We start from the raw sequence: 144,179 nt of genomic DNA, 5'->3' as shown, positions 1-144,179 counted from the left end.
TCAATAATGTACTTTTTACTATAAGAACTTTTAACTTTGCTTTCTTCTTTGAATTCTTCTGGGGGTTTGCCTAGCTGTGTATCCCATTTGCAAACTCCAAGACTCTTGAATAAATATCATTTATTTCTAGGAAAGCCTCCAGATTCTTTTTGAGTTCATTCAACATTGGGGTACAATGTCTTGGAGGAGGTTATATATGAGCCAGGATATTAGTTTTTGGAGATCAAGTCAGGAAGAGATGGTTGACAACTCTCTTTGGAGAAATATGAGGAAATAATACACTTACACACTTTCTAAGATCACCCAGGAGAAACGTAGGATCAGATTTCTTTCTTTTTTTTTTAAGTTTATTTGGGTAACATTGGTTAACACAATTATATAATTTTTGGGTGTACATTATAATTTGACATCTATATATTCTATTGTGTGATTACCACCCAGAGTCCAGTTTCCTTCAGCTACCACATATTTGATCCCTTTTACCCACTTCACCCTCGCCTAAGGATTAGACTTCTTACTTCTCAAAGTAGCTTCATGACTGCCCTTGTTTGCATCTATGGAACAAGTGTTTTTGAATTCAGATACAACTCAAATATGTAGATTAGGTTACAGTAGGCATTAGACAATCTAATGGATGGAAAACGGTTTCAAACAAAATAGACTATTTTCTTATTACTGAGCTCTCACCAATACCAAAAGACCAATTTAGATTTCATTTTGTCTTCTAATTTTCTGGCTATAGGATTCCTTAGGTTCAGAAATAATTCACAGTGCTTCACAGATATGATAGCTATTTGCTCAGTTTGTTTTAATATTATGCACAATAATAATTGAGATCAACACACTTCATCTGTTTCTTTGTTGTTTAAGACCCTTCCTTTTAACTGGGCTAAATTTACACTTTGTAATTCTTTTTGTTTGTTTGTTTTTTGTTTGATTGGGTTTTTTCGGTTTTTAAGTCTTTCCTAAAAGACCAACCAAGCAGCCAAAAACCTTTACATTTTATCTAGCTGTCAAATTAGCCTCAGATTAGTCATACTCTCTCTTTTGTTATTCTTAAAATAATCTAACTCTAGAACAGTTTGGGCAAGGGCAAATATCACAGCCTCACCCTTCATTTCGTCTGGTTAGCCAACATTTTTATACAGCTAGAACTGCATTTAATGTAAAAATCAGGGGAACCTGGAGTATTGTTTAAGGAGAATAAAAGACAATCTGACCCTTTCTTTCAAAGACAAAAGAGGCTAGCATGTACTGATTATACAGACACAGATCAGAAGCCTGTTTCTAACAGTGGCTGAGCCACTTCCTCCCTCAGAAGAGTCACTGTCCTGAGTCACTGCCCCACTGTTGCCAGGTGCTTGTTTGCTAAGTAGTAACACACTCCACCCCCACTTCCCCACACAGAGTTCTGGGGAATTGCCCTGATTTTCAGCTCTGCTGTGGTGGTTTGTGACTCATTGTCTTTTCTCTTTAGCGACATTTTAAGGAGACAGGAATAACCCCTTTTATTTTATTTTATTTTATTTTTGTCATTTCTCTTGTAGGCCTCCTTTTATTTATTTGAACACAAGCTATAATCAAGTCTAAAATCAATAACTTTGTTTTCAACGCCATTTATATAAAATTGGCTTTCTATTCTGCTTCTCAGTTAAAATATTTTCTTTCCATAGTGGGTAAAAAATAGTGCAGGAGGATCTTATTTCCCATTAGATGCTATCAGTAAGTGTCCAAAATAAGGAATAGAATTGCAATCCCAGGAATTTTATTTAGGATCTGTTTACCCTTAGCTTTACATACAATACCTCTCCGGGAAGACAAGGATTGCCAGTGCAAGCCAGATTGTAGCATCTGATTTTTGCACTATTCTGCAATACCAAGTGATTTTTAAAAAAGATTTTAATTACAGTATATTTATTTCTTTGTTTTATTGTTATTGCTTAAAACTCATCATAATGAAATATCCACCTTTCAAAATTTTAAATCTCCTTACTAATATTTTATGTTAGAATTCTTGGCACACTCATTAGCAATTTAACCTCCCATAAGGTGGAGAAACTCATGTGGATGGGCAATGGAAGATATGTCTTTGTGTATGTACTTCTATCACCAACCATGGAGCCAACTGGATTAGAGAATTTTAAGCAGCTCAATTTTGTTGGAACATAAGGTGTGAAGGTGGAAATGGAAGGAGATGATGTAAGAAAGTGTTAAAAGAACTTAAATTTTATTTTAGAGTTTGTCATAGGTCTAGAGAGAAAAGCTGGGTGTAATCTAATTTTAGGAAATCTAAACTCTAAATTACATCAATTTTGCTACATTTAAGAAACAATATTTCAAAAAAATTAGAGGAAAAAAGTTTAAGGTTCCTATGTAGTTCAAGAAATATATTTCTCATTATATAATTCACACTAATACTGAGTAGATATTCTACATTATAGTGTTATTGGTTTAGTATATGTGTAAATGAATGGGAGATATCGAAAGAAACAATGTGAGTCAGGAAATTTTTTGGTAATCTCACATTTAAATTATATATATATATAGTTTTGAATGGAATATTATCTATACATACACATATCATATATAGCACATAAAGCATATAGCATATGCTTTTTTATGTAGCATATAAAGCATATAACAAGACAATGTCAATAGGTAGCAATATGTCCAAAGGATGAATTTAGATTATTTTTTAAATACCATACATAGCAACTTGTTTCTTTCTTCCTTCTTTCTTGCTTCCCTTCCTCCTCCCTCCTTTCTTCCTTCCTTTTCTGTTATATGTGACAAAAAAAAAAAAATTTAAAAACAATAAGTAAATAAATTAAGGCAAAGAGCAAGTTCTAGCTCCTGAGGCTGGGACTTGTGGCAGGTTCCAGTCAGGCCTGCCATGCCTCGTGCATGTTTGCAGGCTGGTCATTGTTGCATAGAGCCAATGAGGCATGATTGTGGTGTCATTGCACATATAATCTATGGACCAGGTAACAAGATGGCATCTATGACACAGTGAAAAACTCTACCTAGGACCTGGATCAAATGCATGTAATATAGTTTACTTAAGACAGTTTTAGAAGCCATCTAAGGTAATTATCCTGGAGTTTCAGGTGAATGTGGTTTAAATAAGAGCAGCAGCAGATCCAGGTTTTGTGGAGGCTGAAACTCAATTTGGGAGGAGGACCCTACTTAAAAAGAAATAAAACTGACAAATGCAAAACTATAGTCTCTCCCAAGGCCTTAGAAAAGGCTTATGCAAGTAAGGGACTCTAAAGCTTAAGCTTAAGTCTGCCTTTCTCCAATGGGCAACTTTACCCTGACATGGCAGGACCTTATCCTGGACAATCACAGAACCATTGCCATTTCCCTAACACATATCCTCTAAGAGACTCAAAAAGCCACATTTTCTGCTCATCTGTGCCACAGAACATGGGAAAATGATTTAAACAACAATTTTATCAACTCTCCCAAGATGATTACATAACTAGTACCACTCTATCTAGATGCATAGCAAAGAAGTTAATTCACTGCATTCAATAGATGCCTTAATGCAATAGTGCAATAAGGCCTAATTCTCCCACAGAACTAGTTGAGAAAGGGTGCCGTAGCTTCATATCTTCTGTTATTCTTTGCTGAAATTTTATCACTAGACATTACACAATAAAATATATAAGACAAATATGTCAGAATGCTCACTTTTGGTTTCTTCAAAGCCAATTTCTATGAAACTAAGTCATCATTGTAGACCATGGTCCCAGAAATAGTGTGCTGGCTGGAAAATTACTGCTTGGCTATCACCCATGGGAACATAGGTTATCACCCATGGGAACATAACATTCTAACAATAAGCTTTCTGCTTCTGTACCCCGACTTGCACAACCGACTTGTGGGTTGACAGTTAGTAAATAGAAGAAAAATAGACTTTTGTGTTCAGACAGAATGAGTTTAGGGCTTAAAAATCCTGTACCTCTACATTTCGGGTCTGCTTAATATGGGGTCTGTGTACCCCTGGCAGCCCCAGCTGGCTGAATAAAGAGTGTGTTTCCTATAACTCACTGGTTTCTGGTGGTCCATGTGTCTATTGGGGGCTCGCGGCTACAACAATAGGGCTTACTCAGAGTGGACGCATGTAGGCAGATATGCTCCTCTGGTTAGTATCAGAGGAATAGTATCAATAATTAGGGCCAAGAGAGAAAGACGAGGTCATGAAAAGGAAGTGAGGAAAAGCATCAGGCACCATGGTGGTTAGGAAGGTGATATCAAATCTAAACACAGAGGAAATGTTGCAACCGGTGTGTGCTGAGGACACAGTGAAAGCACACTTCTCATTTCCCATGCTGTTCTAATGTTTTCTCTCAAGGAGAACAATCTTTTGATGGACAATCATGAAATGAATATTAGCAAAGAATAGAAACCCACAATTAAAGAAGAGTTTTCAAAGAACATGCCAATCCTCTAAAGAAGATGAAATCTCCTAATCTGGGTAAGTTCCATGTCACCAGTGGGACATAAAGCATAGTTACATATTAGCTATGCCTGAGGGAGAAGACATCTGGGAAGGATTCTCAGAAAAGGCAATGCTTGAGATAAATCTCAGAGATAAATAGAACATTGTAGATGGACAAGGCAGGGTGAAAAGGTAAAGCAGTGTAAACAAGAACTTGCATGGGTATCAGTGATGCTTGAGCAACTGTGAAAGAGGGATTCAGGGCAGGAGGAAAAGATTATACAATGTTCAGAAGAGATAAGATCATTCCACAAAGTCTAAAACAGTTGATCCCAAGGAAGATTCTAAATTGGATTATTGAAGAATGCTTCATGTCTTTCTAGTTCCCAGCATGGCTTAACTCAAAAAGATCACATTCGAAACTAATCTCTCCAAATCCCACAACCTACTATTCATAACTGGTAGTAGCAGAGAGTGTCTGTGTGCTTACAGGAGGGGGAGGGGAGGAAAGAAGAAGAGGGGCATTGGCTAAGGGGCTGCAATGGAAGCTAATATAACATGATATCGGGGGTAAAAGCAGGTAATGGAAAGGCTATGGCAGTGGGAGATTTTAAGGCCAGATGATTGAGGAAAGAACAAGAAAAAAATGTGCCAAGTTTCAAAAATGTTTTAAAAAAAGCAGAATACAGTACCAAACATATGGGTCTCAAGATAATAATAGCAAGTGCAATTTGGGATTAAAAATGAGAAGAAGGAGAGAAAGGGGAGGAGACAGAGGAAGCAGGTCCTGAAGAGTTACCCTAAAACACTGGTTCTTAAATTGTGGACCCCAGATGATTATCACACGAGAACTTGTTATAAATACAGATTCTCAGGCCCTGCCCCAGAGCTAGTGAATCAGAAACTCTCAGGTGGGATCCAGTAAGCTGTATTTTAACAAGCCCACTAGGTGATCCTGGCACACACTAAAGTCTGAGAATAGCTTCCCCATTGTATCAGCTGGAGTTTGCAGCTTGCTTTAATGGAAATAGGGACCTCGGTCTAACTCCAAAGGCCAGTTTCTGTCTTGACTGACGTATATTAAAGGTTTATATTTAAAAAACATCCACATTTTTGGGCATCGTATTTAGATTTCAGGGATCAGACATGGATCCTTTTGTTAAAAATATCTGCTGCAGAAAAGAATGTCATTTTTCTCTAACCACCAAGAGTTACAATGGGCTTTTTATAGTTCTGAAAATAACCTAAAAAGAGCAAAGTTAGTGAACTTGCTGCTGATTCATTTGTACCAACCAATAAAATTTATGAACCATAATCAATTTTACTTTAGCTATTATGTCATGACATTAGGTAATTATTTACAACAATGCTTCACGAAATCTTAACGCACTCAAGTATAAAGGTTGCTATTTGTGTATGTCATAATAGATAATAGATTTCACAGCATATCCTCTTCTTTTTGGACACAGAAACTTAGAGAACAGAAAGTACACTATAAAACAAAATACAATCTGATTTAGTACACTGATTATTCTCCTAGCAAATCCAATCAGCAAAAGACTAATTGGTAAAATAAATAAATAAATAAATGATTTCCTTCTCAAAGGGTTTACGGGTCAGGGGGTCCAGGATACAGAAAACATGCCAGTTATCTGAAAAGAAAAAGTTCAATATAAAGAATTACTAAGTAGTAGAAGGTGCTCATCTACCAAAATGAGTCCTGAAATGTCAAGTGTTAAAAAAGCAGCTACTATCTGTAGGCTGTGAGAACATAGACAATAAAAGAACCGAGTACCAGGAGAAGACTGCCCCCGACCCCAGGCTGAGTGTCTAACCTCTTCAGAGAGGAAGAAGCTACCATAGCAACATACAGCCTACCTGTGGCTGAAGAACTAGCCAGAGTATAGGCTAGCACTGTTTTGCAGAAGAGCCCACCATTGCTGGGAGATTGTGAGTGGGCTGGAGCTGATCTCTAGAAGTGACACAGCATTGCCAGAAGGTGTAGGCAGGCTAGAGTTGCTCAGATTTGGCTTCTGGGAGATCATGGCCTTAGGGCATGGCTGAAGTCAATCTGCACAGCCAGTTGCTAATATCCTGCTCTGAATAATATCTAAAAATTGGAATCTAAAAAAGAAGTATCTTTCTCCTGTTATTGCCTGATGGCCCACACCAGCGCCCCCTACTGGCAGAGAAGCCTAACATTCCCTTAAAGGAAGAAGTGTGAAACGTTTAGAGTCCAGCTGCAGTATCACAAAGCAGGGCAAAGAATGGTGGGTTTGGAGTGAGAGACAATAATTTGATAACTGTATAGCCCACCCTTTGGCTACTCAGCTGCCGTATACACTTTTCTACATGAATTTAGACTTCCACTCAACAACGAAACAGCTCAAGTTTTCCACCCGACATGAGATGTGGTTATTCTTTGTGTATGTGAAAAAGTTCTCACCCTCTTACCAAAATGAGAGATACACAATTCCAAGAGTTATTGTAATTACTGTATTGTAATTCAACCATAGACCCACTGAATAATCTGTTTTCTAAGGCTAAATTGTAAATTTAATCTTCAAAATTTTGTATGTAAAATAATAAATGAGAGAAAATCACTAATATATACAAATAAATGCATACACTCAGCCAGCAAATAGAAAATATACAAAGCTACTACAGACCTTGTTTCCGTAATTGACTATGCGGCTATAGTTGATATCTATGACTTTTTTCTTCTAATGTCTTTTCCATATTTCCGTTGTTCTTAGGAAAAATATCAGCTGGCTGGGGCTCTTTACCAGTTGGAATAATCCAAAATTTAATTCCTGAAGAGTCTATATTCTCAATAATCTTGTTTTATTCATTCATTCATTTATTTATTTTGGGTTGTTGAGTTTTCCATTAACCTTAGAGCATGAAAATACTAAGAGGTTTGATAGAATCACTATTTTGTCTGCTGGTGGAAGAGTTCCCTCCTGGAACTAAGTCCTATAGACTAGCAGAACTCAAAATTACTGGGACATGAAGCAAAAAAATTTAAATATAAATTTAAAAAATCATGAAAATACTGAAAGAAAACATGGGTGAATTCCTCTTTACCCTTGGTGTAATGAAAGACTTCCTAATTGTGACTCAATATCAGAGACAATAAGAAAATAATTGAATTACATAAAAAAAATTTTCAAATTTGCATGACAAAAAATTGTAAACGAAGACAAAACATAACTGACAAATTGGGAGAAATATTGATGACATATAAGAAAGACAAAGGACTAAACATCTTATGTAGTAAATCTTAAAATTAAGAGGCAGTAGGTAAGCAGTGCTTACTAGGACATATATAGTATTAAATATTTATATTAGAAAGGAAGAAAAGTTTGAAATCAATGATGTAGGTTTTCAATTTAGAAACTAGCAAAGGAAGGGAAAAATAAACCTAAAGCAAGAAGAATGAAGAAAAGAATAAAGATTAGAACAGAAATCAATTAAGTTGGAAATAGGAAAACAATAAAGAAAGACAATAAAACCAAAAAAAAAAAAAAAAAAAAGAGAGGGAGGGAGGGAGCAATTGAGGGGATCATTTTACTAACTATATAGATGTCTAACCAATGTACTGTATACTCAAAACTAATTAAAATTTAAAAAATAAAAAAAAGTTAATTCATAAAAAAAAGAAGCTGGTTCTTTGAAAAAAAAAATAAGTGAAATTGATAAACCTTAGCAAGACTGAGTGCATGGCATGAAAATACTAATATCAGTAATGCAAGAGAGGATATACCTACAGATCCTATAGACAATAAGAGCCTAATAAGGGAATCCTATAAACAATTATGTGCACATAAATTTAATAACTAATATGTACATAAGATAAAAAGGACCAATTCCATGAAAACCACAGACTACCAAACTTACCTAAGCAGAAATACATAACTTGAATAGTCCTGTTACTATTTAAGAAATTGAATTCATAGTTCAAGATCTTCTGAAAAAGAAATATCCAGCCTAGCTTTTTTCACTAGAAAATTTTACTAAACATTTAAAGAATAAAAGTAATTCTATACAATCTCTTCTGGAAAATAGAAAAGAACACTTCCCAGTTTATTTTATAAGCCCAGCATTAGTCTTATACCAAATCCAGACAAAGACACTATAGGAAAAGAAAACTACAGACTCATACCTTCAAAAACATAGACACTAAAATCTTCAACAAAATATTAGTAAGTAAGATCCAACAACATATAAAAAGAATCATACAGCACAACCAAGTGGGCTTTTTATCCCAGGAATGTAGGGATGGTTGGTCCCGTAACCAAAATTCAATTATAGTAATTCACCATACTAACACTCTAAATAAAAACACCACATTATCATTACCAATTAATGCCAAAAAAAAATCATTTGACAAAATTCAACATCTATATATGATTAAAAAAAATCTCAGCTAACAAGAATAGAAAGGAATTTTCTCAATCTAATAAAGGGCACCTACAAAAAGTCTGTAACTAACCTCCAAGTTAAACAGCTTCAACCCAATATCAAATATATATATATTAATATATTATATATTTTATAAAGTTGATATGAAGGCTTTCTCTATAGGTGACATGATTCATATCTTTGCATACAGAATTCATAAAGAAGACAATCTTTCCCTTCTTTTCATATTCCCAGTATATTATAACATTATCTTCTAGTGATCCTAATCATTTTCTGGATTAAAAAAATCAGAATTCCAAAGTGTAGTGTGTCCTTGATTTTTATCTTTTACAAGGCAGAAATTTTTTACATAAATGAAATGGCTTTAATTATAATTACAACAAAGACCAGTAGTCTTGTGGAAAAACACCCTAAGGTTTTTCCTCACTTATGTTACACTCAAAGTAATTTCATAATTTAATTAATATGCCATAAAGGTAATATAGTTATAACACATAACATACTGTAATTCCAAATTCTTGCCTCAAATATTGATGTGTTCCCCTTCATAAAAGAAATATCAATGAAAACACCCAAATTTATTTTACTCAGAGTTTTATATTCCATTTATATGAAGAATTGGAAGATGAAAGCTGAATTTATCTCATCAGCCTCATTAATATTTGCTTCTGCCAAGAGGAGATATTAATATAACTTATAATAACTACTAAATTATAGTTAATATAGATAATTTTCCAACAAACGGGTAAAAAAGAGTGATTCTATAATTTATGTCTCATTTTAAAATAATTTAAGTACTTATTTTTGCTTTTTTTTAGTATATAAACTTGATAAGAGTTAAAATGTATAAGACTAATCTAAATGTATGTGATGGGCTGAATTGTATACCTCCAAAATTCATGTTGAAGGCTTAATCTCCAGTACTTTGGGCTGTGACTATATTTGGAGATAGGGCATTTAAAGAGATAACTGAAGTCATATAGGTAGGCCCTAATCCAGTATGACTGATATCTCTTATAAGAGGAGATTAGGACATAGACATGCACACATACATAGGAAAGACCATGTGAAGACACAGAGAAAAGGTTGACACCTGCAAGTGAAAGAGATAGGCCTCAGAAGAAACCAAAATTGCCAGTACCTTGATCCTCTAACCTTCAGAACTATGAGAAAAAAATTTCTGTTGTTTAAGCCACCCAGTCTGTACCACTTTGTTATGCCAGCCCTAGCAAACAAGTACCAGTTTTCAATATTTTTTTCAACATGTGTTCAGAAATGTCTGCTGTACACTAGGCACTGTGGGGAATACAAACATTTTAAGAAACAGTTTAGAATATTCAGATTTAACTGGGTTCAAAACCACTCTGGTAGAGCTATATTCTCTAATAAGCAGAATAATATATGTACATACATTCTTTAATAAACAGAAGAGAAAATTGAGTGTTCTCTTCATGATGGCTAAAATAAATCTTACAGTGTTCTTTGGACTATAATACATAAAACCCCACAAGACATGTAAATGCAGTTTCATCAGGGAAAAATTAATGGAAAACATTTTTTTTCTGTTCAACAGCACTATCACAAGACGTATGACAGCAAATGTAGTGAATCATACTACACTGAACTGGGAGTTTACTAATGATCTCCAAACAGATGCTCATTAACAACTGAATATCCACCGAAAGAAAATAATTTGGGACCAGGAGACTGATATCTAGAACTGAGTAGAGAACAGAGTTCATGCACCAGGAGAGCTAGAATTCAAACTGTGGTACCCAGGATTTTACTATTCTTATAAAACAGGAGTAGCTCTTATATTTCTGATTGTTTGAGGAGTAACTATAGAGAAGTTCTCTCCAGTAAGAAGCTTCAAAACTTACGTAATTGCTTTTTCCACTTAAAAAAAAACAAAAAAAACCCCCCAAAAAACAAAAAACTTGTATCATTAGTTAAAAGCAGATTTGTTGATAAATGAGAGTTTTGTCTGTTCTCTGTGGTTTGATACAAACTGTATAATCTGTTCCAACCACACATCTACATAACCCATCTTTATCACTGAATAATTGAAAGCCTCACATTTAGGCACTTACTGCATTGTCTTCTCATACATTCTTAATAGTGTGTTGCTAATAAGTTGTTAATGTAACCCCTTATAATAGAAATAAATAATCAAATGTGCTGAACTCTGGGAATATAAATTATTAGTGTTCTTTTCTCCCTAAATATTGAGTGCATTACTTTGTTCATTGGGGTCAGTGCCTGGGGTTATCCTATCCTCTGCAGAAAATTGGATAAAGCGTTTGGGGGAAGCTTCTTCTGGAAAAGATTTAATTAATTTTATAAGAAAGGGAAAGAAGCAAGCTTACAGACATGTTTATAGTACTTCCTCAGAAATACTCTCAACACATAGTTATTGCTGAAAACTATGAGAAGCATTCTTAGGCTTTTTCTACAAATTTTATGAATAATGTTAAACAGATTAACTCCATTCATTCAGTCCACAAAATTTTGCTAAATGGCTACTGTAAGATGCTATCTTATGGCCAGTTCCCTTGAAACAGAGCTTGAGATGGGGATTCTTGTTGAAATGATCAGTTGAGAGTGTGATCTCAGGAGAAGGAGGTAAAGGAGGCAAGATCGTACAGAGAAAAGAAGCTTAGCAAGGGTATAGTCTCATCAGGACACCAGCTTTACTCTAGTCCCACAAGAAATTCTGGTCCCATCTTGAGGAAAAGGGGCCACCTTTTGTGCTCATGTCAGTCAATTATCAGACAGGAGCTATACCCCTCAAAATGTTGTTGATCTAGTCTCCTGTTCTGCTGTGTAGGGGAGAGTAATTCTCCCAGATGGGGACATCTGTGAGTTGCTAACAACAGATACTCTGTTAAATACAGTCATGACTTGTTTGATTTTTAAGGTAGAAAGTACCTTTGAGATTAGATAGCAAAATTCCACTCATTTTCCACCTAAGGAGAACTGAGGCTCAGAAATAGTCTTGGAAGTGCCCAATTTGGCATAATATGAATCTAAGAATGAATTTGACTTCTAGCAATGTAACTTTTAATATATCCTAATTGCTAACTTCAGAAATTTTTCTTTTGCTTAATATATCAGTAGCAGAAACCTACAATATTTTTCTTTTAGAAGACTAAAGAACCTGATAACACATTTTAGGACAAATGAGTTTGTAACAGGAAAGAACTGCTCAAGAACACACAATTGTACTTTCCCTGCCTGCAATGTGTTGAAGAAGAATTCAGCATCTAAATTAAGATGATAATAAAAAATTAATAAAAAGACAGCCCCAAACTAGAAATAAGAATAAGAAAGAAGAGATCAGTTTGTTCCTGTCACAAGTGATGAGGCAAAGAAAACTTGGGCTGGAATAATGCCTAGAAATGAAAGAGCAGAAAGAGATGTCTCATCACTAGGCATTTTTGTTGTTGTTGTTTTAAACAGCACTTAGTTTTTTTTTTTATCATATTTTATGAGGAAGAATCTTGAAAGAAACTGAGTTAAAATTCTATTTTTGAATCTTTAGACTTGACATAGACAGAACCAGAATTTTCCTTTTCTCTTAAAACATCTTAGCTTTATAAATGTATTTATGCTGTCTTTAGGCATTCTGTAACTATACCAAACAGCCAAAATGTGAGTGTTATAAATTCTGTTTATCTATGTTTATATCATGAGTTCTTAACCTGGAGCTTTTGGATGGCCAAAGGGTCCATGAATAGAATTCAGAGGGTGCTTAAATTTGATGAGTAAAAATATGTACATCATTTATTTTCAGTAACAATTGACTAAAATTTAGAAAATTCTTCAAGTATGAATGTTGGCAAAAATCTTAGTAACTGTGACCTTGTTGCCATTAGAAATCACAGATATTTTCAAATCACATGAAGTTGTGACAGATATTTCAAAATATCGTTTATGCTCATCACTCCCTCAAGAATACCGCAGTATCAGTTCTTAGCTTCTCTAACCACAGACATTCTTGCACTGGAGCTGGCCAACTTCAGTTCAACTCTGGGCCTCTAAATGGTGAATCTATCCAATCTCATAATAGAAATTTAACTCAAAGAGCTTTAGAGAATCTGGGTATTCCTTGAGAGAACCTATTCATTTCTTGTTAAACAAGCTATGAAAACTTTAATTAAATTTATGATGATATATTTTGGAGAATCTGGATTCTCAACACTTGTAACCAAAAGAAAGCAAAGCAAACAAAACAAATAAACAACAACAACAACAAAACTGGAAGTCAACTGGATGTCTTCATCCAGTATCATGGCACGTTGCTCCATCAAAAAAAGTTTATCATTCTTATACGTGCTATGCTACAACAACCTTCACACTGATAAGTGTTATAAAAATAAAATTTAATTTTGGCTTGCCTGTATTTTAAATCTATTGTTATTTAGCATACTTTTAAAAGCTCATATATTGTTATAAAACTGGAAGTCAACTGGATGTCTTCATCCAGTATCATGGCACGTTGCTCCATCAAAAAAAGTTTATCATTCTTATACGTGCTATGCTACAACAACCTTCACACTGATAAGTGTTATAAAAATAAAATTTAATTTTGGCTTGCCTGTATTTTAAATCTATTGTTATTTAGCATACTTTTAAAAGCTCATATATTGTTATATTACAAAAATAATATTTTATATATTTTCAATATAATTGATTTTATTTGTAATGCTATCTATATATTCTATGTATTCAAAATAGTATTCTTAATAGGAGTCCATAGGCTTTATCAGACTGTCAAAGAGGCCCATGACATAAAAAAAGGTTCAGAACTCTTGATTTAGATGTAAGTTGTTATTTAAGTAAATCACAACACTGAATAATCACTGGCCTTTGCTTCTGTGTTCTGACTCAAATTGTTTTATTCTTAATTAACTTTTTTCCATTTTTATATTTTTAATGAAACATATTTTACATATCATAACATTTACCTATTTCAGGTATTTAATTCAGTGACTCAACCAGTAACTTTATTGAGTAGTGCAACCATCACCATAAGTCAATTTTAGAATATTTTCATCCTCCTTATAAGATCACTTATGCCTATTGATGGTCCTTAGCTCACTACCAGGAATATTTAAATTGTATCCCATCTCCTTATCATTGATTATAGTGTTTTTAGGTTGTAAGAATTCATCTATAATGAAAGTCCTATAACTATGCTAACACTTAGGATGGCATGAGTGGTATAGATTTTAGAAACAAGTTTTACTAAAAGACCCCTAGGTTCATGGCAGCACAATTTACAATAGCCAATATATGAAAGCAACCTAAATGACCATCAACAGACAATTGGATAAAGAAGTTATGGTTCATACATACAATGGAATATTACTCAGCCATTAAAAAAATGAAATCCTACAATTTGCAACAACATGAGTAGACCTAGAGGTTATTATGCTGAGTAAAATAAGTCAGAGAGAAAGATAAATTCCATATGATTTCACTTATATGCAGAATCTAAGGAACAAAAAAGAACAAACTAATCAAAAATAGACTCACAAATGTAAAAGACAATCTGGTGACAGCCAGAGGGGAGGGGGTTGGAGGGCTGGGAGAATGGGGTGAAGGGTTAAAGAAGTATAGATTAGTAGTTGATAAATGGTCATGGGAATGGGGAGCATGGTATAGGGAATGCAGTTATCATTAATGTAATGGCTAGGTAGAGAGCCAGAGGAGAAAAAGAGCAATTAGGTGGATCGTTTTATAAACTGTATAAATGTCTAACCAATGTACTGTGTACTTGAAACTAATAATAAAATAATATTTTAAAAAAGATACTGATTCTAATTGATTCAGGCAGTAGTCATCAACAGATGCTAAAACTAGTGTGTAAATGCTTGAGGAGTAACCAAATAGTTACATGATTTCAACGTATCTTTCCCCAAAGCATTAATTAATTATAGGAGGTAAAATAGTAATGCTACAGTGAAGAAACATAGCAGAGACACCACTTTAGCAAATGATCAAAGTTAACTTCACCAATAGTGCGACAAATCAACAGCGTATGCCTCCTAATGTGGCTCACTGGGAAGAACACAGCATCATTTCTGTGATACTTCTGCCAAGAGTACATATCTTTAATCATGAGAAAATACCAGACAAACTTTAATATGAGGAACACTCTACAAAACAATTGTTCTGTATTCTTCAAAAATGTCAGCTTCATGAAATACAAAGAAAGTCTCAGGACTTTCATACTGAAGGAAAGTAGAAAGATACAACTGAATGTAATGCATGGTCCTAAACCTTCGTTATAATTGACATTATTGGGACAAGGGCTGAATAAGGGCTGTAGAATAAATAACACTGTTGAGAGAGCATTAATTTCCTAATTTTGAAAATTGTGCTATGGTTATGTAAGAAAACATCTTTGGTTTTTTTGGAAATACACATCAAAGAGTATAGCAGAAAAGAGGTACCATATCCAAAATATACTCTTAAGTAGTTCAAAAATGTGTGTGTATGCACACACACAAGTGCACACATGTGCAGAAAAAAAGTGAAGATTGTGATTATAATAAAAGTTAACATTTGAGGAATCTGGGTGGTGGTTATTCTAGAATTCTTTGTACTATTTTTGAAACTTTTCTGTAAGTATGATATTGTGTTAAAAGAAAACAAACTAAAAGACAATCCTAAGGGTACTCACTGTCATACCAAATATTGAAAATTCCAATACCACAATTTACACTCCACTATTAGTTATTTTTAGCTACTGGCAAATTTTCTCCATGGACTTCTTGCCATGCCCATTTGCTTCTTTCATTTGAGTATTTGTGTTGTCCTCTTTTGTTCAGTATTTCCCTAGGGCAGATGATGCTGAGTTTCAAACATATGGTCATATTCATTTTCTGCCAATCACCTACAAAAAAAAAAATGCCAAAAAAGACCAATCGTGTGGTAAACTAAAATAACTTATGGAAATGAGGAGGAGAATGACTCATATATTTTGGGAGTCAGGAGCTTTAGTTGGTGGCTGATTTAATTCATGACTTTGGAAAAATATACGTCATTGCTTTGTGCCTTATTCTCCTTATAATCTTTTTTATTACAGAATTGTCAAAAGAATTAATTTATGATTGTGCATCACTTTGAATCTCTATGATGTAGATATTAAAGGAGTTACCACAAATAAATATCCCTATAAATAGCATACTTATAAAAATTCTCTTCTTAGTATTTTGGTAGTTGTTTTAGAACTGTAAAAGCTTTTCATAATGTTCACAGCATTACCAGCATTGGCTTGTAGTATACTTTCTCCCTATCGACATTGTATTATTGAATATTATTGAAGACAATAGGAATAATGCTAGTGATTTATAGATCACGAGTACTTTGCCTTTTTTTTTTCTCTAGACTAAAAGTGTCTTAACTTACTTTTTATTCCTTCTAAGTTTTTGCCCTCTGCACCAGGCCTATTGTTTTTGCCTGCCTGGCATCCAGTTGCCCTTTTTCTGGCATTGAGTTTAATATAAGGAAACATGCCTGCCCTGACTCGGTTCATATGGTTTAGTTGGGACCGATCCAAGAGAATAGGGTCCATGACGCAGATCTCCTCAATCAGAGCACAACTTGCCTTGTCTATAACGATTGTAGGAATAGGCACATCATATGAAGGACCATGAGTCCCTCTTATGACTCATTCTAAAATTAAGAAACAGGTGATCTCTTTCCATTGGAACTGCTAAACTGGGAGACTGTAGGCCCAGTAGTTAGGTTTATCTTTCCTTTCATGGTGTCTAGGTTTTGTATCATGAAGGGAGAACATTTAAGCCTATTTCCAAGTCAGACAAAAGCAAAAGTAAGAGATAAAAGGAAGTAAATTTCCTAACGCTCACTTGAGCACCTAAATTGGGTATGCCTATACAGAGAGATACCCGAAGTTTGCTAATGGGTCATTGTATTCTATTTTTGTTTTTGTTTTTGTTTTTGAGAGCCCCAACAAAATCATTTGATACATGCAGCAGAGAAAGTTGGTTGCTTATTCAATATCTATTTCCCCATTATTCTTAGTAACATAATCTCAATTTTATGCAAGGCGTCAATTGTTCCAGCTTTAAAAAAAAAAAAAAAGTACTTTCCAGCCTCCTTTGTAGTTACATACGACTATGTAACTAAGTACTGGTCAAAGGAATTTATAAGCGGAAGTTATAGATTGGGATTTATTAGAAGGCTTTTATTAACGGAACTCTTGCATAAGTCCTTTTACTCCTCACCCTTTACTTATTCCAAAATGGACATATAATGGTTGCAATTCCAGTGGCCATCTTGTGATCTTAAAGATGGAAGCCACGGTAAGAAATGCACTGCAGAAATATAGAAAGACCTGCATTCCTGTTGTCTTTGTGGAACTCTGTACCAGTGTGGATAATCCACTTTTTAACTTCTTTTATGTAAAAGAATAAACTCTTACGTGTTTAAGCAATTGTAATCAGGTCTCTATTGCTAATAGCTGACAAAATTCCTACTTGACATAATATGTCTGTAATCAAATATGAAATCAATCATGAAATGTCTGGATTTATTTTCTATGAATGAAAAATGAGGAGAAATGGGACAAGATGGTTTTTGCTTAAAGCTATAGGTAATTCTCTTCATTTTTGCCTCATTTATAAATTTTAGTTGACAAGCAATTAATAATTCTGGATGCTACTACCTCAACCTCTTTTCTTTTCTAATCCTCCCTATACAATGAAGAAAATTTTAGATGGGTTGAATATGACAGTTTAGAGTCACAAAGCTCACTAATATAAGCTTGTAGATGTTCTCAATTTTTTTGCCTTCTCTATTCTTATGATCATTGTCCCATTTCAGGTCATCATCAGTTTGTTACGTGAGGCTTCCTGCATCCAACATTTGTTCACTAAACCCAATTCACTGCACTGACATCACAGTAATCCTTCAAATATACATTATGATTTAAAAATACAACTGCTTGAAAACAACTACCTAAATGCACTGGAGAGTGACTAAAATTAGTCAGAAGTTGGAAAGAAGTGAACATTTGAAGAAAGTGGCAACAGGTGAATGAAACTTTTTTCTCTAAAACTTGTATGGAACCCCACAGTCATACTGGCTTAAAGAAACAAGAAACAAAGCATAGAGTTTGGTGTGACACTTAGGCTGTTTCCATGTCTTGGCTATTGTAAGTAACACTGCCATGAACATAGAGGTGCAAATATCTTTTAGAATTAGTGGTTTGTTTTGTTTTGTTTTTTGATAAACACCCAAATGTGGAATTTCTGGTTCATATGGGTAGTTCTATGTTTTTGAGGAAACTCCTTACTGTTTTCCACAGTGATTACACCAATTTACGTTCCTACCAGTAGTGTAGGAGGGTTCCCTTTTCTCCACATCTTCTCCAACACTTATTATTTCTTGTCTTTTTGGTAATAGCTATTCTAAGAGGTGTGAGATGATATTTTATTGTGGTTTTGATTTGCATTTCCCTAATAATTGATGTTGAGCATCTTTTCATGTACCTTTTAGCCATCTGTATGTCTTCTTTGGAAAAATGTCTATTCAGATCCTCTGCCCATTTTTTAATGAGATGATTTGGTATTTTTTTGCTCTTGAGCCTTATGAGTTTCTTATCTATTTTGGATATTAACCCCTTATCAAACATACAGTTTGCGAATATTTTTTCATTTTATACATTGCCTTTTCCATTTTGTTGAGTGTTTCTTTTTCTGTGCAGAAGCTTTTTAGTTTGATGTAATCTCCTTGTTCGCATTTGTTGTTTGTGGTTTTGGAGTCATATACAAAAAATAATTCCCAAAACTGACAACATGGGGCTTTTCCCCTATGTTTTCTTCTCTAAGTTTTATGGTTTCATGTCTTGCATTTAAGTCCTTAATCTATTTTGAATTAATTTTTGTGAATTGTGTAAGACAGGGGTCCAACTTTATGCATTCTTTTGCAGATGTGAATGAACATCTAGTTTTCCCAACACCATTTATTGGAGAGACTCTTGTCCCCATTGAATATTGTTGGCTCCCTTGTTAAATATTAGTTAACTATATATGGGTTTATTTCTTGGCTGTCAATTCTGTTCCATTGATCTATGTGTCTGATTTTATGTCAATACTATACTGTTTTGATTACTATAACTTTTTAATATAGTTTGAAGTCAGGAGGTGTGATATCTCCAGCTTTGTTTGTTTGTTTGCTTTTCAAGATTGCTTTGATTATTTGAGTCTTTTATGGTTCTATAGATATTTTAGAATTTTTTCTATTTCTGTGAAAAATACCATTAGAATTTTTATATGGATATCATTGAATCTATAAATGGTTTAGGGTAATATGGACGTTTTAACAATACTAATCTGCTCCACGTACACATGATATCATTACATTTATTTGTCTTCTCAATTTCATTCATCAATGCCTTATAATTTTCAGTGTATAAATCTTTTACTTCCTTTGTTAAATTTATTCCTAAATATTTTATTGTTTTTGATGCTATTGTAAATGGGATTGTTTTCTTCATTTCATAGGTAATTCATTGTTACTCTATAGAAATGCAACTGATTTTTACATGTTGGTTTTGAATCTTGCTACTTTACTGAATTCATTTATCAGTTCCAACAGTTTTTTTTTGGTGGCGTCATTAGGATATTATACTATATTGGTGTTATTGGGACAACTTGCTACCCATTTCGAAAAATAATGTTGGATCCATAATTCACACTATACTTTAGAATAAAGTCACAATCCAGAAATCAATGGAAAAAAAATAAACAAACCATAAATGTAACAGAATAAAATATGGGAGAATTCTCTATAACCTCGGAGTTGGGATGGCTTTTGTAACCGTGGCCTAAAATCTAAAAGACATTAAATAAGATTGATAAATTAAACTAAGTAAATGTGAAAATATTTGCATGCCAAATGAAATGTGAAAATATTTGCATGCCACAAGTCAAAAGACAACAAAGGGGTGACACATATCACAAAGGGCTAATTGCCCAATTTAAGAGAGACTGCTTACAAATTAATAAGAAAAGGACCAACAACTCAATAGAAAATTGTGCAAAAGATTATGAACAGTAAATTCATAGAAAGGAAATACAAATGGCTGACACTAATGTTCAACTAACTCATAATAATAGAAATGTACATTATATGTAAAACCAGGTACATATTTTTCATCTATCCAATTGCCGAAATTCAAAAGTTCCATTGCACTTAGTTACCAATATTGTGATGAACTAGGTACATTGTTCCTGAGGGAATATAAATTAGTATAACCTGCATAGATGGTAATTTGACAATATTCATCAATATTACAAACTTGTATGTCCTTTTTTTCTTTTTAATTGCCTACAGCACCTGATATTCCTAGGCGGTCTCCCATCCAAGTACTAACCAGGCCCGACCCTGCTTAGCTTCCAAGATCAGATGAGATCGGGCACATTTAGGGTGGCATGGCCATAGACCTTGTATGTCCACTTACCTAGCAATCCCACTTTTGGGACTTTATCCTTCAGACATAATCTTTATATGTACTACATATCACATGTATACAAGGTTATTATCAAAAAATTGTTTGCAATAAAAAAGATTGGAAACAACTCGAAAGTTAATTGACTAAGAATAGCTAAATAAATTATGATATAGTCTTAAAATGCACTTGCTATCCACTATGCAAATGTTTTTTTTTAAAATGAATAAGGTCTCTACTATAGACTTACAGAAAGATTTCCAAGATATAGTATTGATAAAAGCAAGATACATAATAGGGTGTATGATATGCTACTTTTTGCATAAGAAAAAAAATGAATTTGAATGAGACTTTATATTCATATACAGCTGTATATTCATGAAAAATTAAGAAAGGATACATAAAAAACTAATAATGTTGTTTATATATGTGAAGGGGCTGATAGTTGAGTGCCTAGGAATATGTTTATATTATGTTTTATTACATATGCAAGATTTAAATTTAAAATGTGCCATATTTTACCTATCATGTTTTATATTTGTAGCTGGAAAGTGTGCATTTTAGTTTAGTCTACCTGACCAGAACCAGAAATCTTGGTAAGAAGTTTTTTTGAAATAAAAGCTATTGGAAAAGTGAGTGGAAAGAATGTAATTTTAATTGCCTGCTATTTCTAAATAAAATGAGTGATATTGATATCTTTTATGTTTGGGAATATATTATTTTAACCAAAAGAATAAAATTATATTTACTAATACATTTTTATTATTTAAATAACAATAGTACTTTTCAGAATCCAACAGCTTTTAAAAGTTAAATTAATTTTCTTTTGTAAGTTAAAAAGCAAAAAGTTTGAGCTCCCTCTGCTGGCTCTGCAGTAGCATATCAGAGTGTATTTTGGCTTTAAGTAGAAACAAACTGACACATTAATTCCATTAATTCATTTGCCAGCATTAAAGAGAGTAGTTTAAACCTACGTTTTTTTCATACTCCTGTAAATATTAAGTTCTGCTAATATACTACTCATATTGGCAAGATGAGCATTTGAATATAAATATTAAAATTTTATTCAGTATGTACCTGTTCCATTAAATATGGTACCACTTAATTAGGTTGTATAGGAAAAATTTCCACATGTACTGCAATATGTATAAAATAATTTTAGTTTTTTGCTTTTTTTTAACCGTGGGAGCCACCAGGTTGAGAGGAGCGCGGCCTTCTCATCTCCCCGCCATGGCGTGTGCTCGTCCACTGACACCGGTGTACTCTGAAAAGGGGGAATCATCTGGCAAAAATGTCACTTCGCCAGCTATGTTCAAGGCTCCCATTCGACCCGATATCGTGAACTTTGTTCACACCAACTTGCGCAAAAACAATAGACAGCCCTGTGCTGTCTGTGAATTAGCAGGTCATCAAACCAGGGCTGAGTCATGGGGTATAGGCAGAGCTGTAGCTCAAATTCCCAGAGTTTGAGGCAGTGGGACTCATCATTCTAGCCAGGGTGCCGTGGGGGCTGCATGTTTGCACCAACCAAAACCTGATGCCGTTGGCACAGCAGAGTGAACGCAACACAGAAGCGATAGGCCATCTGCTCTGCCCTGGCTGCCTCAGCCTTACCAGCACTGGTCATGTCTAAAGGTCATCGTATTGAGGAAGTTCCTGAACTTCCTTTGGTGGTTGAAGATAAAATTGAAAGCTACAAGAAAGACCAAGAAGGCTGTTTTGCTTCTTAAGAAGCTTAAGGCCTGGAATGATATAAAAAAGGTATCTGCCTCTCAGCGAATGAGAGCTGGCAAGGGCAAAATGAGAAACCATTGTCATATCCAGCGCAGGGTACTTTGCATTATCTACAATGAGGACAATGGCATCATCAAAGCCTTCAGAAATATCCCCAGAATTACTCTGCTTAATGTAAGCAAACTGAACATTTGAAACTTGCTCCTGGTGGGCATGTGGGCTGTTTCTGCACTTGGACTGAAAGTGCTTTCTGCAAGTTAGATGATCTGTATGGCCTTGGCATAAAGTTGCCTCTCTCAAGAGTAACAACCACCTTCCCATGCACAAGATGCTCAATACAGACCTTAGCCCAGAGATCCAGAGAGCTCTCCGAGCACCACGCAAGAAGATTCATTGCAGAGTCCTAAAGAAGAATCCACTGAAAAATCTATCACGTTGAAGCTTAAACCCATATGTGAAGACCATGCGCCAGAACACCATTCTTTGCCAGGCCAAGAATCACAAGCTCCAGGTAGATAAAGAAGCATCGCTAGAAGCCAAATCAGAAAGGGGTTCCAGGCAATAAGCCTGTGGTAGGGAAGAAAGGAAAGAAGACTGTTGGTGTTATGAAGCAGAAGACTTTGGCGGGAAAAAAGGCTGAAGCTACCAAGAAAATAGCAGCCGAGAAGCCCATGGAAAAGAAACCCACCATAGAAGAAAAGAAGCCTGTGGCATAAACTGAAATTAGTTTATTCTGTAAAAGTGAAATCACTCTGGGACAGCTAATTTTGAATAAAAACCTGATCAAAGAGAAAAAAGAAAGAATTTTAGTTTTTTAAATTTATTATGACTTTTAAACCGTATTAACCAAGAAAAATTGTAGTAACCAAAAACCTACATGTTGTTAGTATATTCATATATAATTAAAAATATGCATATTTTCAAGCTATGAGATATAAAATATTTGCATAGTTAAGCAATGATTCACATGACAATTCTGAGAGTCTAAAAATATTGTTTTCTTTGTCATGACAGCATAATCTATGATGTACTAATTTATGATGTGCTTTGCAAAATTATAAGCTATCTATTTTCCTATGATTTCTATTTTTATACCACAGATTATTGATTATTGTCTCAGTGGTGACCATTTTATCCTTATATTTATCTACTAAGTTCTTTAAATTTTTTGTGGATGCCTCTTTTAAAAATTTAAGTTTTCATCTTTTTTTCATCAGTTCTATTTTCCCTTTGTTTGTTCTGACTGATATTCCTCTTTCAAACTATTGATGCTTCTTACATAAGACGTTGTTTTTCTTGTCTTCAATTCTGATTGTTGAAATACTGTGAATTCCCCATGCAGTGGAAAGCAAAGGTGTTTCTAGCCAATCATGTGCTGGAACCAGCTGTTAGCAGCCTAGGATAGCTGATCGTTAAATTTCAAGAATTTCGCAAGCTATTTTTAAACATAGATTTTATTAAAAACCAAACTATCTGAACTTAAAATTACATTACTTATATTTTAAAAAACAATCAAAACTCATCATCTCCTAATTATTATCCTTTATTATTATTTATGTTCAAGTTATTTACATCTATCGTATCTGTATGGTGGAAATACTACATAATGGTGTATTACTGTGAATCACTTTCCCACTCTGAGTTCAGTGATATGTTGGTAACTTGAAATTGGTTATGGTGAGAACATTTACACCATGGAAATTGGCAAGTGCTACAGAGTTAGGTTTGATTTATGGTTTCATTGATTGTCTAGACATAAAAAAGTGATGCAGCAAACGTTACAGATACAAGCATTTGGCAAAAATCAACTAAAACATTTTATGAGAACCAATTTGTTGTATGAATTTACAATAAAGGATATTATATATTTATTATTATTCATAAATCGCATGCTACACATTCTTTATATCAGTAAAACTTATGTACATATATATGTATCCATTTATTTTGTTTTCTAGAAAGCCAATTGCTAAACATTAACCAGCATACCACCGAAATCTTTACCACCCAAGGTAATATAGGCAAGCAAGCAGTCAATTCTCTACTGAGGCTCCTGAAGGAATCACTGATATAGTTCTCACCTAGCAATAAGGGTAGTGCAGTGGTTTTAATATACATCCACAAATTATTTGATATACCTCCTTTCCAAAGGTGAGGCCTAATTTTCCTCCCCATGAATACAAGCTGTACTTGACTCTAATGAATAGAATATGAAGAAAGTGATGGTGTTAGATGTCCAAAGCTAATTCATTAAGGACATTGTGGCTTCTGACTTGCTTTCTCTTAGATTGCTTGTTTTGGAGGAAACCAGCTTCTATATCATGAGGACACTTATACATTTACATGAAAAGGCCCACATGTTGTAGAACTGAGGACTCCTGCCAATAGCCATTTTGAAAGAAGATTCTCTAATCCCAAGCAGGACTTTAAAGACTGGCCCCAGAAGGCATCTTAACTGCAATTTCATGAGAGGCCCTGAGCCAGAACCACTCAGCTAAGCAGCAATCATAGATCATTATTGTTTCTTCAGCTCCCAGCATGTGTTATACAATGATAATTTCCACTGGTTTTGTTTGGAGTATAGGGCTCAGGAGAAGTAGCAGATAAGGTGGTAATGTGCATGGACCATGGATCCAGGCTGCCTGGGTCTGAATCCTGCCTCTACAATGTGGTCATGAGCTCTGTGATCTTAGATAAGTTACTTCACTTTCCCATGTTTCAAGTTCTTCAACAGTGAAATAGGATAGAGTGGTAGCTACTTCAGAGGTCTATTTTGGAGTTTATATAGAGCACCTAGGATGGTACCCAGCAAATGTTTAGTACATTCTTAGATCTATCATCTCTTAGCTGGGTGACCTTGAGTGGGTTATTTAATCTTTTTGCATCTCAATTTCTTGACTTTAAAATGAGAATAAGAAAGCTTTTGCCTCATTGCCTCCAAGAGAGCAAGATGGGTCATCAGCAACTGTACTGGAGCCATCTGAGAAAATTCGGCTAGGGGTCCCGTTCTTTCTGGATCTGCTCAAACTAGCATGGTCTGACCCGGAAATATGGCCTCAACATGTGCCACCAGTGTTTCCCTCAGTACGTGAAGGATATAGGCTTTATTAAGTTGGACTAAGTGAACTTCCATGAACGGGTCATTCCAGATATCTACCTTACTGCAGAAAGAATGCTGACTCTTATAAAATAAAAACTTCAATTATGAGTGTTTTATTGTGAACGGAAGTCACATGATCATAGAAATCTCCTTTTTAAATTTTGCTATTATCTTCGCAGTGGATTCATCTTCAAAATTTGTGGCTTGTTAACTCCTGGTAATATAAAAGTATTTGTGCTGAAAAAAAAAATGCAGATAAGAAAAATAGCACCAACTTCATAGGATTGCTGAGGATTAAATACAATAATGTATGTAACTTGCCTAATACATAATGTATGTAAGAGCCTTGCTTATGGAAGGATTTCAATAAAAAAAATAGTTTATAAAAAGGTTGTCTCTTCTGAATTCCATACCTTATTTATATTGTTATTATGGCACATATCAAACTATAATAGCCTATACTGGAAACTCCTTGAGGACAGAAACTTTGTCATTATTCTTCTGATAAAAAGATAACCAATTCATTTGGCAACTAAATGTGAGGGGGAACTGAAGATTGAAACAGAAATCAAAACTTGTGAAACTGTATTATAACTCACCAAATAGCAAAATTGTATGAAAACATGACATGTAAGACAAACTAAGTTCAGACTCTTAACACCAGTTCATTCAGACCCATGGTGTTCTAAAAACTACAGACAAACTTATCTCCCAATAACTCCACACAGTCATGCATTCTAAAGACAAAACCACTGATTATTCTAGCAACTTCCTGCTTTACAAATTCTAACCAATCTTTGCCAAGGTCATCCTATGACTACCTATAGATATTCGTCCCTAACTGTTGAACTCTCCACGGTGTGCACTCTCCCTTGCTGTGGCAAGATAATAAGCCTAAGTTTGTTTGAAAAATGAAGTGTAATATCTATTATGTTAGATACTGGGAATAAAACAGTGAATAAAAGAAAAGCTTTTACCTTTAAGGAACTTAATCTTTAATGTGGTAGATAGACAAATATTAACAATACAGTGTGATATAATTATAATAGGAATAAACACCGTGAACACTCAGCCCAGTTGGCTAGGGCTTCCTGAAGGAAGTGATTTTTCAGAGAAGTCCTGAAGGATTATTAGGAGTTAGGTAAAGAATACGGTTGGGCATGGTAAATGTTCTAAAAGAAGGGCCTCCATGTGTAAAGAACAGAACAAAAAACAGTATGACTTGTTTGTAGAAATAGATTAAGGGTTTTGTAGGCCCAATGCATTAAAATATTATAATGCTTCTCCATTTGAAATTTAAAATAAAAATTATACTAACTATAAAATACATGTGGGAAAGTCCTTCTGCCTGGTTTTTCTCATCATTTATTACTTTAAAAGAAATCTTGAATTTTCTAAAAAAATATATTTATATTCATGTTTCGATGGTTTCATCAGCATATACTAGGTTGTCTATTACATAATGCAGTACTGTTTGGAGAACTACAAATACTTTGGTATGGCATTATTGTAAAGTGTGAAAGGTGAAGAAATGAGATACAAAGTTGAATTGCAAGGCAGGTATCAATTATTAAAAAATCTAGTAAAGATGTGGTCTTTGTTATTTACTGACCCGAGTTCAATCTCTGCCATGTTTGGGCAAATCAAAGCCTTAATTTCCTCAGCTATAAAATGGGGATGCTAAATTGTGAAGATTAACATAATGAATGTAAAAAGCACTTAGCACAGTGCTTAATACCATAAAACACAATTTCAATTAACTATTTTTATTAATAAATTTGTACTTTAGCCTGAGAATGGTGAGTCAATAAAGAGTTTTAAATAGTGACATGATTAATAATGGGCTTTTATGAATTTCTTTGGCTACAGTGTGTAGTCTGGGTTGAGTGATAATGAGTACACTGTATGTGCATTTAGGAGGAAGACTTAATAGATATTAATGGTTGATTGGATGGAAGCTGAATATACATATGTCTACATACATATGTAACACATTCATATACATACACATGCATACAATTCCAAAGTCTCCTGTAGAAACTGCCACAGATGACAGATAGATGTGAATCCCAGTATCCAGAAGAAAAAAATATATATAATATTATTAAAATCTGTCAGTGAAATAATGTGATATCTGTGCTGTCAAAATAATTTGGAATGTAGTAAGGGGACAGAATGGAGTATCAATGAAATAAGATTGACCATGAGTCAATTACTGTAGAAGCTAGATGATAGGGAAGATTAAATTTTTTTCTGTTTTTGTGTATGTTTAAAATTTTCCATAATAAAAAAAATTTTTTTAAAAATCTATTAAAGCAAGGAAACCCCAAAAATAAAAAAATCTCAGGGGAGGCCTAACAGACTGGCTAGAATATAAGTTCCATGAGGGTTAAGACATTGCCTGTCTTTTTCACATTTGTATCTCCAGGGCCTAGAGAAGTTCATAGCATACAGTAGGCTCTTAGTATATATTTGTTGAATAAATAAACATTGGAGAACAAAACCCATAACCTGGGTGAGAGTCTGACAGCTCAGACTGAGAGTCAAGACTCCTGGGGTTCCTTTCATCCATCATGCTACATATGACATTCCATTAGCTATTTTAAGGATAAACATCTCAAGAAAACCACCCCCGGAGATAGCAAAGCAGATTCACAAACTTCAGTTGGGAATTCCACGAGAAGTAGGTATTTCATGCTTATATGCATATGATCCCCAGAGAGTTTCTGTGGGGACTCTGCCATCATTTCATTTAATTGCTTTTTTTTCAACAAAGATTTATTATGGAGATGTCGCTGTCCTTCAAATCAAGAATCCGAAGAAAACTATGTATATTCTATCTTCTTCCTCCTTTTATTCTTTGGCTAATAAGAGTGAGGGGAGGAATAAACAATCTTTTGAAGAAGGTTCACATCTACATTTTGTTCTTGTTTCCCCAGTAGCCTTAGGGCAAAACCGTCTATTACAAAAGTAATGATGTAGAACCTTAATTGGGGCTTTTGAAAATTCAAGCCCACTCTTACTGGTGGCCAGAATCTGAGCAGAGAAAAATGACCAACAACTCTGGAACAACAAACACAGCCTTATTAAATGCCCACATGAGACATTCTCTAAAATTTTAAAGCTCCACTGCCCACATCCCATAGCTACTAGCAATGTGTGGGTCTAGAGCCCTTTTGCTGTGGCTTGTTTTAATTGAAATGTATTATAACTGTAAAATATATACCAATTGTAAAGACTTAGTAACCAAATAAATAAATAAAATAGCTCAACGATATTTATATTAATTGCACATTGAAATGATAAATTGGGCTAAATCAGTTATTAAAATTAATTTCATCTTTTTTTTTTTTTTTACTTTTTAAAAATGTGGTCACTAGAAAATTTAAAATTACATATGTGCTTTACATTTTATTTTTATCGGAAACTGATTTTCCAAAATCTAAGGACTTTTCCTCTTTGATGGAACAAAATAGAGCTCAGTGTATTAATAGCATAACTCCTAGTCTTCTTACCCTACTGTTTTGGTATATTTTGGATCCTTTCCATAGAAGCACTGTGACATGGAGTCATTATAGTCAATCATCAGTATAAATGGAGTCCCACTGAAGAACTGGTGATTGTCCCTCAAACTCTTTTTTGCCAGAAGTATTCTTATCTTATTAAGGGGGAAATGAATAGTATGTCCTCTGATCCCAGTTTACACTATTAACAATTGCTGAAGTGTTTCCTCTTGAATTACCTAAGGACTTACCTCCAGTAAGCATTATTTTTCTTTCCAAGTTATCAGTGTCCACTCTCAGATGAGAAAACTATATTCCTTTTAACATGCTCTTAATTCTACTTCTAGGGAACTAAAAATTCTGACATTTACTAAGTTAAAGATGATTTACATCTCCTTTGTTATTTAAAAATCCTCAAGTTTAATTAACCTTTCTCTTAAAAGATGTATGTTCATGTTTTCAATTTATCTTGCCACAGTGAAAACCTTTCAATGACTGTGCATCATATTTTAAATAAAATCTAGTTCAAAAATCTTAATATGGCTTATGTTTATCTAACTTGACCTACAGCCATTTTCCCCCCTAACATGATACTCTGCCACTTCTTTGCCCTTCTTTAAGATCCTGATGTGTCTTTACCTTGGAACATTCCACAAGCTATTATGTTGGCCTGGAATGTACTTGTCTCTATTTTGTTTCACTTGGCTAACTTCTACTCATTATTCACTTTTCTTAACCATTTAAATATCATATCCTTAGAGAAGCCATGTTTGAGACTTTCTAGTCTAAATTATTATAATGGTTCATATTCCTCTTTATTTTCTTTCATAATACCTAATATAATTTGTAATCGTAAATTTTTTCCTATATGATTATTTGTTAAATGCCCCCCTTCTTTATCAGGCTATAAGTTCCTTGGGGCAGATATTGCATCTTTTTTTGTCCACCACTGTATTCTCAGCAAGTATGTCTGAAATGGAGCAGACTTTCAGTAAACATCTGTTGAATCATAAATTTGAAAGGCTCGATAGAGTTCAAAAGTTGAAAATAGGAGATAAGGAAGTAACTGATGAAACAAGATACCTAAAGAGGCCATAGGAAATTAAATTCAGAGCATTAGATAGAAGATAAAGTATATGTACATTAAAAATAAAATGAGAGGTACAAAATCAATGATGGCTATAGAAAGTTAAAGGTTTGTTAGAATACATGTCTTAGGAGAGATCATATTAAATCGAGGTAGCCAGGAATGGTTTCTAAGAAGTAATTTGGCCAAAAGTGATGATTAAATTCTATTAATTACAATTTTTTACAAATTTATAAAAATAGACTCAGATGAAATCACTTGTTATAGGTTGGGTTCTCTGGGAAGCAAATGTTGAGCTAGAGTTAGAAGTGCAAGAGGTTTACTAGAGAGTAGCACTTGTGAAAGGGAAAGCAGGGGAGCAGTATTGGGCTGGGGAGTCATTAGACTGTCATGTAGGCCTAACAAAGCTTCTGTCATCCCAGCATTAAGTATGTACTTATACTATGCCTTGTTCAGTCTTTGGCTGAGGATAGGCAGGAGGAAGAGAGATTGCCCTGAGAATAGTGTAACTCCAGCCTGAAAGCTAAGAGAACCTAGGAGTTAACAGCTAGAGGCTGTCAGCTAACTACATGCTTTGCAAGTTGAGTAGTGAGTACTCCCGTGAAGGTAGATCTGAGCAGTGCACCTCAGTGACAGCCGTACATTATAGGATGTCCATTCAACTCAAGGTGATCTATAAATTTAATGAAGAATTTTTTTGACAAGCTCAACAAGCTTGTTTTACGTATTTGGAAGACCAAAGATTCACATTTAGCTAAGCCAAATTTGAAAAAGAAGAGTGAAGAGGAAGGATTTGCTCTATTACACATTAAGATATTCTATATAATGATGGTAAATGAAAACGACATGGTACTGGTGTAGCCACAGACAGAGACCAACTGAAGAAGTCAGAACCAGAGCCCCATATAAACGGAAATATGAATATGTGATTAAGACGGCATCAAAAATCAATGAAGAAGGGACAGACTGTTAAATAGAATTATAGAGAAAAATTGGTTTGCCATTTGGAGAAAAATAAGATAGGTCTCCACCTTACACCATGTACACCAGGGATCCTCAACCCCCTGGTCAAAGACCCGCACTGGTCCGTGGCCTGTTAGGAACCAAGCCGCACAGCAGGAGGTGAGGGGCGGGCAAGTGAGTGAAACTTCATTTGCAGCCACTCCCTAGCACTAGCATCACCATCTCAGCTCTTCAGAACATCAGGCATTAGATTTTCATAGGCATTCCAGTCCCTAGTGCCAAAAAGGTTAGGGACCACTAGTATATGAACGTATTCCAGAGAGGATAAAAACCTAAATGTGATTCTCTGAAGAGAGTAATGAATTGTAAAGCACAAGTAGAAGAAAATATAGAATATCTCTGTGATGTTGAAATGCAGACTGAATTTTTAAATAAGACTCCAAAAGCACCACTGAGAGTAATAAGGCTGTATTCAACAGCTAGGAGAGAGAACTGGAAGAACCTGAGGAAGACTTAAGTACACTCTGGAGACTATATCTAGTATCAGGGAAGCTAAGTAAACCATTAAGATATATAAATCTGTTAGGAGATATATCATTATGACTTGCTTATCCAAAATACTTTCCCCTGCCTCTACTTCCCTCATATTTAAGATGAAGTACTTATCCTTCAATAAGCATTTTTGAGTTCCAAACACTGTGCTAAGTGCAAGAAGTACAAAGAGGAATAAGCTTGAGTCCCAGTCTTTAAAGAGCTCATAATCAAGTTAGGGAGACAGATGAGAAAACTAAACAAAACATTTTATTTCCTATTCTGCAGATAGGAACCAAGAGGCAACTACCTTTGTCTAGGGCATCAGTGAAAAGTTGGTAGCTGAGCAAGGAGAAAAGTCATTCCACGCAAAAGGAACAGCACTAAAGAAGTCACAGGGCTTCAAAAGAGCATGGTGTGTTGAAAAATGTTAAGTCAGTAACCTAATGCTGAACATTCTGAAATATTTGCTACTGAATAGAGAGAATAGTCTATGGAGGCTGTTTTAGTCTTTTATTAGTAGCATTGATTATCACGTCAATTATCACCTTTGAAGGCAAAGCCAAAGAAGACGAAGCATTGAAGTGATTGAGGGATAAATGTTAATGGTTAAAGAGAGAAGCATGCTAGGAGGTAATAACTGTGGAAAGATAACAAGTACTGTTCCGCGGAGTTAGAGGAGCAAGAGATTCTATCAGCTACATTGGTCAGGGAAGATTTCATAGAAGTGGTAGGGCTTCATTTGATCATTCAAAAAACAGAGAACTGAGAACTGACTCTATCTCTTAGGGGCTGTGCTTGAAGCAGGAGATTTAAAATTGTATCCACTAAGGAACAGATACTCAGATAATAGAGGCAAGCAAAGGCTGATGTAAGAAAAACCTCAGAGAACTCTTGCTTTAGAGCAGAGAGGTCAGGGGTAGATTTCCAAAGGTGCTGTACTAAATTTTGATGGATTAGCAGAATTCCATCAAGTGAAAAGAAGAAAAACACATTTCGTAATGGCTCCATTTAACAAGAGAACACACCTCTTTCAAACAACATGAAATAGTTCAGGATGGCTGGAGCAAAGGCTTAAAAGCTCTGAAAGAAGTTTCTGAGGCAAATAGGAAGGGGTTTGATTATGAAAGGTCTTTCATAGGATGTTAAAGAATTTGGATTTTTATTCTGAAGACAATGTGGGGGTGGATGAAGATTTTAAGCCGGGAAGTGACATGACTTAGATTCAAGTTTCACAATAATTGCTATTAAAGGCAATGATGATGAAGGTAATTCAATATGAACTGATATGGGGGCAACCTGGAGATATTAAAAGAGGTAGAGAGATTAAAAGGCTGTTGCTATTGTTTATTAAAAATAAGAGAAGACTAAACACACAGTAGCAGTGGTATTCAGAGGATGGGTAAGGTTTGAACTGTCAGAAAAAGAAGTAAAGACATTCCCTGTGGAAATGATGTGAAGAGATGTTTGGAAGAGGATGGTGAGCAAATCAGTTTACCTGGAGTATATAGTATTTGACAGTAGAATGCTGATTAGTTTTAGAAGTCTGGAGCGGAGGGCCAGAGTTATGGAACAGTTGGTGATGAGGTTAAAAGTGGTGGAGTCAGCCAGAGGCAAATCTATTAAACAAATAGCCTAAACAATTCGAATTACTTTTCTCCTAGCAATATTAAATTTTAAATCATTTTTATTGCAGTAAAATATACATAAAATTTACCACTTTAACCATTTTTGAGTGTACAGGTCAATGGCATTAAGTACATTTGTGTTGTTGTGAACCATCAACATGGCCCACCTCCAGAACTTTTCAATCATCCCATACTGAAACTCTTTACTCATTAAGAAATAACTCCCCATTCTTCCCTACTACAATTCTACTTTTTGTCTCTAGGAGTTTGACTGCCCTAGGTACCTCATATAAGTGGAATTATATAATATTTGTTCTTTTGTGTTTGGCTTATTTCACTTAGCTAAATCACTTTAAACAACACCCTGGTTATTCAATAGCTAGATTCTAATTTGCATTCTACTCTGTATACTTTATTTTAAAACAAATGTCTAACTTTTCTTACTTGATCTTTTTCACTTTTATTAAGGACAGTTTGCTCTAGCAAAATATAAACCTAGAGTTCTTAACAACAATTTTGTGTCTGCCATAGAGAACTTTTTATTGGTTTACTCTTAAGTGGCTTTATATTATGAATTGTTTTCATTTCATTATAGTTTATGGGCACTAGACCTTTTGCAAAGTTCAACCTAGTACCTTAATGGTAGTAATAGCTAATAGAACAACTAAAGCAGGAAGCAACTTATTTGATCACTCAGAGAAGGGAAGTTAATTTATTTGGGATGCTGATATGAAGGCTCTCTTTTGAGAGTCTGTAATTTTCCTATCTGGGACTCAATGGCTCTAAATGAAGAGAATTAAAAACACAAAAACACACACTTATTTTTAGCTAGAAAAAGGCCTGGAAGTTTCAGATGGTTGGAAATTATTTGAGACCTGTCAAGGATATCTTGCCTTTCATTTGGGGAATCCCTAGGTCATTAGCGCTTTGCCAACAAGCGGAGTAATTTTGGACAAGACTAATCCTTTGGAGGTCTCAGTGAGTTAGACCAGCCCGTGCCTCCCAAACTTGTCCACATCACAGCACATAGAGAATGTGGTATTGCAGGACATAGGTAAACGGAGGAGACAGCGCAAAAACAGCTGGAACCTACTGGCGGCCCTGCGTCCCAGCACACACGGGTGTGGATGCTCTTAAGCAGCGCTCTAGCACGCAGGTTTAGTCTAGCTGACGCGCCATGGCTGTTATAAAGGACGAGCTGGGGCTCCCGATGTTTCTGAAATCAGCAGTCTTTCTTTTTAAAAAAAAAAAAACTAAAGTCTTTGTTCTTTAAGAGTAGTAAAGTGTAAACAGGCACCAAAACCGCAGACCACACAAATAAGCATAAAACAAACTACCGCAGTTGACCAGCGCACTCTCAGCTGAATCTTACGTCTCTTCCCAGCAGGCTCCGGGAGTCATCGCGAGACTTCATAAATTCTCGCGAGATTTATCGGCAGCCATCTTCTTGGGGGTGCTGGGAGCCGGGAAGACCCCCTGAATCCTTCCCATTGAGCTGCCCTTCGCCTTCATTTTCTTCACTTTTGCCTGTTCTGCGTTGCCAACAAGCATCTGATCCTGAGACTGAGAGAAAGTCTGGGTCTAGGCGCGTGTCGCGCTGCCAGTCCAGAAAGATTCGCTGGAGTGGAGGGAAGGGGGAGGGCCCGGATAAACCGTTGCTGCCTTAGCCCGGGCCGGGGTCCGGGGAGGGGGAGCTCCTGGCACCCTGTGGACTCGCGGCCTGCGGCGGTCCTCGCAGAACTGTTCACCGATCGGGACTCGCGGGTACCTGCCACCGGCGCCTCCCACCGCGGCCCACGCGGGTGGCGCGCGGAGGAGGGGGCGGGGGCAGCGGCGGCTGTAGCGGCCGCGACCTGGGCGGGCTGAGGAGTGTGACGGGCCCGGGGGCCGCTGTGGATGGTTTCTAAAATGATCATTGAAAACTTCGAGGCACTGAAGACCTGGCTCAGCAAGACTCTCGAGCCCATGTGAGTATCGGGGCTATTTTCTTGCAGGGATGGAAGTGGGAGATAGGCAGACACAGATCTATGCAGTTTCTTCCAAGTGCCTGCGGTGGAGGCCAGAGCGGTAAACGGAGGTCCCAGGGCTCTGTTTTTTAATTTTTTTTTTTTTTTTTCACCTCGTTCCCAGGTTCTGGATATTCTTGAAAGCCTGAGCTGACCTTTATTTTATCGCTGAGTTGGTTCTTGAACCCCTGTCTCCTGTTCTTGTTTTCCGGTTATAGGTAGATTTACCCCAGCACGCGCGCACACGCGCGCGCGCACACACACACACACACACACACACGCACGCACGCACACACGCATGCACACACGCGTAACGTTTGCCGGGGTCCTCACATATCGATTTCTTTTAGTGAATCTGAGCCTAACCTCCTTTCCACAGACTATTTTACTTTATTTAAACAAAGTGAGTGGACGTTATTAGGGATTTGGATAGTTCTAGTCTAAGCCACTTAACGTTTTACCTAGATACTATCTCTGAAAAAAAAAGGCCACGTCTCCCATGTGCTATCTGGCATATCGGCACTTCTTAACTGATGAGAGATGTAACAGGTGCTGAGGTGCTCGGTAAAATTCTGTTTTCCTACTTCCACGTTTGTTCGAGGAGGAAGAAAATGTAGTCTATCCATATGGACTATTTGACAGTTTTAAGTGGGATGCTGTAGATGCACTGTTTTGGGGGGGGGGGCTAGAGGGGATGTTCAGATTGTTGAAATGTTTTAGATTGGAAAATTAAGGAGTGTTTTAAGGATTTATCTCTTGACTACATAACAAATATTTTATGTGCCAAGTGCTTTATCAGAATTAGTTGATTTACAATAAACAACTTAAAGTACAGTGGGGAAAATGTACTCATTTAATAATTTATTAAGCACCTATTAGGTCTGTGGGAGGCTTTGAGGATAGAGCTTTCAAATTCCAAAGTCTACAAGACATAACAAACACAAGTTAGATAATTTCAGGTTATAAGAGCAATGATGGTTGTAATAATAGAAGATCATGTAAAAGAGTGATTAGAAGGCCTCTCAGAGAAGGTGACATTTGAGCAACTTGGGGGAAGAAGGAATCATCTCTGTGAAACTCTGGAAAGAGAGTGTTCTTTGCAAAAGGGACAGCAAGTGCGAAAGCCCTGTAGCAGAAGTGATCATGGTGTGTTCCAAGAAGAGAAAGAAGGCAATTGTGGCTGTAGGGGGAGATAGGAGAGAGAATGGAAGCGCATGAAGTTGGAGAAGTAGGGGCCAAATCATGTAAGATCTTCTAGGCTATGGTCAAGAGCTAGGATTTTATTTAAATTATAGTGGGAAGAGAAGTGATTTAAAACAGGCAAGGACTGATTTTATTTTAACCAGCTGCTTTGTGGGGATTAAAGAGTCAAGAATAGAGGCAAGGAGACCATTCTGAAGGGCATCGTAGGCAAAGATGTAGATAGTTCTGATAGTGGAAACAGAGAACTCAATATATTTTATAAGCAGATCTGATAGAACTTGCTGTTGGATTGCATATGGGAGATAAGGGAAAGGGAGATCAAGGATGATCTAGGTAGCCTAAGTAACTAGATGGCTGATGGTAAAGAAGGTTGAGGGGAAGAGTGAAGGGTCGTTGGTTTTGATCATTAAGTGTAAGGTGTTATATATCTAAGGGAGATGTCGAATAGGTATTTAGGTATATGAGTCTGGAACTCGGGCCAGAACTAGAGAAATTTGGAGTCATACAGATAGTATTTAAAGCCATAGAACTGTGGGAGATTTCTTAGGAAGAATGTGTAGATGAGGAAGAGAGCCCAGGTCTGAGGTAGGGAGAAAATTGAGGTATCTGTTACTAAAGAAATGTATGACAAAAGAGGCAAGTTAGCTTAATGGGATGCTGCAGAATGGATGAAAAAATTATAGGCAGATAAGTGGCCCTTAGATTTGCAAGGTAGAATTCATTGGTGACCTTAAAATAGTTTCACTGGAATGGGGTGGCATAGATAAAAGCCCTATTTCAGTGGATTGGAAAGAGGGGGCAGCGGTGCACAATGGTTATTGAGAGGGAAAACTCTAGAACCAGAAGGGCTGGCTCTGAAATCTTTCTCTGCCACTTAACAGCTATATAATATTGGGTAAGTTACTTAACTCAATGCCTCTGTGTCCTTATCTCCATAATCAAGAAAATAATGAATATGTATTAAAATCTTTGAACATGGCTTGGTTTTACTAAGCACTCAATAAGTATTAGGTGAACAGAAAACTTAAAAAAATACTGAGTTGACTTTTTTTAAGCTTTCAGTTTTTAAATTACTTGCTTTACTACTTTTTCCTTTTTTCTCACCAACCTAAAAATTTATAGTTATTTATAGCTACTTAGTGTGTGTGCTTATAATTTTTCTTCTGTCTCAATAAAGCATATTCCAGGTGCCATATAGCCTACTCAGATGACTAGCCCTGCAGTGATTACTGTTTGAATAAATAAGGCACTAATAGTAGAACCCAGGCAGCGGTAGGAATTGGGATTGGTCATTTTGTAACGTACATTGCTGTGGTAAAATTGAGCCCTTATCCAAGTTCCTGTCCTTAAATTGCATTTCAGGTGAATTCTTTTAGATAATGACTTTTCAAGCTGATTCCAATTATTTAATAAGACCCGTGGTTTCTAACCTTGGTTTCGTGAAACTAACGTATATTTGTTAACTGAAGGGATTTTTTTGCTTTGCTTTAAAGCTATATAATTGCCAAATAGCACCTGTTGGAGGAACATTTGAAGGACCAAGGATAAGATGTCACTCAAACTTGTATAGAACCTTTTAGGTGCTTGTGCTAATAAGGCATCTCATGGTTTTGAACTTACTCCACATTTTGAATATATTAATTCAGCAAACATTTATTGAGCACCTAATGTACTCTGCTAAGCAATGTGTTAGATGTTGGGAAAATAGGAAACAAAACATGAAATGACTATCTTCATATTAACCATTTAGCAGGTAATAATGATGTTGAACTCTGTACTACAAGACTGAGTGTTATGAAGTCCATAATGTTGTCCAAATATATGTCTGGGAGGTCAGGAAAGGCTTTCTTAGCGTTATTAAGTTTGACCTCAGCCTGAGAAGATGAAGAGCAATTTGCTGGGGCAAAATGATGGGAATGGAGAGCTGTGAGAGCATTCTAGGTTTTGGGGAACAAATTGGATGAATGCACTAAAATGAAATAAAAAAAGGCATTTTGGAGGAACTGAAGGAAATTGAAAAAAGAATAGAAGGAAGAATAGCATTGGATAGCTGTGGAGAGAGGACCCAGATCATATAAGACTGTGTTGAGTCATGTTAAAGCTTTTGAATGTCAGTGAAAGATAATAGGAAGCCAGTAAAGTGTTTAGGGCAGGAGAGTGTTCAGATTGACGTTCAAAAAAAACTTAGCCTGATTGCAGTTTCAGCATGAAATAAAAGCTGATAAGCCTATATTTTATTTGATTATGAGGTCTGTAGGTGAATAAGTGTTAAAATGAATTATTGAAAATGTAGGTGTTAAAATTATTTTGAAATACTTAGATTGATATTTTGTTCTCTCAAACATTTGCTTAGTCATACTTGCTAATAAAATTAGATATTGGTTTTTCCTCTAACCTTTTTTTTTTTAAATGTGAAGTCCTGGACAAAAATTTAAGCTTTTTTTTTTTTTTTTGATGTTCAATTTTTCTCTTTTCATTTTCTAAGTAGAAGTTTTCCTACTATATTTTAAAACTTTTTAATGAGTTTACACAGTACGAAAGTTGGTAATTTAATAAAATCATTAACTCTTAGCTGAAGGGAACCTTAAGAACTAATCAAACTCTTTAGTTTTTCAGAAGATAAAATTGAAAGGCGGATAGACTTAATGATGTGCCCAGATTTTGTGAGTTTAGTAGGAAAGAACAGAATGCCTAATTTTGTGTCCCTGCTGCTATGTAGTGCTGTGAAGGTAGTATTGTATAGTAGAAAGAAAATAAGTCTTGTGTCCACATAGACCGATGTTCAACTCTTAGTCGTGCCACTTGTTGACTGAGTACTGTAGGCTGATGAACCTCCTCTTTCCTTACTGGTATAATAGAATTATACTTGTTTCCTTCTATAGTTGAAAGGATTAAATGAGGCATATTTTTAAAAATCTTTTTTCATCTTTTGCTTCTTAAATTTAATTTTCAGTTAACATAACATTTAATATATTAGTTTCAGGTATACACCATAATGGTTAGACATTTATATCATTTATGAAATAATCCCCTTGATTAGTCTAGTACTCACCTGGCATTATACTTAGTTATTGCAATATTGTTGACTATATTACTTATGTTGTACTTGGGAGGCATATTTTTTAGAGCCTAGCCATTTCCTCCTCCTTTAAATACTAGTTGATTAAACACAGATAGATTACATTACTACTATTGCTACTGTTCCTATTATCACTACCGTTGCTGCTGCCACTGCCACTGCCACTGCCACCTAACATTTGTATGCATTCTTAAAAGTTTTGCATTCTTCCAAGTTCTGTGAAGTAAGCATTGTTACCTCCATTTTGCAAGTGATGACACTGAAGCACTAAAGCAAAAATTAAGATACTTGCCCAGCATCACACAGTTAGCTATGCATGTGCCTAAACAGTGATTTAAACTCAAGCTTCTTGACTCTGGATTCGTGTTCTTAATTTACTACTACATAATACAGTGTATTCTTTCCTATTACTGTATATAATCTTTTTATTATTACAAAACAAAATTCTAAAGCATTATAGTTATCTCTGCTTTAGAGTTAAAGAAACCTCCTTAGATCTTTTGTAGTCTTTCCCCCTTCACCCACACTTGTTACTGTACCTTTCTTACCACATTAAAATTTATTTTTGTTCCTGTATTACAGGAAGAACTGAAAGGTGATTTTTTTACTTCTGAACTTTACTCCTGTTTCTCTTCTTTGATCTTTTCCTTTCTACAGATTCCTTTGGGCATAGAAAGTCAATCTTCCATTCCTTAGAGAAGAAGAACTCGGCAACAATTGCAGCAAAAACTAAACAAAAATAAATCATACTTTTCTTCTAGTCGCTTTCATGTTAGCTTTCTTTCACTGGTAAATCTTGAAATAGTAGTTTTTAATTTTCACTCATTTGCTCCCAATCATTTATTTCTTAACGTTTTATAACATAGTTTCTGCTTAGTTTCAACCAAAATTGTTTCCCCTGGTGTTACCAATAATTTATGTTTACTAAATGTAAAGATTTTCGATGATTTTTTAATTTGACCTGTGTGTATATCATTAGACAATGTTGATTCTGCCTTTTTCGTGTTTTTAAATTTCTGAGGTCTTGATTCCCTAATACTATTGGATCTTCTCAAATTCGTCCTATTCCAGTTAGTTCTTTTTCTTCCTTTTAATTGTATTTTGCAAAGTCTGTTCCATGACTTTTTCTTAACCCTTTCTACTCCTGACATCTCATTCACATTCCTGTGGATGATTTCTATTATAATCTGTGCCAATGGTTCTTAAAAATGATTTTTGTGTGTGTTGTAGATTCTTTGAAAGTTTTATTAAAGACTTCATTCCTTACTATGTTGTATCTACTACATACACATTTGCATTGAATTTCAGAGCATTTCCAAGAGAACCTCTATGCAGTTATTTTTCACTTATGTATGTTTGACTTAACCACCCTTCATAGCCTTCAGAGCTTATCTCCAATTGCTAGATGTATACACACCCGGTTCTCTTATCTGAGCTTCAAACTGTTTCTAAAAATGTTCTCTGAATTCCCTTATCTCTATTTCATTTCTCCAAATTATCCGGTGTTGACGGACGTAAGAAACTTCCAAACCTGTAGAGAATTTTTATTTTTAAAAGTTTAAATTCTTTAAAGATCTCAAATGCTCTCGAGAATGACAGTTTTACCGTTTCTTTTTTACATTTGGAACTAGGAAGGAAATTTAAGGAAAATCAATTAAGGTGGGAAAAAGAAAGGTATGGGATAGTTAAGATTACGTGCTCCCCTGAGGTTGGTTTTCCAGGGATCTGGAAAAGAGCATTATTTCCGGCATATTAAAGGTGTTTTAACCGAGATACACAAGAACACTGGATAGGGCTCCTTTAAAAACCTTTTACTGAAGAAGATACATGTCTGGGGCATGACTAGTCACCCATCATAACCTGACCAGTTAGGAATTTGTGATCACATCACCCTGGTAAGTTCCATCACTGAACTTACCAGTTTTATTACAGAACCCCTTCTTTTGTCAACACAGGCTTGAGGTTTTATTTTTTGGCTTCTTCCCTTATTTCTTTTCCCTCATTCAGTTAATCATTGGGTTCTGTCTCTCTTAATAAGTCTTACTAATAACATTGCTCAGTAAGGGTCTTCATTCTTTATCTAAACCATTGTAATTTGTTTCCTAACAAACTTTCTTGTCTCTAGTCCTTTTTCCCACGTCTGTCATGAATACTCTACCTTGTTTATATCCTATTATTTGATCAAAATTTTTAGCAATCCTAAATAAGTTGCTTTTTAACTTGGTTTTCAGAACTCTAATTATCTGCTTCAAATTCTCTTGACAGCTTATATCTTCCTGTTTTTTTTTTTACATGAGTCTTAATTTCAGCAAAGCTGAACTTTTTATTGTCATTCTGCATTACATTGTTTCTACTGTCCTTTTTTTCCCGACTTTAAGTAGTAGGTGACATTCATTGATTATATGCTAATGCTGTACATTCGTTGTATGTGGACTAGGTTCTGTTAGCTCAATTTTATTTTATTTATTTATTTTTATTTTTTAGGCGAGGCAACCTTCGGTTGACCTCACAGATTGTAAGAACTTTGTCAGCTTACAATTCCTTATTTTTTTTATTTTTTACACCTACAGCACCTGGTCTTCCTAGGTGGTTTCCCAACCAGGCCCAACCCTGTTTAGCTTCTGAGATCAGAGGAGATTGGGCTTGTTCAGAGTAGCATGGCCTTAGACCTGTTATCTCAGTTTTAAAGATGAGGAAATTGTCTTAGGAAGATAAGTAATACACTTCATTCATAGCTAGTAAATGGAGACAGGATTCAAAACATGACATTTTAATTCTAGAACCTTCTTGTACATAGTGATGTATTGCTTTTCTCCATTTCCTTTATCTGTGTTGAACTCAAAGGTCGAGTTTGATTCCAGTTCTTCCAGAAAGCTATTTATGATCTATCCAGCCGGAAGCAATGACATGATTTTCTCTTCTAGTGTTAGTTTGCACATTCTGTGACACTCATCAATTGCACACTTATTTAGTAGTTAATTCATACTTGTTTTAGCTTCATCATTATTGTTTAAGGGCCTTCAGAGTAGACTCCAAAACTTGCCTTCGTGTTCTGTACAACACCCAGCACAATGCCTTGTGTGTGGTATGCACCTGAGAAATAAATGAGTGAAAATTTGTAGTTTGTGTACCCATAAAGGGGCGTATAATATATGCTGTATTTTACCTGTAAGAGAAGCAGATACATGAGCAGTTGGAAGATTTACTAATCCCTGGGTCTGTTTCTCTTTATTTTTACTTAATAGCACCTTAAGATTAGCTAGAGCTTAGTGATATTTTTTAGGAGAAAGAACACTGAAGAATATTAACATTTACTCATTATTGTTGGATGCTGCAATGTTCAAGATTGCTGGCCTACATGGAGCTACACAAAAAAGAATTATACATGTTAATCGTAATCCGATGAATTTTACAGCTGGTAGAAGAGTTTTTCAGTAATTATTGGCTAAATTATTTTTCATTACCCTCTTTATCCCTTTAATTTTTATTGAGTTGACATTCATTGCCACATTTCACTGCTGCAGCCTTACTTGGCTTTTCTATCTGAATGCTGAGTAGTTAAAATGAATTTAGCCTTTCTTTGTTTGAGCACTCCCTTATCTTTGCTTATGGTACTTCTCAAATAAATTTAATTTATATGCATAAGCCAAGAAACAGGGATAGTGTTATGAAAAAAATGGAAAATAAGATAGCCAATGTTTGGTAGATATTGAGCATGACTAACTCAAGCTAGAGGTAAACAGCTGGGAATTTTTTTTTTCTTACTCCTGCTTACTTAGTCCCACAGAATAAAGAGAAATGAGTGGTTGGTAAACCCTTTCTATCCTGTTTACTCACTACTCTCCAATTACTTTATTTTTGTGGAAAAATTCGTTTCAGTCCACTTTTGAAACAGGTAAAGGTTATTTTTAACGGGGTCATATTTACTATTTTTTGTGTGTATGAAATAAAGGAGTATATTTGAGATATGTTACTCAGTGATTCTTCCAGAGATATTTTACCAGCATACAACCAAATATGTTTATGTAGTCTACTTTTGACTTTTTTACATGATTGGTATCATATTTGGAGGTCATTCGTATAATACACAAAAGACTTGTCTTTTTTTTAAGGCTGCCTAGTATTTTAGTGTAATGGATATAGTGTAATTATTTAACCATTCCTTATTGATGAATTGCACAAATAGTAGTACAGTGTATATCTTTACCACATGTAAGTTTATAATTAACATAAACAGATTAGTTGGATATGTTTTGACATGTTATATACACCTGTGTAATCACCACATAAAACAAAATATGGAACATTCTCTGGAAAAGTTCTCTTGTGCCCCTTTCTAGGTTTTACTTTCCTTCCCCAACAAAGGCAGCCACTTTCTAAGTTTGGCATTTATGAATATGGCTGCTAAAAATATTCAAGTCTTTGTGGAAATATTTTCTTTTGGGTAAATACCTAGGAGAGTAATTGCTAGGTCATAGGGTAGTTGTATATGTTTAGCATTGTAAGAAACTGCCAAAATGTTTCTAAAGTGGTTGAACCATTTCACATTGCTACCTGTGATGTATGAGAGGTTAGTTGTTCCACATCCTCAATAATATTTAACTCAAGTTTTTAAAAAAATTTTAATGTGAAATAGCATCCTATTATTATTTTTTGTACTGACAGTTTAATTCTGTTTATGGGTTTAATTTGGCATTTTCCTGATGACTAATGCTATCGAGGACTTTTTTATGTGCTTATTTACTATCATATCTTCTTTCGTAAAGTGTCTAAGTCTTGCTTATTTTCAAAATTGGGCTGTCTTTTATCGTTGATTTCTAGGTCTTTATATATTCCTGTGCAATATATGTGCTATAAATATTTTTTTCCCACTCTGGCTTATATATAATATCTTTTTGTGAGCAGAAATTTAAAAAATTTTTAAGTCCAATTTATTTTTTATATGGTTAGTGCTTTTGTATCCAAGAAACTTTTGTCTCTTCTATGATCATGAAGATATTCTATGTTCTAGAAATGTTTTGCCTCTGGGTTTTTTGTTTGGGTCTATTATTTATCTCAAATGAATTTAAAAACTATGTGTGTGTATATATATATATATATATACACACACACATATATATATATATATGGAGTGAGATAGGATTAATGGTTCTTTTTTTTCCTTTAATATGAATGTCGTCATATTTTTCAGAAATATTTGTTAAAAAGACTCCTCATTGGATAACTTTGCATCTTGGTTGAAAATCAATTGACTGTGCATGTATGAATCTATTTCTGGACTCTTTGTTAATCAAATGATATTTGTTTATTCTGCTCATACTACACTGTCTAAAGCTAACTAGCTTAGAGTAAGTGTTGAAATCAGATTACATAAGTCTTCCAACTTTGTCCTTTTTGAAGATTGTCTTGGTTATGCAGAATAACCAAGCTTGCATTTCCCTATAAAGGGAAGGATCCCCTAGTCAGCTTCTACAAGAAAGCCTGTGTGATTGTTAGTGGGGATTTTATTGAACGTAGAGATAAGTATTAGAAGGAAGACTATAATATTTAGTCTTTGAGTCCATGAATATGGTATATCTCTCCATTGAAGTCTTCAATTTTTCCTAGTGATAATTTCTAGGTTTTTCCATGTGGCTCTTTTTAATAGTTTCTGTGTATTAGCTGAAGTTTTCTATTTCCTTACGCATGTTGTCCACATGTTTTAATAAATTCTTTAGCATTTTTATCATAGTTTTTTAAAAGTTCTTTCCCAATAATTCTGTAATTTGGGCCATCTTTGAGTATGCTTCCATTTACTGTTCTCATATGGACCACATTTTCTTACTATTTTGTGTTTCTTGTTATTTGATCTTGTGCTCAACATTTTGTGTAAAAGAACACTGGAGACTCACAGTGGAGACTGAAATAAATAAGATTTATCTTCAGTAAGGGCCATGCTCTTTCTTTTGTTAGGCCACTGGAGTAGAGGCTGAGTCATTTGCTCTGTAGTGACCTGGTTTAGAGCTTTATAACAATTTCGATTCAGTTCACCATTGGCTTCTAATGTTTTGAGGGTAGGACCAGTATTTTCCCTTTCATGGGGCCTGGAAACTGAGCAATAATGAGATTCTGGATACCTCCAGGTCCCCAGCTTTTGAAACTTGGTGAATCATCTCTTCTTGCTTCACAGTCCTGCTACCAGGTTTTTGAGTTGCTGAGATCTCTTTAGTCTCACCTCTGGCTTTCATTATATTTGTAGCTATCTTTCAGTATTATTGCTTTGTTGCTCTTTTCCTTGTCATTTGTAAGGTAATCACTCAGTTCTCTCTCAAGGCTTAGAATGCCCCAGAGGAGTTTTGCTTAGCCCTCTGCTCCTCTCCCACACTTTGCAGGTTGAAAGTTGGGGGTGTGTTGACAGATCTCTTCTAGTTCTTCTCTGCTCCTAGAACTACTCCTGACTTTTTGGTTGGTAAGTGTTGGTGAGGGGTTGTAGTTGAGGGTCCTTGGGATTCTAATCTGTCTTGACAACCTGTATGTGACTGTTAAAAGAGGATTAAAAGTTTGGCCGTTTTCTCTTTGCCTCCATCTGTGGCAGATTTCTCTTCTTGCCTTTTCACCAGGATTAAGAGTAACCATGGTTTCTTTTCTCTTATAAGGGGCTTGCCACCTTCTTAATTAGTTCGTTTTCTTGCATCCTCATCTCTTTGGGCTTTAAAAATAGCATAATTTTGTAGCTTAACTGGCATGTTTTTTGTTGTTAGGATGAAAACATTGATTTCTTGTTATTTTCCACATCCAGCCAGAAGTGGAACTCCTAATGTAGTTTTAATATGCATTTGTCTTATAGTTAGATTTATCAATTTTTATGATGTGTAAGAGCCATATATATTTTTTCTGTTGTTTATACCCTTTCTAGTTTTTCTCTTGCATTGTTGATTTCTTAAGTTAATTTGTAGGAGCTTTTCATATTTTAAGGAAACTGTGCAGTAGCTCTTTCCCCATATAGGTATTTATGTTTTGATTCTGCTTATGGTAATTTTTTAAGAATAGAAATATTTTATTTGTGTAGTTAGGTTTATCTTTCCTTTCATGGTGTCTAGGTTTTGTATCATAGTCAGAAAACTACTTCATTCTGAGATGAAGATATTTATAGTAATGATTATATGGCAATAGCTATCACTAATAATGCTTATTATTATATGCCAGTGTATTAATTGACTTAACACAGTAAGTCAGTAAGCCAGAAATTGAACCAAGTCACTCTGTATCTTTAGAGTTCTCTAGTGGTGTGATCCATGTCTTCTGTAATCTTATTTTTAATACTTAAAACTTTTATCTACCTGAAATGGATAATGTTTTAGTGTCAGGTATGAAGTATGGGTCTAGTTTTATTGGTTTATTTTCATTCAGGTATATACAAAGTTATCCCTATGCAATTGACTGCATAATCCATGTTTTCCTAATTTGAAATGTCACCTATTTACACACAAAATCATTACACAAATTTGGTTAAGTCTAGACTTTTTATATATTACGTTGATCTTATGTAAGACCACATTCTCAATTTTTGGTGAGTTATAATTTCTAGTAAGGTTAATCCCCAGTCACTGATACCTGTTCTGAACATTTTCCTGGTCATTTTTGCTTGATTGTCTTCCTCTTAAAAATATTTTATTATAAAAAATTTCAAATACACAGTAAAGTTGAAAATTTAAGTGACACACCTATACCACTTATATTCTGCTATTAACATTTTAGTGTACTTAACACTTTCATCCTTTGATGTGTTTCACAGTAAATTGCACACATCAGTGCACTTACCCTTAAATACTTTAGCATGCATATTATTAATTAGAGTTTAGTATTTGTTTACAGTTTAATTTTTTGATGTAAATTGTATAGTGTACACAAATCTTAAGTGTACCCCTTGATGAGTTTTGACAAATGCATACCTTTGTAACCCAGTCCCCTCTCAAAATAAAGAACATTACCATCACCCTGGAAAGTTTCCTCATTCCTCTTCTCATGCTCCCACTTACCCCTAGAAGCAAGCACTATTCTGTTTTTCTCCCCACTGTATATTAGTTTTGCCTGTTCTAGACCTTCATATAAATGGAATAATAGACTAGGTACTATTTTGAATAAGACTTTTTACTCTTAATGTTCTTGAGGTTTATTCTTGTTGCATGTATCTATAGTTTCTTTTGTGAATGATATTCCAATGTCAGATTAATGCTATATAGGTATAATAATTCCTATAGTATTTTTAGTTGATTAATTTTTAGTCCCAATTAATCTTTTTCTTTTAATTGAAAATGTTTGCTTGTTTTAATAAAATTAAACAAATATAGAAGTATAAGCAAAAAGTGAGTTTTTTAACCCTTTCTCAAGACCCATGTATAAACATGTAAGCATATATTTATAAAAATAAACAAGTATAATGTTTAGGTATATAATGTTTTTACAGGGTCATAGTATTCATGTGTCACTAACGTAATATTTCAGGTAACAGACACTGTGTACGTATATTCCAACATGAGTATGTTCTTAAGTAGATTCCTATTCCTTCTAGTGGCTCCATAGTGTTACATTATATGCATATACTACATTTTCTTTTAACAGTATTTTAAGATGTGACCATTACTTTTAGAAAAAAATTATCTTATTTTGTAAAGCATGAAAATAATTCCTACACCTACATATAGTTACAGGAAAGAAAAGTTACCAGAACACTTAGAAATGAAGTGTAAAAATCTTTATACTTTCCACTCTAACACTCTTAGTATTAATAAGTACTCTTTATACTTTTAAGTGGCTGAAATCCAGTCTTATTGAGTGGCTGTACCACAGTAACCATATTGTTCTTATGTGTCATTTAGTTTGTTTCCTATTTTCACAAAATTTACAGTATTTCCCTCTTATCCACAGGTTCACTTTCCATGGTTTTAGTTACCTGTGGTCAGCTGCAGTTCAAAAATATTAAATGGAAAGTCCAGAAATAAATTCATAAGTTATAAATTGTGTGCTGATCTGAGTAGCCTAATGAAATCTCATGTCATCCCACTCCTTCCTGCCAGGACGTGAATCATTTCTTTGTCCAGCGTGTGCACACTATATGTTATCTGCCCGTTAGATTATAGTCACTTAGTTGCCGTCTTGATTATCAGATATATTTATGTTTGTGTGTGTGTGTGTGTGTGTGAGAGAGAGAGAGAGAGAGAGAGATCATTATAATTGTTCTGTTTTAGTATTAGTTATTAATTTCTTATTTTGCCTAATTTATAAATTAAAGTTTATCATCGGCATGCATGTATAGGAAAAAAACAATGTATAGAGGGTTCAGTTTAACCACCATTTCAGTATTGACTGGGGGTCTTGGAATGTTTCCTCTTCGAATAAAGGACAGCTTTGTAAATAAGTCTGCAATAAACATCTTCCCCTATGTTGTCATTTGTTCATCTGTCTTTCCTTCTCTCCCTCCCTCCTTTTCTCCTATTTTCCCCCTGTTTTTCCCCCACCATTGTTCTCATTAGTAGAAATTATTTTCCAATGTCACCTAATTCTGTCAGAGGCCTTTTTAATATTAAGAGATGGATGTTTGAAAGTTTGGCCAAGTAGGTGTTCTTTTGGTAGTGGTGGTTTTAATGTAGTAGTTTCAGATAAACTGGTTTTACGATATCATGTGATGCATTGTGGCAAGTAATTCCTTTAGTTTTCTTGTCTCAAAGAGCCATTTAAAAAGAGTGACAGAAGATAATGTCAGTATATAGTCTGTTTTGTTGACTTCTTTATAACTTTCTATATCCTGCTATTTCTACACTTCCTGTGTCTCTGCCTACATTCTCCAATTATTAATTTTTAATTGCCTACTGACATTTAAAAAGTTGATATGAAAAACACTTCTAAAAATTTCAAGTGAAGTCAGTTATTAAAAATGAAAACCATTTGAATGATTATAAATCCTATATATAAGAATTAATATGCCATTCAGCAGATCACTTGTTGCCTGTTGCTATGTGTAATACAGTTCTAATTGATTATAATTTGATGATGTAACATTGTGTAAGATTAAGGTATACAGTTTGTTACTTTGATACATTTATATTGTAATGTAGTTATCGAAGCAGTGGTACTTATCACATTACTTATATAATTAAGTACAATGTTACTACCTATATTCATTATACTGTTAATTAGGTCTCTATGGCTTATTTACTACTTGTTACAAATTTGTACCCTGTTTAAATCCTGTTTAAACACCATCACTCTATCTCCCTCCCATCCTCTGGTAACCACCATACTGTTTTCTGTGTCTGTGAGTTTGTTCATTTGGTACTTTGTGTTTTATTATCCCATGTATGAGTGAAATATGGTTCTTTTCCATCTGACTTATTTCACTTAGCATGATAACTCTCAAGATCCACCCATATTGTCACAAATAACAGTATTTCATCTTATTTTTTGTGGCTGAGTAGTATTCTGTTGTATAAATGTACCACATCTTCTTTATCTTATCATTGGTTGAAAGACATTTAAGTTGTTTCATGTCTTGGTTATTGTGAATAATGTTGCAGGTAACATAGGGATACATATATCTTTATGAATAAGTGTTTTTAAATTTTCTGGGTAGATAAACAGAATAGGGGTTTCTGGGTCATATGGTAGCTGTTTTCCATAGTGATTTTTTCAGTCTCCTCTTTTTTTTTTTTTTTTTTAATATTTCGTGTCTCTGCTCTAGAGTTTTGCTTTGTGGTTACCATGAGGTTTACATAAAACATCTCATAGATAAAACAGTCCTTTTTCTGCTGATTACAATTTGCCTGTTAAGATTCCATCTTTTCACTCTTCTCCTTTTATATTTTTGATGTCACATTTCTTTATGCTGTCATTTTGTTACTTAGTTGTAGCTATAGTTGTTTTTAATACTCTTCTTTAACTTTTATGCTGTAGTTTTAGTTAAATATGCTATTCTTAAAAAGTTACCATATTCTAATTCTGGCTGTTAATCAGAGTTTTTGTATACGTTTGTCCTTTTTGTTTTAGCTTGAAGAGCTCTTTTTATTATTTTTGTAAGGTAGGTCTGTCTACTGGTGGTGAACTCTCTCAGCTTTTGTTTGTCTGGGAAAGCCTTTATTTCTCCTTAATATCTGAAGGATAATTTTGCCCAGTAGAGGATTCTTGGCTGAATGTTTATTTTTCAATATTTGGAATACAGTCATTGGTTAATGATGGATCTGTGTTCTGAGAAATGTGTTGTCAGGTGCTTTTGTCATTTTGTGAACATCGTAGAGTGCACTTATGCAAACCTAGATGATACAGCCTTCTACACACCTAGACTCAATGGTATATAGCCTATTGCTCCTAGATTACTGCTTGTTACTGTACTAAATAGTGTAGATAGTTGTAACACAATGGTATTTGTGTATCTAAACCTATCTAAACATACATAGGTACAGACAAAATACACTATAAAAGATAAAAAATGGTAAACCCTTAGGGCACTTACTGTGAATGGAGCTTGCAGGACTGGAAGTTGCCCTGGGTGAGTGGTAAGTGAATGTGAAGGCCTAGGACATTACTGTACACTACTATAAACTTTATAAACATTCTACACTTAGGCTACCTTAAATGTTTGAAAAATATTTTTCTTCGAAAATACAATAAACTTTTAAATTCTTTTTTTATAATACTTAGCTTAAAATACAAACACATTGTACAGAATATTTTTTCTTTCTATGTTTTATTCTATTTAAAATTTTTATTTTTTTACGTTTTTAGTTTTTTTTGTTGTTAAAAACTAAGTCACACATCTTAGGCCTACACAGGGCAGGATCATCAATATCACTGTCTTCCAGCTCCACATATTATCTCACTGGAAGGTCATCAGGAGCAGTATCATGCTTGGAGCTGTCATCTCCAATAATAGCAATGCCTTCTTCTAGAATACCTCCTGAGGGACCTGCCTGAGCCTCTTGTTGAGGAAGTGTTACTATTTTCAGAAATATATCTATAGTGGTTTGCTTTTTCTTCTTACAGATTCACTTGTAAGCAGATAATGTGCCATGACCATTCCTTTCTATTAATGAAAACCTCTCATTGTTGAGGGTCCATGCTTTCAAACTTTTAAAGGAGATTGTTATGGTCTGAAAAAGATTCGGCTAAGCCCTTCACTGTATTTTCTTGAGGGTTCTTTTTATTTTTCTGCAGTTTCTGTTCTCTTGCCTTGGCTTCAGCTATGCATTCCTGTTCCCATTCTGGTAACTCCTTATTAGTCAGTTCCTCAGTAACTGCCTCTAAGAGCTCCTCAATGCCATCCTCATCCACGCCCAAGTTAAAGTTGTTTGCCATCTCAACAACAGCCTTGATGAATTTTGCAAGCTTTGTGTTACAATACTATGATGTCACTAGGCAATAGACATTTTTCAGCTGTGTTGTAGTCTTATGGGGACCGCCATTGTGCCTGTAGTCCATCATTGACCAAAACGTTGTTATGCAGTGCCTGGTTGTATGTTATTCTGCTCTCTCTTGGCGTTTTTAGTTTCTGCTGAGAAATCTGTTGAAAGCCTAATGGGGGTACCTTTGTAGGTTACTGTTTTTTTTTTTTTTTTTTTTCCTCCCGCTGCTCTTTCTTTATCATTGACTAATGACAGTTTTAACATGTCTTGGAGAAGGTTTTTTTTTTGTATTGAGATAATAAGGTGTCTTAGTTTCATGAACTTGTATTTCCAGTTCCTTCCCTAGATATGGGAAGTTCTCAGCTATTATTTCTTTAAATACACTCTCTGCTCCCTTCTTTCTCCATTCTCTTTCCAGGATACCCATTATTCTTATGTTGGCTTTTCTAATGGAGTCAGGTATTTCTCATAGGGCTTCTTAACTAAAAAAAAAAAAAAAAGTTCTTGCTTTTCTTCCACCTGAACCATTTTTATATATGTTCTCTAGTTTGCTAATAATATTTTCCATGTGATCTGCTTTATTTTCAGTGCATTCTAATGTATTTAAAAATCTCATTTATTGAGTTCTTCAACTCCAGAATTTAATTCTTAGAATTTCTATCTTTTAGGTAAAGTACTGCTTCTGTTTGTTAATTTTATTCCTGAGATCATTGTATTACCTTTCTGAGTTTTCTTGTGGCTTGTTGCATTTCTTTGTAATAGCTGATTTTTTTTTTTGTCAGTAACATCACAATATTTCATGTATTTGGGTTTATTTGCTGGACAATTATTTTCTTTCTGTGAATACTGTGTTATTGTGACTTGTGGTGTTTGATGAGAGGTGCCTCTCCTGCCACATTTGAAGCAGTGAACTCTCTTAAGCAAGGCTTTGTTAGTTTGATTCTAGCAGTTCAACAGGTTGGTAGTTAGGGGCCTTCCTTTTGTTTTCCAGAAGGGGGCGCTATGGCTCAAGTTTTTGTTTCTCTTAGTGGAGCTAACTTACTGCCAAGGTTGGGAATACTGTCATTTTTTTTTTTTTTTTTTTAAAGCAAAGGGTGGTGTCAGAGTCAGGGGAAATATGTAGTTAGTACTTGGGATGTACCCACAGCCCAGTGGGGGATCGTCAAATGAGGGGGTCCCAGTGGTCCGTGGGCAGTTCTCTAGCCTCCTTGGGACAGACAGCAAGAGAAATTTTCCTTCAGTTCTCTGTCTGCCTTCTTCCCTTCCCATTCCCACAGTCAGTGCAGTCTTCCTTCAGCATCTGGTTCCTTCACCTGCAGCACTCATGGCCTTGCACACCCCCACTCACCGCCTTCACTCTCCACCTCTCTGCCAGAAAGGTCATGCTGGCTCACTGCTGCATTGTCCTGTGCCTTTTCCGTGGTTTGGACCTACGATCCCCACCTGTCGTAGGTCCAAACCACCCACTCTCGGGTGCACAAGTGGGTGGATCTCTTGGGTGTCCTGATAAGCAGTGTAGAGGCATTTGGATTTTGTCGTTGTTGTTTGTTTACTTTTCAGTTATGGGTGTCCTGATATGCAGTGTAGAGGCATTTGGATTTTGTCGTTGTTGTTTGTTTGTTTGCTTTTCAGTTATGGGTGTCCAATTAATTAAATCAAAGGGGAGAAGTAAAGTGATGGTGACATCTGTAATACAGTTTTAAATGCAACAAGTACTTTGAGACCTAGAACCTTTTTGAGACATTTTATAAGACATTGTCAGTTGTGACCATTGTAATCTTTGTTATTTTTCTTAATGATAGCTTGAGTACTTATTTTACCTTTTTAAAAAGTATAATTTGTTGTAACAGACCGTGAAAGAGATCCTGTTTTGAAAACTGTTTCATAAATGTGCAGTTTTTCATGCATTTCCTCAAATTGGATTGTGCTAAAGTTTTGAAGCTTTTGATGACATTAAATAGCCCAGATTGGAAGAACAGTTAAGTTTTCTGAGGAATTATGACTTCATTATGGTTAGGAAGAGGTTTTTGAATCCTGCTAGCCTTCACTGGTTTTACATTAAGAAGTTTTATTGCCATCTTGAAGTGTTTGGACATTTGGGAGACTAAGTTATGAGATGCTGGGGAAGATTTATAGAAACAGGGGAGTAACTTGATCAGATCTTTTCCTAAGAATGATGCTTTGGTGTGTAGAGGTTTGATTTGACTAGCTAACATTTTGGAGACAAAGAAGATTATTGTTTTTTTAATCCTAGTTTTAAGAATGAGTTGTGAAAGGCCTGAATTTAGACATTGACTGGAGGTAGGAAGAGAGAAGGTAATATTCTTGGAACAAAGGAGTCATCTCAGCAGTCAGGATATGGGAGGAAAAGGGATCTAGGAAAGACTTGTCAAAACACTGGAGATATTTTTATTGACTTTTTTTTTTGTATCTGTGACAGATCTTTGAACTTGAACTTTTATATTTGCCATAATTGAGTTTGACCTAAACTGAGAGTTGTCCTATGTGACTTTTGGTTGATATACCCTGTGTTTTAGTATGCTCTTATATAATGTGATAATTAGTAGATACTTTGTAACACCTTGTAAGGAAAAAAGTAGGCATAATTACCTAGAATCCCTGTGGGGGAAACAGACAAGCACACAATAGTAACAATTTAATACTGGTAGAAATATGTACAAATCTTAAAGTTTGCTAAATTAGGAGAAATATATAAAATGTTTCTTCTTAGTAGAATTTAGTTATTATTTATCCCTCTCAAAAGTTGAAAATTTGCTCCTGAGTGTTGAGAAAGACCTAGAGGGAAAAATTTTTTTATTACATACTTATTTTAAAGTTCGGTTAACTAAACATTCCTGGAAATGAGAAGAGTGGATGGATGGAGTGCAATGATGGTTTTTTCCCCAGATCATGTGGTTCAGTGCCTTTGTTTTTAAAAAAGAAAACTGAAGCCTAGAGAAATAACATACTAACCTGGGATTACAAAACTAATGAATGAAGTAAGATAACACCAGACTAGAAATCTGAAAATCCCGGGGTTTTTGGAGTTCATTCTAGGCCTGTCCCCCCACCCCCAGCTTTAAAATAATACCACACTTCAAGGAAAGGCTGACAGTTTGGCTTAGAGGACAACAGTAGATTTGAAAGGGAATTCTACTTTTAACATTTGTTCTAAAAGGGGGACGGGGTTAGGTGTCTTATAACTTTAAAATTTTATATTACTTTTGTAATCTGTAAGTAAGTAGACTGTGAATCCATATATGAGTAACTGAAGGGGTGGTCCTTGGAAGGCAGAGCCCTGTCCCAGAGAACTCAACTTTTCCTGAACTGTGAATTGGAATGTAAAACATATATTAAATGTGGAGTTTTGTTGTTGTGGGTTGCCATATTAGCATTTCATCTGCAGTCCCACTTTAATAAGAGAGCTCTGTGGCATCACATTGAACCATTGTGATGGTTCTTGTCTGTGCTGTTTGCCATTTGTGCTGTGCTCTTTGCACTGAACAGCATAGAGTTTTACAGTCCGATTCTTACCTTTGAGAAAATGAAGATTGACTTTGTCTTTGAATTAGACACTTAATAAATACCTTCTAAATTTTTAAAATAATTGTTCTCAAGTGTGGTGTAGAGATTCTGGCTTTTTCCTGAGACCCTTTCATATTTCATTGGGTCTATGAAGTTCCCACTTTTCCAACTTTAAGTCTGTATGAGACCAAATTTCTTTATATATTTCACCTGAAACAGCATATATCACAATAGATGGAATGTAAAAGTAGATAGAATCGTTCTGTTTTCTAAGCCAGACATTAATGGTAATTACAAAAACTGTGAAACATTGTGAGTCTTCTCAATAAAATTTTATTTTGTTGTAGAAATATTTTTATTTTTATTTTTTTTCACTAAAAAATAGGGTATTTCATTTCTGGTGAGGTTATTAGTCATTGAGCTCTGCCCATCCTTGCAATAGAGTTATGGCCCATGTTGGGGAAGACGAGTCATTTTAAAGAGCCAGTGTGATGCATCGGAGAAGGCAAAGGGTGAAGGAGAAGGACAGGCTCCTTTCTCTGGCTTTTTTAGCTATCAGAATAATGTAATTCTGGAACTGCTCCAGGCCATCTTTATTGCCACATGGAAAGGACCTTCCTGAAAATGGAGCAAATTCAAGGGAAAGCGGAATGGAAAGAGAGGGGCCTGGTGCTATCATTTGAACTCCTACGTCTGCTATGCCTGAAGTTAACCCCGCCATTGGACGTCCCATTTATTTGTACTAATAAATTTCTCCTTTTGATTACCCCCCACAAAGGGCGAGTGTTTATGTTAAATTGTAATGGATTTGTTGTTTTTAACCAAATTAATAATTTAAAAATTTTCCAATTTTAGTTCTTCATATGGCAAATATTGATTGCTATAACCCATCTAAATAAAAGCTCCGTGGAGTTCTCTGTAATTTTTAAAGTGTAAAGGGATCCCGAGACCAAAAAATTTGAGAACCACAGTTCTCAAGAAGGAATCACTGCTATTTCTTGGAGTAATAATACAGGGAAACGAAGGAACCGATTGAATAGTTTTCTGTGTTATAATTACATGTATTGTGATGTTTTCAGTGATAAGAAGTGGTTTGTATGATGCTCATGGATGGATCATGTTTATATATGCTTATTTTGTGTTGGTCATTTTTGTAGAATGAAGAGGGTATGATAATTCTCAATGAATAGTCTTTGCTGTAACTAACTGCTATATACAAATAATCTATTTTTACTTCTGTATTTGAATTGAAGTTGTATTATTAACTATAGCAATTGCGGTTTTTGATGTATTATATTGCGATGAAATTTGGATTTTCGAAAGAGTAATTCTAAGTACAGAGTAATAGAACCATGGCTGATGCAAATTAGATATTTTTCTTGAATATAAAGTGAAAATTTGGTAGGAACAGATGTGGGTGTATATCCGTGTTCTAAAGTTACTGAGTTAACATATTTAAATTTAATTTTAAATTCCCACTGCCACCTCCAGTTCCTCCTTCTCAAGATTACTGAAAATGGAAGCCTGGGTAAAATTTCATCAGTTATCTTCCACTGAATTTCTAAAGCCTCTAAAAAACTTGAGCAAAACAAAACAAATTTCTTTTTGAAATTGTACTGGAGTGTTAGCTTTTTTGTACTTTACTCATTACTATTTTGAAAGCTCACTAACACATTCATCCTATTAGTTTTTACTTTTTAATTACGATACATTTTAATTACAATTACAATACATGTAATTAAAAAGTAAAAACTAATAGGATGAATGTGTTAGGGTGGTAATTATAACCTTTATATTGGGGCTGATTTGATTCATGTTAATTTAAGTATTAAGAAAATTCAGTTCTTTTGGAGACTTTCCTGTAAGCATTTTGTGGTTAGAATCATGCTTTATTTGCAGACTATGTTTTTGCTGGGCTAAGTACTTATAGAATATAGCATTTGTGGGAATTTGACTTGAAGGTGGTAATGAAGTATGTCACTCTTTCAGTATTATTTCTTTGTCCTTAAACCTTTCAAAATTACATATATATATTTGTCTCTCTCTGATCTGAAAGATTTCAGTCCCACTTTTCTTTCACATGTTTCCAGAATGCTAACACTGTAGCAGAGTGTAAAGTCTAGCTCTGACAAGATAATTCAAATCGCAAACCTGTTATCAGCAGTGGCAACTGGTGTGGTTAAGTACCTAATGAACAGTAATTGCTTACCATGGAGACAGTTTTTTTTTTTTTTTTTTTTAAACAACAGCCTTACTATGTAAATATAATTTTCTTTCAATTTGGTAATTTAGACATTTGTATGTCATTCATTTTGCATAGGAGGTTATCATTGCTAAATGTTCAGATGATGCAGCATTAGCACTTTTACTTAAGACAAATAGAAAAGTGAACACATAATTTGTTTTTCCCTGGTCCATAACATTTCAATATATTATTACACTTCTGTGGTTCAAGTTATTTTTTACTACGCTGTAATTTGCAAGTACATACCTTTTGTTTGTTTGTTTTCAAAAATACTGAAATAAAAATGAAATCACTTCTTATAGGACTTTAGAAAAATTGTCTCTTGAAAGCACATTTACCTGTTTTGCTATTAAATGTGAAATTAAAAAACTTCTAGTATATAATTTGCCTTCTAACAAATTTTAAAAAGTAATCCGTCTTTCACACTATCTCAGGCATTTAAAATTTTTGTCTGTGTTCATTGATATGTTGTGCTTGTGACTTTAATTGGTTCTTGATTTGATTATAATTGTTTCCTATAGAAATTGTTGAGAAAAGATTATAAATTCTGTCTTGCCGTTTTATAAAACGGTAGTCCATTGACCATCATGATAAAAATCACAAAGACCTTTCTCCATATTTTTAGCTGCTAACATTTTAATCAACTTGTAGAGTTTCCTGTTTAAAAAATAATGGGATGGAGGTGGAATAGATTTGGTGTTGTGTTTAGAGAAATGTAAAGTGGACAGATCATTAGAAAAGCCATTATTAAATTGAAAATTCACCACAACAGTCAAGCCAATATTAAATCAAATTATAATATTTAGGGACTCAGTGTAGAATTTATCAACATCAGTTGTAATAAAACACTATATAACAGTGATACTGTTATGTAACACAGTGATTTCCAGTAAACTGAAGTATATATAGTTTAATGTCTAGTTGGGTTAATGTAAACGATCATGTTATTCAAGTTACCTAACATGAATAAGTATTATTTCATGGTCTCTCATGTAGTATTACCAGATTGCCAGATATATCTATCTATAGGCTGATACATTATGAGATTATTGTCCCATTTCTTCATGCTTATTTCATAACAGACCTAAGTATTTCTATGCTCATTGTAATAAAACATGAAGATATTAATTTACCATAAATTATTTTGTATTTAAAATTTTGTTGGTATAAGTAAGTATATTGAAGTAAATTTTAAAGTTTTTTTTTTTTTATCTCATGTACCATTGAAATGGACTTTTTTTTCCTTCTTGTAAGTTATAACCTACTTCAAGTCTTTATAAATAAATAGAAGAAGATCTGTGAGCAAAGTTGACTTAACAATTACTAATCAAGTACCCCGAAACTTAAGTTAGTAGCACATTGGACATTTTTCATTCCTGTAGGTCATGAATTTAGGAGCTGGTAGCATAGTTCATCTCTTTCTCATTGATTTGCATTGCCACCATTATAAAAATCTAAATTTCTATATATATTTGGATCTATTTCTAGACTCTTTTTTTCTGTTGTTAAAATAAATATATCGTGTGGTATGTTTTTAAGTTTCCTTTTATTGTATTCTCATTGTTTTTCTGGCTATTATGTGTTTCTGAGAGGACAAAGCCTTTTGGTATTTTTATTGGTTTTTGATGTTTTGAAATTGTTTTTACTTTGTTATAGTTTCTCTTTTTAATAATAATAAAGCCTACTGAGTTTTTAATTTATATATTAGTATATATTTGGAAAGATAATGACAACTACATATATTACATAAAGTATATTAATATAAGAGAGAACTTTATTGCCTTCCACGAGCCAGGTACTTTTTACATATATTAACTCATGTAGCTATCATACTGATTAAGTCAGATTGTAAATGGAATTTGTAGAACTTGAAATTATTTATGGCTAAATTTTCTTCAACATTGCTTTTTTCCTTCAGTTGTGATGCAGATCCATCAGCCCTAGCAAAATATGTTCTCGCTTTGGTAAAAAAAGACAAAAGTGAAAAAGAGTTAAAGGCATTGTGTATTGATCAACTGGATGTATTTCTTCAAAAAGGTAAGAACTTTGATTTAAAAATACTACTTTATTTTAATAAGTTATTTAAAAATAAGATTACTTATAGTATTGAAGAAACTCAGTAAGTCTTGGTTCTAATTGTAACAAAGTTGAACCAGTAATATTATTACTGATTTTTTTCCAAAGCTTATTTATAAAGGAAGCTTTTTCTTTCATTAATGTCCTTATGCTCTTTTAAAGATTTTTTTTCTTTAAAAATTAAGAAAATAACTGAATGCTAGCTTATTCAAAGATAGTACTTTTTAGGAAACTACTTTGAATGTTGTCTAGCACAGTTCTTTTTCGCTTGTTTCATTTTACCAACATCTAGATAATGGTAATATTTGTGTTTTGCACTCTGGGGATGGTACATGGAGATTAGTCATGGCTGGAAGTAACTGGCCCAGAAGCTCTGGCCATTCTAGCCCCTACCACCCTGAAAACTGAATGCGTCAGTATTACTACAAGACTTGTGCCATGGCACACTGGTTGGGAAGCTATTAAGTGGAGAGTTAATATCTTAGCAGATGTCTTTTAATCTGTGTTTTTTGGTTCTATTTTTAGAGACACAGATATTTGTGGAAAAACTTTTTGATGCTGTGAATACAAAGAGTTACCTACCTCCTCCAGAACAACCATCATCAGGAAGCTTAAAGGTAGAATTCTTTCAGCACCAAGAAAAAGATATAAAAAAGGAAGAGGTAAGGATTTGTGTTAACCCTTGTATGTTCTTTAAAACATATAAGGAATAATTAAAGTGAGTTGTATTTTCTGTATCTGTGTCAGGAGTCTTTAAGACCACCCTCAGGTTCACAAGGAGCACTCACACGACTCAGCATAATCATTCTCAATGGTTATGATTTCTTAACAGTAGAAGGATACAAAGCAAAATCACAGGGAATAAAGTGTATGCTGCGAAGTCTGGGGGAAAGTAGGCACAAGCTTCCAGAGGCCTCTCCCAGTGGAGTACTTAACAAGGAGGGACAACATGTGTGAACCAGGGAAGCTTGTTACAGACTCAGTGGTCAGGGTTTTTATTTAGTTCTAGCTGAGTAGGTAACTTCTTCCTAGTATGTACCAAAATTCCAGACTCCCAGGAGGAAAGCAGGTGTTTAGCATAAACTATAATATGTACACAATTCAGGCATAAGAATTTACTGTTATTATAAGGGAATTACAGAACCTTCCAGAAATCAAAGTTCACAGATGCCAGCCAGAGGCCTACCTTGCAAGCTAATCTTTCTAAGGATAACAATCTCAGGCCTGCTTTTAATTCTCTTCTGCACAGTATCTTATAGCTATGGGCTCATTATCTGTGTTCCATGAAAATAATTAGATTGACAGTAGATCTGTTTCTATTCTACATGCATTTTGTAGGAGACTATATTTAAGGTAGTCAAATAAAGGACCTTCACAGGGCAATGGAAATGACTTCACACTATAAGAAGTTTTGAAGTTTTTACCTTTTATTCAAGATTACCATTCTTGTTTAATAATCACATAATAATTTAGGTCTGCTAAATTTGATGTTTAAAGATTGTAATTCCAGCAAAATAATTGACATGCTATTATATTTCTACAGTTATCCCAGCTTTAGGTCAAACAAATCTTGGTTAAAATTTTTGCTTTACCAGTTGGTGCTTTGTGACCTTAAAAACATTACTTTTCTAAGCCTTAGTTTACTCAGCTGTGAAATGGTAATACAGTTAAATAATGTCTATAAAGCACCTGGCAAAGTGTGTGGCACATAGTATAGGTTCTCAGTAAATGATAGTTACTGTTATTATTGAGAGATTGTTGTGTAGTGGAAGATGTGGTTGTGACCTTTGGTATTTTCACCTTATAATCTTTTTCCCAGATTGTATAATTCATGTTTATTATGTAATGCTATGCATATGTATTATATAATACTCAAATACATTTTAATCTTTGAAAGTGTATTTATACATATATATGTATATAGTCAGACACACACAAAACACCTGCATCACTTCTCTTTGCAGGGGAAGACCAGACATAATTTTATAACTGTGCATATTTCATACCAAACAGTGTAGAGGTTCTGTTAATGAGGAAAAAAGAGTTAGTGGATATTGTACTGGTAACTGCTTATGCCACTTAGAGATATATGTATGTGTGTGTGTATATATATATACACACATACTATTAATTATATATGTTTTTTCCATTGATGGAAGTTTGGATTGGTTCCAGATTTTTGTTGTTACAGATTACATTTTAATTCTTAAAAAATCTTCAGTAAATCATGGGCTTTTGGTTTGAGAAGCAATAAGAAGTCTTCCTCCCAAAACTATTTAGTGGCAAAGCCTTACTCTTACATCTGTTGATATAATAATATTTCACTATAGTTTTTTTGACCAATTGCTAAGGATATTTATCCCTGATTTTTCAGAAGTGTCAGAATGTCAGATGGCAATCTGGATTAAAAATACTGTGAGTGTAGTAAAAGTTGCCTACTGAGCATGTACTGTGGAATATGATGATCTGTCAACATAAATTACTGGCAAGTGTGCATTGAGGCAAATAGAAAGGAAAAAGTGCATAAGGAGAGTTTTATTTGTACCCATTTTGGGGGTTTGAGAGAGAGTTGATATGGGTGGGAGGAGAACAAAAGTATTTACAAGAAAAAAAAAAAGGCAAGCTGTTAGAAGAAGGATTTTAAGCAGTGTCAGGGTTTGGTCTGTTGATAGGATTTCCATTTAATTTATCCAGTGTGAGGCACTTTTGACAATGAGAGGCTCTTGCCTAAAGGGATGCTGGGGCAACTGGAACAATTGGAACGTTTTTACATTTTTATACTATCTGTAGACAACCTGCATCAGAATATCTTAGGATTCTTATTAAAAATGCAAAATTTGAGTCCTATTATATTTACAGAAGCCACACATTTTGTAGTTCCTGAATTTGTTTATCTTCCAAATCCTTTTTTTCTAGTAATACTTATTAATGGTCCTATAGAAACAGTGTTCTGGGCAGTACAGCATGGGAAATTCAGGCCTAGAGAAAGTAGCACTAAACAAGGGAATGTTTTCTATTAATTATATAGTATTAGCGGAGGCCTCTTGTAGGAAAGAGGAATACATAACTGCCAAACTATGAGAAACCGGAGAACTATTTCATCTTATATATTTTCTGAAATGTTGTGTTTTTCTTGGCTTGGTTAGTTCTTATGCATTCTCCTGTATTCCCTAAGGTGTTTGGCACCAAACCAAATCCATGAAACCAAAACATGAATGTATGTTGGACTTTTGAAAGAAGGAATAAAATTGGGTTTTCACTAGTAATGTTAAAATGAAGACACTTGCTTAAAATGTTTTCTTACTACTGTTATCTATGACAAGCATTTACGAATTTCTTTATATTCACTTTAACTTTCAGCATGCCTGTCTTTAATGGTTAAACTAGATGATGGTATTTAGAAGAGAAATTTCTTTTGTTTGAATACTTTTAGAAGACGACAATTTTGCTCCTATATTTTAATATCAGTTAAATCATTGTAGTAGTAACATGGCAAGGAATAATTTTCATTAAAATTACACATTTTTTTGTGTGTGTATCAGATCATAAAGGAGGAAGAGCGAGAGAAGAAGTTTTCCAGAAGGCTAAATCACAGTCCTCCCCAATCAAGCTCCCGATACAGAGAAAATAGGTGATTGATTCATTGAACCATCTTCATTGTTTAGACGTTAGTTATCTTTTTCTGAAGGGCAAGTAATGTCTACTCTTTTATTGGTCTAGGAAAGTGTAATTCAGTTCTCTTCTACCAAGAATATCTAGGTCAGATTTGTATGTCCTGGAAGTGAGATTTTACACAGTGGTTGGCATCTATTAGTTATTGTTATTTTTATTCCTAACTTCAAATTCCAATGAAATTGTAACGTGAAACTTTTTTTTTGCTTGTAGTTTCCCTTTAACATGAAAACATTATTTTTTCCATAAAGGCTTCAAAAGCATTTAGAGTGCAGTGCATGTGATACATGCCTACAAGTATGAGACATGGTACATACATGTATAAGACAATATATGCAATAAGACATATTGTACAGATGCCTAAATGTATAGATGCCTTTGTTTATAAGATTAAGGATTAAGATTTTAAGAGTTGTTTTCCCTTAAAAGAGTTTCGGACTAGTTAAGCAGATCATGTTCAGTTTTTCAGTTGCTTTTTAGCTTCCTATATTTGTATTCTGGTGGGATAAAGAGTCGTGATGTTATAAGAATTTAATATGACTTTTGCATTTAGAGTTTTTCCTGTATCTAAAAATTATTTACATGAAAGTGATCGTATATTTCTTTAGAAGTCGTGATGAGAGGAAAAAAGATGATCGTTCTCGCAAAAGAGATTATGATCGAAACCCTCCTCGAAGAGATTCATACAGAGACCGGTACAATAGAAGACGAGGGCGAAGTCGCAGTTACAGCAGGAGTCGGAGTCGAAGTTGGAGTAAAGAGAGGCTTCGTGACAGGGATAGGGATAGAAGCAGGACTAGAAGCAGAAGCAGGACACGAAGCAGGGGTAAATCATATATGTGTATATATTGGTTTGCATTCTTTTATTGTGAAAACACTTCTTAATTGAGGGTTTTAAAAATTGTTTAAATTTTGTCAGCGTTTTCTTCTTTTTTTTCTATTTTGATTTGGTCCAGGTGATTGCTTTTAAAATTAAAAAAAAAAAAATTATTTCATGCAACTTAAAACCACAATGAATTATCACTGCACATTCATCAGAATGACTAAAATTAAAAAGACTGATTTTATCCAGTATTGGTGAGGATGGCAGTAAACTGGAATCTTTAGAAAACACTTTAAGAATATCTTGGAAATGTAAAACCTACACCCACCAAATGATCCAGCCATTCCACTCCTAGGTATTTACCTAAAAGAAATCAAAGTGTATTTGCACATGAAGACTTGTACCCAAACGATCCTGGCAGCTTCATTTGTAATAGCCCCAAACTAGAAACAACCCAAATGTCTATCAACAGGTGAATGGATACACAAATTGTGTTATAACCTATACAGTGGATTTAAAGGAAAGAACTGTTGATACGTGCAACAAAATGGATGAATTTCAAAATAATTATGCTGAGTGAAAGAAGCCAGACAAAGATTAGTATTTATGTATGTAAAACTTTAGAAAATGCAGATTAACCTACGATGATAGAAAACAAATCAGTGTTTGCCTGGGATGGATTAAAGGAGGGATGGATTATCAGGTGGCACAAGGATACTTTTGGGGATGATAAGCATGTACAGTATGTACATTATTTTGATTGTGGTGTTTGGTTTCACAGGTATACACATAGAATAGTCTCCCCCTCCTTAAATTGTATGCTTTAAATATTTTCAGTTAATTATATATCAGTTATACCTCGAAACTGAAAAGTTAAAAGTTTTCATTTCAGATGTATTTACAAGACCATGTGATTTCTAATATGTATAATATTTCTTGCAATGTGTATTATTGAAAGGAAGACATAGCCGATAAAACAACTAACACACTTTTGCGTAAAACACCTTCACTCAAGCTTAGATTTTTGTTACCTTTGCAACCTTTATTATACAGTTATCTTTAATCTAGGAAATAATATTAATAGCCTATATATAATGTACTTCTCTAACCCTTTAAGATTTTTTTCCCCACGATCTATGTATACTACGCCTCTCTGCACATCTTTTCACTTAACTAATCTCCTTAATATCTTTTCTCTTTCCTTAGGACCATATACAGTCTGGTTAATTTCTTCATGTTTATTATGAACTTTTTTTTCCTTTTTTGCTCATTCATTCTCATCTTCACTAAATAGTGTTCACTGTAAAAAAGCATGTTAGGGTCTTTTGATGGATGACAACTAAATAACCGTAATTTTATTTATTTTTTTTAAATAATTTTTTATTTTTTAATTACAGTTGACATACAATAGTATCAGGTATACAACATAATGTTTAGACATTTATATTACTTACAAAGTGATTACCAGATAAATTTAGTACCCATCTGACACCATACATAATTATTACAATATTATCTACTATATTCCTTATGCTATTCTTTACATCCCCATGACTGTTTTGAAACTTCCAGTTGTACTTTTTTAAAATTTATTTTAATTAGTTTTAAGTATACAGTACATCGGTTAGACATCTACATAGTTCGTAAAATGATGCCCCCAAATGCTCCCTCCCTCCCTTGACCCTCTACCTAGCTAATGCTAACTGCATTCCCTATACTGTGCTCCCTATCTCTGTAACCATCCACCAGCTACTAATTTGTACTTCTTTAACCCTTCACCCCATTCTCCCAGCCCCTCAAACTCTCCCTCTGTCCATCACCAACTTGTCCACTATATTTGTGAGTCTGTTTTTGATCATTTTGTTCTTTTTGTTCCTTAGATTCCGCGTATAAGTGAAATCATATAGTGTTTATCTTTCTCTGTCTGACCTAAATACTTTCTAGGTCCATCAAAACAATATCTTTTTCCATCCCCTTCCTTTCAGTCTGTGTGTGTCTATTAATTTAAAGGGAGTCTTTTGTATTTTTTCTTCTTAAAGAAGTCCCTCCAACATTTCCTGTAATACGGCTTGGTGGTGATAAATTCCTTTAGCTTATTTTTGTCTGGGAAACTCTTTATCTGTCCTTCAACTCTAAATGACAGTTTTGCTGCATAAAGAATCCTTGGTTGTAAATCTTGGGTCTTCATTCTGTCGAATACTTCTTGCCAAACCCTTCTGTCCTACATAGTTTCTTTTGAGAAATCAGCTGCCAGTCTTAATGGGTTTTCCCTTATAAGTAATTATCTGTTTTTCTCTTGCTGCTTTTAATATTCTTTCTTTGTATTTAACCTTTGGCATTTTAATTATGATGTGTCTCGGTGAGGGCTTCTTTGGATCCCTGAGTTTTGGATCCCTGAGCTTCCTGGGATTTTATGTCCATTTCCTTCACCAGGTTAGGGAAATTTTCCATCATTATTTCTTCAAACAGCTGTTCAGCATCTTGATTTTCTTCAGTTACACTGATCAGACAGATATTTGGACCCTTAATAGTGTCCCATACGCTCCTTAAATTATTTTTATAGTCTTGGCATCGTATCTCTTGCAATTCTGATTGCATGTCCTTGGCTTTCTCATCCTCTAGATAGGGCATTTAATTCTTTATTAATTTTGTTTATTCCTTTGTTTATTTCATTTAATATACTTCTCATCTCAGATAATGTGTTCTTCATTTCAGACTGGTTCCCTTTTATAATTTCCATTTCCATTTTTATGTTTTTTTCTCTTTGTTGAAGTTCTCAATGAATTTATCTACACTTCCCAAAAGTTCATTGAGCATCTTTATAACCAGTGTTTTGAACTCTGCATCTGTTAGATTACTTGACTCCATTATATCTGGATCTCTGTTCTGTTCCGTCATATGGTTTCTGCTTCTTTGTCTTTCCACTTTGGCTTCCTTTCCGTGTCTGTTTCTATGTATTAAGCAAAGCTCGTAAGTCTCCCAGTCTTATTAGTGCAGATTTGTGAAATAGGTGTCCAGTGGCACAGTCTTGAGAGGGGTTCAGCTGCCAGCCAAACTTAGACCAAAGCCTCTACCCCTCCAGGGCCACCAGTTAATATTCAGCAAGCATTCCACAGATGCTGTGCTGATAGTTGCCTCAAAAGGCCACACCAGAAACTGAGGCCAACTGGCTCCAGTGTGATCAAGGAGCACTGGACTCTCGAGGACACACCTGGATATGGCTTCAGTGGTGCTGCAAGTTGAGGGAGGTGGGGTTTCAGGGAATCCTCTGGGCGGAGACACCTCTGTTAACCCAGTTTGATGAAGTCATGGCTATGGCAGCACTGTGTCCGGCGCATTGGTATGGGGGAGGGCTCAACAGGAAACAGTGGATACTGCCAGCACTTCTGTAGTGTGAGTCTCCTCTCAGGCTTCTGACAATGTCTTTCTGTAAGTCCCTGGTGCCCCCTGCGCATAGCCAAATGGGCACTGGTGCTCAGAGTGAGCAGGTCGGTCACTGCGAAAATCCACTCGTGGACGGGGCCTCTTTAAGAGGCTTCTGCCACTGTCGTTGCCACAGCGTCCATCTCACTCAGCTGCTTGAGACCGGGCAGCCTTGCGTCCTTGCCCTGTCCTATCTTTGGCCATTGTAGGGTGATTTCTTGGATTTCTCCCTAGTTGTATGGCTTGTTCATCTAGATCCCAGGCGATTTTTCCTTGCTGCTGCTTGTTTCCATCACAACTTTGATTTGGTCACCAGACAGATGGACAGAGCCTCTATCATCTATGCCATTTTTTTTCCTCTCTCATACTTTTATTTTATTGCATGTTTTGTAGGCTGAAGTTACGTATGCTAAGATTGCAATGAAGAAGATTAAAAATTATCTTTTTTCGATAAATAACTGCAAGGAAAAAACTCATTAAATACAGCAACTTTGTGTGGTTTTATAGTTTAGGTCACACTGAAAAAAAGAAGCTTATCTTGAAACATTGTGTATTCATTGAGTAGTTTTAAAAGGAAATGAGGATTGTGTAAAATTTGAACATTTTCTCTGTGTTTAGCAAAAATTACACTATTTCTTAGATCTTCAGCATTTTTTTTGATAGAATATATGTTTTTAAGTCATTTATGTTTCGTTGCAGAAAGAGATCTGGTCAAGCCTAAATATGACTTGGATAGAACAGATCCACTAGAAAACAATTATACTCCAGTTTCTTCGGTACCTAATATTTCATCTGGCCACTACCCTGTACCTACTTTGAGCAGCACTATTACAGTAATTGCTCCTACTCATCATGGTAATAACACTACCGAAAGTTGGTCTGAATTTCATGAAGATCAGGTGGACCACAACTCATATGTCAGACCACCAATGCCAAAGAAACGATGTAGAGACTATGATGGTAAGTCTTTCAACTATTTCATGAAGTACTGAGTTAGTATTTCCAGCTGACTAGATTCTGAAAGTTTAGATCGCACACAATTATACAAAGGCTTAACCTATTGAAAATGGTGGGAAATTTATCTTAAGCATTTCATGAATTCCTTAATATTTTTGAAACTTCCATTAGTCACACTGACTATTGAACATCAATTTAAAGATATTTATTTGCGTGTAAGTCTTAATATATTTTTGGAGTTTCCCAAACAAGAAGAATATTTACTGAGTCATTTATCAGGGAATCTGCTACTGAATTATTCTTGACAAAACTCAGAAAGGAATGGTTGTTGGCATGTAAGTAGAACCTAAAAATGTGACTATCACCCCTGTAATTTTATAAATTAATTAAAGACTCTTAAGGTTTTACTATAAAAGTTGAATATATTGTATTAAAGCTGTAGTTGCAATATCTTTTAAGTTTTAAATGAGAGATTTAAATATAGCAGATGTTCCTAATGACAAAAATATGACATGTATATAAGTTTTTACATAAATAAGTTTTATACCATTTTGATAGCTAGGTATTTAATTTGGTGACTTTTTTTAGTGTGTACATTAGTATATTATCACTTGATAGGTGTTTCATATTATTAGTAATTAGTTGGTATGGTTATGAAATGGTTAATTATGATACGGTTGATTATACTTGTCCAATATTAAAAATATTTCTGTTTTTAAATATTTCACTTGCGTTAGAGGAAATTTATATGTCCAGCACTTTCATGTTTCTTTCAATTTTTCTTCACAGAAAAGGGTTTCTGTATGAGAGGAGACATGTGCCCTTTTGATCATGGAAGTGACCCGGTAGTTGTAGAAGATGTGAATCTTCCTGGTATGCTGCCTTTTCCCGCACAACCTCCTGTTGTTGAAGGACCGCCTCCTCCTGGACTCCCCCCACCTCCACCAATTCTTACACCCCCACCCGTTAATCTGAGACCCCCAGTGCCACCGCCAGGCCCACTACCACCCAGTCTACCACCTGTCACAGGTAAGTAGTATATGTTTATTTACCTGTACTTATTATATGTCCATTCATAGTCTTTTTAAAAAATTAATGATTTGATGCTCACTTTTGTTATAAAAGTATTTAAAGTAGTTTTATAGATGCCTGCTGGAAACTAAGAGCAAGATAGTTCCATTTAGAATATACCCCTACTTTGTTTGAAACGTACGGTTTCCAATGATTTGGAGTGGCCTTGAATTATGCCCATTCCTGATGAATCTCAGCTGCCTATAGTCCTTTATAGCTTAAGACAAACCTGTTTTGGCATACATTAAAAGGATATTTTACTCTAGAAAACTAATACAGTTTTAAGAGCTTGGTGTTTTTAGATATTATAGTTTGATGAATGAGAATGTCATGTTTGGATATACAAATAACTTATTTTATTTGTTTGCTTTCAGATGATATTTCTTATTCTTTGGTTTTGACAGGACCACCACCTCCACTTCCTCCTTTGCAGCCATCTGGCATGGATGCTCCCCCAAACTCTGCAACCAGTTCTGTTCCTACTGTAGTAACAACTGGCATTCATCACCAGCCTCCTCCTGCTCCACCCTCTCTTTTTACTGCAGGTGCAGTTTTGGCCTTCTATATTCATAATATAATATAGTTTTAGAGCATAGTTTTAGATAAAGAATTTAAAAATGTCTAGAGAATAAATTGCACTAGCAAGTCTTTTTTTTTTCCACTAAAATTATTTAAAATAAAATGTAGACATGGTGAATGTACATTAAACGTAAGTTAAAGTTATATTTTAAAGTTAAAAGTTATATTTTCTTTTTAATAACATTTTTATTTTTATAAAACAATTTTTAATACATGTGAAATGCATTAGTTATATATTAGTAATATATAGTTTACTTTTTCTATTGTCAATATAGAAAAATTATGAAGTGGAGTTTTATAATTGTTTTTTAATTACAGTTTTTGTATTACCAGATACATATGACACAGATGGCTACAATCCTGAGGCCCCCAGCATAACAAACACTTCCAGACCTATGTATAGACATAGAGTACATGCACAAAGGCCTAACTTGATAGGACTGACATCAGGGGATATGGATTTGCCACCCAGAGGTACTATAATTAATCTTTTTTTCTTATCATTTTTATGATATCAAGAGTGATAAAACGTTTATGAAGAACAGTCAGTCCCTCATTTATTGGGGTTGAGTAAGGGATGGTGTTTATGTTTGTTTCTTGGATCCTTTGGTCTCCCTTGAAAGAAAAGGTAATGTGTAGTTCCCTATGTGTGTATTGGTGACACTTTGTTCTACCATCTGAGGGGAAAGAAATTTCACAAAAGTAACATATCTTCTAAGGTAGCTTTCGTTGGATTATTTTCTATCACATACAGTCTTAATAGGTTCATTGAAACTCTTGAGAGTGAAGCTTTAATTCCTAAAGATAGATTCTTTCATAGTTTAGATAATGAAATTAGCTGTACAAACTTGTGCTTGATGTGTATTTTACTTTTGTTTACTTTTAACATGTTAGAATTTGATACTAGTTTGATTCTAACATTTTAAGCAAAAGGAGTTATATTTTAGAACATGATTCATTAGCTTTTAAAATTTTCTTGTGATTAAACTCTATCTTCTTGTGACTAAACTCTATCTTCTCCCATTTAGAAATTTCATTAAAAAGTCTGTCTCCTCTAAGAAAATTTTAAAAGCTAATGAATCATGTTCTAAAATATAACTCCTTTTGCTTAAAATGTTAGAAGCAAACTAATATCAAATTCTAACATGTTAAAAGTAAACAAAAATTAAATAAGTAACAATAATGTGGTTTAGTAAACTTGTGATTACTTTGCATTTTTTTGTTGATTCATTAGAAACTATCAGATTCTGAGCATCTACTTTGAGTATTCAAATAAGTTTTTGTATTGGAGGAGTGAGGATCATTTTCAGTTATACCCAGTTTTATTTGTATCCTTTTTGATAACATTTCATGTGGATACCTCCTTTCCTTTACCTCTTTTAAATTCTTCTTGAGACATTCTAATTACTATTATTAACAATGAAAGAAAAAACATTTTTAACAGTTTCTATGTAAGGAATATAAAATTGCTTGTAATTGAAAAGTAGCCACTTGAGATTGTGGCTATTTATCTCCTGAGTCTCTCCTACCTGGCTAGCTTAGAGAAAGCCCCTCCCTTCTTTGGGTTACTATTTAACACTTATTTTCTTTTTATCATTCCAGTACTCCTTGCTCTCACTAGAACTCCCACATCAAGTTGTCTCTTATCTTGCGCTTTTAGAGTGACATAAATATGTGCTACTACAGATCAGTATTTATTAGACCCATTTCAATGCCAGGCCAATTTTTTGGCAGTGATAAGAGAAGGAAGAAGGATCAAACACCTTCCCTTGTGCGTAAATCTTAGTGTGTGGAGGTTGGAGTTGTGATCATTTCAGCTCCACATGCATACAGTTACAAGTTATAGGAAGTAGCCCTGTTGAGAGATGAATATCTGGTATACCTACTTAGAGCGCCTTTTCCCATAGAATACATAGTGTTTAGTACTGTTCTTTAGATACATCACATACTATTTCTCTGAGCCGCTTTAGGAATATATTCTTTATTAATATCATTGTTTTCATATACCACAGAACCGATTTAGCAACTCATTTAAATTGAGGATTACCTGTACTTCTATCTCCATAACTTTTTTTAGTCCCCCCTCTCTCCAGAATGTTCTCATCTGTTGCCCATTTGGTTTGAAATTTAATGTCATGGATTGTGACATCCATAATTAAAAACTTGTATAATTTTTTATTATATAATTATGTATTTCTAATAGCCCGCAGATGCCCTTAATTTAAATTTGTCATAGACTATTATGTGATAATTATCATGCTTTATACTTTAAACTTGATGGGGGATTATCATTATTAAACAAATGAAAAAATCTAGGCCCTTCGATGCCTTGGAATTACTAATATAAATGTGACCTAGAGGTCCTGATAATGGTTCTTTCCAGATTTTAAGGAGGTCAAAATTTGATAGATACTCTCTTGATTGTTTATAGATAGGTAGGAAGAAGGGCTGAATAGTTTTCCATTTGCCTTCAACAAAACCAGTGCTGAAAATTTTAACTGGAAAAACTATTAAAAGAATATTGGGGTGGGGACCACACTACACATAAATAATAGACACATTTCCTTCTTGTATACCCAGAGGAACTTGACTTCTTTTTTTTTTTTTAACTCTCTTTTAAGTAAGTGACAATAAAAGAGAATCTGAGTGAGAGACTACAGATGAATTGGAGCAAACACATCACCACTGCTGAGGAAAAACACATCACTGCCTCTTTTAGTGAATCTTAAAGACCACACATTAAAGTAAAATTGGATATTGGATAGCTCAAAGACTCCGCAAAAGGGCCAGTGAACCAGACTTGTGAGGCAGAGAAAAGTCAAAAATTCTGTTGCAGAACTGGTCTTATAAACATACCACTGGGCAAAGAAACTGCAGCTTGCACTGTGAACATCACCCATGCTAGATACTGGATGTTTCCACCTGATCTGTTGTAGAGTTGTGTAGGATAAATCAGAGTTAGCCAGAGAAAGCGGGTAGATAAAACATATATACCCTAAAATACTTTTAAGAAACTGGAAGAACTTTGTGACTGGAACAGAGGGAGCAGGAGGCCAATTAAAGACATTTGAAGAATTCTAGAGAAGAGGTGATAGTAACTAGACTAGGGGAGTAACAGTGGGAAGTGAAAGATTTAACTTTAGTAGAAAGAATTGGCAATCCTTGTATCTTACTGGATTGCAGAACTTAGAATGGGGGTAAATGGAGAGAATGAGATTAAAGATACCAGGTTTCTGCTCTGGAAATTGGGCAGATGATAATCATTGAGAGGGAGAACTGCTTTGGTAGGATATAAATTTAGCTTTGGAAGTGTTTAATTTGTTGTGTGCCTGGGACATTTGAGTAAAAATGTCCAAAGTGAGATAAGATCTGGAAATCCAATATCTGTAAGAGACAGCTGGCTAGAAAATACAGATTTTGGAATCATGAGCATGTAGAACAGTGGTTCTTAATCTTCTGTTCCATTTAGTATAGTGCAAAGTAAAGGAAGATGGAAGGAGGCATACCCAAATCTGCAAGCCTAACTGATGACATAGGTTCCAAAAGCCATTCTCTTGTATCTGATACTCCCTCCTTCCCCCTTGAGAATCACTGAACTGATGAATGAAGCTATGGCAATAGATAGGATGTCTTGGGGAGATTATGTATAGTGAGATTAGAAAGCTCATGTTAATACCCTGGAGAATGCCAACACCGAAGCAATGGGCAGAGAAAGGGGAGCTTATGTAAGACACTGAGAAAATGAAGCCAAAAGGGCAGAGACAGAAGCAGGCAGTACTGAAAATCGAGGGAAGGTAATATCTAAGAAGGAAGGGAAGAGGATCAGCAGCATCAAATGCTCTTGAGAAGTCAAGAGAAGAACTGGGATGTAGTCATAAGTTTAAGCAACAAGTTAAGACATCAGCTACTTTAGCATGAGCAAATTAAGTGCAGTAGTGGGAGCAGCTGCTAATTTCAGAGGATTAGTAAATGAGTGGGTTTTAAGGAAGCAAAGTTATTTAGCAAGTGTAGACATCTCTTAGGAAATAGCTGTGAGGGTAGGGAGAGAAAAGGCTGTCACAGGAGAGGAAAGTGGTCTTAGAAAGTTTCTTTTAAAAATAGAGTAATTTGTGCTTGTTTAAATGTTGATGGGAAGTGTCAGTTTTAGAATCAGCAGGGTTCTGGGCCACTGATTTTGGTAGCTCTATATAGGATAGGTTGATGGCAGGAGAATCTGGAAGTAGAAGCTCAGGACAGTAGACTAGGTAAAAAGTAATGCATATTTGTACCTACATTGTCTCAGTGGAAAATGAGAGGAATACAGCTAAGATAAATTGAAAGGATGTGGGCAGAGTCAGAAATCAAATATGACTGGGAAAATGGTAGTTTCATTAATAGAAATGTTTAAGATTTGAAAAGTACTTTAAATAGGAAGATGATTTGTGCATAGTTTTAGGATACCCGTAGAAAGCAGAAGATGGCCAGAGAAAACCAAGAGGTTAGAAATTTAGGACTGGTCCTCAGAGCAGAGTTCACATGTGATAGAGAGATTGATTGATGTGGTCTCCTGTGTAGAGGTTGTAGTTGTAGCCATGAGAAAGATTGTGCTGAAACAGATCTTAAGTTCTTTTGGTTAGTTATGTGTTTAGAAATACTAAGAATAGGATTTCTACAACCACTTTATTCATCTTTAAAAAGGGAATTTTAAAGTTTTATTTTTCTATGGACTAAGGTTTGCCTATTTTAATCTTTGCTATCATTTGGGAGTAACAAGTTAAATGTACTGTATCAAACTCAACTAAGTAAATGTAAAATGTTGACAGTAGCAGATATTTATAGCTCTTTGGCACTACATTTCAGTCTCAAATATTTACCTTTTCAAAATCAGGTATGCTATAATTATGTTAATATGTCGATATTTAAGCAGCTCACTTCAATTACAACTCGAGTTATCAATTCTTTAAGGTCATATTTGTGGCAAGGATGATGGCAAAGGGGGAACAGTGACATGGATTTCGCCTTCCCAGAGAAGTGGCCCACAGAGTTGTTGTAATTTGACATGTGAGAATTACGGAGACTCTTCTTTAGTTAGGTTGAAATGAATTTGGAATGAGTTAAAATCCCTTAGATTACTATATTTGAATGTACGTTTATATATTTTTTAAAATATATATTTGGACGAAAAGTCAGAACTTTGTTTCAGTATGAATTTAAGGAAGTAGCTATGATAAAAACAAAATATTAATCTATGTTTTCTCATATTTTCTTTTCAAACAGAAAAACCTCCTAATAAAAGCAGTATGAGGATAGTAGTGGATTCAGAGTCAAGGAAAAGAACCATTGGTTCTGGGGAGCCTGGAGTTACTACAAAGAAGACTTGGTTTGATAAGTAAGCTGGCAGGGAAAATTGAGGAACATTATTATGCAGTAATTTTTAATTATTATGACTGTACTGTTTTTCAAAATATAACTCATGATTTTGTTCTGTAGGCAGTCCTCCACTAAAGTGTAAGTTTTCTAAAATTTTATTAGTTGTCTGGTACTTGGAAGGCATTTTCAGGTATGGTTGAGGACATAGTTTTTCCTCTTTCCACCTCCACCCACCTATAAAAAATTATTCCTTATGTTATAGATGCCATTGAATACTACCTATATAAAGGATAGTCATGAGCTCCTTAGTAGGGAAGAAAATTTGGGTCAGGTCTGGAAGGAGTCTTTAGCATATGAGTAATTCCTGCTAAGAGGTGTAAAGGGATCTTTTTCAGGGTCGGGGAGGCTGGATAGGCACTGAACTTGTCAAAGAAGGGCTTCAGAGAAAGTAGTAAGGAATCAGAATGTTGGGGTGTGTATGATGATTCATTTATAAATTTGCATGCTTAGGGAGAGACTAAGATAACACTTAGAGCTTTAACATCATGTAAAAATAGATGATTTCTAGTTGTGTCTGCCTTTAATTCTGTGCTTTAGGGTAAGCAGTGTAATCTCTCTGGGCCATAGTTTTGTCCTTTTAAGTATCAAATGTATGGCCTATAGTTCTGACATTTTTTTTAAGTTGGGAAGTAGTTGAGATATTCATTCTTACCTTTGAAATAACATTTTAAGATAAGATATATTTCAGTAAGCTAGCTTTTGCAGAATTGGAACAAAGGTTATAGATGCAAATTGACTGAAAAGGTGCTAGGACCTTTCCTGCTAAGAGTTTTATGTAGAAGTGGATTGAAAATGGCAAGTAACAAGTGATATGGAAAGACCCTTCTCAGTTGGCTTCCATAAAAAGTGTGAACAGTATTAATTTGGAGACTTCATTGTTTTGGAAAAATTAAATTTCCATTATCAACCAGTAATTTCAATGTTGAAAAAAAAAAAGGAACTTAAATTGTAAAACTTTATTTTTTTGTACTTGATAGTGGTTAATATTTATAAATGAATGTATTAATTTAACTTGAATTTTGTTACAGACCGAACTTTAATAGAACAAACAGCCCAGGTTTCCAGAAAAAGGTTCAGTTTGGAAATGAAAATACCAAACTTGAACTTAGAAAAGTTCCTCCAGAATTAAATAATATCAGCAAACTTAATGAGCATTTTAGTCGATTCGGGACCTTGGTTAACTTACAGGTAAGAGCTATGAAATGATTCTGTCTTTGCTTAATTATTTAGGGAGAGAATTTAATGTAATGAGAAAAATACTTTTATGAAAAAATATGGAAAATTTGGTGTTATTCTAAATTTAGACAATTGGATGTGAAATGAAACTTTATATTTTAGGAAAAAAAATGTGATTTTGAATAACTTTTATACTTTGAAAAGGCAGGAGTTTTGATCATATTATACACTTTTTACCTAATAGAGGTTATGAAATTATAGCAAAGTTAAATAATCACACTGGTAAAATCTAATCTTACAGTAGTTTTTATTTATTTAGTTTCTCAAAGTCATTACAACAGAATGCTCTAGTCAGATTATTTTAGCTTCCTCTATGTTGGGATGCATTTAACAGATACTTTTAGGGCCCAGATACCATGTAATCCATAATTAGCTTAAACATTTACTTTTTCCTTTACCATTTTTGAACATCTTTCAAGATAAATGTCAGTGTAACTTGTGTTTGACTTCACCTAAAATTAGACTGTTGGCTTGGGTGCATGTAACTTGTGAGGTTATTTAGTATCAAGTTTATATTATATATGTTGAAATAATGTTGGGCTTCTTTTTTTCTTTCAGTTTGTATAGTATCTTCTTCAATTAAAATTATTTCCCATCATCTGATAAAAATAAATTTTAGAGAGTATAGCTTAAGTTGATAATAGGGAAATTTTTGTTTTCTTGCCTCTAGAAATATAATATTATAAAAGTAATAGATGAAAATAATGCATGCTTATTCAGAGTAGGACAATAAAGATTTATATAGAATTTAAAGAAAATGGTTTCCCTTCAACTCTTTGTCTCTCACATTTCTTAATTACAATGTTAATTACACATAATTACAATGTTAATAATAATTTACTGTATCCTAGAATTTTGTTTTGCATTTCTGTATCTACTTTTCAGCAAATATGCAAACTTAAAAATACATATATATTTTAAAATACACAGACCCATAGTACATATATTATCCTGTAGTTATTTACTTAACCTTGACTGTCTCTGAATATCTTTCTATGGCAATTCAGTTTGATCTGTCACATTTAGATCTAGACAAAAGAGTTCTCAGAAAAATTTTTCCTCACACAAAAATTAACTACACTGGTAATATTAAATTTAAAAAATTTTTCAAAGCTAAGGGGTGAAACATGATATCTCACAGTTCAATTTGTGATATCTCACAGTTCAATTTGTTTTCTTAATTGTGAGGTTGCTATTTTTTCATCTTTTTACCAGTCTTTTTGCTATATCTGCATACTACCTGCATTATTATTTATAAACTACACGTTTTTAAAAAACAGTTTTAAAAAGCCCTTTAGCTTTATTTTAATTAAACATTGATGCATTGATGTTTTAAATCCCAGTAATGTATAATTATCAAAGTGCAACCTAAAATCATCTTTATAGTATTTATTGAATGCTTACTATTTACTCCCTGTTCTACATAAATTATTATCTGACTCTAACACTACAGTGTGGTGTTATACTACTTATGGAAGAAGATACAGAGGCACTGAAAGGTTAGATAACTTGCGCATACTCTTGTGAGAGTAGCAGTTAAGGTTTGAGCCAGGTAGGTAGTTCGATTCAGAGCTTATGTTCTTAAATTTTATTTTGTATTGTTTCACACCACCAGTAGTGTATATACCACAGTTTGGAAAATACTGCTATTATCGAAAGAATAAGAACAAGGATTTTGAGGTGAAAATCCTTGTATTTACTACTTATTAATATGGGTCTACAGAATCACATACTCTTTGAATCTGTTTTCTTATGTTTAAAATATGATTTTATTTTTTTCTTAAATTTTCTCACACTTCTGGAAATATTTTTTGTGAGAATTACATATTTGGAAAATTTTACCGATGGGTTTTTTTTGTAATTTTTCGTTAGAGATCACTCCTTTAAAAGTATTTATGTGGTCTTCTGACTCTGGATCTTGGCCAAGTCACTCATTGACCTAGAGATTATTTCTCGTCAGTATTAATATTGGGAGTAAAAATACAAACATTTTGAATGCTTGTTTATGCAGTGAGCATTCTCTGTTAAAAGTGTCATATAGAGGAGGCTCGTTCCACTCTGAACAGTCCTCAGTTACCAGTTCTTCTGGCCTGAAAGTAGGCTAAGGTACTAATGTAGATTAAAGGGAGTGTAAAGACAGAATCTTAAGAGGGACCAGTATTTCATCTGTTGAGGAATTTTACTGGATGGAGCAACAGATTCATTTGGAAATTTACTCTTCTTATTTTAAATCTTAGGTTGCCTATAATGGTGATCCTGAAGGTGCCCTTATCCAATTTGCAACATATGAAGAAGCAAAGAAAGCAATATCAAGTACAGAAGCAGTGCTAAACAATCGTTTTATTAAGGTTTATTGGCACAGAGAAGGAAGTACCCAGCAGTTACAAACTGCTCCTAAGGTAAGAGAGAAATTTGTGTAAAATTAAATGCTTTTCTTAGAAAGCTCTTAGCATAGTGTTTAAGAGCAGAGGCATTGCCGTCAGGTAGACTTGAGTTCAGATCCTGACTCAACCACTGTTAAATGTGTAGACTTGAGGAAGTTACTTTACCTTTCTAACTTCTTTCATTTTATCGTGAAGTTGATCCCTAGTTTAGACAATTATAGGATGATATGTGGAAAGCATATAGAGAAGTCGTAGATAGGAGACACTCAGTACACTGTAGCTGTACATCATCCAGAAACTCAGATTGTGGGTTCATCTTGGAAATCCTTCCTTCTCTCCCTCCCTCTTTCTGTTTCGATCAGTGAATCACTGTGTAATGTTAGATTAATTGCTAGTAGAGGTGTCTTACAACGGTTTGTTTCTCGATTTAACTTTCTCCTGTTTGTTTAAAAAAAATAATGAGGGGTAGATTTAAATTTTTTCTCTACTTTATAAATAAGTTATTATATGCAAGGAAAACTGTGTGTGCACATGTGTGTATGAGCGAGAGGGAGGGAGAGAGAGAGAAGGAATCTGGAAGGTGGCTAAGTTTTGATTATAAGATGTACTTTTAAGACTTCCTCTGTAGGGGCAATTTAGTAGCAAATAACAGGTGACTTTCCATGCTCATGAACTAATGAGCTTGTTTAACTTTTTTTTTTTTTTTTTTTTTTTTTTTTGGGTCAAGGAACACGCCTTTGACAAACATCCAAGACAAAATACATACTCATGTATGGGTCCAGTACCTTCAAGTACTGTCGAACCAGCAGAAGCTCAGAGTGCCAGTTCAGACCTTCCTCAGGTAAGTGAAAAGTCTTATTATTGTACTTGTCACATAATAGGTTCTTAGTAAAGTAATTTCCCTTGGTGATTTGAATTATAGTTAGTTGTATGTATTTTATACAGAAATAGGATAGTCTGTACATATTTGAACTTCACTTGTAAATTTTTTGTTGCTATTATAACATTTTCACTTTCTACTTTTTCTATAGTATTTGAATCTTAAATTCTTCTTTCTAGTTAATACTTATTTATAAGAAAGAGTTCTCTTTCACTTTGTGGAGGAGGTATTTTCCAGCAAAACTGCCTGAAAAGTGAAGTTCAGTACACTAAATCTTATTTTTCCCATCATCTTTCACTTAACTAGAATTCTCTTCAGAGATAATTATGCAGTAGCATGAACTGAAAGCTTTTGGGATGGAAAGGCTTAAATCTCAGATTTTAGCATACTGTTTCAAGTTACTTATGCAGCTTTCTCAGAACCTTGCATCACTTTATTCCTGACTCTTGGATTTTCTTTTCCATATGTCATTCCCTTCCCACTCCCTTCCATACTTGAGTGGCAGTTTCTTATTTCTACACCCTCAGTCTCTGAAAGTTAGCTTTCCTTTGTCTCCAGATACTTCAGCATTTGCTGTGTAAAATAGAGTTCGGATATACCATTCCCCTTAACTAATAGATGCCACCTTATTAAAATAGTCTTCCTAGATAATTCCTGAAAAGTAATATATCAAGATTCTATAAAAACATGCAGAATATAAATTGGTAAATTATTTTTTAAAAATCTCCAATCCTATTATTCCAAATAATCACTAAGTGCAATGTATTTGGCTATACAGTGTATTTTCCTATACTTTAGGAAAGAATGACTTTATTTTTAAGCTCAGGAAGCAGGCACATATTTTACTCAAATCTAATATTTAAAATGTTCAAACTTTCCATTTGTCAACATGGGACTCTTAGGCATTTATAAGTCTGTATCAGTGGAGGGGACTTTAGCAACCACCTGATTCAAACCTCTTACTTTACATCATAGTTTTTCATGGTTGAGTAATGGTGCATACTATTTGTTTTTCCACAAACAGTTTTTCTGTCTCTGTCTTTGTAAAAGGCTCAGGTTTTTGTGATTAACATCAGTATACTTATATAGTCAATATATGTTAGTAGAATCAGAATGTTCAAAATCCCAACAGACTTATATATGTTTGGGGAAACACTGAATATGTCCATTTTAATTTTTTTAGAATGTAACTAAGTTATCTGTGAAGGACAGGTTGGGTTTTGTATCAAAGCCATCTGTTTCAGCAACTGAAAAGGTAAGAATAGCATGATGTGTTTGTCTTGGCTTCATAAATGTTTTCAGGTGGCATCTCAATTTTTTAATTTTTTCATAGTTCCAAACTTTTGCTTCTTAATAGTATCTGTATCTCTTATCTCCTACCTTTTTGCTTTCCATTTGCTGAAAAAGAAAAATATTTGCCTACCTTTATTTACTTTTTTGCATCAGCATTTTAATATTTGCTGCTCACTATATTTTCCATGCGCTTCATTCTTTTTGTTTTTCTTTTTATTTATTATATTTATAGATACTGTACAATTTAATTTGAAAACTTTGGCAGCCTAGTAGAAAGGGCCATGAATTAGGAATTTTACCTGAGTTCGAACTCTGGCTCTTCACTTACTAACTGCATGACATTTGGCAGTACTGTTAGTCTTTCTGAACCTTTTTCCTCATCGGTAAAATAGTGATGGTAATATTGGTCTTGCTCACAGTTTTGTGAGGATTGAACAAAATTATTTATTTAAAAGTATTTCGTAAACTGGAAAAGATGATGTAAATGTAAGTTTCTTATTCATTGCTAACAGCTATTCGTATAGCCTGACAAAACATTTAGTCATTTCTTTTTTTAAATACGAGGGCAAATGCTGATTTTAGACTATTTATGGACCTGCCTTATAGTTCGGCGTAGATGTTTTTTTCTTCTGTTTAGGTATGAGTGAATGCCCTAATCTTTAGTCTTATTTGAGGTACGTGGAATCACAGAATTTTAGAATTAGATAATGTTTCCCATTTCTATACCCTCACTTTAAAGGAAGGTAAGGCCCAAATCATTTTTTGGTTCATCTATACACTATGAGTTACTGAGCTAGGACTGGAATCTATACCTTCTTTTAGTCCATGGCTCTTTGTACTATAAAATATTCATAGGAAATTGACTTTATAGGTAGCAACTAAATATCCCATGAGATAGCTGACTGCCCTCTTCACTGGTTTTTCAGTATATTATTATTTTTTTATTCACTGTGTTAAACTTTGGCAATTCTAGAAATTTGAATATGAACTCCATTCTGTATATCAGATTTTTCCCTCGGGCACTTCAACATTACTTCAGGCATAACATGCCTAAGATTATTTATTATTTCCCACATAAATTAATTTCTCCTAGCTCTCACCTCTGGAAGTGCAGTCTAAAAACCTTTCGAGTCATTTTCTTGTGTTTGCAGTCCACATCTCTTTGTCTACCACCTTCAGGCCCTGGCCTCTGGATGTAGTGTCATAGCTGGCATCTCTCTCCCTTAGTTTACACTGCCACTACACTACTCTCAAACTTATTTTAATGTCAGTTTCTTATAGAAACTTTCATTTCCTCAACTAAATGACTTAGCTTGGTTCATAGCTCAACATTATCTTAATTTTTTTCGTTCTGTTACTTCTGCTTTTGTCCTTCCTTTCTTCCCTAAGAAGTCTTTTTTTCTGCTCATTGTCCTTTGCTATTTCCTGCCTCTTTATTTTTTTTTATTTTTTTTATTTTTTTGGTGGTGACTTTCCAGGATTGCATTTTCCTCTTCCTAACTGAATTCTAGTCATTATTTTAAAGATTGAAAATCTCTCTAACCTCTTCTATGAAACCTTCAAATTTTTCCATGATACTCTTTCTCTAAATTTGTGTTGCTTAGTCTATGTTACTAAGTTTAGCATATTTAAGTATTGACTCTGATTAGGTTTATCCTTGATAATAAGTAAGGAATAAAAACAATATGAGGTCTGTTACACTTAGTGAAGTATTGAACAATTCTGCAGAGGTCTAAAAACCTGATTATGTTTATAGATCTATTTATGTCAAGATTTGGACTCTGAAATTGAAGTGTACTAACTATAGCTTTTATAAAATTTTTCTAGTATGTTTTGCTACCGTTTTCATTATTTTTTTAGCATGTTTTCTGTAGCTTTAGGATAAAAGAGATACAAACTTGGAATTGATAGTATAAGTATACTAATATGGTTATCATGAACTGAATCTGTGAAAAATCACTAATGGCAATAGGTTATTTATAAAAAAAAAAAACCTTGGTAAATACTGTAAAGTATCTTTTAAGGAAAATAGTTACAAGTATGTAACTTTAGTCATCTTCAGTGAACCTGCTTAAAGAATAGCATTTTATTTTTGCTTATTCTTGGTGTTATCTCTTCCCCTAGTCCATAGTGATTTTTGCTGTGGACTCCTTAGAGGTCAGTGATTCAGAGAAGTCTCAGGAAGAATAAAGAATGTTCTCTATCATCAAATATTCAAAAAAAATTTTTTAATTGAAAGCAGGAGCGATTTCAAAGCTAGCATCTACATAGTATCTTCTATCATTGTTAAAGCAAATAAATACACAAATACAGAATTTTATTCCCTTTCTATAAATAACACCGAGTAAACCCTTTCATGATTATGCTAAGATTACATTTCTATGAGAGGGCTAAGAGAGAAGAAACTTACAACTTAATTGATACTGCTAAGTATTAAGATATTGCAATAGCTATTAAATTGGTATTGAGTAGAGTGATTGATTGGTCAAATGATCAATTTGAGTGCCTCTGCTTACTGTAGGGAGATCTGTGAAGAATAAAGGTGACATCTGCATATTCCATCCTGGTTAGTTTTTGTGGAAGAGATGTAGACTGCCCAGATTATCTCCTTAAATCCCTTCTAAATTGTGGGAAGCAAACTGATCGATCACTTGAATACTTAATGTTTTTATATCAGTTTTAGGTATATCAAGCATATGATACAGGATGTTATTGTTCCTTAGCAGTATTTTTTTGCAATCCAAAAATATATCTTGGTTCTTTGCATGATGATATGTTAACATCTATACCATGGAACTTTTAAAAGGAAAATTGTGTGGTATAATTGAAGGAACATTGCACGTCATATACTTACACTGTTGATTTAGCAGCTGACACTCTATGATCCTGAACAAGTTTTACCCTCTCATTTGCCTTAACTATAAAATGCAGTCATTTAAATAACCCTTTGATTTTTAAGTTTGTATTTGTTGTGTAATTTTGCTACTTTAAATATAAAGAGTAGGGAAATTTATGATAATTTTTTATAATTGTTATCGACTAACTTTGATTTTTTAAGTACAGTGCTCTATCAGGATTATTACCTGGATTACTCAGTCAAGATTATTATGAGGATTATTTTTCTTAGAGAGAAATATGATTTATATAAAATTATTTGCTATGCTATATCTTCTGGGAACAAGCTATTGTGGCGAAAATTGATTACTGACTCTACACCTTTTTTTCTTTGACATTAAAATATTTCTTTGCAAGATCTTGAATCCCTTTGTCTCTCTTAAACTACTGAGTATTAGCGAAGGAAATAAAACTGTTAGTCCCTGAAAATATTTTAGAAATTTAACTTTAGTCATGTTGTTCTCCCTAGAATTCTCAATTTGTTAAGTTTTGCTATAGAAAATATATTTGTGTGGTGCCTAAAAGACTATCATAAATGAACATTCAGATTTATTGAAAAGGTGATTATTTACTTAATATAAAAATTGACCATGCAGTAATTATATTAATAACTCCTCAGAAACTTTCTTATTGCATTTAAGCAAGACCTGTTAGAGCTGACTGTGAATGTGACTGTGAAGCATCTTAACTGTTTCTTTTGTATTTGATTCCAATTTGGGCATTGGTTACTTAAAAATGATATTTGGCTGATTTTAATTGAAATAACCTTCTTTCCTAGCAAGTAATTACAAAATACTTTGTTTCCTTCCATTCTTATCCGTGAGAAAAATCTGCTTTTCTGTCTTTATAAGTACAAATAATAATTATGGTTGGCAATATTATATATAGGAAATAAGATAAAGATATGGTAATGGATTATAACTTCTATCTTGTTAAGAAATTGGCTTTTTGTCTTGGAAAGTAAGAAGTATTAACGATGTACATTTTAACAGCAGAGCATATGATAATTTTTACCTCACATTAAGAATTCATCATACCTTTGATGCCAAAGGTATCAAAGAATATACCTGATAAGTATATTACATGATAGGAAAATGATAGCCAATATCTCATAGGCACAGAAATCCTAAACAAAATATTAGCAAAAGTGCAGTGATATGAAAAAGATAATACATCCCGACCAGGTAAGATTTACTCTAGAAATTCAAGGTTGATTTAACATTTGGAAATCAGTTTCACATTAACAGAATAAAGTAAGGGCAGGGGATGAAAAGGAAGAACCTCATATGATTGTCACAGTAGAAAAACATAATATAACGTCATCACATTAAACTTCCTGAAAACGAGACTAGAAAGAAACTTGCTTAATTTGACAAAGTATATGCAAAATAAAAAACCCTGTAGCTAACATATTTAATAGTGGAATGTTGACTTCTTTTCACCTGAGATCAGGAATGAGAATCTCCACTCATCACTTTTTTTCAGTAGTGTAGTAAATTAAGACAAGAAAATGAAATAAATGACATAAAGATTGAAAAGGAAGAAACAAAACTATATTTACTCAGACAACATGATTGTGTATGCAGAAAATCCAAAAGAATTCACAAACAATTGGAATTAATGAATGAATGAAATAACGTCATTGGAAATAAAGTCAACATGTAAAAATACAGCACATAGAGAAAGCTGTTTGGGAAGTAAAGAAGGTGTGGTAGTTTGTAAAGTCCACTGCCTGTGCTTTGTCTGTGTACTTAGGAATTGTAGTATCTTTCCTACTGGGTTCGTCACTTCCCTTTGCTAGTTACATTTTTAGCAGATTTTCTTCTCTTTTATCATGAATAATATATCCTCATCTTTTGAAAATATATTTTTTGCTGTCCAAACTTACTGTCTAAACTCTGGAATCAAATAGATTCATATAGTAATATTTGTAATCATATAGTTCATTCATTGTGTTAAGACATCCTGTTTTCACACTTTCTACCTCTGAAATTAGGCTACATTGTGTAGTCATTGGTGTTTATAGTTATAATTGGCAGCCCTTTTTTTATAGTTGGAGTATATAATCTGATAATGTTTCATAGTGATATTTTAAGCTCAATGAAATATGTTGGCTGATGTTCTATTTTTACTGGAGGAAGTTCCGGGATAAAACAAGGAAATGTGATATTTCTAGGAATAAAAGAGTCTTCTCTTTCTTGTGAGATAACTTTTATTCACTTTGAAAAAGCACTCCTTCGTCTGATACATGATGTCAATATCTTTGGGACACAGAGTGTTTCCTACTTGCCGAAATTGGAGAGAAATGCTCAAATAAATTATATGGATTTCTTTACTTCTGGCTTTCTCACAGCTTTTATGATAAAATAATATGATACAATACTATCATAAAATACTATGATAAAATACTATCAAAAACTTTTATGATAAAATATTTTATGATAAAATTTTTAAACTAGAAAATAGGGTTGTGATATTTATTGTTTCCAACTGATCTGAGTACAGAAGTCTGGTCACAACTTTTCAACGTGTTATGGAACCCTCATGAAAAAAGTTTATGAAACACCCCCATTAAATTCTGTTTTCAGCAGATTATCCTGTATTTCTCCATTTAAAGCTATTGTCTTATCCTTATATAATCATACAATTTGGCATTGTGTGGTGTGTTAAGGTAGCATGGAAGAAATTTTTTTCTCTAGAATTATAGAAAATGGTGTCTGAAGTTAAGACTATAAATTAAATCTATGTTTAATTTTACTCTATTTTACTGAATACACTATTTCCTGCGTGTTAGTGGTTGATATCTGACTATTCGTTTTCTGACTATTGCAGAAAATTATCAGTGAAATTTTGATACATGTCAAGTATCGTAAAAGAACTTTTATTTTTAAACATCAGTTGTGCTATATGGAACCAGTAGAAATACAGTATTCTAGGGTTTTATTTTATTTAGAGGCTAGCCATTCTTGAATACTAAGGATATTGAGTGATGAGTTGTCTGAACTTTGTGATGTTCTCTAATCTAATGATAAACGATTAAAAAGTAGTGTCCAGGTTGTACCTTCTCTGGTACACCCAGATATTTATATTTTTTGGTAGCTAGAAAGTAGGGCTCTTTTCTAATCGATACCCTTCTATTTATGTAGTTTTAAAACATCTTTTTATGTCCTCAGTTCCATTAAAACTAGAAGCTACGTTTCTTCCTCTGGAAAGTTACATTGTTGACATATATGGTTTCATATTTAGTTTTTATAGCGTTCAGAGCTCTCCCTGAAGGTATCCCTAGACTCCATCTAAGAACCAGTAACCTACCACTCCATGGAACCTATAGGTACTTTCTTTTGAAGAATAAAAAATGGCAACCTGTACACTTTTATTTTTTTGACTCTTGTGTGGAAAAGATTGTCCACTCAGATCTGTCATCATTTCAGTTTAATTTAGTGCATAGTGTTTATTGAATATGTATAAAGTGCCCTGGCACTGAAGATATAGCAGCGAACCAAGGAAAAAAATTAGTCTTCCTGGGTTTGTTAAGGACATTAGACATAATCAAGTTGAACTTTCTCATTTTATAGATAAACTGAGGCCCAAAAAGTTACTTGAAATTACCCAGTTACTAACAAGATTTAGGTCCCAGAAGTGCAAAGAGGTGAAAGAGACATGGTTTTTATTTCAAGTAGACGGGGAAAGAGACAAATTAACATATCAGATCATTTTTATTAAATATTTTAATAGCTGTAGAAATAGAATTTCATAGAAGGACCCAAGTAGAAGAAATAAATGATTAGGGCTTTGTAGAGGTCTTAACTGGTTTTGTCGACCTTCAGCTGGACTTCAGGGAATAAGGTCCTTTGAAGCAGAAGGAGCAATGGCTAACAAAGAAAAGGAGAAAGAAAGCAAGTTTATTTCTGAACTGTAAATTGCAAATGATCGTGAGGGACAAACAGTTTCAGATTGAGGAACAGGATCCAGTTTCTTTTTGTGCCATGTCTTATGAACGGGTTTTGCTTTAGTCACTAGGAATACTAACACATATATTCAGCAACTAATATTTTCTCAATGATATAGTAATGACTGTTTTTTCTTGATTTAAAGTTTTTGTATGTTGGATTGCATTTTTTCTATAGGTATATGGTATTAATTTAAAAAATTATCGTTTATTCCTCATTCATATCTTTCTTTAAAAAGCACTAAATGTGATTTAGTTATTATTCATATAACATTAAGTTCAATGTGCTAAGTTTTAACGAAAGCGCTTTAACGTTGAGTTTTATAAAAAAACAGGACTTAGAAAATCATGAATGCTTGATACATTTTTATGAAATTGAATTTGTATTGGTAGGTGTTATCTACATCTACTGGCCTAACAAAAACAGTGTATAATCCAGCTGCTTTGAAGGCTGCACAAAAAACTTTACTTGTTTCCACCTCTGCAGTTGATAATAATGAAGCACAGAAAAAAAAACAGGTAAGTACAGCTGTTATTATACAGAATTTTCATAGAGGAAAGCTTTTTGCATGTATGTGTTTTTTCAGTGCTTAGAATAGAATGATACTGAAAGGAGTATGTTGGCTGCCACTGAACTTTTATTTTCCATAATGTAGCAGTAAATATTTTTTTCTAGGAATAAAAGGTTCTCCTGATCTTTGAAATTTGCATACATATTTAAGTTTTACATAGGAAAACCTGGCATTTAATTTTTGTTGCCAAGCTTCTGCAGTTAACAACCATTTCTGTCTTCTTTTATAATTTTGTTTATTGGAAATATAAATAGTAAATATTCTAATAATATTTTTTATCTTTTTCTAGGAGTAAGAAAAAGGAAACAAGAAATTTTAGAAAAGCACATTGAAACACAGAAGGTAAAATACTAAAGCTAGATTTGACAAAATGTATTTATAAATGTTACAACTTGGAATTTAATCTTACACTATATAGGTAGTCTTAGGAAACATTTACTGTAATCGATGATGGTAAAACTGAAATATTCTCGATGGTAAAGTTTATATCAATTGAGAGCGTATTGGGGATATGAAGAGCATATATTAAATGTTAGGAATTGAAGTAGTTTAAATGGAACTATGGTTATCAAACTTGAAATGAAAGTGAGGAGTCTGTATCTAAGTATGGTGGTACCTAGCAGTTCAACAGATAGTGATATGGAACCTTTGCTCAGTGTTGAAATAGGTACTCTTCTTTAACATGCTTGGAATCCTCTAGTTCTTGTTGTCTAATAACAGCCACATCTGACTTTTGAGTATTTAAAATGTGTCTAGTCCAAGTTGAGATGTGCTATAAGTGTAACATACCAGATTTTAAAGACAGAATGAGGGAAAAAAGTAAAACATCTCAATAATTTCTATTGAAATGTAGCATTTTTAATATTTTGAGCTAAAAAGAATATACATTATTAAATTAACTTTACTTTCTTAGTTTTTTAAAGTGATTATTAGAAAATTAAAACTTATATGGCTTGTAATATTTCTTTTGTACAGTGTTGCTGCAGTTTATGACATTGAATTAGGTTCTTGATCATATCTGAGTAAAGGTTATGACGTTTCAAAATATTGAAAAGACAGGAACTTTTCCATTTTGGTTTAAAATGTATGTCTTTTATAGTTTAAATTTGGATTTATTATGTTTAAAAATGTTTGATAAAGAGAAATTACAATGCTTTATTCCAAAAACTGAAACCATCTTGACTTAAGAGAACCTATAATATTGGGTGGTATCTTCTAGCCCATATTACCTTGTTTATCTTCTTGTTTCCTATCAATGTTGGGGATATTATTCTTAGGCTAGCCAGTTACTGTTCCCAGTGACAAAGAAAGTAATTAAATGTTTCATTTTCCTAATACCTCATTATATGAAGGAAGAACAGAACTTTTCCTCTGATTCATTCTAGGTTACAGACTCCATTTGGAGTGGAGTTACTTAGAGGCAGTAATATCCACAAATGGATTAGAAAATAAAATTATTAATATTTTTTCAAACTGAAAACTTTTCAGGGATTGAATTGAATTTCTTATGTTCTAAGAGACCCAAATAGTAATACGGTAGTTCTTTACAAAATAAACCAAGATTAAGGCTCGAATTGAGACAGTTAGCATCACCAATCTGCTATTCCACAGTCTTAGTGGTTATAAGCCTTGTTATAAATACATAAACTAAAAGTAGTATTTATTTTTATATTTTGTTTGCTGTGTTTTTATTAGTAATAGTAGGAATAAGTATCTCACATTTTTCTCTTTTTAAAAATCTGGCAGATGTTAATTTCAAAACTGGAGAAAAACAAAGCAATGAAGTCTGAAGATAAAGCAGAAATAATGAAAACTTTAGAGGTTTTGACAAAAAATATTACCAAGTTGAAAGATGAGGTCAAAGCTGCTTCTCCTGGACGCTGTCTTCCAAAAAGTATAAAAACCAAGACTCAGGTATTTTAATTTGTGTTATTATTCATATTACTTTGAAAAACATTAAAACACTGCATTGTTTAAGATTCATTTTCCTTTTAGGTTATAGCATTTTCTAAAAATCTGACCATTGTATGCTATCATTCTCTTCTTCCTTCATTAATAAGTAAATAAATACTTGCAAACTACTAATCTTTCAAATCCTGTGAATTACAGTTGGAAAGTCAGTAATTAGGAGAATTTGTTATGGACAATCATGATAAGGTACTTTGAAGATAATAATGTAGGTACTTGAATGCTTGACTGAGGAGTTTGAGATTTATTTTAACTTTATTAAGGAGTTGGTGGTATAAAGTGTTAATGAACAGAGATATAACCTGACAATACAAAACGAATTTATTAGAAGGGGAGAAAATTCAGGTAGATTAATCCATTAGACACAAATAAGTGAGCAAGTTAATTTCAGATGGTAATAAGCGATTAAGAGAAAAAAACAGTATACAATAATTATACTTGGTGTGTGTATATATATAAAATCATGAGTTCATATTGTATTTCTGATCTAATCACCACAGGGTTCTTCCTTTTCTTGTCTTATTCCATATTTTATCTCCCTTTTCCCATAACGACAACTTGGTTCCCACTAAGGTCAGTCAATACAGTACTCATTTGCTCAGTCCTGTAATACATTCCAAATAGTCCCAGAATTGTTATAGCAATACCACTTCCAACAACTAGCTAAAAATAAAAGTTAGAATTTATTTGCATTCTTTATAACTTTACAATGTATCCCACTAAGGGTATAGAGTGAGAACTGTGGTCTAGGATTACTTTTTTTTTTCCCCCTTTTGTGTGGTTATATTATTTGATAAAGTTAGGTGTATTTCAGTCCATAGAAATCTCACTCTGGCATAGAGAAATCAGTGGATATAGGAACAAGTTAGGAAGTCATTGCAGTAGTATAGACCAGAGGTGAGTGATAGCTTGAACTAGATTGGTAGGTAGGACTGGAGATAGAGAAGAAATGTACAGATTAAATGGGAATGTATAAAACTTCTTTGTAAAAAATTTTGTATAAATACAAAGTATTAATTATTATCATCTAAAGTAATTTCTATTTTCTAGATGCAGAAAGAATTACTTGACACAGAGCTGGATTTATATAAGAAGATGCAAGCTGGAGAAGAAGTCACTGAGCTTAGGAGAAAGTATACAGAATTACAGCTGGAAGTATGTTTCATCACAACTATGCAGTGTGCTAAAGAAGAGCAGATGTAGTCGTGGTGGTTAATTTGAAAATATTCCCTTTATTCTCTGGCATACATATTGGGAGTCGATATAAGGAGGTTAACAAATCTCTCAAAGCTAGTAGAGAAAATCTTATTTAATGAGGGGTGGCAGCAGTTCTACCTATACACCTGAGTCCTTCCACTTCTAGTGAATTTTATTCCTTTTCTATTTTTGGTTTGTCCTTCCTCCTTGACCAAAACCTATTATAAGCTTTTCAGGTATTCTTATGGAGCTAGCCTGTGCATAAATAAGCATATTGTATTGAGTTCTATAAGAACCAGACTTCTAGTGATAGAACTGTATTGAAGAACATGTTTCCTTAACTTTTGCCTATAGATGGTGCTGTGGATGTTTATGAAAGAAAAAATAAACTACCTTATAATTTTGTCATGGTTATTTATATAAGAAAAATCAAGTGAAATTGATTCTTATACATGAGAATTTTTAACATTTAACAAAAAGATGTTTAAAAATCAGAATAACATTTTTAAGTACAGAGAAACATTGTCATTAATGTAGTTGGTACTTGTCATTGTTTGATGTCACAATTTTTTATATTTTAGATTATTACTTTTGCTTAACCTTAGAATAATACTTTTTTCCAAATTTGTTAACTACTTGATCATCTTAACATCTTGACCACTTAACATTTAATAGCCACTTTTTTCCAGATTTGTTAACTACTTGATCATCTTAACATCTTGACCACTTAACATTTAATAGCCACTATGCTTGTCTTAGGACTCTTTCTTATCTAACAGTCACAGGAAGCATTCTCTGGAAGCTTGGTACAGTTCATTTGTGTTCTGCCCAAGTAACAGGTTTTGAAAAAAGATATGTTTATGTTAATATAGAAATTCTGTTTTCCCCATTCTGGAGATTTTATGCCCGTGTTGGTGATATTTTAAAAACAATTATCATTAAAAAATTTTTGGCCTATAATTTTAGTAAACAAATAATAGTATTACCAGTATTGTTTTCTAGTCTATGTTTTGGTTCTTTATCATAATATAGCTAAACTCTGAATAACATGTCTTTTTTTTTTTTTAATAATGGCTAAACTTTAGTTTGCAGTTAATGTATACAGAAATGCAGTGTTGCCTAGAGTGTGGTCATTCACCACACACATTCCATTTTTTTGATAACAGATATTAGTGAAAAAAGCTGTGAAGCCAAATAAATTTGGAAAAGATTATATTAAACATGAGTTTTGACTATTAAACATGATTTTTTTAGAGATCTTTAATTTGTGAATCTCCAGAATTACATATTAAATATTTAATACTACTCAAACTTATTTGACCATGGACTCCCTTTTCAGGGAGCATTTTGTTCCTCAGAGTAGACTTTTGTATATGCTGCTCTGTTATTAATCCTTGCCCTTTGAACTTTATTATTTGGATTTTAGATTATTTTAGTTTATGTTAAATATCTTGAGATTTTATACTTGCAGAGATTTGGCAGTGGTGCTTCCTTGATATTTCCACTTGGATGTTTCACATCCTCAGACTCAGTGTGTTCAAAATTGTGCTTATTTTGCCCCTTAACTCCATCTACACAATTACCCAAACCAAAATCCGAGAGCCTTCATCAATTCCTTCCTTTTCTTCAGTATTCATATCCAATTAATTACCAAGTTTTATACATGTTACTCCCAAATATATCTTGAATGCATTACTTTCTCTATGTCCATTGCCACCGCTGTAGACCAAGCTTCTGTTTTCAGTTGCTGGGGTTACTGTAGTAGTCTACTGATTGGTATTGTTTTCTTCTTCCTTCTACTCTGTTCTTAAAACTCTCACCAGAATAACATTTTAAATCCTGATTCAATTACATTACTTCTCCGCCTTAAATGTTTTAATTGATTTTCATGGTTCTTGGAATAAAATTTAAAATCCTTAACGTGGTCCTTAAAGTTATTCATGATCTGGCTCTGCCTATCTCTCCAGCCTCATCTCTTCATCTCATGTGGTCCAGCTACACTGGATTTTATTCATTCTTTGAAGTACCATGTTCCTTTCAGCTTTTGGTTTCCTTGTTCCTGCTGCAAGCACTCCCTTTACCTTTGTGTTGCTTGTTCTTTGTTCCTTCTTTGATTCATTGAACACATATTAAGTATCTATAATCTGCCACCTACTATTATATGTGCTGGGGATTGAGTAGAGAATAAAACGGGGTGGGGGAAAATCCTCACGGAACTAACATTATAGTATTTTATTTATTGCAAATCTTAGTACTTTGTTCACATCTTTAATGTTCTGTTCAAATCTTTAGTTAAAGCATTTCCCCATTTTTTGAGTCACCTCTCATGGATAAAATCAGATAACTTAGTTGTTTAATGTTTCTTTACCCCTCTAGGATTTGAGTTTCATGAGAGTAAGGACTTGCACATAGGAAGTATTCATAAATGAAGGAATGGTATGCTATTCATACAGAGTGATGTGGTGGAATATAAGTTACTATGGACATTAGTTGTATAATGATGTTAACTGTAAGTGATCAGAACAATGAATTTGAGATAACTGTAACTACTGAAGTACAGTAGTTACTGTACTACAGTAGGGAAACAGTTTGAAAATTATAAATAGGAAAATACATTTATTGTGTACATATCTCTGTATGAAAGTGACTTCTGGAGGAACAACGCCATTTGGAAATCAAGAATCGCTGATTTTATTTTTTTGATAGAGTCTGATGTGTTGGAGAGTAAGAATTTAGAAAAAAGCACACAATAATTTTGAAACAGTGCTTAAATTAATGTTTTGTTTTTTTAAATTCATTAACTGCCTACATTTGCTTTTACTTTAAAATATAAAACTCCACCCTAAATTATGAGACTCTTATAGGGCATTATTTGAATATGATGTCAGAGTATATAAAAGTTTGACTCATCTGATAAAGTGTATAACACTTGGCTGTTTGTGATGTTTAACTTACGTGTTTAATTCCTTCTAGGCAGCAAAACGAGGGATTCTTTCATCTGGTCGGGGTAGAGGAATTCATTCAAGAGGTCGAGGTGCAGCTCATGGCCGAGGCAGGGGTCGAGGTCGAGGTCGAGGTGTACCTGGTCATGCTGTTGTGGATCACCGTCCCAGGGCATTGGAGATTTCTGCATTTACGGAGAGTGATAGAGAAGATCTTCTTCCTCATTTTGCGGTACTTTTTCACTGCCCAGTAAACAAATACTGATAACCATTGTTGGGGATAATGGATATATTAAAGGGGAAATTATGAAAATGACATGACAAATTTAAATCCATTAATCTGACCAAAGAATTTCTATGATGATCTTTTGTTATTTAAAAAGCAAGCTGTAGGGAGTTTTTGTTTATTATTTGGAAGAAACATTACAATTCTTACACTTAGTAAGCCTTCAGGTATTGTGAAATGAATGATTTAAACTGTTGTTTTAGAGAAGGAAGTCCTATACTTTCATTTGATATTTACTTTTAAGGAAAAATTTAACACCCTGCAGGGGCCATTCAGAGTTGTTTTTTTATTAAGATGGAGTTTTATTTGGTAATATTCTTGATCTGGCCAGTCTAGAAATGAAACAGCTACTGGTCTCGGTGGATAAAAATTATAATTTAAAATTTATAGAGCTCTTATTTTATGGGAGGTATTATTCCAAGTGCCTTATATAACTCACTATGTTATGAGTTATTTAGATAACTCTTTGAAGTAGGTACCTTTATTATGCCTATTTTAGAGATGAGGAAAATGAAGTGTGAAGAGAGTAACTTATTTAAGTTTACACAGCTTGTAACTGACAGCGAGGATCCGACTGATTCTAGAGGCGATTCTCTTCCTGTGCTCTACAGAATTTTTCTGTATGGAGTGTGTGTGTATTTAATAAGTTCATGTTTATAATTTTATGTTTGGTAAGAAGAAAGGTATTAGTAATGACATACAGAGGACTAGAATTTTATATGATAAAGGTTGCTGTTTATAGAAAAATCCTCCTACACAGGTAAAAAATAAAATCCAACAAACCGAAACAAGCATAATTTAATATGTTTAGCTTGCAAATGTCCTAAAAGAATATGTGATCTAGAGGAGTCTTCACTGAGAGTGAAAGCAGGATCAGTTATTGTTAAACTTTTGAATCGAAAGACCTGGACTCTCATTCCGGTAATTAACTTAATTACTTTGAGAAAAGTGCTTAAGTTCTCTTATTCTCTCCCCCCACCTTCGCTATCTTTACAGAAAGCTCATAAAATATTCTGAGGATTAAATATTCTGTTTTAGAAAGAATTTAGCATATTCTGGAATCAGAAATAAACGAGTATAGAAGATAATAAGAAAGCTCAGTCTTTGACCATTGTTTATTTAAAGAATAAGTCAATTAATAATAAGTTTCCCTAGTTCTAGAAAGTGTACAATAGTAATAGTATTTGGAAGGTCGGACCACCATTTATCTTAGACTATCAGGTACCAAAATGAATTATTGACCATTTTTTTTCTGTTAATCACCATGAATTGTTATGTATTCTGAGTTACATTTATTGATATTTTAATATTTTAAAAACCATCAGATTTTGAATGTTTCAGAATATTTATTTGGAGAAAATACTTGTTTTTAATTTAAAGCAATATGGCGAAATTGAAGATTGTCAGATTGATGACTCTTCACTTCATGCAGTAATTACTTTCAAGACAAGAGCAGAAGCTGAAGCAGTAAGTATTACAAATGATCTAATTTATTGAAGATCTGTATTAAAATGTTATAAAAATATTGCTTTTAAATTTTAATATGTAAATGAATTTTTTAACTTACTAAATAACTGCAGTTGACAGTAGGTAGAACATGTGAAGCAGAATTCATGGCCACAAATAATGTCCTACCTAAAGCAGTTAGGCACAATTCTATATATGACATATTATTAGAGTATGTGGAATATAAAATTGAAAACAACAAATGAACAAGACTAACAAACCAAAACTCATAGACACAACAGTTTAGTGGTTACCAGTGGGAAAGGGGGAAGGGGAGAGGTAGATAAGGGTAAAGAGGGTCAAATTTATGGTGACTAAAGGAGATTTGACTTTGGGTATTGAGCACATAGTACAACATATATATGAAGTATTATTGAATTGTATAGTCGAGACCTATATAATTTTATTAACCAATGTCACCCAATAAATTTAATTAAAAAAATATATATATATATATATTATATATATAGTCAGCAAGTCGAATGTCAAGTTGTATTGTCTTGAGACACTAGGAATTCTCCTTGCTTTCTCTTTCACTAGAGATAGAGCCACCCTGCTTCCCATTATCCTTTTTTCCATATGACCCAGAGCAAGGTCTGTTTTGGCAGACTGAGTAGTGAGGGATAAGGTAGCAGCTGAGATATAATCCTGATGGCTACCCTTAACCATCCTTCATCTCTGCTGCTTCCTAGTGCCAGTTGGCCAAACACTAAAGAAGTGTCCGTAGCTCAGCATACCCCTATAACTAGGCCTCAACAACTTTTGCCTAAGACATGATACATAGCTCTAGCTTTCAGGGTCCTTTTGGTATAGTTGTCTTAAACTATATATCTTGAATTGTCTTTCCAAAGAATGACCAGAAGTATATGCAACCTTGTTTTTCTTCTGGATTTAAAAGATTAAAAAAAAAAAAAAAAGACTGTGATGTGTGGGGGATTCATAGGAGCCCTTTGGGCCCTGTGTTGTTCTTTGTTCAGGATTATAGAGCAATAGTTGTATCATTTTGTCCTTGGAAAAAATGCATTATATGTTCCAAACAGTTAATGTGAATGGAAGAGTTGGAATGTTTTCAGAAGTTTTAAGTTGAATGTGGTCTAAAGTTTTGAAAAACCTAAAAAACGACTTGCCAGCACAGTGGTACTTTGCTGGGGGCTTACAAGTTGCTCTTGGAACATTGTAACCAATAAAAGACTGTGGGTCTGATAAGTCTCAGAAAAGTATTTAGTGAACCCTGGAATAACCTAGTTTCTAGGTGGGGTGGGTAGTGGATAATTTCATAGAAATTTCTTATCCTAGGTTTTTTTTTAAAATGTAGTTTTGAGTCAGCTTTTATTTAAACATCTTTTATGAAAATAAAAAGTAATTTATAATTGATTAGAGTTTAAAACTTTTTTATAAACTTACATGTAAATGTTTTATATTGAAAAAATAGATCTCTGATCCAGTTTTCTCTCAAAGGTATTGTTGAATACAAAAATAAGCTTCCTTTAAATGATGGCTTCAATGATAATTTTCAGTGTAAGGTTAGATAGGTATCTGAGTACCATTTCTTTATGTTCTATCTGTTTTTTAGGAAGTAGTCATTATAAAACAATAGTGTTTTGTACAGATGGTTAAAATACTGTATTACCAAGTTTGTGGATATAGTAACAACTTTAAATACACACACACACACACACACACACACACACACACACACACAACTTTCTGCTTGCTTATGTATGGGCTGCGAGGAAAAGAAAAACCTCTTGCCTTTTAAATAACTTTTGTAAGTTTTGCTCTTGCTAAGGCCTATTGACATGTCTTTTTTCTAGGGTCTTGCTTTTTCCATCTCAAATTATGTTTGTTCATTCGCTTTTATATAAGTATATATAAAAAAAACACTGAATTACATCAAGGTTGAATAAGTGGCAAAAATCACTTAAGTTTTATGAGAGTTACCTTTTCAGGGTAAGTACCATTTTAGTTGAATTTACCAAACAAGATGAAAGGAATACTACTGTTGCTATTCTAAATATTTGGAATTAAGTTATAGAAATTATTAAACCATAAGCATTTCCTTAAGCCAAAAAATTTCTGGAAACATTTTTAACATATTTTAGAACAAAATAGAAAATTAAGTTGAAGCTTGCCTTACCTAGGTAGTATAGGCTAAAGGTTTTTAAACCTCTGGGTTTCAGGGAACATTAAGGTTTAGAAATTTAAAAATTAGTGTGGTTGATACGGGAGTGCGAATTTTTAACTTCGTCAAGGAAGAATGCTTAAAAAGTACAAAAAAGCTTGCATTTACCATCACCATCATTATGTAAAATAAAGGAAATTTTCACACCAATGTCTAGGGCTTTATAAAGTTGAGAAAGGATAGACCTTGCCAAGAAAAGGAAATTATCAACCTTTTGCTAATGTTTATTTCTATTATTTCATTTTTCTTAACCATTGTTCTCAGATGATTGGATAAATGCCTATTTTCTATAATCAATAGATGCATAGTATTTCTAAGTGAAAGTACAGGAATAAGGTAATTGAGACATTCAAATATGACTGAAAAGTGAGAAATTTTCCTCAGGAAAGAGATTGAAGTATTTTAAGGAATAATTATATAAACAACACTTTTAGGTTTCGGTTGACTCTGCTTTATTTTCTTGTTTGTCTATCACCACCTCATTGTACTAAAGTTGGATAAGTACCCAAACAGGACAAAAAATGTAGCCTCTTCCCATGCCTGGTTAGAATGTTGTTTTTCCTACTTTGAATTGTTTACACCTTTGTAAGATAACTAAGATCCAGTTTTAGAATAGGAACAGTTAAGTCCCTATTTGAAGCCCCAAACTCAAAGAGGTATGTAGCTTTTTATATCAAAAGAGAATCCTGTTCTACTGGTACATTTTTGACACCCATGCCTAAACTCTCAATAGTTATGAGGATTCACTGATGCAAAACTTATGAAGTACATAGAACAATGCCTGGGACAAAGTAAACCCTCCTAATGTTAGCTATTATTAATATTGTTGTGGGTTTTTTTTCCAGAATGAGAAATGATTGGAAACTGAATAGAGACAGGAAAGAGTCAATGATTTCAAAGCTCTCATTCTTTAGACCTGAACCTTAGGAATAAAAATTGAGGATAGTGCAACTTAACTCCTAGAACTCGATGGGGCTGACTGAATAAATAGTAAGCTAATAACAAGAACAGTATTTAACTGGATTCAATCAAAATAAATCAAATCATGTACATAGAATTTTTGTGTTTTTACCGATACACTTAATAGTTATTAAATACTGCTTTACGCGATAAGTACTGTGCTACCGGAATCAGTAAATCCAAGCCTGAGGCTTGTGAGAAAGTGGCCATGCAGCTTGAACTCAAAAGTTAGAGATGGAAATTGTGAAATTTTAATTTTAATTTTTTTTTTTTTTTAATTTGTGGTTCTTTAATGAAACTCCTGCCTAAACATTGTATACTGTGGTTATTACAAATATTGATAATCTTGGTTTTAGCCTTCTTTCATAGATTAGTTTTAATCATTATGGTTACTAAAACTGTAAGACACACTAGGATTGCAGCTTTAAATTTTCTGACCTTAGGGCATTTTCCCCATCCTGTTTTTACCCAACACTGGTTCTGCAAGAGCTCAAGGCTTCTCTTGTCAGATAAGTTTGTGAAAGTCTCCACTTTGTATATTCCATTTAGATTCACAATCTGAGTTGAAAAGGCAGAAGGTAAACATTCTTGTTTAATTTTGCTTAACCTAGTTTTTTCCAAATGTCGTTTCCAGAGCCATTTTCTACTTATGATATGGAACCCACCTCATAACTACTTTTCATACGTTTTTTTTCTTCCAACTTGGTCAGATCTTCAGCCATTTTTCCTTCTGTGGTGTGTATGCCTGCTTTCCTCTTTGCTGTAAACGTTGAATTCATCTGTAAGAATAGGCAAAGGGCTATAGAGGAAGCCTATGAATAAAATGCTTCAGCTTTTAAATAGTTTTTGTTTACATTGCATAGCATAGAAATTAGAATTATAAAAAGAACCCCTGTATACTCATCATAGAGCTTCAGCAGTTATCCACTTACAGCCTGTTTTGTCTATGTCTCACCCACTGCAACCCTCCCTCTCCTTGTTTTAGAGCTATTCTCAGTCATCATATCATCTGTAAACATCTCAGTGTGTATGTCTCAATGTTAGGGCCTTAAAAAATTAAACATACTACTATTATTATACCTAAAAGTGATTGAAATTTCCTAAGTATTATCAAATACCCAGTCAGAGTTTATATTTCCCCAATTTTTCTATAAATTTTTTACTCACTTTTTTTAAGGATCCAGAATAAGGTTTGTATCTTGAGATAACTTGATTGTTATTATACAGTCATGAACTCATACATTAAAACATTTCATGGGTATTGATTGATCCATTGTTCTCGGTTATTGATGTTTTGTCCTGTTTTTGGCTAGTGGCTAATATACTAGTTTGTTCCTGAGTCCTTTTGACAGGACCCTAATGGGTTATGATAGTAACTTAGCTTTCTGGTATGAACAGGTGTTCTGGGTTCATCTTATATATTTTCCATTTTAGACCTCGAATTGGCCATTTCTCTAAGGAGCTCTGATTCTTTTCACTGGGCAAAGGCATTTAGAGACCACAATATGAATACTAGGGGTGCTCAGTACTACTGAGTATATTGCAGTCACTAATCCTTTTCGGTGGTCAGAGCTGGGAGTGAAAAAAAACATACACCCATACACACATGTACACATATACATACACGGACATATATTCATATGTATACACATGTATAAAGAAAATAAAAAAATTCAAAGCTACTGATATTTCCCATTTAATTCTGAACTATAGGGTTTTTATACACACGTATATACACATAGAGAGGTAGGTAGATTGAAAAAATAAAATAAGAGCTTGTACTAATACTTGCAAATTAATTCTGGATTATATGTTTTTTTTTACTTAATCTCTGGTCTTCATATCTCTCTGTCTCTTTTTTCCATGCAGAAAACTAAACCATTTTTACTGACACCAACATAATTATGTGCTCTAAATATAAGTGTAAGAATGAAAATATCCCCTTTACCACAAATAGTATAATTGTTGGCAAAAAAGTTTAATATTTTCTGAGTTCTTCTTTTCCTTATGGTATTTACATTAGGTACATACTGTATATACTTATCGCAAAATGAAGATTTGTATGGCTATTGAGACAGTTTTAATGAATGTAAAAATTTTTTAATGAGAAGGAAATTTTAAATGACAATTATCTAGTTTTTCTGATTTATTGTTATGGTTGTAGTTATCTCTGTGTAGTATTAAGAAAATCCCTATTTACCTAGACAAGCAATTATAATTTTTTTAAACAGTTCTTTTTCAGTTTCAGAACATGCTTTAGTAGAGTAGGGATGAGACAGCTACACAAAAATAATTGATTTTGGCAGCACGTTAATTTATTCATAATGTTCATCATGTTAAAAGTTGCTGGTTGACAGTTTGAGTGTTTTTTACTACTTTAAAATATAGTTTTAAATTTTATTTTTAAAATTAATTTATTTTTGGATAGACAGTACATATTCATGATATAAGAACTCCAAAGGTTGTGAAATAAGAAGTAAATCATCTTCTTATCCTTATCCTTAGTTCTCAAGTTCCTGCCCAGAGATTACAAATGTTTTTAGGTGGGTTTTTTGGTTATATTTTTATACTGAGACTTTGAATCTATAAGTAACATCAATAATTCTATCAAGAGCTGCCTTGTTCTGTCATTTTTGCATAGATATTTCATTATAGGGATGTACCAAATGTAATCAACCATGGGTTGTTGATGGACTTTACATTGTTTTTATTCTTTTACCTTATACAGTGAATACTCTTGGTGCATATTTCTCTGTATATATGTGAATATTACTGTGTAGGATATTCTGGATATGTTACTGCTAGGTAAAAGGATATGTGCATTTAAATTTTTGATGGATGGTTCTGAAATTGCCCTCCATACAGGTTGTACCGCATTTGCTTGCCCGCCAAAGATGTTTGAATGCCTTTTTCCTGTGTTCTTGCCTTAATGTATACTGTACATAGTGGTTTTATCAGTTTTCTTATTTAAAAAATCCATAGGTATGTAAATCACAGTGAGATATCAAATAGTTTTATCTTTGTAAAATAGCAACTCATTTTAGTTTTAATTTACTTTTATGAATTCACATTTGTTTAAATGCTGTTTATTTCCATTTTCCTCCATTGTTAATGCTGTTTGCTTTTTATTTTGCTGAGTCGTGTATTCTACTGATTTTTTTCCTGAATGAGCTGTGGGAGCTTTTTATATACTAGAAAATTAGCTCATAAGTTACACACATTTTTATGAATTTTCATTTGTACTGTATTTTGCCATGCAATAATAGTGAATTGTTCAATTAATTTCTTTCTAAGGTTGGAAGGCTTTCACCAATCTGAGATGATAAACATTTACCCTAGCCTTTAATAGTTATTTTTTTCTCCCTTTTTTGTTTTTTAGATTTTAGTTTCACTCTTTTAAAAAATTCGTATGATAGTTATTTGGTATAAGGAGTAAAATAGGGGGCCTACTTGATTTCATTGAGTAAAACTAGTTTTCCAAACTTATGTGAAATACCCTTAGTATATGAAAATTTCTCAAATTTTTGGGGGTGTGTTTTGGACTCTGTTCTCTTCTAGTGATCAGTTTTCATGTGCTTCTTCCTCACTGTTTTAATTAAACTAACTTTATAATATATTTTAATAGTTGTCAGGTCTGTTGTTTGTATTTCCTCTTATGCTCAATTATTATTCTCAGAATCTTCTGGTAGTTTTATATGTTTACTTTTTATATTAACTTTAGAATAAGCTATCTTATATTATTTTGGTTCCAAAAAGATAGAATTACTTATGGGAGAATTAACATCTTTATAACACTAAATCTTCCTCTAGAACATCATGTATTTCAAGTTCTTCATTTTTTTATATCCTTTAAGAGATTTAAAGCTTTTCTTTATATAGATAATATATATTGCTTATTAGTTTTGCCCTGATAATTTACTTTATTGCTATTTTAAATGAAGTCTTTTCTTTCATTATATTCTGTTGATTGTTCATATGTAGAAAACTATTAATCTGTTTTAATTAAATATATAATTACCATTTTACCAAATTATCTTTTTATAGTTTTGTTCTTGGAGTTGGTTTTTTTTTTTTTTTGTATTTATTCAATCATATTGTTAAATCTTGGTTGTTTTGCCTCCAACTTTCACATTTTTGCACTTATGTCTGTTATTTGTTAGTACATTTAGAATAATGTTAAATAACAGTAGTAGTAACAGTATCTTGCTCATGAAATGAATGAAAGTGATGAATGAAATCATTTTTAGTATTTTTATTATATATGATGCTGAGTTTTAAGGTTAAGGTAGAATACATACAAATGATTCCTGTTTTATTAAAAACTAGAGATTTTTTATCTTTGATCAGAAGTGGATTTTATTATGATTTTTGTGTGTTTATAGAAAGATGAGGATTTTTTTCTCCCTTTTTTTACTCTATATTGCTTCCTAATACTGAACTAATCATTCACTTCTGGTATAAATTTCATTGTATTATATTTTTCTTTGATAAATCACCAAAATCTGTTCTTTTTTATAATTTTAATTTTGACTTTCAATTCAGTTTTTCAAAATTAAGATTGCTTTTATGTTTTCTCTCTCCTTTATGTTTCCTAACTCCTTGTCGAAGTTCTCACTGAGATAATCTGTTCTGCCCCTAAGTTCATTGTGTATCCTTACAACCAGTGTTTTGAACTTTGCATCTGGTAGATTGCTTGCCTCCATTTTATTTAGTCCTTTTTCTGGCATTTTGTCTTGTTCTTTTATTTGGGACATGTTTCTTTGTTTCCTCATTTTGACTTCCTCCTTGTGTTAGTTTTTGTGTATTAGGTAGGTCTGCCACATCTCCCAGTTTTGGCAGAGTGGCCTTATGTAGTAGGCGTCCTTGCGGGGCCCAGTGGAGAGGTCTCCCTGTTCACCTGAGCCGAATGCTTCAGTGGTGTCCCACCCAGACTGAGTCCCTGCTGATTTTTACAGCCAGCTGTTGCGAGGACTCCTCTTGCTTTCCACTGGTGCCCCAGGCTGGGGAGCCCAGTGTGGAACTGGGATTGCTCCATCTTCAGTGGGAACCTCTGCAGCTGAGATGTCCCTCCCAATTCTTAACCACCACACATGGTTGTGAGACCAACCCATTTCTCATCTTCACCCCTCCTACTAGTCTGGACGTGGCTTCTTTATATTCTTATTTATGGGAATTCTGTTTGGCTAGTCTTCAGGTGGTTCTCAAGGGTGGTGGTTCTATAATTTAGTTATAAATTCCATGTAGTTTTGGGAGGAGGCAGGCACAACATTTATCTGCTCTGCCACGTTGACCAGAAATCCAGAATTTTTTTAAACTTTAAAGATTTGATGTTGCAGATTATCCGAAATAAATTTCTGTCTTCAAAAAGCAAGAACTGTTATTTTATATACACAGCCAAATAGCCAAAAGTTTCTAATGGATCAAACTTATTAAAAAGTTAAATATTATCCTGTAAGTAATTTTAAAATTAAAACTTTAGAGAATTGTAAACTCACCTAATAAATTTGAAGAATCATGCTAAATACAGACATTTACAAAATTGTCATCAGAAATTTTTGTCACAAATTTAATAGATGTCACTAACAATATTTGCCTTTTTTTGGCTGATGAAAAGTTGAGTTTATGAGTAGACATTTTGCATTATACTGTTGGAATTCTTTACAGTAATATCTTTCCATGTAATAGTTATAGCTTAAAAATTACAAGTTGTTTCTAAACTTAAATTTCACATATAAGCATTTAAAAATTTTTTAGTTATGTGACATTGTGATGAGGCTGTAGACTAAAAACTCTTGAGCTGCATATTAATAGGCATGAAATCTTTTAAATTTATTATAAATTTATATGTGCAGATTTAAAATTTTTACCTAGGGACTTCAATATCATACAATTCATGGTCAGATGTCATTGAATATGTATTTATTCTACATTTCACATTATGCTATACCTTGAGATTATGCTATAAATATTTTGTGACAATGAATTATTTCAGTATGTTGCTAACATCGATTTATGTTAGTTTGTGTTACTTTAATTTTAGTGCACTATTTCCAAAGCAACCACTTAACGTAGTAAGTACTTAGACTTTACTAAGTTTAAGTTTTATCATATGCAATTCTGAATGCTTTGTGGGAAGTACTTTAGTTTTAAATAGAAAAGTTCAAGATTTTTTCTTTTGTTGAGATATAATATGTAATAGTTGTATGTCAAACATTTTGTGATACTTGTGATTATATGATGTAATTTAAAAATAATGTGATACTTTACACATGCGAAATTATTCTGTTAAAAGTTTCTAGTTTCTAGTTACTATGTATGCCATTTGTAAATTAACAAGAATTAAAAAGCAATAAAATACATTTAGCCTGTTAATTCTAATTTAGTCTTTGATTCGGAATCTACAGTCATGATCTTTAACTGCTTTGAGTTTATTGCCTTGAATAGCAATTATTGTATTGTAAACATATAGACATAATTCTTCTAGTCAGGTATTGGCCAGCACTGAAATAGCTTTAATTAGTTATTATGAGAAAGTTTTCTTGTTTTTTTTTTTAAAGGAATTTCTAATCACTAGGCTGATTTTAGAAATAATCATAAAAAATTAACAATAGTAAATAAAGAAGTAAATAACCACAAAGCAAGTGAATGGACATCTGTCTTCACTTGTGTTTAGCTAATTTAATTTAAATATTAGGTACAATAACATTTCATTTTTTTCTTTAGAAGTTATTAATGTTCTGTATTCCAATGTTCTTAATTGTTTTAGGCTGCAGTTCATGGAGCTCGTTTCAAAGGGCAGGATCTAAAACTGGCATGGAATAAACCAATAACTAATATTTCAGCTGTTGAAACAGAAGAAGTTGAACCTGATGAAGAGGAAGTATGTTTTTTTGTTTTTTTTTTTCCCCACTTGGTTATACCTTTAAATGTTCACGTTTCTCTATAAAATGTGCTTTTATGGCTGTGATTTTAACATTAAACTTCTATTCCTGAGCCATATTTCAGGCAGGGGATATCAGATAAATGCAGACAACTTTTAACTTTTCTGGATTAATGAGAACTATGGCTTGCTAATCCAAAAAGAATATATGAAAACCATATATATACTCAGTTTTCATTTACTCTTAGAAGACAATAATTATTAGATTTTTATTAACAGGAAATTTCATAGTATTTCAAGTTTTAGAGTTTATATTATACTCAAAGGCTTTATTAACATTTCAAGTTTTTTTTTTTTATTTTAATTCATATCGTTTAGTTCATTAGAATGAATGCCTGCTATATGGTAGATACTGTGATAGGCACAAAAATGAATAAGACACGGTCCCTATCAAGGAGCTTATGATCTGGAAAGGGGGGTGGTGGTGACAGACACATAAGAAACTAATTATAATGAAAGGCAGACTGATGTGCTGAATAAAGATTTGGACAATATGCTGTCGGAATCCAAAGGAAGGAGTGATCATTTATGTCCAGAAGAATCTTGAAGGAGGTGGTAACAGTAGAGCTGAACCCTAAGTAGTAATAAAGTTTTCCATTACCAAGAGCTGAGACTGGGAATATAGGTGAGAGTCATATTGGGGCAGAGAGATAGGTATGGAAGAGTACTTTTTTCTTGAGTAAAGACAGTCTAATGAATGAGACATATGAGCATAAAGAGCAGTGAAGCGAGAGAACCCATTGAAACCAAAAACTTAAAACTAAGCAACTATTTTGTTTAATCATAAAATAAGCTGTAAAAAAAGTTGAGAAACTTAAGAAATGTAGATTAAGTAGGAAAACGAGATGATTCCATGTTTTATCTTTGTTAGATATCATAGTATCACTTCATTTTGTTTGAAGAACATTCGAGGCTGTTACACATATCCATAGTCAAATGCAAGAATAAATTGTGTGTTTTGAAACTCATATACATGATTTGTCATTTTATATTTTAGATTTTACCTTTGTCCTTCCATGAGTTTGAATTGAATGGGGAGAAAAGCAGGAGAGCTCCTGGTATTAGGTATTTTGAAAAGTTTGAAAAGCAGTCTGAGAAGCTTTTATGAAGGGAATGGAGAAAAGAAAGGAATGCTATAAAAGAAAATGTTTGTATACAGTAGAAAATCTTGATAGACTTTTATACAAGTCATTAGTTGATTTAGTGTCCAGCGGTGGGGTAAGTCAGAGAAGACTTACTGATGTTATTTAAAAAAAAAAAAAAAAAAAAATTGATCAGTGTTTTGTAGCTATAGAAGATAATATCATTTGGTAAATAGAGACAGAAGAAACTGCATGTACAAAGGCTTACTTTGATATTACTTTAGTGCCTGCTTGATGCAAGCAATAGAATAGATACTATAGAGAAACCATTGAGTCGGTAAAGGTTGCTTTTCTTTGTTTCTTGAATGTTCTAGCTATAAAAATACCTTTTGTATTCAACTCTATTGAGCAAAATCAGTATTTAAAAGTGTCACCTTTTTTCTTTTCTTTTTTTTTTTGGGTAAATTCCTAAATGCATTTTAACCTAAAGTTTCAGGAAGAGTCTATGGTGGATGACTCATTACTTCAAGATGATGATGAAGAAGAAGAGGACAATGAATCTCGTTCTTGGAGAAGATGATTTGACTGATCATTGATCTACATATGCTAGAACTCTACCTGTGTTTCATTAGTATTATCTAATGTACTTTTACATATTTGTAAAAACAATTTTTGGTAAATGTGATGAAGATGGATTTCACAAATAGACAAAAGAGAAGAAAACTACCTTCTGATCCTGTATTTTGAAAGATCGATGTTTGCATTTTATTTCAGTAAACAGTTGCTAAAGACATCACACTAGAAACATATGCAATGTTTTTATTACATACTTCTACTGAACATTATGAGATTCTTTGGGTTCTTTGTAATTTAATGAATAGGTCTGAAAACTTATGACCATTGTTATAACTTAGAGGATTTTGTTTTACTCCAAATAAGGAATGAATTTGCATTTAAAATCTTAATGAATGTTTTCAAAAATGAATAGATAACATAGTACTCTAACTAAAGTCTCCAAGTTATGTATTCATAATATTACATAGTAGTATGCTTAGGCTTACTATGTATTAGCCTTTTGTTGGACTTGTGTATGTATTTTACCATATGGGTTTTAATGATAATGGTGTATGACTGTTTTGCATATGACTCCTTATGCATTCGGATGTTTAAAATAAAGTGGAATGGTCTCTTAAAAAGAAAAGAAAAGAAAAGAAAAGCAGTGACAAAAAAAAAAAAAAAAACCAAGACATTGTTCTTTGATTTTAAAAAAAGAAAAAAGAAAAAAAAAAAAGAAAAAAATCGAATAGACCATTCCAGATGGTGATCTACCCGTCCCCCCCAATTATCACAAAAGGAGCTATAATCACTAATTTATTCTTAATAATGGTTACTGGTACCTTGACAATAATGTACAATCCACTGTTTAAAATTTATACCACTTCAGTTTGGTTTGATCCTATAAATATTCAACAGATGTCTTAAAATTTAAAAGCAGGCTGATTAGTTTGGAACCAGACTTCAAGTAGAGCTAACATTTGGTGAATAAGAAAACCATCACATTACATTTTGGATGTATGAAAGAAAACTTGACCATTTGAAGATATATGAATAAAGAAATGTACTATAGATACTACTTTAGGAAAACACTGTTTGGTAAGTGTTCCAGTCTGATATTTTAAGTGTGCATTTCCTATACTTGTATAAAAATCTTTGACATTTGCAACAATATTGTGATTTTTAAGTGGATTTCTCTGGCAAGTGAACACGATCATTTAAAGTTGATAGAGGAGTTTCCAGGAAATCAGTTCATTCTTTGTAGAATGAGGGGATGCGAGATCACATACTTATCTTTGCAAATTTATTTCAGTTACAAGTGTTTCTGCCCCTCCTGAGATTATAGAGATTATATAAAAGTCACATTTAAAAAAAAAAAAAATTGCTTTCTTTCCATACTAGAGTCCTCACAATCACAACCTGTAATTATACCACCATAGTCTTCTGCCAGTGGAGTGACTAGTGGATTTTCCCCACACTTAGGGTTAAAGTTATATATGTTTTTGATGATAATACTATTATGTAGAAATGTTTTGGCTTGGAGTTGGTGTACATGTTTATATTTAAAATTTCAAAATCAGACGACTTTTGCCAAAATAGTGACTCTACGCAAAAACTTCTTTATTGTACTTAGATCTATGATATATTTTTATGTAGTCTCTTATATGTTGACTGTGCTATTCTGATTCGTTAGGTAAGTTTGTTTTCTTTTCTTTTTAGTAGTCGTGAAAGGTGCCAAATTGGCAGAGGCTCACGTTTCTTCTCTTTACACCAAACAGGTATTATAAAGAAAGAAAATCTTTCAAAGGCCAGTTAAATCTCTGTGCTGATTTTTGGCTTTATAATTTGATTAGTAAATTTTAGGCTGATTTTTAAAAAATTACTGTAAAATTTCCTTATATAGTAACTGAAATTACCTACTGTTTATTTAAATTCGTAAATAGCTAATTACTTTCCCTAGACTTACATTCTCTAGTAACCTAAATTAAAATGTTTTAAGCCATTTTGCTGTGAATAAATCAGAAGACAAATATATTTGGATTTGGTCTCAGAAGTATGGGGATTAAATATTAGCACTTATTAGGCTCACAATTATATTTTTATTAGCATTAATATAATTTTAATTATAAATATTACTTAGATTTTCATTGCTATTGGATTTAAATTAATGCATTTATAAATTATAGTACCCTACATGTACTGTCATCTGTTCTCCTTTAAAACAAAATATCCCATTGAAATAATTGTTAGTTCCCATTTTAAAGATTAGGGAATTTAGGCTAATAGAGATGGAGCAACTTACCCAAAGTCACAGCTGGTAGTGGAAGGACTAGATTTGAATGCAGGCATTCTAGTTTCAGTGCCAACTTTCTTTTTTTTTTTTAATGCTACATTGCTACCTCCTTTCTGTTGATTAAGCATGAGATTGTGTGTGCAGTAAATATGGTAGTTCTTGCACAAAATTAGTAAACTTCTTGGTCATTAGCCAGTCCATACCTTTACCCTCCCTTTTAAGACAGCACTTTGTTCATATCTCTGTTACAAGTACTTAATGTTATAATTTATCTGGTTTATATGTCTGTCTTCCCCACTAGATTACAAGCTCCTCTAGGAAGGGGACCATGTCTTATTCATCTTTTTATCTCTAGTGATTATCATAAAACCTGGCTCATAGTGGGCACTCAGATGTTTGTTGGATGAACTAACGAATGAATGTACGTTTAAATCTCCAATAATGGAGTGACAATTACCTCCCTTGTTAATTCTTATCAATTTTCAAAAATCTCTTTTGAGGGTCTTCTCAGTCATTGGGACCATTTTGCTAAACAATTGATAGAGTTAAGTATTACACCACTGGGATTACAAATACTGATGGAAGAATACACGTGTAGACTTAGTGGAATTCCCATAACAATTAGCCATTAATATTTTTGAGTGTTAAATGTAGTCAGTTCCAAGAGCCACTAATGTAGTTCATCTCACTAATTTTTTTTTTTTATATATATCCAAAGATGACCTAGTGTAAAGGACTGGACAAGTATTAGGAGATTTAGCTTTTGGTCCCAGCTCTGTTACTCACTCTTGTGGCCTTAAACAAGTCTTTTAACTTATCCAAGGCTGTTTTCTTGTCTGGAAAATGAAAGGGGCTGGACTATGTGATCTCTAAGGTCTTTCACATCTGTAGTTTTCCTGGTAGTGTATTAGTGTTTAATCTAAAACAGTTGAATATACCAGTTCTCCATACTTGTTGGTGTTATGGTTTTTATCATCTTACCAATGGAAACAACTTTGATTTGGTTATGATAATTCATATTATGTATCTTAGTACAGTTTTGTATATAGTGTTCCCAAATGCTTGCCCTTGCTGGCACAAGTTCCATTCAACTTATAAAGTATAGATTAACTTCTATATTTACTAGCATTTTTCCTTCCTACTTACAACTTTTCTTTTTACTTCTGAACTCAAAATTTAAAAACTCTTTCCTATTACAGTGTGCTACCTAAAACTTGAAACATTTTTAATTACAATTCTCATAAGTTGTTTGCTTTAGTACAGATCTGGGCTGAGTTGGGAGTGAAAAAAAAGATTGAGAAGAATGTAGGTAGCTATTTTTTACAGGAAAAAAATTGAGGGAAAATATATATTATTGGTTAAAAGATTGATTAGGATTATCTCAAGGGATGGTTGAGTTGTCATTTTATATATTTTATTCAATATTTTATGTTTTCTACTTAAGCAGTGCTGTTTTAAATGTTATTGGATAATTGTAACATTTTAAAAATTAATTTTAGTATTTAACCAATGCCCAAGCATTTATTGAAACCATGTTGTAGGAATAAGAGAGTATTGCATAGTGCTTGTTTTATTGTAATATGATCACATGTATCAACTAGTAGTTTACTATGAAGACAAGACTTCACTGTTTTAGCTGACTATCTGTAGAAAATACGACTGAGCTTAATTGAAAGAAATTTCCTGTTACTAGAATTGTTTTATTGGGACTGTATTTCCAATCTTACTTCGAACACTCATCATTGGCTCTAAAGGTTACTAAAAGAAAGCAAACAGTTGCTTGTTTGGTATGTTAACATATCAATGGCTACTTTAGAGTATTATACAAACTTTATCATCTATATTTTCTTTTTCCCCCTTATCCATAATGTGAACTAATCATAGGAAATTATTTTTAGTCCTTCTAGAATTTATATTAATATTTGTAAGTTTTTTTCTTCTTAATAAAAGTCTTTCAGCCTTTTAAAACAAAAATGCCCTGCATGATATTAACCAGATTAAATTAGTTCACTTTTTTGGTCTTTCTCTTAAGGTTTTCTTATTCTTTTAAAACTCTATAAATTAAAAGTGGAAATTTAATCTAGGATAAAGTTATGAGTGTATAATATTTATAAGGCAGAAAAAAGTTTCCCAGATCTCAGGAACTACCTAGTTCTTATTAACTTTTTGAACTGGCTGGTTGCTCTAAGGTATGTATACAGGCTTTTAGAGAAAAGAATTCTTTTTTCTCTCTAAATATTATATACCTATCAGACAACAGCAGATAACTTTCCAAAATAGCTACCTAAAAGTCCTAAGAAAGATATCATGGTGAACGTGACTGCCATCCTTAGTAATTTCTAATGAAACATCGTTTAGTAGAAAAATTCCTAACTCGGTAAATAATTTTCTTGCAATTTATAAGTATTATGATACTCATCACTTAGTATAATTGAAAGCATTTTTTATTTTAGTAAATTGATATTAATTTATTATACTTGCTTCTTCCTAATCCCTCCTTCCCTATTACTTCATTTCATCCATCCACTCATCTATCTTCCCATCATCCCAAATTAGTCTTCCTTTGTATACCAAGTGCTGTCTCATTTTGATGTGTTCCTTTTTATTTATTTTTGTTGTTAATCATTGTGCGTAGTATAGAATTTTATGTCATATAATGTGACTAAAAAATGAAATGATTATCATATGGAGTATAAGGAAACTAGATATAACTTGCAGTTACTTTGAAATCTTTGGGAAAGTTAAGATAATTGTTTTTGCTTTCATTTTTATATATAATATCTTGGAATTTGTTCTCGATTTTTTTTTTAATTACTTTTGCCTACCCACACCTCTATAAAAATTTACTATCTGGTCAGTTACTACATTTCCTAACCAAAAATTCTAGGTCATAGCCATGTTGTAGAGCTATGATCTGTGCAGCTTAATGTTTTGAGGAAACATGATGCAAAGAGGTTTCATTAAAATCATTTTAAGCCAAAGACTTTTTTTTTTTTTTAAATTGTGTACAACTTTGATTTTGATCTTTTCTCAGATAGATTTTTTATGTTGAGAAAAATTGGAGGTTAGTTTATGCTGTGATTCAATTTTTAGATTTATTTACTATTTTCAAAGTTTTTTTTTTTTAATAGTCTTCTCTTTTTCCAGCAGAGAGAGATCATCATTGCCTGAATTTAGCTTTGCGACTACAACAGCAAGACCTGTTCCTGTCTGGAGACGACTGTTATAATATCATTCTGTCATTTTATGTTTGCTCTTTATCAGTTTGATTAGATGTTTACATGTACCATAATTTGCATTTTATCTTTACAGTTCTCTAAGGGTACATCTGAGTCCAGAAGTATATGAGTGTGTGCTTTGACCTTAAATCTTTTCTCCACTTTATAACCATTTACCTTTTAAACACCACACAAAATAAAAAGACCTCTTGATTTCTAATGAGATAACTTCAGTCTCAGCCAAGTTGAGAATCGTTTCTAGGAAATCTATAAAGCTATGATGCTGTGTTAATTAGCATGAACAATTTAAAATGAAGAAAATGATTAAAAAGTTAAATATGGGTTTGGTTTTAATTTTTTTAGGTTTTAGTATACATTTCAGGGGTTAGGATAATCACTTAAAATAATTTTGAACAGATGGTAAAATACTTTTTTACACACTGTAATAACTTACCTATTCTAAATATACTTACTGAAGAGTTTGCCAAGACCACTCACCTGAAGAATATTTTTTAAACTAGCTCTTCAAAAGCAACAAGGAGGATAATTTTCTTTTCAAGTAATGCAGGATGGCCTGTGGATTATAAATATTGAGAAATATCTATTAGATGTCTAATTTACACAGTTTTCTTACATTTTTCTCGCTTGTAATCAAGACATCAAAGATAAAAGCAAGGGGTTATGTGTCTAACATTGTTAAAGACTGCTGTAGCTTTCCTGTCTTAAAAGGTATCTGCCCATATTATGTGTAAGCAGTATGGCTTAGAATTATTTATAGAGTATGATTGAATTTTATTCTAAGTATTTATCCATAATACCCTTTTTATAATGGGCACCATAAAAAAGTTTTCAGAAAATTAATTTTTTAGTATTCTTTCATAGATTCTCATGAGGCGTTTGAGAATTTGGAAGTTATACTCGATAGCAACTCTTTATTAGAAAAGTCCAAATTATATTTAATTTTATTTACCCTTGTCCATGCTCATATTTTCACTTTTTTTGTGTAAAAATGACTGTTCTGCACACTTTTTTCTTGAGTATGCACTGCATTTGTCTTCATGAAAAATAAAAAAGAATGAACACATCAGTCATAATGTAAATTATCTTTTGATCCTTATTAGTTAGAGACAGCATGGTTAATGTTAGGCTTGGTTTAAAGGAAAATTACATATTTTGGAAGATCCTCTAACATGATTATGACCTAGTAGCCTCCAAGGCATTTTTTAAATTAGACTTTAGTTTTAGTTTATATTTGCAAACTAGCATATAGCTGCAGGGAGTTTGTAAGTATTTTCCCATATTCAGCATTTTTTCAAGGAAAGAGTCTTGGCCCGTGTAATAGTGGTTTACCTCCGAGGTCAGTTAGAAACCCAAAGAACGTTTCTGAAGAGACCGTATTTGCTGTTAACAGTTTTAATTAGTTAATGAATGTGGACCACATACCACCACTCTCAATTTTATCTTGTCATCTTTTTTTCCCTTGCCTTTAAATAAAAAATAAAGCAAAACAAAATTAAACATGCCATTTGGAATCAGAGTCGAGATGATTGGATTCTCATTAAGATCATTGCACTTTTTGAAAACTGCTGAGATCCAGTAGGTCAGTTACATAGTTAAATTCCCGTTTGTTGATTAATTAAAGGATTTTTCATTTTATTTTTATGAATAGGATTCTCATAGAGCTGTGTGTAGATAACTGTACAGAATCACTTTTGTGTAATCGAATGAAGCAATTTACCTCTGCATGATTGCATTATGGAAGCATTTTATATATCTTTATATTTTTCAATATACTTGGATTTTACACTATTAGCTGCTCTAGTCATGCTATATTTGTTTTTTTAATAGAGTTTATAAATATTTATGCTCAAAATACAGATCAACTGAATATTTTTGGTCTTGTTTACAGGAGAAATAATACTTTAAAGTGATGCAGCCCCCAAGTGTCTTAGGAAAAAGTCATCGGTGCTACAAAACCTTTCAATATCATTTTTGAACCTATTTAGATCTAGACTTTGCTAGGCTTTAATCTGTGATTGCTTGTGATTTATTCTAATCTATCAGCATAATCATAAAAGTGGTCTGCGATGAGTCAGGTAAAGAGCCCAGCCCATTAGAAATACCCCATAATTTAAAGATGCAGAATGACAGTGTACTGATTTTTGCCCAGTTTCCCGAAAAGAAAATAGTTTCTTCAGTTTGTCATTAGCTCTTTTGATAAGAGAAATGGTGTTAATCTGGCTAGAACTAAAAAAGGATACATCCAGCATGGCTCAGTTTTCCCATATTTCAAATGGAAAACTTTCCTAGTCCTAAAATATGATGTAATCCTGCTCTGCTTTAAATTCCCATCTGTCTTTTACTCAACAGGAGGCAGGGTAATTCTTAAATATTTATAGAACATTTGATGAGTTGGAAAGAGATGTATTATTTACATTGTACAAGTTTTGTCTTAATGTGTAGATTGTTCTCTACAAAACCATTCCAGCACCTTAGTGAATGTTCTTAAGATACAATTTTTAAGTATCAGCAAAGCATTCATAGATGTTTACTTTTGATTCTCAGAATCCTGACCCTGTTTTGGGTGTGATATTACTTCAGAACATGTTGTCTGGCACAAGATTTCCTTTAATAAGTGGTTTAGTTAAACTCGATTTCTGTGGATTGTTGAACCTAGAAACACCAAAGGAGTCTTTTCTTGTCTGGAGACTGGATTGTTCCAGTTTTTAATTCCTGTGCCCATAAGTATCTCATTTCACGAATGTGTGTGTTGGCATGGGGGGAAAATTCCCTGCTCTTTGAGTGGAGCGAAAGTAATTGGTTAAGCTGTAGCAGCTTTTTTTTCTTTTATTTTTAAAAGTAATAAAACTTGAACTGAAAAAGGTAAAACTTGAATTAGAAAACTACTCTTGTATGCTTAGAATGTTTATAGTATTACATGTGTATGTGGGGTTGTCAACATTTTTATTATTTATAGTTGAATTATGTTTTGTTAAATATCCATAATGTTTATTATTTTTATATTTTGAGAAAAATTTAAATAAAATAGTCTTACTTAAAAGCAGTTGTTAACTTTTTAAAATTGTTCTGAATCTTGCATCAATTACATTAATATAGAATAGAAAGAAAAATTTGTAGCCCTCAGTCATTGCACAATTGAGAATTCTGAAAATGTTCAGAGAAATGGCTTCATAGTGCCCCTTTCCCTCTTTATCCTCCATTCTCACTTTAAATTGTTCTAAATCACCTTTGGTACCAGTGAGTTATTGGCCTAATGACTCTTTTCCTCACATATATACAAATCCAGCATACCTTCTTTCTCCCTAATTCTTGCCTCTTTACTTCCAGAAATTTTCTTTTTATTCCATTGGGGACTGAAAAGTTTCTCCTTATCATGAGTGATAAGTATAAAAATGTTGTGATGGCAAAGAAGGACTGCCATAGATTGTAAAGTAAAATTAGACATGAAGTACTTATACTGTCAACCTCCAAAGCTATTGAAAGTTCTTAGAACTTCCCTCCATAATTTTCACACTTATTCAAATATATCTTTTCTAATTTAACCTGCTTTTCCAGTAATCAGCATATTCATTTCATATTTAATTTTATCAAGTAATAAATTTCATTTTGTTTTTCGTTGCAGATATACCTTCTGTCATCTATAACGTGGGTTAAATAAGCTTGGTGATAATCTCTCTTCCATAGTGACAACTGCTATGAGAAAATACATTATCTCAAAAGTGCCTATGTCTTGATAAAAATCTGGTTAAAGAGGTCTAGTTGTAAAATAGAGGACTCTGGCTTGAAATACTATAGAGGACTTTGGTTAATGACACACTTGGTAAAATTATTTTTAAAAATTCTATATTTTACATATATATTGCCAGCTCCTATGGACTATTTGCAGATTGAGCATTTTGTCAGCTTTCACTTAACCTGAGAAGTATTTCTGTATAAAGTATGAAAATTCGGTCTTTAAATACTTATAAAAAATCACATATATTATTATAGAAAAGCTAGAAATTCCAAATAAAATGACAAAAGATGAAGGCCTATCTATAAATGATCACTAGATATTTTAAAATGGAGTTGTATACTATTCTGTGGTCTTTTTCCATTTGTAATATAACTGGTTTATACCATTTTCAAAGCCCCTTCATTTGTAGATGAATCATAATGTATTGAATCAATCCTCATTTGGGGCACTGAGGGCCTTTCTACTTTAAAAAAATTTTAATATAAATGGTGTATCCTTGAACACATTATTTCCTCAAGATACATTCTCAACTGCTGGGTCAAAGTACACTTGTTTTTAAAATCAGTGATAATATTTTGAATTGGATCGTTTACAAAGCAAATATGTATAAACACCTAGATACTTTCATTTCATTTTGGAGAACAGCATAAGTTTAGTTTTTTTGCACATGTATTAGAAGTTACTGGATTTATTATAACAAGAACCAAATTATGCCTCATAATAATTATGATGCAATAATGGCACTATTAATATTTTCCACTATATATAGTTGCTAGGATGTTAACCTAGCAACTATATATAGTGGACTTTTTCCTTGGAACTACACATTTTTATAATTATGGCATTTTATAAATTTTCAAAAACTTGTAGTCTCATAAGTAGTCTGTATTGAAAGGTAGGGTAGATATTCTTTACTTTTATAAAATGGCAGAATCAGGACTGGAATTTCCATTTCTTAATACCATACCCACAGTAAGAATATACAAAGAGATACCAAAAAATTTATAGCAACAGCAACAAACCTTCCATATTTTTTTATCTTAACCCTCCAAACTGCTTTTCTCCAGGAAAATGTAATTTATTTTCTCCATGAAATTCATGAACATTTTTTAGAAACACATAAAGCATAAAATAGACTGAAAGAAGAAAATAGAAATGGAAAGATAAGAGTCTCCACATATTTTCCTACTATATCATAAACAGAAAAGTTCATTTTGAAAAAGATAATTCATTTTACTGGGAAGAATAAAATTTCTTGTAAATATTTTCCTGAGCTATCCATGTAACAATCATGTTTTATCTTAATATTTGTCTAAATACAATATTGTATTACATTCCAAAATTCAAGGGTTTTCTATGTTATGGCACAATTTTCTTTGTCTCACTTTTTATCAATATGAGATATATTACTGAATAATGCGAGGTACATTTTGTATTCAGTGCTATGAGAATCCTGATTATCTAAAATATAGTATAGAGTGATTTGAAGATTTTGGATTTAGGACATGGAGTGAATGAAAAGACTAACTTCACACTTCTGGTTTCAAGGATGATAAGAGTACAGGTTAAAAAAAGCATCAAAAGTCTTTCACATTTTTTTTATTGTTTATTTTTATTTTTTACGCCTACAGCACTTGGTCTTCCTAGGTGGTTTCCCATCCAAGTACTAACCAGGTCCGAATCTGCTTAGCTTCCGAGATCAGATGGGATCAGGCTTGTTCAGGGTGGCATGGCCATAGACGTCTTTCACATTCTTGAAACATTTTAACTATTAAAATGTTATCCCAATGATCCCATTTAAATCAACATTTTTGGTGACATAACCAACCTATTTTTTTTTTTAAAGGGGTATCTATGACTTGAGAGTTCTTGGATATCCAGTATTTTTATTAGAAATCAGTGTTAGGAAATATGTTTGAGAATTAGAAATGGATAGCTGTCAAATTTGTGCTAAATTTAATGCAGTATATATTGCTTAGTTTTTTGAGATAACTAAGTCTAGTTGGTAATATATGCCAGTCTTACATTTTATTTTCTTATCCATCAATATTTAAAGAAAAATGATAAAAAGGAAGATCTCTGGCACTTAGCAATTGTCATGTCTGAAAGAGGTAAGAATTTAAGTAAAAACCAAACTAACTTGACAAAACTATTTGTCGAGTACTGATCTAATTATTGGTCATGATAGCCGTCACACGTCATATTTGTAATACTACATGAATGAAAACTACATATATTAAAATATAATCCTAACCAGCCATTCTTTGTTTACGGAGTAAGAGTTTTTTAGTTTTGTTAAGATCTCTCCAGTGAAAAAGAATCCACAAATTGGAAGTGCTAACAAAAGAACAGAGCCATCTAAGATGCCAAAGATGGGAAGAGGAAGATGGATTAGAGAAATAGTCCTGCATTTGTGAAAGCTTTGATTGAAAGCAGCCTTGAAGCAAGTACATTTTGGGTTTTTTTCCCCTCTGCTGACAAGCTTTATTGAGCATCAAAAGACATGAAAATTTCATAGGAAAGCATGCATCTAAGAGAACATTTGCTAGGATGCCTCTTGTGTTTCTTGTTGGAAGCACTCGGCAAGGGTGGTGATAGCAACCTGAGTGAGTTCCAAAGGACCCCTCTTATCTGCCACAGAGCACGTCAGCCACATGGAGAAAAAGTGACATACTTGGTTTAATTCTAACAAACCATGTACAATGTACATTGAAAACTACAAAATACTAATAATGGAAATCCAGACCTAAATAGAGAAACATAAGTTTATGGGCTGGAAAACCTAATAATGTGTCAGTTCTTCCCAAATTGATATACAGATTTAATCTAATGCCGAATTTACAGCAAGATTTTTTTGTAGATAGAAAATCAGTGTAAAATTTATATGGAAAGGCAAAAGAAAAAATTTTGAAAAAGACTAAAGTGAGAAAGATCAATTTACTGAATTCCAAGATGTTATAGCAGCAGTAATTAAAAACAATGGAGGATTCTTCATGGTAGGGATAGACATAGATCGATGGAACAGAATAAAGATCTCAGACCCACACAAACATGCACAACTGATTTTTGACAAAGTACAAAAGCAATTGAGTGGAGGAAATAATGGCCTTTTCAACAAATGATCCCAGAACAATTGGACATCATTAAAAAAACAACTCTGACCTAAGTCTCACACCTTAACAACAACTCAAAATGGATCATGGACTTAAATGTAGGATTGTCAAACTTTTAGAGGAAAAAAAAAAATCTGGCATCTAGGTCTAGGCAAAAAATTCTTAGGCTTGACACAACATGATTCATAAAAGCATAATTTGGACTTCAAAATTTATAACTTGCTCTGTGAAAATCATGATTAAGAGATAAGCTACAAAATGGGAGAAATATTTGCAAAGCACATCTATTATGTGTCAGCACTGGGATATATACATAAATGAAAACAAAAAAGCGATCCAGTTAGAATGAGCAAAAGACAGACATTTCACCAAAGGTAATGTTTAGGTGGCGATCACGTGAAAGGTATTTAACATCCTTTGCTGCTAGGTAAATGGAAATTAAAACCACAGTGAGAGATCACTACATGCTTATCAGACTGGCCAAAGAAAAAATAGTGACACCACCAAATACTAGCAAGGATTCAGAGAACCGATCACTCACCTATTGCTGGTAGGAATGTTAAATTGTGTAGCCATTTTGGAAAACTTTCTTAAATAGCTAAACATGGCAATTATGTGAATGAGAAATTACACTCCTGGGCATTTATTTTCACACAAATACTTGTACACATGTTCAAAGAAGCGTTGTAAGGGTAAAACCTAGAAATGACGTGTCTTTCAATGGGTGAATGGTTAAACTTGATACATGCCACCCCTTGTATCTCTTTATAATCATCTACAGAGATGATAAAGAGGTGGAAAAGCTAATCCTAAAAGGTTGCAGTGTGATTTCATTTATATAAAGTTCTTAAAATGACAAAATTATAAAGATGAGGAACAGATTAGTAGTTGCCAAGAGTTATGGAAGTGGAGGGCTGGGAGGATAGTGAGTGTGACTGCTGAAGGGCAATGTGAGGAATCCTTATGGTGATGGAGATGTATATCTTGACTATCGATATCAATAAGCTGGTTGTGATATCGTACAATCTTGCAAAGTATTGCCATTGGGGGTAATTTGGTAAAGAGTACATGGAATCATTATTTCTTACAACTATGTGTGAATTTATCTCAAAAGGTTTAATGGGGGGGGGGCAGAAATAAATGAAGGCAGAGTAACATCTACCTAGCTCTATCCTGAGTACAGTCTAGGGAAATGTCTCGGAAGGATGTGTGCTCACCATCAAGTATGAGGTCTTGAGAGCAAGCGTTTGAGCTATCTAAAAGAAGTAAATTGAGTTCGCATGCTTGAGAATTTCTAGAAATACTGCAGACTTATTTCTCCCACTGGTTACTCTACAACCAGTGCCAATGAATGAAGTAATCCTACACACGTAGTGACTTTTATTCTTCCTATCAGCGTTGCTGCCTGAACGGGACTTCAGAAAGAAATGACAGTTCACCTACCTATGAAAATGTGGATGAGGATTAAACAATTGATGCTTACCTTGTCCTCCCTGCCCTTTACTATATAATTCAATTGAAATCATCCAAAAGGGGAAAGTAGGATAGAACAAAAGCAAAATTATAAATTAAATGTTCTGAAGGAAAGGGACCATTTTATAGAAGTCCAAAGCAAATGAACCTGACCTATGATGTCAGGAAAGACTTTCCATAAAAAATGATCTTTCAATTGAGATCTGAAAGCTGAACAGGAGTTTACTATGGAGGAGTGTTTTCTTGAGAGAATGAAAAGCTTTGTGCAAAAGTATAGAGGGACCAAATATGATGCGTTTGAACAGTGGAAAGAAGCCCAGTGTGGCTGCACTATGGAGATACACAATTTTAGAATTATTTAGTGCGAGAATTTTAATATGAGTGAGGTTCCTAAAGATCAAGTATAGAATGAGGAAATATACGCATAATCCAGGCAATGTAGGCAGATTCTACAAAGGACAATTAGAAGGGGCAGCCAAAGAGAAAACCAGGAATGTAGTTATAAAAAAAAAAAAATGTTTTAGGGAGAAGGGAGTGATAAACGGTATCAACTGTTACAAGGTAAAGTAAGATAAATCTGAAAAATGTCCACTGGATTTTGGAATAAGGAAGTCATCGATGACCCTGGAATGTGTTTTTGTTTTGCTCGTTTGTATTTTAATGCTGGATGTGGGAGCCAAAAAGATAGGCTAAGGAGTAATGAAGATAAGGATTTGGAAACAGTATAGGCAGGTTTTTTGAGAAGATTTTTAAGGGTAGAAGAGAGACATTAGTAGTTTTCAAGGCAGGTGGGATAAAGGGAGCCCGGTGACTTAATCATGTATAAATCTCTACAGAAAGGAGTTCTAATAAGAGTGGATATTTGATGATAATTTAAATTTCCCCAAAAAGAGATGAGATGAGAAAAGATCCAAAGCACAATTAGACTGCCCTTAGATAGCAGATAAGGAGAAGAAGAAAAGTTTATTATGTTTTAGATTTGGTAGTGGAATTAAAGAGATTTTTTTCTTTCTTTTTTTTTTTTTTTAAGCTTTATGGGCAATTTATTATTTTTTTTTATTCTATTTATTTTATTTTTACGCCTACAGCACCTAGTATTTCTAGGTGGTCTCCCATCCAAGTACTAACCAGGCCCGACCCAACATGTTCAGGGGGGCATGGCCGTATACTGGAATTAAGGAGTTTTCATCAAAGGCCTTCAGTTTTGCTTTGTTGCAACTAGTAGGAAAATCATTTGCTGCATAGCCCGCACCTGTATAACTGCCCTACCATCTTTCCCAGTTATACCTGAGAATCCTCTAAATATCTAGTCTTAACTAATACCCCCGCATGCTTCCATACCAGACTCATCTGGAACCTTCACCGTGGCCTCTACTGCCAGTCGTGGTGGCATCTGTTAAAATACTGCTTTCCTGGGTACACCCAGCCCCAGTGCCCCTCTCTCCTACCCACACCACACCTTCAGGGCACCAAAGCTGTGTTGTGGTCTGAAGAAGTCAATAACCTTTCTCCGACTCTGTCAGTCTTTTTTCCTGGGGTGCAATGCAGAGTATATGCTCAGAGCCTGTCTTTTTTGAACACAGTCACAGCTCCTTTTTCCTGCCCTAAACCCCTTAAGCCAGTGGGTAAATTTTGTTCTGCTCTAATCACACTCTTTTTTGATATCTTATTTAGAGAAAAAAAAAAGTTCCCATAAATATCAATTAATGAAAATAAGTACTCAGAGGAGTGGCAAGGAGCATGAAATGATTAGAAAGTAGAGTTTTAAGAAAAATAGAAGAAGCTACATAGATGGAGTCTGGAGAGCAACAAGGTTCAGAGCATGGAAAGAATTTTGATCATCTTCTTGAGGTGTTGGGGAGCCACTGAAAGATTTGAAAGCTTGGAAGAAAGAAGTGGATGAAATGGAAGGATGACAGGAATAAGAGTAGACGAGTGTGAAATGATCATATTTGCCAATATTTGAAAAATCACTTTTGCAATGGTGAGAAGGATGAATTGGAGGCAGGAAAGATATTGCCATAATAAGGTCAAAGAAACCCCAGGGCCAAGCAACTAAGTTGCTGGTCATGTCAAACTCTGAGATGGGACATACGGGATTGGGAGCAGGTTTGTAGGACAAGAGAAGAAGTTGAATTTATTTGACATGTTGAGCTTCAGGGCCTTGTGGGATATCAAAATGGAAATATCTTTTAGGCAGATGTCTGCTATCTGAAGCACAGGAAGGAAGTCTGAGATGCAGGTTCATGTCTGGGAACCTGAACCTATATCTGTGAGTGAGATTCCTCAGTGAGGACATAATACGTAGAGAGGGAGGAAGACTGAGGATGGCGAACCCCAATATTTGTGAGGGCTGGAGGAAGAGGTACCCATGAAGTAAATGGAAAAAAGTCACTAGAAGAAAAGACCTAATTGAAGTGGTGTCACAAAAGCCAGTGAAGGAGACAACTTCACAGATGGGGGCTTGAGCAAGTAAGTAAGGTCAAGATGGAAAGGACTTGTGGGTCTGGAAATTTATAAGTCCTTATGTAGTTTCGTGGAAGGAAAATCCAGACTGAAGTGAGATGAAGAGTAACTGTGATGTCAGGTGGAGACTGTACATAGGAAACAAAGTGGAAGGCAAAATTTAGTGGAGTAGTTTGAAGACTTTGCTGGGTAAAGGAAAGGTGGTGGTGGTTTCTTTTTAGAATGGTAGACACACGAGCAGATTTTATACACTGATGGAAAAGAGTCAATGGGAAGGAGGAGAGTGAAAACATACGGGAATTTGCTTATAATCGATAGATGTTTCAGGTTTCCCCATGAAAGGCGGTGGCAGAGAAGGAGTTGTGAGAACGGTGATGAGAGTTTGCTAGAATGTGGTCAAGACCTGATCATTTGAGGACTGATAATGGCAGATGGAAATGCATGTAACTAAGAGAATTCTCTATTTTAAATCAGTTTTGATAGAAAGTTCTTTTGCTCAGAACTGGGGCAGATGTCAGATGCTAGGGTATGCTGATTGCCTTTTGCAACCAATCCCCCAAAATCTTAACACAAGCAAAATGTAGTAATTGTGCTTCGCAAACTTTAAGTGCCTTTCTCATAACAAACACCTAAAATATTTGTAAAATAAATGGATTAGGCTTCCCTGGCTTGGGAGGGGAGAAGGGAGAAGGGAAATTATGAATAATAAAGATGTAAGGAGAAGTAGTGAGGAGAGGGAGAATCCCAGGAAAGAAAGATGGAATCATAACAAAGCCCAGCACCAGAATAAAAACGCCCAGTGTAAAGAAAAAAATACGTCTGTCCATGCTATGAATAAAAAAGAGAGAGAGAACTATTTGTTTCTGTCAAGGACTTTTCTTGATGCCCCGGGTAATGAAAACTTTCCCAGGGCAAAAGTTGTTACACTTTTTTGGTTCCTGCAACTACTTCCTAGCAACAAATAGCATGAGGTGGGTAAAGCAAAGAAAGCACCAGAGTTTAGTAACTGTGACCTCAAACAAATGATGTACAGTATAAATCTCAGTCTCCTCATACGTTAAATGGAGCTAAAAATAGCACCTTTGTCACTGAACTATTGAGAAAATCAAATGGAATTGTGTAGATTAAGGATTTATTTAGGACTTAGTAATGACTCAATGATTTTGTAATTATTTTAAATAAAACTCAGGGAATGGAAAACACTGCCTATGAGCTCCATGTCTTGGGGATAAGGAAAGGCCCAGATAGTTATAATGAAAACGGATGTAAGCCAGTTCCACCATCCACTCCTAGTTCGGGAAGGCGAATTGGATTTATCTGAAGATCTGGTTTGGTTTAGATCTAGGGAATCCTGTGGAAAGTCTGCCTGTCTCTTTCTGTGGAGTAACAACAGTTGAGCTCTTTGTGTTGTAAAGAATTCAGACTGCTTGAAGCACCTTTTATGAGCTCAGCGTCTTGAGAAAAAACTGGCTTGAATGGGTATATATGGCTGGGAATTCCAAATTTATTCCAGGTCAAAAGCATTGACTTTCTTTCCCATCTCAGCCTTCTCTGAGTTTCTGCTCCACTCTGCCCTCCCAATCAGCTAGAAAGTCTTCTCTGTATTCTCCAGTATAATTTTTTGGGGGGAGATTTTCTAAGTGGCTAAATGTATACTGTCGTCTTATATTAATCACATATTGTCAAACCAAAACAAACAAACGAAAACAAATGTGTAAGAAAATATCCCCAAACCCAATGGCTTACAATTAGCTTTTATTCTCCCATGTATCTGTACACTGACACTGGTTCAGCTGATCTAGAACTGGGGTCGACCAGGAAGTTTTGCTCCAGGTTGATTTTAATTCAGTTCCAAATGTTCATTCTGGGGCCCAGGCTGAAGGAGCCACAACTTCACGGGCATCCCCTTCTCATGGCAGATAATCGAACAAGTCATGCTGGCACACTGTCATGTTCACCTATATTTCATCAGCTCAAACAAATCACACAGTCAAAGCTTCCAATATGGCAGTGAATATACTCTGCTTACTCTAATGAAGCAATGTCACGTGGGAAAGGGCATGAGTGCAGAATTCTAAAGCAGAAAATTGTGAAGAATTGTAAACAATGACTCAAACTTTGTGCCAAACAACTATAATCGATGTGTGCAACAGGTGCCCGCTCTCATCTAATCCCTGGTACTTACACAAAAGGCTGCTGAGTAAAGCAGCCCATGGTGAAAACAGATCAAAGGGCACAACTCACCATGACTGACACTTCTAGTGTGAACACTGGGAAAGGTGTAACAAGCACGAGGGAATAGAGAATAGAAGGGAACATTCATTATTCATAAAATTTTACCATGAATTTGTTTCAAAACTTAAAGGTTGTCAAGTTTGTTTGGAGGTACACTTGTTGAAAACTTGTTGAAACAGGCGAGTTATGATTCAAAAGAAGTGAAATTATGAACCTTTAAATAGTTGAATTAATACAAATAACTGTTAGTCTTAGCTTTAGACCATGCCAATGCACGAATTTTAATACCATTTACGAAAATAACACGTCTCCTAACACCATGATCCAAAATCAGTTACCACAGTATATTAGCTGTGATTAATTATATCAAGTGCAAACTTCACCACTAGCTCTTAAGTTCACAAAGCATGTGTAAATAAGCATGTTCATCACGATCAGTGAGCAATCACGTTGCTTCTCTCAGTCTGTCAGCGACTGGTCACTGTTCATCTTCATTCAGTTCATACACACAGAGCAAAGCACGTAGTTGTATTGCCTTCTTGTCTCCCAGGGATAAACTCATGTAACATTTTATGAAAATGGATAATGAAGTGTAGTTACAACAGCTTAAAAGCGATGAAGGTAGTCGTTGCTCTCCCAAGAACAAAGAATAGAAGAGTACATATAGCTGTCATGGAAGTGGGACCAATTCACAGCGGCTGCTTGGACTTCTGAGGATATCACACAGCTGATTCTGAAAGCAATAAAAGATGCTGGAAGGATGCTCACAAGAGCTGGAAGTGGGAGCATCTTTTCTCCCTTTCTTTCCCCTTGTAGCCTTCCAACAGTGCCTTGCATTGGGAGTTAGTCTGGGAAATGTAGTTCACAGATACCCAGTGTTACAGAGCCAAATACAGAAGGGATGGATCAGGTCTAAGAGGCAGTAGGTTAATAACCGCAGTAGCTGCCATCACAATTTCTCCCAGGGATTGTTGGAAAAACAGAATAGCTAATGCCTTGCTTTGATACCCCATGTCTCCAAAGAGGCATGGCCACAGGGCCACTGTCATAAATCTGCTACACTTGTAGGTCATGCATTGAAATAAATGGACACCTGTTGTCCAAATATCAACCAGAGGTGAGTTACAACTACTTTTTCTTGGTCCACAAAAATCAGACATTTTTTTTCCCCAAAGGCTATCATTGTTATTTACTAATAGTTTACTTCATTTCTTTTCCTCAGATGGCTAACCTTTGGTGATTCCGTGTCCAAGAACTTTGTTTGCCTTCTCTTATCTATTCTCAGGCTGTGGGGTTGCTTTTTTCTTACTCCCTTTCTTATTTGCCTCTCTGTTTCTGGTAATGAGGTATCTTGGGTGTTGATTCTTTGAGAGTATTTTTCAGTTTGCTACTCAAAGGAAAAGAGGCTAAGAAATCTGAGATTTTAATTTATTTCAGCTATGTCTGTTTCTTATTCTGCTGGCCCACTGGGAAGAAACAAGTCTACTCCTTTGGAGAATTTTAAGTTTAAGCTCTGGAAAAGAAAACAGTGGCTTGCACTTCTTAATATATTTCTTGTTTTCTTTTACATGCATTTTTTTTTTAACACATAAGCATTTATGTGATAAAGATAGACACCTACGGCATTTGAGTAGTTTAAAAAATACTCTTAAATTCTAGAATCCTTCCTGACACTCACTTGTTCTGCGTGGCAGTGACACCTGGATGGAAGAGGATAATGTGAATATACAGAAAAAGTTAATAAAAATTACTAATTGAACAACCAATTGAAAAAATAATATAGATGATAAATCTTGCTTATATTCTAATTTCCTTAGCTAATTTTTCAACTATGTCTTTGATATGCTAAGAAGCTATAAGATACCAAACAGTTAAACTGACCAGTCCTTTTTTTAATTGTATTCTTTTTTTTTTTTTTTTTTTACTACCTTTTATGGCAAACTTTTAGAAGCACCTCACTTTTGACTAAAAAAATTTGGTATATTTGTTCCAGAATGCTGAACTAAGCAGTCAGCTTTTGCAAAGTTATGCCTCCATGGCTTTAAGGGAAGATCGGCTTGCTATGACATACTAATGAGGCCTTTATGATACGTTGGTCTGCTGACACCATTGGTTGAGAAATAGTAAGTGAAAGTTCTAAACTATTACTTATAATCTATAACATATAACACACACAGATGAACAAAACATTTTCTATGATGTATTCATTTCTATTAACCAGCTACAGAAATAAAGTATATTCTAGTAGAAAGAGCCTAGGTGACCAGGGTGTTAGTTTAGATTCTACTACTAGTTAGCTCTGTGACCTAAGCAAAGCTATTTAACCTCTCTGGGCCTCACTTTGCTTATAAGACAATATGAACCAGACCAGAAGTGACAAGCAGGATTCATCCTGATCGGCAACTGCAGAAAGCAGCCTTGTTTAGTGCTGAGTCTAGAATTCCAAGGCTGAGTCTGGGCTTAATGAGAAGGAGTGCCACGATTGATTAGTGTTGTCTGTTATGGGTGCAGGAGGTGGACAGTGACACCAAGAGAGCCATGTATTAGTTGTCTCTCTAGACTAGATTACCTCCAGGGTCACTTGTGCTATGCCATATAATTCAAGTCATTCATCATTTAAATTCAAATTTATAAACAAATGAAAACAAACCTGAGGTTTCCTGATCTAAGTATGGATTTTGGAAAAACACCCTTTTTTTTCTTTCGTAGGAAGTAGGAGTGAAAAAAGATTTCTGCCAGAACTTTACGAAAGAGTTTTAAAATAATGTAAATTTATCTCCTTTCACTCTTTCATTCTCTCATGAAACATTTATTAAATACTCACTTTGAAATTGACATAATGCTGGGTGTTGAATATTTGCTGAATTGAATTGAAATGGGTGGTAGAAAGATGAAGTAGACACAGCCTTTTGCTCTTGTGGCATTCATGGTCTAGTGTGGAGGGCAGACTTTCTAGCAGGTACATCCAATACATGTTAAATGCTATAATGGTCTTGTGACGCTTAAAAAAATGAAATGACTGTCTCAAGAAGTTGCTGCAGATTCCACAGAGATAACAGCTGAGCTGAGTGTTAAAGGATGAATAAAAATTTGTCTGGTGGAGAATGATAATTTAAGGGAGTTGTTAGGTGAAATGATTCCCAGAATTTAACTTGACCAACATCACCTTGTGAAACAAGCTGACCTCCAGTTGACCCCAGGAGGGGTGGGCCCCTATCACCTGAAAAGAACTTCCTGAATATATAAGTGGGTCCATTAAGTTGTTTACTGCCTTGCATTATACAACTCTTAACAAGCATTTGCCTCGCAGGCTGCTTAGCTTCCTGCAAATGACGCCTCCATCCCCTTTCAGTGCAGAGATCTGTCATCCTGCTGCCACTGCTGCTTCTGTCCGGTAAGTTCCTTTAACAACTCTTGATGTAATTCTGGAGTTCTCAGCCTGTTACTTTGGTCTCTACGCCATGGGAAATTTCCCCAATAATTGGCAAATCAGCCCAGAGACTGGAGAAAAGAAGCTTCGGTGGAGGAAATCCCGAGTTGGCCGTCGACCTCTATATGAGGAGGGGTGACCCGTGTTAGATGCTTGTGGCCCACCGTGCGAGTACTGAGACCCCCCAAAACTCTAGCTAGGCTGGAACATTCATTTGAGTGTCATCTTGTCCATTGTGGTAAGAAAGAGTGGTGAATGGCCACTACAGTGGGCTGGCTGCTTCTATAGGCAGTTCGGTTGGCCACTGAAGTCCTTTTAAAGGCAGAGATGAAAGTTGGGAAACTAGCAGGGAATTCCAGCTGGGAAAGGATGTACACTTATTTGCCTCTCTCTCGGCTACTGACTTAGCTGAGAAGGTTGAAGAATAAAATACCAAAATAGAATTCATATCTTGCCGCTTTATAAAATTAGGAGAAAAAAATTACAGCGGCACTAGTCATGAAACCAGAATAGGATGCAAAATCCTGGAATCCATTGGAAGACAGTGAGAATGAGGATGTAGAGGTTGTAGAAGACTCATCCTTGCTTTGGGATGAACATTATGCCCAGCCATTAATGCAATGAAAGGCTAAGTCACGACAAACACAGGTGGGCCGACAAATGCAGGTGGGCCAATGAGAGTCGGAGTGGGGAGGGAATCAGGGGAGCAAAAGGAGTCAGTTGTCAGAAGAAAGGTCTTGCGGAGCCTAGGGAGGAACAGACTGACTAGCAGGAAAGCCTTCATTTTTAATATGTGCCAAAAAAAAAAAAAAAAAAAAAACGCAAAAAAGAAAAGAAAGAAAAAGAAAGAAAAGAAAGAGAAAAAAGAAAACTTGCCCTGTAGAGCCTGATAATTCCTAGGGAAAAGTGGAAGAATTCTCAGACTAGGAGCCTCCTTGGAGGGAAGAGCTCCAGTCAACTCCTTCTCTCTATGAGCTGTTGAAAACCGTTGGGGGAAGAGTGAGAGTGGACCAGACTGTCAATTTCCCTGACATTGCCCTGACTGTGGTTCAGAGGGTTTGGTGGCTGACGTTTTGAGTTGTGACTGTGTCGGCATGCTTGATGATAGAGGTAGCAGCTAGATTTGTTTCCTAAGCTGCATGTACCCATTTGGGCAGCAGATGAGTCTTTATTATTATGTGTCCAAGCCCTCACCTGTGTGAGACTATGAGGCTGAATAGTGAGGTCTTTGGCCATTTACCCACTGAAAAAACACATTTATAGATTAAAAGTACAACGGGCCTTTTGTTGTTCTAAAAGTATGAAATCAGTCAGACGTGTTAGATTAATAAAAATGTGGCTTATGTTCTGAATGACACAATGACAATTCTGCCACATAGAATTAAGATTTGTGGGTATATATATTTGGCTTTAGTCACACGGCACACCTTTGGGCAAGTCACTCAAGAAACTGATCGTTTTCCGGTATGTTTAATGAACTCCTTAAACAGGCCGCATCAGAGATGGCAGCCATGACTACTGCTCTTTTCACAGTGAGGCATATGTGCCATCAGGAGGGCTGGTAGAAGTCAGCATTCAGGTTTCAATTTAGGAACATTATTTTCTGGCTGAGAATTTTATGTGTGATGTGTGTGTTAATTTTATTTTTTCTTCCAGGGTTTTTTTTTTTTTTTTTTGTAACCTAAAACAAAATTTCACAGGGTATAGTGAGATTTTTTTACTATATAAAAAGTGCCTTGTTCCACTTTAGAAAACCATTAGGCAAGAGCTACTAAAGCTATATTTTCGTACTAAAATATATGTGTACGTCCAGTGACCCAGCAATCCCATTCCAAGGTATATACTCCATAGAAAAGAAAACATAAGTGCAGCAGGGTTAATGTACAAGAAAGTTCATAGCAGCAAACCAACTGTTATCAGTGGTAGAATATTCTATTCATACAATGGAATATTATACAATGAAAAAGCATAAACTACTATTATACAACAGCACAAATAATTGTCGCAAATTGAATATTGAGTAAAGAATTCAGACACTCTCTCCCAAAAGTCAGACCACAAAGAGTATAGATTTTATATGATTCCATTTGTATGAATTTCAAAAATGGACAAAATCAAGCTATGCTGATGGCATTCAGAAAAGTGGTTACATTTGAGAGGTTAATGACTGAGAAGGGCCTATCAGGGGGTTCTGTGGTGCTGAGAATGCTCCATTTTCTGATTTAGTTGGTGGTTACAAAGGTGTGCTTACTTTGTAAAATGTCATTGATATATATACTTATGACTTGTGAACTTTTCTGCACATGTATTTTTACTTCTAGAAAAAATTTAAAAATAGGTTTATTTAGTGACAAATGTTTTATTTGTAATAATCTAGTCTTATAAAGATAGGTTTAATTATTTCTTATTAGAATATTTGGATCTAGTCTTTTGCCCAGGAATTAATATTTTTATTTTAAATACATATATGTAACAATAAATATTTTCTGAATTTTATGACATTCCCTATAGTGATTTATCCTGTGTTAAACTGATGAATTTTAAGAGCTGGACTAAGGTAACAAATTATGTCAAAATTTATTATAGAGCAGAAAAATTTATATTAATTACAGCATGTATTAATTGGGACAAATTACCTTTTAACATTTATGTATTTTCTTGAATCTGAGTTTTTGTGATTCATTTAAACATGGTTTGCCTTTGTTACCACCATCTTTACTGTCTGCATCTCTTCATACTGTATGATATTGCTCAATATCCTTCCTTTGTAGAAAAAGAATTTAGGATTACATTCTCCCTTTATGTATACATATTTATCTCTAAAGTACGTATGTGTGGCCTTTTTCTTTTTTGTTGAAAATTATTAATGTCTTCCCAGAAAGGGGTGTGTGTGTGTGTGTGTGTGTGTGTATAGTGATAATAGAGAAATTGTAAAATCAGATGTTGAAAGGAACTGAAGACAATAGTTCATATCCCTGTTTTCAGATGGGTGACTCTATCCTCTGAACAATTCAATGTGGTAAAACATTCTATAATTTTATTGCAGAGACAATAAAATTATGAGACCTAGGTGAAGCAAACTAGATAACAAACTCTAGTGTTTTTTCAGCCCTTTTGGCTTGATCGAGTCATGGAACTGTCAGTGTCAGCTGAACAGTGTGCAGACACCCTGTAAATTCACGGAAGTGGTCCCTCGGGGTCTGCTAGGTACCGGTGATCGTGCTCCAAGGCCCTAGGCACATAAGAGATGCCACCCTGAGCCTGAACCTCTTTGCAGACACACATTTGAAGGTGAACTGACTGTGCCAGCTTTACAGAGGGGACGTTTTCCTTGCTGCACACGGAAGTCCTTTAAGAAGAAAACTGAGATATCCCTTGGATTTCTATCCATTGTGCTTCACTTTAAAATTTGTAAACTTTACTTCAGTCCTCAGGCCTGTGGTATAAGTACACAGCTTTCCAATCTTATCTATTTCTCAATGTAGGATAAACATGTTGGGTTTAGTTAAATTATGAATGCTGATAATATTCATTTGGTACAATTTATATTCTTCTGTTATCTTTTTATTTTTGACAGTTTAGGCTGGAACATAAAGCATAATTATATTCTTGGCATCCTTCCTCAGAAGTTTTAAATCAGTTCATGAGGCTTTCAGCGCCACTCCTGTCATTTACCCATCAGCACTCAGTCCATTTAATCCCGGCCTCTCAGCCCAGCAGCCCTAGCCCCTGTTGTGAGTGATTGGCCTGCTCCAGTGCTCCCAGCTTCTCCTGTCACATCGCATTTGCATAAAAGAGGACAGATAACCAAATTTGAGCACACAAATGAAAATGCTAAGCGCTAAACCTGTCACAGTTGTTGTTCAGCTAATTGTGAAAAATTTGATTTGCTCTCCTTTCACTGTTTGTCATGTGGACCCCCTTCTCAAATGTGCCTTGGCTTCTGCCTCTTTATATGTAGCTTTTAAACTCTTGAGCACAAGCAGCCCACCCTGGGGATTACTTACCTCTCCTACCAGCTTTTAATGTTGGCTCATCTTCTTGACTAAATTAGGACACCCTGGCAAACAAACACATAATTAAAAACCCAGGAAAGACAACTGCAGTTGCACTTCTTAAATTGATTTTTACAATGCTAGTGCATGCCTCCATGTGCTCTTCCACTTGATAATTTTATTTCTTTATATAACCTTTTTGGTAGGAGGAAATTGAGGATGGGCATTGCAGCAAGCTTTATGCTATTTTAAAACCTCTGTGTTATTTTGCTTCTTACTTTCTGTTCCTCAAATAATAAAAATTGTATAATAGATCTTAAAAAGCACATTTCTAGTCCCCAATACTTTACCTGACATAGCACTATACATTTTTAATCAAGGTTTCAAATTATTCAATTTGAAATAGTATTAAAAACAATGGATAAAATTCCTTTGCTTACAACACTCAATCACCGAGCTCTGTTTAAGTTGTACATAATATGGACATTTTGAAATGTGGATATGTGTTATGTACAATGTGGTTCAGTATTATAAAGAGGCTTTAATTCTCTATTTACAGGCATGAGTTGGTAATTTCTTGATGCCCATTAAAACAATACATACAGTTTGTCTATAAAGTCAAATAATTTGTTTTCCAGGAGTCACACAAGAAAATATCTCTCTTGTTTATAACAATACTTCTGATTGCTTTAATGAATTAATTTGTCCCTAATATTTTAGCTATGTAGTGTTCAAGCACCCAGGAAGATGGCATTAACTAAAGTTGAAACCTTTTAAGGTTGAATACAACTTAAATTACCTTGGAGATTTGGAAGGTTTAGTCTTGAAATTGGGTTAAAATGAAATGTGACATTACAGTGACAGTTTGCGGTTTGCAAAAATTGGATGTAACATCATTTATTGCAGTATTCTTTTGGGATTTATTTTTAGTAGGTCATGTGAAATAGATTAATTGAAGAAAAAGTTGAATATATATAATTCTATATAGTCATATCCTAAAGAAAACAATCTTTCTCTTTGCCACACCCACTAAGATGCTGAGGGATTTAATCTAACTTGAAAAATTGAGTGTACACTAATTTCTTTACAATGTTTAACTGCATTTTATTCAAAGAGGTTAGATTAGGGTATAAAATGCTTACTAATTTAAAACATACTTGATAAATTTAAGAGTTGAACTTTTTTTTTTTACAGAGCTGAGGGGATAATTTTATTCTAATTACATTGTTCCTACTTTACTATTTTTATGTCATAATTTTTTATTTTGAGGATGAAAGTCTCTATGAGCCTGTATATATAAATTTTAAATAAATGTGGCTAGTTACATATGAACATTATTAATTATGAGATATCTTAATGTCTCTAAACCAAAAATCTGGAAAGGACCACAAATATTAACACTCCAGGAAGGACTGAATGAAACCGTTATCAGAGAAATCTCTTATTATAACAATTTTGTCCAGGGCCTTATACAGAGCAGAAAAAAACGAAGTCTCCTCCACTGTCTACTTTCATTCTACTTCCATGTTGTGCTAATTCCTCTTCAGTAATATTTCTTATTCTTTATCTACATATATTTTACTTTGCATTGGCTTAATTATGGATCTTGTAATTATGGAGGCAGCATTAATATCAGTCAGTAGTTTGGGCTTTAGAGCCAGACTACATGGCTTGGAATCCTGTCTCGTGCTCTCAGTAGCTGTGTGACCTGGGGTGTAGGTTGTTGTTTGTTACCTTTAGATTTCTCTTCTACATAATGGAGATGATGATAGCACCTTTCTCATAGAGCAGTTATTAGGTTAAATGAGTTAATACATGTGATGTCCTTAGATCAGAATGTAGCAATCAGTAAGTTCTCTAAAATAGTAGCTGTCATTATAGTGACTATAAGACTAATGCTTTACTTTTGCCTGTGATTTATTTTAAATATTTTTTTAAGATTTCTAAGCAATCATACTTAGCATTTAATGGATTTATAATATCCATAGTTTACCCAATATTTCTCTATCGGATATTCATATTATTATTATTAGGTTTTTTTGTTTGTTTATGAATAAACACAGCTATCATTACCTCTGTTCATTCAGGCTCCTTTCCCCTTTACCCTCACTTTTGTGTTATCCCACTGAATTAAGTTTCCAGAAGCGAGATTCCTATTTCATATGGCATGAACATTTTCTGAATATTGAGCTACACTATAAAATTATCATCCAAAAAGTCTGAACCACTTTAAAATGTCAGCTGCAATCTCTGCCCTCACCAGTCTTGGTCTTGCGAGCATTTTTTGCCTTTGTGTGTTTATCACCTTGAAGTCACATTCTAGGTCAAACTACTGCCATGGCCTTTTCTTGCAGTTCCATACCTGACATCACTTCTTCATTTCACATTAGAATAATTCTTCTTAACTGTTGTTCATCTTCCGGCACTGTTAGAACTGTTCTTCCGTGCCTTCTATTTCTTTTTGAATAAAGTTAAAAAGTTTTTATTTATTTTATTTATTCAGTTAAAATAAACTATTGAACCAACTGTCATCTACTTAGTCTGCTATTCCTATTTATTAGGAGTCTGTTTATTAGGAGCCTACTTCTGAGAATGCAGGCTTCAAGTCAGACAGACCTGGATTTGAATCCTGATGCTCTTATTTACCAAATTGTGTAACATCTGGTAAATCCTGTTAACTTTAATTCCTCATTTAGGATAAGAATGAACATACCAACCTCATGTGGTTACTGTGATATCAGGTGTGTGAAATCTTGGCTGGCATTAGGAACTCAATAAGTCTTAATTTATTCTTTCAGTCACTGTTAGATTCCTACTTTTGCTCTTTTCGCAAAATATTTCCTGCAACTATTTTTCCTCTTCCATTTCCAAATTATTGTAGACACTGAGATTTTTTTGTTTATCTGCTGAATTTTATTTATTTATTTATTTACTTTTATTTTTAATTTTTTAAATTATACCTGCTGAATTTTGATATTCTTTTTCTTTGAAATCATCTTTACTCATTTCTCCATATTGGACCTATCTGCTTCAGCAGTTGCTTCTCTTATTTAGAATTTGAAGAGCTCCCAAATAGATGCTTTTACATAGATTTTTTTTTTTTTACTTAAATATTAAACTTAAATTGGGATAAAATGTTGAAGGAATCTATGAATTAATATGAAAATAAAAGTTGTGATTGGTTAGGAAAGGAGGAAAAGAGAAGACTATTTCTCTTCTCCAATAAATAAAGCTATTTTGGTTCGTGAGATATCCTGCTTGTCTTGGTGCTGGCAGGAGTTGGGATAGAAGAGACAGCACCGACTCTTTGGCTAATTACGTTTACAAAGTGCTTTCCACTTACCCTGCCCTATTTACATTTTTAATTGTATAAAAACATTTATCTGACCTTAGGAAACATACAGGTTAGTTGAAAAAATAAAACATATTTTTAAAAATCACAGATAAAGATTATGAAATAAATGATGTCACCAGCATGACAGGGCAGAGACCAGGGTTTTCAAACTCAACTGCTAAGGTGACTGAAGAGTGATGTGGTCCCTAAAAGTATTAAAATGTAGTTTAGACACTAGCAATAGCATCATGTTGACCAAACAAAATTCATCTGAGTGACATTCTGTGGGATGCTGCTTTGTGACTACTTGAATACAAATTATGTTGTATTTATAGAGCAAGCATGGTTCAGGAACAGTTTACGAAGGCATTTATTTTAGACTGTAAATGACAAGTGGGAATTAGAGATGGGAAACTATATGCTAGGTAGGAGCAATTGATGGGGAAAGGCAGAGAAAGAAAATAGACGATCTTTCCTAAGATCAGCGAGTGTTTGTATTTGGGAGAAGATTCATGCTTCAGGACAAAGCTCCACTAAGGAAAAGGAGTTGGTGTCTAATACTCTATTAGTGGCAAGTTCTAGAAGCACCCTCTTTTCCTCATTCTGGAGATTAACCTCATAGGGATAATGTTTTAGGATGATTGTGCAGGCTACATGCGTAAACTGGGAGATTGAAAAGCCTGGAGAAAGGGAGACCAGTTAGAAGATGATTTCAGTGGTTCAGGTGGGAGATACTAAGTATAATGGTCAAGAAAAATGGCAAAGGAAGAGTACACGAAACAGAGATTTCTTAAAAGGAATTAATAGGCCTTGAGACCAGACAAAGTTGGGGGCTAAGAAAGATAAAGAAATCAAAGTTCACTGATGTTTCAAACTTGGGTAGAATATTAACTAAAACGATGGAACAGAGATTGCTGGCTTGAGGGGGATATTCTGAGTGTGAGTCCAGATTTGTGAAGTTATTCAAGTGATACAGTGTGTGTGTAGTGGGGGCGATTGAGGTTACAGGTCCAGATTTGGAGATCAAATATAAAAGTTATGTGGAAGGAGGAAATGGAAAATAATGAACAAGACTTGGGATATAACTTGTTTCAGTAGTTTGACAGTGAAAGAAAAAAGTGAACTTGGGAAATAGTGTGAGAAGGTAGGAGAATTATAAGAAAGTTTTTATTTTTCAAGGAAAGGAAGAGAGATTGGAAGGAGCCAGGAAAGTAGGGACACCTCTTTCCTATGGGGAGGTGGTTTTCTGTAGGTTGTTCCCCTGCCAGAAAGAAGTCACATGACCTTGTCACTTAAAGTCCAAATCCCACATTGGATTGGATCTTTTTCTTTGCAGCTCTGGGGACAGCAGTGAAAGGGAACTTTTTCTTCTATCATGAGATAAGATCAGAGTTTAAAGTGGGAAAAGAAGCTGCCATAAATCCCTAAAATATAAAAATAAATTGCTGCCATAACATAAAAATATTTTATTAGGATTCTTCTTTCACGACCTTTAATATCTGCTTTGGAGTTTCGTTAAGTGTTCTATTGGCTTTGTAATGTAATGATAGCTTTTTATTAAGAGCTTTGAGAAATTCTAATCACCAAGACCCAGTCCCTGGATGAGTGACTGTTATGATCGTTCACAGTCCTGGCGGGCATTATAGCTCCTCTTCAGTGTCTGGTTTCCCTTCATCTTTGGGCAGACGGGTAGGCAGCTCTCCCTACCTGCTGCCCTGGGGAGAGGTATGCTATGCAGTTTGCCGTGGCCAAGGTGCATGAGGGGAAGTACTCTGTGTTGGTAATGACTCGGGTCTCCTGCCTGCTCGTCTCTCCCACTGTGATTGATCGCGGGCATGCACATTAATGTGGGGATCCCCTGAGACTCAGGCGCGTGGAGATGAACTGCCCTGGAATGTTGTCTGTCGTCTGTCATCTGGGAGAGAGAGAAACTCTTGTTGGACTTTTTTATAAACCAGAGCATAATCTAGTTTATCCTGATTAATAAAACAACTGAATTAAAAAAATAAAATATAAAGCAGTTTTAGGATGCCTAAGGGTCTCTTTTTAGTTACCTATAATGTTCATAGTGATTTAAAATTTGAATCCTTAGTTTTATAATCACAATAACCAAGTGTACAGAGGAGAGTGATAACAGCTAACATTTGGTATGTTCTTCCTGTGTGTCAGGGCCTGTTCTGAGCCTGCCTGTGCATTCTGCCTGTGCATTTCATTTAACCTTTGTGACAGTCCTAAGAGGAGACTGCTCTTTAGAGGGCCATAATATGGAAGGGGACATTAAGAACAGGGAAGTTTAGTAATATGTCCACAGTGGATTCAAAACTCAAACTCGTGTAGAGCTGATTTTAGAGTTTGTATGCTTTTCCACTACAAGATGGTTTTGTGATGTGTCCTTGAAAGGTGAATAGTAATTGACACTCTGAATGTCTGAATGGCTGGATCCTGTGCTTTCTGATTATAAAACTCAGATTTTTCTTCTATTATTATTATATACATCAAACTTTCAAACCTGAGATTCTCTCTGCTACTAATCTTTGAACCGAAAGACAACATACAGATTATTTTGAAGACTGATAGTTTGTGAAGATGAGAACCCTTGATTAATCTGTGGGTGGGAATCAGGCGAAGCCTGGCCAAAGTAATCGATGTGCAGTCGCACCTTGAGAAGTAATTTACCGATTGGGTGATTCCCTACAGGCAGGGACGGGGAAAACAATGCCACATATAAGGTGAGAAATCTTTGATTATGCAGATTACTTTATTTAGCACCTCTGATGTACAAAGAACAGTAGTAGGTGTTATGGGGATTCAGAGATGAATAAACATAGTACCTTAGGGAGCTCACGGTCTAGGGATTATGTGAGATCAAAAATAATAACATCTCCTATTTCTGAGCATGAAAAATGTGCCAGTATACTAAAAACCTTGAATTGTGCACTAAAAATATGTGCCAGGCATTCCACATACATTTTTTATTTAATCTTCAAATTAATCTTACATAATAGTGTCACAAGCAAGGAAGGCAGCTACCGAAGTAATACCCTGGGGTGTTGTGGGCGCCAGGCCTGACTGGCTCAAGGTCTGTCTGGTCCAAGGTCTGGCTGTGATCCAGGCTGCCGGCTAGGAATAGGGCCCTGGATTTAGCATTAGTGTAGTCGGGCACCTGCGCCTAAAATATGTAAACATACTTTAGCTTACTGTATCACGCATGTGTGGCTGAAGGCCACTATTGTACTCTGATCTGTGTGGAGCCATGTGGTCCTCTGGAGAGCCAAAGGAGAGCAGAAGGGGAGCACAAGAAGGGGAGCAGAAGTGCACGCAATACTGCGCTCCCCTCATTAAAATTGCACTTCCAGAAACAGAACTGCTCTCTGCACAATAAAGTTGGTGCCCACCGTTTCATTCTCATGTCGGCCTCTCGTGCATTCTTCCAGCTGGGTGTCTCACCATCAAACCTTCCCTTCTCGGTCAGCAATACCGCTGACACTTGGCATAGCTGACACGATTCGCTCAGCCCTGACAGGTGTGTTTGTGTCTTTCTGCAATGCCGAGTTTATTGAGTGGAACCTTCTCAAGTTAACCAATCTGAGAAGGTAGCCACGCAGGCTATCACACAAGAACAGAGGAGAAGTAGAGTCTTATGTGACAGAGCGAAGACATGGAAATTCTTAGTATCTCTAAAGCGAGCTCTGTTGACTGGCAGCGCTGAGAGTTTCGTGTTGGTCCCAAGCCAGCGGTTTTACCGGTAGAAGGTCAGAGTCTTCCTGCTCTCAGCGATTCCCACCCTGATGCTCTTAGGCTGGAGCCTCGTCTGCCTGAGATGTTCAGTCATTACAGGGTGGGGTCCTGATGCTTATCGTCTTCTGCAGTGAGGCACGCTGACGTTTCTGTGGTTTGGGGCAGTCTAGTCACACTGTAAAGGTGTCCCCATTACGAGCCAGTTGACATCACTGTCCTGTCTCCTACGGAATCCATTTTGTAAAGTCCAAAGAGTCCTCATTTCTTCATGCTCTCTACAGATAGTTTTCCACCTTATAAAATATGAGGCTCAGAGAGGTCAGGTAACTCATCTGAGACATAGTAGGTGGTGGAGCTGGGATTCGAATGTAATTTTCTCTGCCTTTCTTTTTTTTCGCTAGTATTTCTAAAGATGCATTAGATTTGTACTTGTTGTACATCAGAGATTTTAATGTGGTACATAAATAAATACCTTATTTGAAGACTAATGGCTTTTACAGTTATTTTCTACTTCTTGGAAGTGATACTGGTTTTCTACTTATAATAGTGATATGCTATTTTATTTTAAACTGAATGTTTTTTAGGTAGATAATTGATTTAAATAAAAATAGTGTTTAGGGATGTAGACATTGTGAAGATAGCTCTTGAGTGCTTAAGCGTGGAAAACATTGCTCTAAGCCACATTGTAGTGAGGCTATTGGAGGGCTGAGGGTGAAGGGAGGCTATGCTGCTGTAACAAACAACCCCTGAAGCCAAGAGCATAAGAAAAATGGTTAATTTATTTATGGCTCGCATTATGCATCCAATATGACTGGAGGGAACAGTGGTGAGGTAGAGGTGTCTCTGTTCCATATAGTCACTCAGGAACTAGGTTGACAGAGGTCTCACTATTTTATGTAACTCAGTGGGAGGCTGGAGGATTAAACAGAGACCAGATCCATGAAAGGTTAAAGAGTTTGGACCTATCCTGGGGGCAAGAATGATTAGTGTTTTTAATGCCTTTTGTTCTAGTCATTGAAAGCACAGGCAATGTCATGGTCTAAGAAGATCATAAAATGTGTTGCCTGGAGGTCTGTCACTAACATTTTTGTGATTCAAACTGAATATGTGAAAATCCAGGTGTATACTGCAAATGTACATAAGGATTGTTCAAATCGAAAAAGGTTTCTTTTGCTTAAATAATGATTAATTGCAGGGTGCTCTTTAAAATGGGCTATTTAGTGTAGGCTATTTGAAATGTTTATTTTCTTAATTCTGTGTAAATCCAACTTTTTAGAAACTTCTATTACATAGAGTTTCATATGGTTCACAGTGAAGGTAACAATGTAACTATTTAAAATGTGGATTTTGTTTCCATTAATATAAACAGCAAAATAGAATTTTTTCCCCCAGGTGAATGTAATGAAAGCAAATGTAATTTAGATTCTAAGCATTGTTACAAATGCAGTTTTGAGAGGCAGGAACATTATTTCTTTAGTGAGTGTTTGAGCTCCCAGAGTCTTGGTTTATGTTTCTGTGACAGTCCTTACCTACTTTCACGGCTGTCTTCTTCACTAGCTCCTTGAGGGCAGAAGCTGTTAACTTCGTCTTTCCAGCACCTGACACCTATCCCTGCTTCAAGTAGGTGCTCAATAAATATTTGCTGAGTGACTAAATGAACTCCTTGTATTTTTCAAACCAAATTCTAACGCAGAAGGCTTTCCCAGTCAGTTTCGCCTCTGCCAACCATGCCTTTCTTTTTAATTCATCAGTTCTTACCTTTCTTCGGATTGTACCCTTGCTAGAGGTAACAGTTAAATCTTTAAGTTACCCGGGATAAATAAGAAGTACCCTTCAGGAGAGCCAGTGTAATCTTAAATTGTTGATTCCTGTGACTGAATGAGAAAAATGAGTGTATCTGTGTAGTCGAGAAATAAATTCCAGGCAACCTTAGCAGAGTTGTCTAGTTTTGAAACATTAAGGCCAATTTATCAGCCATTACACTCTAGTTAAGTACTAATCAAGTTTGTGTTTCCCCTTCCGAGCTAAGTGATAGAGAAGTACTCTGATTGCAGGGGAATACCAAAACCATCTATTATGAGGTCTTAAAATGTGCATGACTTTAATTTCTATGGAGAGCATATGCTTATTGTGCTTAAATGTCAGTTACACAAAGGCCATACATCTCAAGTGGGACGGCCAAGTTATTGAGACATAATTTGCAAAAAAAATGAGTTCTTGTTTTATCACCTCCTACTTTGCAAGCATTTCTTCCTTCCCTTTTAGGTAAATCTATATTATGTATCTTTATGTCCTGAAGTATATGTATTGATGAAGATTCCAAATTCTGTACCATTTGTGCTGTTGAGAGCTCTGGTTCCCAGATGACCTCCATCATTTGTTATCCTTGAAATTTATGTGACAAGGCAGAATAGTGGCCATGTATGCATTTGCTTCTGACAGTGCAAAACTTACAAAGAGTAGAGGTAGAAAGCAGATGTGCTCAGGGCTCAGATTAGCACTTGAGCTCAGTAATAAAGGACCCGCCAGTAATTAAACCGTCTCAGAATAATAAAATGATTGTACACAGTACTGAGGGAGCCCCACCGTTTGATTGCCCACCATAGCTAAAGGAAAAGAGGACCTGGTTTTTGCGGGGAGAAGTCTTGGCCTGCCAGATGTTTTCTTTTGGTACTTGTGAAATGTGACATTGTTCAGAGGCCTTAAATCCACATCTTTGTTTAGAAGAAATACAATGCTGGGCTCACAATATATTAAACTTCCTCTATGTTATAGAGCTTCTAGGTCTAGGAATCAGAATTTTTGTAGTTCTTAGTTAATCGGAGAGGGACTATATAAACCAGAACAAATTTCTTAGGGGAGGGATAGGGAGTCAGATCATTGTCTGCAAAGCAGGAGAGTGACTTTCTCTTCAGCTCATGTTATTGTGGTTCCAGTTCAGAAAGCAACACTTAAAGCTAT

At 34.2% G+C, this 144,179-nt stretch overlaps 1 protein-coding gene, 1 non-coding gene and 3 pseudogenes across 2 annotated transcripts; 3 read left to right on the top strand and 2 right to left on the bottom strand.

The window, feature by feature from the left end:
* Nucleotides 1-20,227: 20,227 nt before the first annotated feature.
* On the bottom strand, nt 20,228-20,346 carry LOC112481396. The gene has a single exon (XR_003046899.1). It is a non-coding gene; the product is annotated as a 5S ribosomal RNA (ribosomal RNA).
* Nucleotides 20,347-21,545: 1,199 nt separating this feature from the next.
* Nucleotides 21,546-22,801, top strand: LOC102880939 (annotated as a pseudogene).
* A 2,167-nt stretch (nt 22,802-24,968) lies between these two features.
* LOC102880673 lies at nt 24,969-25,206 on the top strand (annotated as a pseudogene).
* Nucleotides 25,207-34,310: 9,104 nt separating this feature from the next.
* Nucleotides 34,311-114,764, top strand: RBM26 (RNA binding motif protein 26). The gene is made up of 24 exons (XM_025048190.1): nt 34,311-34,864; nt 59,248-59,366; nt 59,931-60,067; nt 62,948-63,036; nt 63,686-63,903; nt 68,023-68,283; nt 69,070-69,309; nt 69,756-69,896; nt 70,249-70,404; nt 75,187-75,298; nt 76,368-76,527; nt 78,813-78,989; nt 79,687-79,800; nt 81,023-81,094; nt 88,370-88,564; nt 88,843-88,890; nt 90,295-90,462; nt 91,567-91,671; nt 94,687-94,887; nt 96,322-96,408; nt 106,356-106,469; nt 108,102-109,264; nt 109,886-109,944; nt 113,607-114,764. Exons 1-22 carry the CDS (start codon nt 34,794-34,796, stop codon nt 108,189-108,191), a joined length of 3,075 nt encoding a protein of 1,024 aa, XP_024903958.1. The 5' UTR covers nt 34,311-34,793; the 3' UTR covers nt 108,192-109,264; nt 109,886-109,944; nt 113,607-114,764.
* Nucleotides 114,765-119,056: 4,292 nt separating this feature from the next.
* LOC112481408 lies at nt 119,057-119,175 on the bottom strand (annotated as a pseudogene).
* Nucleotides 119,176-144,179: the final 25,004 nt, after the last annotated feature.

Source organism: Pteropus alecto, unplaced genomic scaffold, assembly GCF_000325575.1.
Source record: "Pteropus alecto unplaced genomic scaffold, ASM32557v1 scaffold72, whole genome shotgun sequence".
NCBI lineage: Eukaryota > Metazoa > Chordata > Mammalia > Chiroptera > Pteropodidae > Pteropus > Pteropus alecto.
Note: the sequence above shows the minus strand (reverse complement) of the source record. Positions and strands in the feature narration are given on the sequence as shown.

Bases quoted from the DNA above. Each gene is read 5' to 3' on its own strand.
- RBM26 (XM_025048190.1), top strand. From the start codon at position 34,794: ATGGTTTCTAAAATGATCATTGAAAACTTCGAGGCACTGAAGACCTGG. The intron at 69,310-69,755 runs GTAAGTAGTATA...TGGTTTTGACAG, and splicing joins CAGTCTACCACCTGTCACAG to GACCACCACCTCCACTTCCT. The intron at 88,891-90,294 runs GTAAAATACTAA...AAAATCTGGCAG, and splicing joins AGCACATTGAAACACAGAAG to ATGTTAATTTCAAAACTGGA.